Here is a 137,244-nt window from a genome sequence, read left to right on the forward strand (position 1 = left end):
GTCTCAAGTGTCCGCCGCCTCTAACATAAAGGCCCTCTCGCTTCTGGACGTCCAGGGATGCTTCGTCTTATTCGCGATCGGGGCCTGCGCAGCGACTATATCGCTCGCCTTCGAAATCTCAGCAAATCATCTCCGTCGATGTGGCGGAGGATGGGCAGCATCCGTATCCGCGCTTAATGCAATCGGCGGCCGCATCTGATTGAGATCTCGCGAATCGACACTTGTCGACGGAACCAGACACGGTCGAATCGATGCCTCATATCGTGCATTTTTTACGAGGCTTATACGGTGGAGAAAATAAAGGAAGGGTCGTCGAAAGATCAGCGGGCAACTTCTGATGAGCGTCATCAGATATGTACCGCTGAGTGTCTTGCAGGATAATCGGGGAGTCCTAGTAACTTATCTTGCTGCGGCGCAATCGATCGAAAGAGCTGGCGGACTCCACGTAGGCATCAGCAGCTCTCTACGGGGATCGTGTCCATAGATCAAGGCTGACTTTAGGGACTTGCACGAAGACTCGGGATTTCTTTGTGTAAGTTTGGACCGCGCGTGCGGGTCGATACGGGATTGTTTTGATGTCCAACTTGCTTGCGATCGTAATCGCGTTCCGAGATAGCGGTCACACGTTTCGGGGGACTCTGATTCTCTTCGAGTCTGGTTTTGGTCCGGTGGCCTCGGAAGTTCGGCGGAATAGCTGTGACCGATTCCCGGATCTAGTACGATGACGCTCGTCACGGCACCTGTTCGTTCGATGCAAGCCGAATAAGGAGCAAATGCCGTTGAGCAATATTTTGAACTGAAACATTCAGTCAGAATCTCGACTCTGCTTGCCTGATTGCTGCCCCGAGCCTAGCTTCCCCCGCTGAAGTCCGTGCTCTTGCAGTCCTGAGGTCCGACACAGGCATTTCGCGATTTCAGAATCAGGAAACCGCGGTGAATGCGAGAAACCCGAGACTGCTGCTCCGGGGTTCGGTCACATTGTGTACCTGCGAATCTGGAAAAATCTGGAAACTCCCCAAGACATGGGTGGCGATCGATTCGCCGCGGATCGATACCCCACCGATCTCCCCCCATTTTCGAGAGCGTGTCGAAGGAGTATTCTACCTTATCGCGCTGTTTTCTTTCTGAGGATGCTCGATTTGAGGACAGGAGTCCGAGTTCGCTCGAACGAATCTCGAGGCTGCGTTTGCTCGGCGGAATATGGATTTTGTGGCAACCTGAGTTTCGTTCCGACAGCCTCGGGGATGATCTTATCAAATCTTTTGGATAGCTTGTAATGCCGCTCGTCACGGCATGGGTCTAAGACATGCGCTACCGGGGTCAATAAAATATATATACATCGCATCGACGAGTTGCAGTCCCCAACCAAAACTTGGCTTTCGGACTCCAGTGTCAGATTTACCCTCTTAAGCGTGACTTTGCGAGAGGGTTACTTCGAAAGAGCGACTCCCAAGCCAGCTCCTCTTGAGAGCTCAAGCATACCAGCTGCGGGAAGCTGAGCCGTCCCAGATGAAGTCCGAGTTCTATCCTATTCGAGCCGGGTTCAATTCCTCTGTGCCGTATTTCCGCATCGCGATAGTCCAAGTGAGTTTACTGACGTCAATGGTCCATTTCTTCAGAGAAGCCCAAGAATTTCGATAACAATACTGCATTCCCTATCGCCGTGCGATGCCAACCTGCAGCTTCAACCCGTCATCTACAAGAGGGTAGTGGGGAATTTCGTGGAGTCATGGGGTGGCGTCACCCAAATCGCGGCGGCCATACAAGCCATATCAGGTTATAAGTAAGTCTTCGAAATATCTCAAATCGAATGGAGCGGCAGAGCGACTCCTGCTCGGTTCTATAATATTCTATTCGCAGACTATCAGCGGTCTCCGGGGAGGACATGGCCCACGGTTTCCGATTGGAGAATGGGACATACGTCGGGGTTCTGGGACTATTCGAACGAGGAGTAAGCTCCGTCCTCTCACTGTTGAGCTTCACGCTCCGATGATTCCCGACGCCAGCGATGGTAATTTCTCGCTCGTCGGAATTGCAGGAAGTCGACATTTTTTTAGGTCCCTCAATTATGAATGAAGAGCGCCTCCTGCTGACCGATGGAGTGACCTTCGACGTCAGTTCGTACCGACTCCTCGCGTGGTCTCCTTCGAAGGTAAGCTCCGCGAGCGCGTTTCGAATTCCTCGGGAACGGACGTCTCGACGAGGAACCGGACTCATTATGATTTCGAGAGATGCTCCATTCGAGGTCAGAATAAGTTGCCATAGGAACAATTCGAAATTCGGAATGTAGCTCAGCTCGCCTCCTGGTGAGTTGGAGGTGCGCGATATCGCCCGGATCCGATAGAGGAAACTCCACCGAGTGCAAGAGCTCACAATAAACTTGCGTGCTTTCTTTGTCTGCTCTGTCATGAAGATGATCGATCCCTTCAAGTTTGCATCGAGCTTCACCGTGGAGGTTTGGCTCGCGCTTTTAACGACCTTCGTCTTGTTCACGCTGTCTTGTTGGATTATTGACAGGTACGTCCGGCTCTCGCGCAACACTATAATCGTATCAATATGTTTCATGACAATGATGCCGATATTCTGATTCGAAGATTCTTGACTCCATGGAGTGAATCCAAACCTCTCACGTTGGATGAGTATCTTTGGGAATTATTCTCGCGTTTTTTCCCGCAAGGTGAGAGGTCGACGAATTCGGCAGAATCGAAGATCGAGAGTCAAGGCTTCTCAGGGTGTATTCACATCGTAGTTACAGAATTGATTCATTCTTGCAGACGATTCTTCGCAACAGTCGGACTGGTTTAGGATTTGTTTGATATGCTTCCTCCTGTCATTCTCAGTAGTCGTCATGAATCTCCTAAGTTGCGCTCTCACGTCATCAATGACCATCAAGAGCGACGCGGACTGTGTCGACAGCTATGCGGATGTTCTACGTTTCCCGGATGTCCGGATCTATAGCGAGAAAGGAACGACTCTGACCCAAGTTTTCACAGTAATAGAGTTTTCGCGGGACTATGATGGGAATAATGCTCTCAACATCGGTCGTGGATCTCAGCGAAGGGGATCTCAAATAAGCCTCTTCACCATATATAGGGGGCCACGGATGGACTCTTCCGAAAACTGAGTCAAAAACTGATTCCGGTTCGAGGTCTCTTCACGATGGGCCCCAAAGTGCTTGGATGGGTCTCTGAAGTTGAGGCGAAGAAACGCGTCATCGTCGGAAGTCCGGCCATGTGTCAGGCTATGGTCGTCCTGAGGAAGCGAGCTTCGGGGGAGTGCCCAAAGCTCAGATTATCGACTGATAGCGCTGGTTTGATGATGACTTCAATCCTAGTCTCTCGGAACCTGCCTGACGAAACCCGCGAGATCATCAAGAAAGCGTGAGTTCCCCGGGGACATTCGGCGTTTTAGGAGAGGGCATGACTTGAGCTCGCTCCGTGGAAGAGGCCGTACACATAATCATGGGTCTCCTCGGGATTGCATACCAGTGATCACCTGATTTCGCTCACTCAGTCATTTATGCTCTAGCAATGTTGAGGCCATCCCAGCATTTGCCATGAATCTCCTTGATTCCTGCAGGATTTACATAGCGACTCAGTCGGGCCTTGTCCAGAGGAATATTGAATGGGCTCTAGTAGAGCATCAGACATGCGAGGAGGATGACCAATCGATGCTGAGAAGCGGCACGGGACCCCTGGCGATTTCGGATATCCTGGGTTGCTTCGTGCTGCTCGGGATTGGAATGTGTGCATCGAGCGTCTGTGTTCTTGTTGAGCGCTTCTGCTGGAGCTGTCGTAGCGAACACGGCTTCGCGTCACAGGGGACTCACGAAATTTACTCTCTGCCAGAGTCCGGTCGCTTCGGTCTCCCGTTATTTCCCGCCGATGTTCTCAAACTCTACACGGAAAAGTGGATCGAGCAATGATTGGGATCGGAGCGATGACTCTCTGCGGCTCATTCAGTCGCCCACCTCATCAAAAATTAAGCGGAAAACGCCTTTCGTCGAAGAATCCTCGGCGAATTTTGTCGCTCCGAATGATTTGGAAAATAAATATATCGATGACGATATGCTCCATCCTCAGAATAGGCGCTGATCTTCGATTGAGTAAGCGTGAAATCGATCCATTGGAGTCTAGATGTAGCGTTGAGCAAGTTTCGTTTCCGATTCACATAGAACCACCTCTTTAGGAACTAATGGGTATAGCTCGTTCCTCTCTTCGAAGAGAGCTCGTCGGCTGCCCTGTATCGGGTAGAATCGGCAGGCATGAGAATTTAGATGACCAATAGCGAGCCTGTCGCCTAGTCGCTCAGTCAGGGATCTGGGCGATGACCTGAACTTCGAATCTGTAAAACTCTTCCTAATGATAGAGAGGTATCGATTCCTCGGATGAATCATGGATCAAATCAATTTTCTTGGAGGAGACAATTTCCGATTCCGCCTGATAGACTCAAGACATCCACGGGATCGGCGAGCATCGAGGGCGTTAAACAAAGGAAGCATACACATCGAGTCGATGACTCTTACGAGTTCCTCAGTGAAATCGTTCCAGAGTACGGTGAACACAGCCGATTAGGATGACGTCACATCTGGCTGCGATGTTCCGGATGAATTCTCCCCGCGAGCCCACACAACATGGTGATGCTTTGCCGCTTTGCCCCTCACCTTGCCCCGAGCCTCTACCACGTCGGCATCCTCGGGCGTCAGTACCGAAGGAGAGTTCGCGCACTGGAATTCGACCTCGGGAACATCTCATCGAGGTTCGCGCTCCCTTCACAACTTTCCAGGCTCGAGCGGGAGAAAAATCCCTTGATTCAAACAATTCGCTCTCTCCGGTTCAATTCAATGATTTGCTCTCTCCAAGCCCCTCTCGACCTTCTAAGGTACCCCTCTCGCCTCAGCTCTCTCGAACGGGGGATGTAGGAATAATGACTGCATCAGTTTGGCAGAATCAGAAAAAATAGGTATTCGGTCAATGGGGACTGATCAGAATGCACGGAACATTATGTGCAAGATGTATGGCACTGATTCGATGCTCCTACATCATTAGTGTCGCAGGATCTATACACCGAGGGACGATACTCTGACGGAGCATGAGAACCTGCTCATTTTCCGCTCGATCTGCCACGTGCGTTCCGACACGAGAGCGTCGCCAGGGAGACATTTCCCGTTGGAATCCATTGCGGAGGTTTTATAGTTTCTCAGTGGAAATCATATCCCGAGAGATGCGAGGGGATCGTGAATATGAGCCAGGTCAGATCTCCTGATGAATGGGAGATATTGCTCGAGAGCTCCGCTGATAAATGATCAACAGTCTACTCGGCTAACTGTCGAAGGACGTGCATCCAGTTAGCAAGAATAATGCTCTTACGCACAAGGAAGCCCCAAGGAGCATGAGTGATTTATTTTTCGGTTGGATTCGATTTACGAATCCCAATTCCGAAGATGAGGTCCCGCAGCCTTCGTTAACAACCTGCCGACGGAAAACAGAATCAAACTCTCGGTTCTCCTCCAGCCGACTCGGCTGGCGAGACAGTATTCTTCGAGTGAATTTCAAGGACCGAAACGTCCGCCATGGGCTTCCTCGCTACCTCCTATTTCCCCTACGATCCGAGGGTGAACGCTTCGGATGAAGTTCTTCGTCTTGCCTTTGTAACGGTGAGAATTTAGTCCTTGCTTCACATGTTCAAGAAATCGATCCGTGGAATGTGTTTTTGAGCATTGGCGATGCTATACGGTCAACCAACAGACATGAGCAATGAGAGTTTTCTGTCGGTGATCCAGTTTGCGCCCTTCATTTATAAATCGAAACAAGATAACCGTGTCCAGCTCAGCGGGCCGTTGAGTGTCTTCATGGACGCAATCAGAGCTCTCGTCGGTCGCAAGTAAGTCCTCAACTAGCTCCCGCAAATTCCTCAGAATATACTTCGAAAATAACGACGGGGACCTGTATTCGATTTGCTCCACCTGAATTCCCACTCGGAAAATTTGGACTTCCAGGCTGATAGCAACGTTCGCGGAGGATATCCAATACGGAATACGGCAAGAAAATGGAACCTTTACTGGAATCATGGGAATGATACAGCGGGAGGTGAGCCTCATACTGTGCCCAAGGGAGCGAGGAGTGGGCCTGGGCCCAAGCCGGGAGCCTGCCATCGTATAGAAAGGAAGAGTTTCGTCAGAGCGAATATGTGGGAACAAATTGAGTCGTTCGTCACAGGACATAGACCTCTTCTTGGGACCCAGCATCATGACCGATGAGAGACTTGAGCTAGCCGAGCCCGTTTTGCTGGACGTGACTTCTTACCAACTCCTGACTGGATCTCCCTCCAAGGTAATCTTTTATTACGGAGCACGATTCCCCGATCAGATAGAGCGAGGAGTTCGTCGTCGGCCGCGGAAAATTCCCTGATAAGACGGCTAAGAGGAATCCGTTCCGAACGTCTACGACCGAATTAGATTCCGGTGGTGGTAGACGTCCCTCAGAAACTCCATTCCAGGTGATCGATCCATTCAACTTCATCTCGGTGTTCACTGTTGATGTGTGGGCTCTGATTATCTCGAGCCTCGTGCTTCTGGGTGTCATCTTCTGGGCGCTCGAAAGGTGGACGTCTTACATTATTGTACCGCGGCAGGAGTCATTCGATCAACTTTTGATAAGTTAGGCGTATCGAAGGTTCCTAGAGAAGAATGGCCTCCTCCTTGGCACTTCCAGATACTTCACTCCTTGGAACGATGAGCCCAAAACCACCTTGCCGAATTGCTTGTGGCGCGTCTTCGGCTGTCTCTTCCCCCAAGGTGGGTACACGATTGCTCCAGAAGAAAAAGGGCGGACACATGAGGGAATGATCTCGCTCAGCAGAGAGCCACCCTCTTCCCATTCAAAAGCTGATCAACCGAACGTGGAATTTCCGTGGGAGCACGCGGCTGAGGCTTCCAATTACGCACCGATTTGACTTCAGATCTCACGGACTTCGTGGGTTTTCCGCAGGTCCGAGCAGGAATCGAGACGATTGGTATCGAGTGTGCATCATGACATTTTTGTTGACGTATTCCGTTGTCCTAATGAACTTCCTGAGCAGTCAGTTAACGTCTGCGATGACCATCAAAAACGATGAAGACTTCATAAATACCTACCAAGACATCTTGAGATTCCCAGATGTCAAGATTTACGGTGAACGCGGCTCGAGTCTCGCTCGGGTTTTCACCGTGAGTTAAGGCCCGTGTGGTGATATCATAGATATGAGGGTGCGCCCACTAAAGACTTCTCGGCTCCGGGATCTGATGTCTGCCCTATGATAGACAAGGAGTTTCCCTCCCTCCCCAGAACCCCAGTAACGAACTTTTCCGGAAGTTGCGCGCAAGATTAGTGCAGGTTCATGGCATCATCAAACACGGATCAGGCTTGTTGGACATGATTTCCGAAGTGGCGGCGAAGAGAAGAGTGATTGGTGGTAGCCCTCATATGTGTAAGGCGATTATCATGACCGGACTGAAAATGACGGGGAAGTGTCCCAGAGTTCGAACCAGCACCGAGAGCTCAGGAGCCCTGCTGGGTTTCCTGCTATCGCCGTATCGACTGCCTTTCGAGCTCCGAGGGAAGATTCGGTCCGCGTGAGTAGGAACGAAGGATGTGTCCACAAATGCCGATCCCTGCCTTCGACCCTCGAACCAGGTCCTCAGGGGTGCTCGATTTCAGATCTTTCACTATCCACGAAGCCTTCCTGTATCATAAATTGATGGGGATATCCTTAAGGGCTGCCGAAAAATGCGAAGCCCTATCGATGACGACTGCCGCCGAAAACATCAAACCGCTCACTGTACAAGATCTTCAGGGCTCTTTCCTACTCCTCGTCATCGGAATCGCGTCAGCCGTCATCGCTTTCTCAACGGAATTCACCCGAGGAAGCCTCCGTTCGAGGGTTACTCGAAGAGGGTCTCAGTAGAGCTCGTCTCCGCAACAGAGGCATTTTGTCTGGAAAGGTATCTTCTCCGAGTAGCTGAATGTTCTACTTCCGAGGAATCGACAAATCACCTCCAAGCACTCTGTTAGCTCTTGGAACGTTTTTTGAGAGAAGCCAGCAGATGCAGCGTTCAATAAATTGGATGTCTGTCACTCAATCGGATTCTCTTCTATGTAAACTAAGTCCGTCGCAGAACGAGAACGCTGTTTAATTTTCAAAGATGGCCCCCGTCCTACAAAGGAGCAGAATTTTCTCCCGGGTAATCCCTTCGATCTCGCCTCGAATTCTTAGGAAGACTTTTCTAAATGAGAAACAGAACTCGGTGATCGTTTTCCGAAACGCTGAGGCTTCGGGGTGGCATCCTACTCTCTAATGCTGGAGGACAGTGCTACCGTCGATCATCTCTCGAAAGAAGGGTACCTCTGCTCGTGAGCCCGAATCCACCAGAAAGCGAGGCTTCTGAGGATACTTAGGACTCTTGCTTCAACATGCTTCAACCCCAGAATTCGTATCGATTTGAGATTTACTCGAGATATCCTTCTTGTCATTCATCTAGAAATGGATAAATCTCTACGCCGCTCTGTCTAGAAAATCGATTAGATTCTGCACCAAATTCTGTCCTCATCAGCATCAACTCGCCAGCTAGGATCCGGTGCGAGCAGTGCATCTCCGGTATTACCGAGGCCCGCACCTCTCAACGAGCTTCACGCTGCGGGAAAATCCCACTATTCGAAGCGCCCCCCCCTCCTCACCCCTGCCATGATCTTCCAGGGTATCCGTGTTGTCCCGACAGACTGGGGAGGGAATACCTACGGGCCCCGTGGAATCATCAGAATCATTGGAATGAGGCTCATGGAATCGTATTCGGCCAATGAAGACCGATCAGAATGCAAGAAGTATCCCATATTTTATGGGCGGAAAGCTCCGATGCTTTCTACATCATTAGTGTCACAGAATGAATGTGGGACGGCCCTCTAATGGAGCGAGGGAATCTGCTCGTGCGCGCTTTGTCTTCGTCCGCATGCATTTCGGCCTGAGGCCGCGAGAGCGACATTTCCCGTCAAAATCCATGGAGGATACTTTGTAGTTCTCAGTTGGCTTTATGCTCGGATGAATGAGGGGGAATGCTTAATGCGGGTATCGATCGGAATCACGTCTCCTGATGAATGGGAGACACTACACGCGACCTTCCTTGATAAATGATCAAGAGTCTGATGAGCTGACAGTCGAATGAGGTGCATCTAGCTCGCGAAAGCATATTCCTCCCGCGAGAGGAGTTCTGCGCAACATGAGCCATGCATAATTTCAATCCATTCGGATCATGAATCCCGATGTCGAGAATGGAATCTCCAAATCTTCGTCGGCGACTGGGAACAGAAGCGGACTCTCGTTCCTTCTGCTCAGATCCTGCCCTCAAGAGATTGGGCAATCCCTCGAGGACGTCCAAAACGCTTGCGCGTCCGCAATGGGCTTCTCTACCCCAACCTACATAACCTACGAGCCCAAGGTGAATGCTTCGGATGAAGTTTTCCGCCTTGCCTTCGTGACGGTGAGAATACTGTACATGTTTTTCAATGTATAGCACATCGGTCATGTGCGAGTGCCTATGAGCATTGGATCCACTCCGGTCGGTTCACGAGCATTTAATGATTTTTCTACGCGGAAAATTAAGTTTGCGCCCTTCATCTACAAATCGAGACAAGATGACCGTGTCCGGCTCGACGGTCCGTTAAGGGTCTTCATGGAGGCGATAGGATCCCTCGTCGGTCGCAGGTAGGTTTTGCAAAAACTTCTCCGAGTTTCTGGTTTGGGGCTCTGCATGAAATCACGACATCCCGTTTCCGGATATCTTACCCCAAGTTTTCCCTCAAGGAGAACCCTGGAGAGAACATTATCGTGGGCTGCATCTCGGCCGATATCTCGAGCTGCTTACCGAAAATAGGCTAATGTTCGAGCATTGCAGGTTGATAGCAACGTTCGCGGAGGATATACAATACGGAACGAGACTCGAAAACGGAACTTTCACTGGCTTAATGGGGATGATACAGCGGGGGGTGAGCGATTTCGAATTTCGAGTAGGAGGGAGCTCAGAATTCAATCGGGAGTCAATTATCTCGGGGACAAGGGTTTCAAGTCGGAGATGATACGTGGCCAGAAAAGGACCCCATTCTCCGCAGGAAATCGACCTCCTCCTGGGACCCAGCATTATGACAGACGAGAGACTCGAGCTAGCAGAGCCCCTCATGCTGGACGTGGCTTCTTACCGACTTCTGACCGGATATCCCTCCAAGGTAATCTCATAGTCCGCAGCATTTTTTGTCCTGGTCAGCGGGACCGAGGAGTTCGCTCTCGATCGCAGAAGGTCTCAAGACTATCGGAATCTAGGAAGAGCTTTCCTCCCTGTAGAAATTCAGTGGAAATCATATTGGGAGTCCTTCCGATCGATTCCGAAATTCTCGGGCTGGACTACTTGCGGAAATCTCTACCGTATAGGGGCAGGGTCGGTCCACTGATGGGGAGCAATGCTTCTGAACAAATGAGCAGAGCCTACACATTGACCCGGACGATGATTCGGGTTTCCTCCACTGCAGGTGGTCGATCCCTTCAATTTCATCTCGGTATTCACCATTGAAGTGTGGGCTCTCATACTCTACAGCCTTGTGCTCATGGGAGTCATCTTCTGGGCTCTCGAAAGGTTAAGACGATAACCATCTACCTCCCGAGGTCATGAGTCATAAGACTTGAAAAGTTGAGCGATTTTCCCCGAAGGCTTAGCGGGCGAAACTTCGGCCATGGCAACTTTCAGATACTTCACACCTTGGAACGACGAGCCAAAACCCACCTTGCTGAATGCCTTATGGCGCGTTTTCGGCTCCCTCTTCCCCCAGGGTGGGTACGGTCATGAATCGGAGTAGGGCTTACGAAGACACCAGGGGATAATTCCGCCCCCAGTAGAGTCTTGACCTTCTTTCGTCCCAGACATAATCGATCGAGCTGCGTCACGTTTATTATGGGAGCGCGTGCTTGATTCTACCAATAGTAACGTACCGACTCGATCGCCGATTCCGCGGAATTCTTTTTCTTCGCAGATCCGAGCAGGAACAGGGATGATTGGTATCGCCTGTGCATCATGACATTCTTCTTGACGTATTCCGTGGTCCTAATGAATTTTTAAGCAGCCAATTGACATCTGCGATGACCATAAAGAACGATGAGGACTCCATCAATACCTACCAAGACATCTTGCGATTCCCGGATGTGCGCATTTATGGCGAGCGCGGGTCGAGTTTCGCTCGCGTGTTCACCGTGAGTTCAACAAAAACTCGTAGGGTGATATGAGTTATTAGACGAAGATTCTCTCGTCTTTCAAAGACTATCCGGTTCTGAGCTGAGGAGTGGACGGACGCTCCAACGTTGAATATGAATTATTCCCTCCCCAGAACCCGAGCAACGAGCTTTTCAGGAAATTACGGGCAAGACTGGTAGAAGTTCAAGGAATTCTCAAGCACGGGCCAGGCTTAGTGGACATCATTTCTGAAGTGGCGGCAAAGAGGAGAGTCGTAGCGGCAACCCCCCAAATGTGTCAGGCGATTGTCATCACCGGACTGAAGTTGACAGGGAAGTGTCCCAAGGTGCGAACGAGCACCGAGAGCTCTGGATCGCTACCAGGTTTCCTGCTATCGCCGTATCGACTGTCCATAGAGCTCCGAGGGAAGATTCGGTCTGCGTGAGTAGATGACCTCTCTACGATCTCGTCCCGCAGAATGTATGTAGATGTTCGGATTCATCCTCCAGTCCCGCAACGAGCTCACGATTTCAGGACTTTCACGGTCCACGAAAGCTCCCTGTTCTACAAACTGCTCGGTGTAACTTTGAGAACTGCCGAAAAATGCGAAGCTCTGATGAAAACGACGGCCGCTGAAGACATAAAGCCGCTCACTGTGCAAGACCTTCAAGGTTCCTTCATACTTCTCACCATCGGACTAGCAGCTTCCATCATCGCTTTCTCGGTGGAAGCAGCTCGGAAAGGCCTCCGATTCTGAGCTGCGTGGAGAGTGTCTCAGTTGATCTCATCCCCGGAGCATAGGCCGCTAGGCAGCACGGAGAAGTACTCCAAGTGAGCGAATACACGCACATTATCCTTCCTCTCAGAAATTGCCAGCTTTTTCCGGAGCACTGGAGTATCTTTTAAGGAGAAGCCGACAGAATAATAAATCGGAGCTTCCTCGGATATATTGTGGCGATTCTTGGTTATCTCAGCTCGCGTGAGCAGACAGGCGAAGGCTTTCCAAGGCTCTCTACAACAGGGAGACGAGCTCTCAGGGAAAGTTGTCACTAGGGCGTTCCCTTCGGGTCCCGGGGAAATGGAATCCTCCTGGAGTGATGGTTCCTGGGTAATGGATGATGAATCGTTGAAAGGTGAAACTCCACTGAGCATGCTTGACTGAGCGAAGATGCGGGGATGGGGCACACTTCCCATGGAGAGCCAGTACAACTCTCGTAAGGATATACAGTCTGTATTTCACAAACCCTCCCGCATTAGATTTTCCTGTGCAGATTCCTTCGATGACCGGATAGTTATGTATGGCTCAATTATGGAGCAAGGCTTCTTCCGATCGGAACAGTCAATTTATTAAACAATCGTACGAACGCGATTCGTCAGTCGTCCACAATCAATCGCGATTCCATGGGAACATCGATACAAGGCGTTAAGGTCTGTGGTGACTCAACAATCACGTGATCGGTGGTCGAGTCAAAACCGACGGCGCTGGGAGCACGTTTGGGTTCTCTGAATCTCTTCAAGTTGAGAACGGCACTCACGAGCAAAGCCCCCGCTAATACGGCGATTAGCAAATTCCAGCGATTTACCGGAATGAAAGTCCCTACAGCAAGACCAGGACCCAGGCCACAGGGCTGGTCGCCGCATCTACAGCGTTCCTGCGTCGTACCCGAGTTCAAGCAGATATCGTCGCAAAAATCACACATGAGTGTCGAGTTTATGCTCGTCGCAGCTTGGATGACTTCAAACAATGTATCGTTACCATATTCAGTGTGTATCTGGAAAACCTGTCGAGAGTTTTCAGAGACGACCTCGAGGAGCTTCTCCTCGTTGATTAGCAGTACGAAGTTCATGTGAACGCCGAGCACCATCTTGTTCGCCGCACTTATGTTCAATATCGAACAGCTGTCCAGCGGAGATCCCATCTTAGGACACGAAATGAGCGTGTCGTTGGCCAAAAAAAGCGGACTCCCTTCTGCGTCGAGGAAAACGCGGCTCACGTTCGAATTCTCATAGAGCGATTCTTCTCGGGTCCCGTCCAAGTCTACTTTGAAAATTCGTTTCTCTCCCACCAGAGCCATGTAGCTCTGTGCGGAATCCACCATCATCGATCGGAAAGTCTCGTTGAAGCTTCGCAAAAGTCTCTCGTGACCTTTCAGAACGCTTTTGACGTGGAGATCCGAGCCCTCCAACCAATAAATGTTCTCGAAATTGTAGTCGATGACCATGTGCGATATGTTCTTCCTTCCCGTGACCAGGGCCTGGCAGGGTTTCAGATGGAGATCGTGGAAAATTTTTGAACGATCAGACGACAGGTAGAATATCTTGCGATGACTTTGGTCGTAAACGAATGCCGCCGGCTGATCGGTTTCACAATTATGACTGTAATTGGCGAACTTGATCGAAGCGTTGTTGAAGAGCAAGGTTCCGAAGTGGATAACGTTCTTGTCTAGTTGGATGATTTCTCTCGGCATTTGGAAGGGATAGCAGTAGCGGTCTATGCTGAGCTTCCCGGATGGACATCGGCAATAGTACGAGCCGATGACGTTTTCGCACGTATGTTCGCAGACGGCGATATTCTCGGCGCATTCGTCGATGTCGACACACTTCGCTTCGTGTAAACTGAGACTCTCGTTCGTCTCTCGAGACTGGTTGACCAGCACAGTTCGTTCGGTAAAATTCAAACGGAAGCCAGGACGACAGGCACAACTGAAACCGGGCGATTCATTGACGCAGACCGTACCGTCCGGGCAATCATGGGTGACGGAGGCACATTCATCGAGATCCACACATCTATGATTCTCCCATCGATAACCGGACCGGCAGACGCACACACCGTGTTGACACGAACTCCGCGGGGGACACTTCCTCACCCCGCATCTCATTTCAGTGATGTCACACTTGTCGATCAGTATGTTGTAATCGACAACGATGGCCTTCGTGCTGACAGGACAACGGCATGCGTGAGAGCCATCCAGATTTTGACACCTGAGACGATTTTCCGATGTTCGGGCAACCCTTCAGAAATGAGAGCGCTTTTGAATTTATGAGCTGCGTTCGGTTCTCGATTTTCGCATTGACGTCATAGATTGGAGGGAAGCACATGTGGATCCCCTGGAGTTCCACTCACCTCTCGCAGACATTATCCGCTCGTTGGCATTCATCAATGTCCAAGCACGTGTCGTTCGCTTCACGGTAGCCCGGGGCACAAACACATTGATACTTTTCCGGCAGTTCCAGGTCGACTTTGCACCTCCGATGCTCCGGACAACTAACGTCGCGACAATAATTCTTCTCCGAGCATCCGAGCTGAAGCATTGGGAGGCAGAAATTCGAGGAAAAGTGTGGAAGTCAAAGGCTATAGGAAAACGACACAGAAGGGTGAAACTCACAATGATACCGAGTTTCGGGTCGAAGTTTCGCGATGGCTCGGAATGCTCCGGACAGGGACAGCGGAAGCTTCCGGGCGTGTTCACACAGAGGGAACTTATGCATTTGGCATCGGGTCCTGTACATTCGTCGATATCATCACAGCTTCCGGAGCTGTTTCTGTGGAATCCATGCGGACAGTCACACCGATAGCTCCCTGAAACGCAGACCCTCGAACTTCCCGAAATGATAGCGACATGTGGAACATCCGATACGGGAGCTATGTGAGAAGCACCGAAGAGCAGGCTCACCGATAGTGTTTATGCATCGTTCTTCTTGCATGCAAGTGTGATTTCCAGATGAGCATTCATCCAGATCAACGCATCGGCCTAGATAATCCCTGAAGCCGTTGCGGCACTTGCGCTGACAAGCTCCGCTTTTTCCTTTCGAGGCCACGCAGACTGCTTCTTCGGGACAGTCAGCATCTGAACTTGTGGGGATTGGATATCATTAAGACGAGGATCTCTTTCGGTCGGAAACTCGGGAAATCCCGATGCGCTGGCGGCGTCGTCCTGGTTCCTCAGGAGCCTGACTTTCATGGTCATGTTCAGCGATTCCCTTCAGGACGGTGCCAGATCAGGCTTCCCAGGCCGAGCACCCAGCGAGGAATGACGATCCGAAAATCTGATAGAGCAGCTTTTCCTGGCGGTTTGTCCCCGACCCTCACCGAGAAGACCCACAGAGGGGTTCTGGCTAGGCTACTCGACCGGGAAAACTTGGGGGCCAACACCCGCGGGAGAAGAAAATTGCCGTGAGCGTTTCGCCAAAACGGAGAAGGGAACTCCTCAATTCATGAATTCCATGGAGCAGATGAATGAATCGATGACGACGAGAGAAGCACTCAGACCTGCGACCAGCTCTCAATAGCTCCGATCGAACTGGGCATTCCTTCCAGATCGTTGGCCCCTATGGAAATCTTCGTGGATCCCTCGGGAATCTATGGCGTCCTCAGGATTCATTGACCGGAGCCCGCAGGGAAACCGAATTCACGAGGGAGGGTCCGACGGGGAATTCCAATTCGCACCGTCTTGGATGAACTATCAACTCACCTGAGGAGCATGAGCATTCCATCTCATCGTCGCCGAAAATGCAGTCACGAATTCCATCGCAGACTTTGCTGTATTCGACGCACATAATGCCACCGCGACAAACCAAACGACCGGCACATACGGCTCGATTGGAGAAAAACATAGACTCGCTCCTACGCACGCCAATCATCAGTATCAAAAACATCAAACGCAGAATCGGAAGATCCTCGCGAACATGGAGCGGGGATAATCCTTTCGCCATATCTGAGGAGAAGACCACTCTTTTGACGATTCTTTGTACGGATTCGCTTCTGTTATCGCGGTTTCAGATCATTCCCGAGATTTTTGCACGTTCCCTCGAAGAAATCGCGACTTCCGCGCCCCCAAGTAAGGGAGCTGAGGGAAGGGGGAAACGGAGCAGCACGCTTTGCGTAAGGCCGACACTGACTCAGAAGGATCACGGTTTCCCGACTAATTGAGTGGTCGACTGGGTGAGCGACCGACCGACAGACAGACGACACAATCTCGCGACGTTTGAGAGGCTCATATTGAGTGAGACGAACAGGAGAGGCCCTTTCAAATAAACTGATATGATTGGCTTCGATTCTCTTTCTCCTCTATGGAACTAACTACGCAAAACAGCTATGCACTCATTTCCGATACTCGGCTCCGGGGCAGTAGTGGACCTAATTTTTTGGAGAGTCTCCGTATCGAGTGTCCGGATGAAGAGCTGTGCTTGAGACCCACGCATTTCGGCCGCATTGGAAGCATGGACGATTGAGGGACAAAGCATTCTGGTCATAGAATCGAGAGGGAAGTGACCCATCCTTCACTACAGGAATCTGCGGTCCGCCGCTTCAAGAGGTTCGGATCTGATATCGTTACTTGAAATGTCCCCGGAATATTTGGTGTTCACCAAGCCAGCCCGATCGATCTTCGATTCCTCCCAGCTGCACGATGCAATAACTAATTGCAGCGCTCATTGCACGCAGATTCAGATCATCCGGAACTCAATCCGCGCTTTGCTTAGGCTGTGAACGATTTCGAAGCTCGAAGCCTGATTACTGATTATCACTAATGACTCATTAGGTACGCATCGTTCGATATCGGGAATTGAATGAAGCATCGGGAAGGATTCTTCCCTAATCGATGAGGGGAAAATCCCAGGAGTGGAGCGGAGCCCGAGAGTGTTGTGTTTCTTGCTTAGAGATATTAGCACGAGAAGAAAATCTCCCGTCCTCTGTATGTCTCCGCGCGAACCCCGGGGATCCCAGGTATTGGCCTGCACCGATTTGGAGATTCGCAGAGAAATACTGCGGAATGCAGCCAGAAAACTGGTCGATGCCGGGATCCTGAATCATCTCCGAGTATGGCGTATTCCCTCTGAGAATTCTCGATGTTTTCATCTCCGAGTATGGCGTATTCCCTCTGAGAATTCTCGATGTTTTCATTCTAAGGGATGGATATCTGGCCGCTACAACTCAAAAACAAGGAATGGGTTTTCTCATCAATAACAGTGAGTGAGAGACGTCGAGATTGCCGCAATCGCCGCAGGTTCACAACCGAGACCCCGCGGAAATCTGATTGGTTTACTCAACAGGCTCACTGGGCTCTTGCATAACTTGTCACTTTATTCCTTTTCGTACTTCGGGGATGCTTTTGTATGATATAGTACCAGATTCCGCTCCAACCGCAAATCGAATTAGCCGTAAAATAAGGTAGTTTTGTTATCGATAACAATCGAGAATCAACGGTCGATTGAAACTTCCGGGGTCCAACCTGGATCCGAAGAAAATTTCTCAAGCCGTTGAGCTCTCTCGTGGAGTCGGGATGCGCTCGGGAGCTTAGAGCTGCCACGCTAGTGTTTCAGCATCACAAGTGAGTGAATGCAAAAGATATTCGCCGGGCGGAATCGTAGGTCCGAAAAGTGTTCAAAATGGCGAATTCGGAACCGGTCTTTGATACGTCTGATTACAACCTATCCTTCACTAGATCACAGTTGGGAAAATTTTTCCGTGGTAATCGAAGCAGTGCTCGCGAAGACTCGGGACGTTCAAGCAGTGGAATGAGCACCATTTGCATTTGAATTCTTTGGCCTCGGCTGAAAATGGGAAAACTCTCATTCGAAAGGGATGTCGATCATCGAGCATCGGATTCAGTCCCGATCGCTTCGGCAGATCGAGCCCCGCATGAACTTGAACAACATCGAATACCACGTACCAGCGATTGCGTCACGCTCACACTCATCAAATTTGTACTCGTCGATGTTGTGCCCATACTGCTTCAAGTTGTCGGGAACAATAGTGCTGAGAACAATTACAGGGACTTTCGCAGAATGCTCCGTCTCTGGACAACTATATGAAGTCCATATCCCTTTTAATTCGTGTTGGCGGATGTTCTGGAATAAGTTCGTGAATTTATCTCATATGATTGGGATTATGCAGCATTGAGAGACAGTGGACAATTCGCGACCTCTAACTTTCGGACTCACTTGTTTAAGCTTCTTTGTGAGGAAACGTCTGACGAAGCGCTCTGAAAAAAGGAGAGGAATCAATCAACATGACCTATCGCCTTAGACGTCAATGAACCAGCGATCTTCGACTGCAGGAAGAATTCAGCGTACTTGGCTCGAAACCAGAGTAGTTCACGGTCTGCCTCCGTCCCGATTGTCTCGTTCCCGACACCTGAAATCAGCCATGACGGATTCAGAACACACTGATTTATCGTCGGCGTTCCACGTCCTCGTGAGCGATCTCGACGAGAATTCCCGAATATTGCCGTGAGTTTAGAGGATGACGCCTACTTGATTCTTATTGCGGTAGCTTTTGTTCGGAGCGGCCGATTTCTTTCTCCGACGAGGTACTTCCCTTTTCGCTCGGAACTGTTCACAACTCAGGATTCCCTTGTTGGTCACGTATTTGTATATACAATCAGCTTTCAATATACTGACCAGCGGATTCGCAATGTACCTGCGGCGGAAAGGAGGGCGAGGCTTAAGGTTCGCCTTGATTGAGTATCCCCTCACACCAAGCCGCATCCGGCGGGAAAATCGGCTGCCGATACGCGTCATACTATGGTGTCTGCCGCGGTTTTCGAAAGGTGAGAGAAGTCTTCATTTACTCAGCGTCACTCACGCTTTCATGATGTTGCGGGTCTTTAAAACGTTGGCGATGTCTTTCTTCAAAGGTTTTTTCGGTTTGAAAGCGTGGAATAATTGTAAATTGGCCAAGAAGTCCCGTTGAGCTTTGAAGTCCGTCTTGGATACCTGCAGATTGAGCGGTTACATTGAAGACGCGCACATACATATAAGTCCAGATCATGTCCATCAGCAGGATACTTCATGATTATCGTAGGAAGAGCGAGCAACGAGGACCCTATTGTGGATGACGATAAGCCCGAAGGTACTCATGCTCGTCGACTTTCACCAGGGAGGGCAAAGCCGAAGACCGACCTGGCTTGAATTATCCGGTGCGGAGTCTGTCGAAGCTTCCTGCGATGCATTGTCGGGGGCGATTTCATCATCGGATATCACCTGAGACGTGGGAAGGTTTGAACTCGAGAAGTGAGGTGGCCGTATCCGCAGATCGAGTTTGATCGTTCCCGCAATCGACGCTCAAGAGCCTCGCAAGCAATTCGACTTCAGAGACGGGACTCGATGTCGTCATTTGTCTCAATCACGGTACTCACAATAACTTCATCGTCTGCCGAAATCGGTAGTTTGAACTTCAATCTTGGCTTCAGCTGTGGCGTGACCTTGACGTTTTTCGGGAGATTCAACTCGCCTATGCCTTTACCCTGAATATCCTTTATGGTAATGTTCTGAACAATGTGCGAACCATACCTGTGAAGCAATCACGCTCTGAATTATTGGCAGGAATCGAACGGTTGAGTCGTATGCCTCGCAACGCTCTACCGATACTCCACCGAGCCAGCTCAGGGAAGGCTCGGAGATTGCCGGGCGGATCTTGGTAGGCGTAAACACTCAGAGCTCCACAGGGGCATGCGGTAGAATTCCGATTTTTTCTAGGGCGTCTCAGAATGCAACCTCTGAGCTATTTCCTTCGTTAGGTCTTCAGACCCATTTCATGCTTAAGCAGAGCCCATGCTGGATTCCCGAAACGCGAGCACTCACTTTGCGACAAGAAGATCAACATCTTCAAGAGGTAAGTTCATGAAATCCTTCTTCGAAAGAGCAGCCTTCGGACTCGGCGGTTTGAGGAACTGTTTTTGGGGTGAAATAGCATCATGCGAGGGCGCGGGCGGAGGATCCGGAGGATCTCCTGTCTTCTCTTCGCCAGCGATAGACTCTGACGTCCGCTCGCCATTTGCCAATCGCGCGATTCCAGAAGCTCCCGGCTTCACTTCCGGTTCCGAATTCCCGAATTCCGGCTTGAGATCTGCGGGAGCTGGTTCTTTGATCTGGATGTTTCTCTGCTCTGGAGGCCGAAGCGTGGGTTGCGAGCTTGTTCCGGAACAGGGCGGAGCTTTTGGGGTCTTTGTTTGCGCGCGTAAATCATTCGTGGGGCCCCAGGTCGGTGTCATTTCCCGGCTGAGGGAAGCAGAGAGCATACCGTTGCGGGTATCATTCTCGTCAGAATTCCCGACCCGAGCCGAAATAAGGTCTCCGGCGTGGGTACAGCTCTCTCGCGACTGGACTCCATTATTGAGCTTTTGGGCACTGGGCGCTGCATTCGAAATTCTCAAGCGTTTGGCGGACTCAGTGGGGAGAGTCCCTATCTCTACGAAATCCCTCTTTGGTACTGCCTGTCGTCGACATGCTCCCCTCGAGAAAGCCCTGCAGACGTTCTCAGGTTCGTCATCCTCGTCGTCGGAGATTTCTATGACCTCGATCTTCGGAACTCTGGGCGCTGACGAGGTCGCTGGTTTGACCGATGTGATGAGCATCACTTCTTCTTGAGACTGTCGAAGGACCACGATATTTTATTCCCGCCAATCATCATATTCCAGTCGGGAGACATCTCTAGACAATTGCAGCTCGTCCAATGATCATATTCTGAGAGGCCCTACCATATACGCTTATCTAGGAGTCGTGTCCTCTTGGAATGGTCCAGCTCAAGCTTCGAACTCCCACTATTAAAATGATTCTGAAATTTCGGATATTAGAGCGTTACGGCAGACCAGGTTGTCCGAAAGTAACTCGAAGACAAGGCGCTGCAGATAGCCGGCAAGAAATTCTCTTCTCTGCCCTCAAAATAATTCGGAGTACCATCACAATACCTCTACCTTCTCCGAGCTGCCGATCTCAGCTTGAGCGACGCGGGAGCCGAGCGTGGAGGAACCGCAAAAAAAACGGCAGTGACCCTGAGCGGCAAATCGGCGTTTTCGCAACGCTCGATGGAAATAGTCTCTCAAACTTTATGTACAAGGCTCGGATCGAAGTCCCGGACCGAGAGCGCTCCAGCTCAACACGAGTAGCTCTAACCTCACACCTGTCATCACCCATCAGCCGCCACCCGGACTACGGTACCCTGTAAATATTAATAACGTGGTCAAAGTTCCGTGGCACACCAGATCAGCTCGAAAGTCGTCAAATGTGGTTTAAGATCCGGATGATGTGGGGATATATCACATATCAGTCCGTCGAATGATATTCGAAGTGTAGCAGAGCAGAAAAGTATCAAGTAAGGCTCTCTCGATTCTGGGACTTCGGCGTCATTGGAGGCAAAAAAAATTGGAGCGCCCCATCAATCGACGATAATAATAAGGTCAGGCCAATGATCGCTTTCCCCGAATACTGAGTGAAAATATTCTCAATCACGCGTGGAAGCGCTCGCAACAGCTCCGAATCCATTCGAATACTTTCTATTTTGATCTGACGTCTCTCCAATTGATTAAACTGAAGGCTCACGGCCAATCGGTTCACCCCACCTACCGTAACATAGGTCAATCCTCTTGGATTTATCGCTTCATCAGGATATCACGCAACATTCTAAACGACCGGGAAGCGATTCGCTTAGCTAATGATAATGTTTTGAGAACAAGTCAACAAAGAAGAGTGGTGTGTATCGCCATCTTGTCGACTAGATGCAGAACGGGCACCAGAGTTCACGAAGCCGCGCTATGAGCGCGCGTTTTCGGCGGGAGCTGCTAATGTGGGAGCTGCGCTGAATTGCTGGAATCTCTCGCCCACGGAACATTCTGGAACTCCAGGCTTGTCAGATCGTCGCATGGAGGAAATTAACCGGAATGAGGGAAGCGATCTCTCTGGCAGACAGTTCGCCGCTCGGCGAAGTTTGATGGGACCTTTTTTCGTAGCATCGACGGTCGAGCATCAAAGATGTGTTAATGACTACTGTCGATAATCATACATCATGTTCTTGTACGATGCGTCGCTCTCATCAGCGTCGAAATCGCTACGCGTGATTGTCGCGAGAGCACTGGGGGATGCCTGTGTTGGGCCAGAGAATCGACAGGGAGGGAGGTTTCGTGAACGAGCGCGCCGACCCTCCTTCGCCGCACGCGGAGCGAGAACGATGTGTAATCCGTTCTGAGGCGCGGTTGGCCCATAGAGTAGGTAGTCACAGCCAGTCATCCGCGATCATCGTAGTTTTGGAATTCTTCTGAGCCGAGATGGACTCCGACACCATGTCTGCGAGCTCGCGTGAACCAGGCTCGTGAATGATTCGAGCAAGAAGGGGTTACCGTACAAATTCTAATCTTGTAGGGCAGTCTCTGATCTACTGTTTGTCCTCAATGAACGGACAGGCTCCACAGGAGAGATCGATGGGTGACATGGACGGGCGGTCTGCGATAAGCAAGAACTCCTGACTGTGGGAAAACAGGTGCCAGAGTCGTGAAGAGAGCGGGGCTTTTCTCGCAGCTCGCTTGCGTGAGTACCTAGTTTTCTGGCGGTACACATTTGACAGATCGAATATAGTATGCCAGTATGATCGCTGTATGCCGCTCGGTGTAATCTGAGGCGTGTCCTATAGATAGAAGAAAACTCAAGAGAGATTATACGCTTGTACCGACCATACACTACCAACGCATGATGCGGGGAGACTTCAGATTGCAGATTAATCGCGTTTTGCGATCCCCATTCGTTCGACCATACCAAGTGCGACTGCCAACATCTTCTCAGGAGCTTTTGCTCGTTAATTCTGAGCTTCCAACGTGCAATATCCGGGGCGAGCGGTGTTGTTCGAAATGATCATCGATGCTGATTCGATTTTGGAGTCCGAGCTTGAGGCTTGGAAGCAGAGCTCGCTTGCGGGAAACTTCTCATTTCCGACCGTTCAACCACAAATAAATTCCGGGGAGCGGCACAACTGAAATAGTTGGATGTTTCGTCTCTCGCGGTCAGCCCGGTCTCAGACTGCGGTGAACGGAGCGACCGATATCCTTCGATCTGAGAGACTCTCCCGGAGATGTGGCGTCTCGTATGGATGTTTTCCGCTGTTTTAAGCTAAACAACTCGGAGGAATCTCCTCCTAGATCGTGGCTCCGATCGCTCCGACATTGAAAAGTGTTCCGTGGGCTGGCCGTTTTGTTGTGCCCTTGTACACAACCTCAGATCGAGTCGGTCACTCCATCTCGAACTTATTGACCCACCCCCGGGAGCTCTCGGCATCGATGTTCATCCTACAAGGGGCCACCATCTTCAGGCCTACGGAATGGTGGAGCGCATGTATAAACAGCAGAAGTCGGCTCTGACGGCGCGTCTCACCTCTTCAACCAGGATCGAGGAGCTTCCATTAGTGTTGCCTCTAGAACCCCCACGGAGCAACCCCGACAAAAGAGGAGTCGGCCTGATACGCTCAAGGTGGCTGCACCGCGATTTCAAAAGGAAGGTGGTCCGCGCGACGCTTGTATGTTTTTGTGAGAGTGGACGCGGTCAAGGTACCGTTATCCCACCGATACGATGGTCAATCCTGTCAGCAAGCCCGGAGACGCCATAACGGTTAGGGGGGAGGACGCGGCCCCCCCCCCGATCACCCACGAGACTTTGCTACAGTCGCCGCATCAGGTTCGAGTCGTGTCGAGACCAATACAGGGGGGAGGGGAACTGCAGTGGGCCATCGTCCTCATTCGCTTCGAATATCGAGAAAGAGAAATGCAAAAAAAGAAAAGCCCTTAAGCTCATGGAACGATTCTCATGGTTTATTTACAAAATAAAATCGGCAACATCTCTCATCCTCGGCTCCGGCGAGCATCGTGGATTCCGAATGGGTCTTCGTCAGCTAGAGAAGAGCGGGAAATTCCTACCGAGAACATCGGGCGGTATCTCGTGATTGACTAGATTCACTCGGGATGTGTCCTGTCGGAACGCGACACTGGACATCTCAACAGCCGGTGAATCTACGGCGAGGCAGGGGCTCGATGTTGGCTGGTGTCCTCTCAATCTATCGAATATTCCGTAAAAACCCCAAGCGATTCCCAAGATACTGAGCGCGATGAAACCGAGGAACGCGGGGGGACTCATGCTAATTCGCGTCGGCTCATCTGTGACATGGAACTCCCCACGAACAGATCTCTGATGACAGTTTTCCGTTGCATCGTTCGAGCACAAACAAGCGAATCGGGGCGATTCCGGCGAGTTCACGCATAGATCCGAACACGACTGGGAACATCTGTTCTGACCTTTAGGCTGCTTGATGGAATGAACGATCCGGCCGCCAAGGTCCGGTAGCGAAGTGTTCAAATGAATGCGTTCCTTGGAGCGCTTACTCAAGACGAGAAGCTTCGCGTTGCCCCGAGAGTCTCGTTCTTCTACAATTATGAAGTCGCCGAACGCGTCAAGGAGCTGTGATTCCTGCGCTGTGAAGGGTAGGCTCTGACACAGATCCAGGCTGACCGCGCTCTCCGGACAAATTCTAATGGCCTCAGCTGTTTGGAGAATAATTTGGGCGTCCTCCGCGTCGAATGTCAGCGAGAGAGCTTCAGCTCCCTCGAAAATCTGGGCCTCTGAGCTTCCGTCCAGCCCGATTCGCCAAGTTTCACCGTTTCTCAGCATCGTCAGCCAGCCATTGAATGGATCGACCACAATTTTTTTTATCGGCGTTTGAGGATCGCTTAGACTTTTGGAATGAGTTCCGTTCATTGTGGCGACGCTCAGCCCGTCACTGTCCGTCCAATAGATGTTACTGTAGATCCAGTCGATTTCGAGAGCCGAAATGTTCGTTCGAGAGGATATGATCTCCTCGCATGACTCGCGGAGGTGCCACCGGAAGATCGCGGTCCGGTCACTGTTCACGAAGTAAAACTCTTGCCTCTCATGGAAGAAAGTGAAAATTGCAGAGGTGGTCTCATTGCAGTCTCCGACTATCGCGTAGAAATCGAGGGCATTCTTCTTGAGGTCCACGATTGCGACGGAGAATCTCCCCTCTCTCGATATGAGCATTTCAGATGTTTCGCCGATGGGGAGGCAAAGTCGTTTCGAGGAATCTTGCCGGTATCCGGTCTTGCAGAGGCACTCGTAAGATCCCGGAGTGTTGCTACAGTTGAACTGACAATTGTGGAGGTTCTCCTTGCATTCATCGATGTCATCACACGGGAAATCATTCTTTTCAGATTCGGTCGTCGATATCGGGACCCGCAACGTCGTAGTTTCTGGCCGATCTCGAAAACCAGCAGGACACGAGCACTGATAACCTCCGATGGTGTTCACACAGAGGAAGCGGAACTCACAGTTGTGGTTTCCGTCGACGCATTCGTCAACATCCTCGCACCTGGATTTTTCCGCATTGAATGCGTAACCTTGGGGACAACGGCAGGAAATCCCGTCAATGCACGCGACGGGGTCTGATTGTTTGACGGATGAGAGGCACGAATGATCCTCCTCGCAGGTGTCGTTGGTAGTGCATCTGAATTTCTAGAAAATGAAAGCTTATTCAGTCGAGGAACGGAAGTCGGAATCGACGGAATCTCGGGATCGATATATACACAATGAGGAACTAGAAGACTCCGATCTCGTCGGTGCAGCTAGATGAATCAGTCACCTCATACGTGGAACCGTCTGATCGCACGACGATATGCTTCGTGGTGAAGAGATCGGTCGGACAGAGGCATTGGAATGACCCTCGGGTGTTCGTGCAATGTCCGGGTGGCTCACAGTAATGCACACTCTGGCATTCGTCGATATCGAAACATCGTCTTGCGAGCGAATCGAAATAATATCCGAACTTACATTTGCACTCGAATGATCCTGTCGGGGGACAAGGGGAACGTGTTGGGGACCGCTCTCGGGGCATTCCGGATATACCGAGGAATATCGAAGTTGAGCATCGAAAATCGAGCGGATTGCTGAGACGACATACCTTCTCGATTGATACAGAACTCATTCTCCGAGCAGTTGTGTTTCTGAGTCGCGCACTCGTCGACGTCGAAACAGAGTTGTCCTACCGCTTCGTATCCAGGATCGCATACGGTCTTCTTCACGCAGCCCTTCCCAACCGTCCGGATCAAGCAGATCTCGTCTTTGGGGCAATCGCTATCTGACGATGAATTGTAATCAATCAGAAAGGGAGGAAGGAAGTATCCACGGAGGTCCAGTCGGTTCAATCATTGGCCTCCTCAAAATTTCATATCTCTGCTCGAAAAAATGTGTTTTCCTCGGACTGTACGGAGCAGGTCACGCTGGAACTAGATTCAGGATTGAATGCCTAGTGTTTACCGTGAGAGCAATCGCAGGAACGTTCGTCGAATCCCGTAGCGCAATCTTTGACTCCATCACATATGTCACTTCCTGTCACACACTTCTTGAAGAAACTTCTGCAATCGATCAATCCCTCCGAACATCTATTGAACGCCTCAGCGGCGCAAACGAAGACTACCAACACTATCAGCAATTGCATGACTTAACTGGCACGCGCTAGCGTAGTACTACTCTTCGTTAAGGCCAAGTCGAAACCAAGAGTGAGAAACTCCTTCGGCGCTTGACAAGGAGCGCTGCGGCGCCACTCTTGCCGTTTCCGTGAGGGTACACGATGAACGCTTGTCGACTTTTGTGGAACCGATTCACTGCTTCAGGCTAGAGGGTCCCTCTCGACTGAGCATGAGAGTATTTTCTGCTTCGCTCATACACCGAAGCTGACAAAATTTCCCCGGATGATCCCCAGCAGAGCTTCGCCCATCGCGGGACGGCTCCCCAGATGGGAATCTTAGCTTTCGCCAAGGGAACATTCTGTGTCGGCATCCAGAATTCGTAGCATTGGGGCTCTTCCGCGGGATCCTTCAGAGATCTTCGGGGAGGGCTAGGGACTCTCGATAGATGCGAGGTAGAAAAGTTTGGTAGAGCCAAAGTTTGGTAGTTCGCCACCAGGAATGGATCTCAGCTTAGGCGCGCGCTCCGGACTCCCGAATCCTCAAGGAAGCCTCGATCGATGAGCCGTGAGCCATGACTATTCAGAGGGTATCAGCGCCAGATTCTCAGAGCGAGTTCGCAAGGACAATGATGAACAATTCCTGAGAGGATCCAAAGCAGCTCGTTGAATCGCACTTCGCCACTCTCTCCAACAATGTGCCGATACCTTCACACTTCCTTCCCGAGGAGTTGACCTCCCCCATACATAGGTAATTTGTTCGCTCCGATGTCCGTGTGCTGCTGAGCTTTGTTTCTCCCCGAGATGAGTCGATTCTGAGTCCGTATTCTCCTTGGTCAAACTCTGGTCGCCGGTATCTTCTCTCATGAATCGTCACGATAGCCCTGAGTTTTGAGATCAGTCTCGATAGCTGAATTGTCATTCTTTGCACAACACTTACCGAGTCTCGCTGACTGAGACTACCGAATCATCGCGCTCTGCAGCTAGTGAGTTATTGAATAACAACACTCGGTAATTAGAATTCTCGAAGGTGGGAATTCTCTGATGGCTTCTGTTATGGAAACACGAGTAGCTCTGAATTCCGCATAAAGAATGCAGGTCTGTGGTTATTCAGTAATACTGTGAGTGAGTGAGTGACTGTCTGCCTGCTTGGCGAGTAATTTTATTGTTCGCTGTGCATGACCTGGTTGGGAGAAGCGGTCTCCACCCTCAACGTCGTCAGATGCAGACCAGCGACGCAGATTTTTTGTCGCGAAGATCCATCCAATGAAACCTGTGCCAGCGTCGACTGAAAATTCTTCAAAAATCGAAAGTTGAAATGTTTCTCTTCTGTGATCGAATAAAATTAGCGTGTGGAGAGGCTATCTAACCAAGAGATTAGAGCCTCTGATCGGCAGCAAGCGTCTAATAATGATTCCGGTACCGCCGACCCAAGAGTTGAAGACTCATTTATCGAGCTTTAGGGTCTTCCTGTCGTGACGAAAATTGTACAGATTCTGGTGACCGAGTTCGCCCGTGGCTTTTTCTCCTTCTTTGATTCAAAAGCGAAAGCGCTTCCTGCTGATGAGTCGACCGATCGTTCTCTGAATTCCTCCGTGCGGCTATTCCGAAGAAACATCGCCGTCGGCGGGCTGTAGAGTAGTGAGAACGGTTTCGAGTGACTCTCTTCCGCGATGAAATAGTCGTCATTGTACCTGTCATACGGATACCTAGTGCCCCGTTTCCTTTCGTTCGAAGACGCGATATGGAGGACAGTCGGTATCGAGCATCATATCGCGAGACCGGGGAGCAAAGCGTCACGAACCCAGAGAGCATCCGGTGAAGGTCCCGAGACAGCGCATCGAAAATCTGAGCCGATCCGATCGCAATCTGCTCGTTCACCCCATGCTTATCGGCTGCAAGATTGAACGTTTCCTGACTCTCATTGAGAGAAAGAGCTGCCCTCGACTCCTCAGGGTGCCTTGTTTGGAATCGGGCACATCCTCGAGCGAATCGTTAGCTTCATTGGTCGAGTCGAACTGCTCCTATTTGATCGTCGGAGGCCACCGATCAACTATTCGCCGCAACTCCTGATTCGGCGAGAGATTCGAATCCTCTGCCGAATTCAAAGCGATCTTCAAACGTATCTCCGCGACAGCAATGTCTGCCATTCTCGGAGCTATGAAGTATGGTCCGTCCGACTGAAGAGCACGTCTTGTTTTCTCGTTTTCTGTACATCTCCTGAGAAGAGAAAAAACCAGCTGACGTTCAGCCGCGTGTCAACTCATTGCGAACGCTCTTCCGGGGAGCATAAAGGTGTTTACGGCTGATTATGGGACAACTTTCTTCAAAAGAGCGGCTAAGGGTCAGCAGGAGATTTCCTCGGAACAGGAGCACCGCCATTAAGCCACTGATCCCATAGCAAGAAGTGTGTTCGGGTTCGATCTGAATCAGGGATTTTTCAATGACCCACTAGTTTCAATTGAAGAACAAATATCGATATTTCGCACACAGATCGATTAGTTCCGCGTCCGATACGGTCGCGATGCGATGGGACTATATTCCAGTTATCAGCAATTGCAGTCGCATGATGGACACGGTTTCAAGCAGCCTGATCGGAGCCTATGCGGAATCTGAGGACTCTCCGATACGTCAGGCACAACAAGCGGGAGGAGGTTCGTACTCCCATTTTACAACTAGTTTCGAGACCGCTATAATTCAGCTGATATCGACTGGAACTCGAAAAATGGGTTCCGGAGTGTTCTCGGCTCTCACCTGGAGCCTCCTCGTAGTATTCATGGATCGCAATGCTGCCGGGTTAGAACGTTTTCAAGGAGGCATTCTCCCTCTCCTGGTAGGATCCGGAAGCAGCGCCGGCGGTCGGCTCGGTAACCTTTTCGGAGGTCTCCTCGGTGGTGGCAGCGGTTCGGGGATACTTGGCGGTGTGTTCGGGATCGTGAGTGGCCTGCTGTCACTTTTCGGCGGGATCGTGGGTGGATTCTTAGGAAGATAGGAGTGAGCTCTGCTGGCGAAGGAGCCGCATGGATTCGACATCGAGGATGATGGCGGAGCCTCCGAAAGACTGACCCGACATTCCGACGCGACTGTGGTCGAAATGTCGGGGCCCGTCAGTCTGGCTGGTAGCGCCACGTATGTACACAATTGAATCGAGAGAAGCATGAATAAAGCACCTACACTGACGGTTTCTTACTTTCTCTCGGAAGATTTTCGACGGATTGCTGTCGAGCGTCCGATATGGGACATCATTCCTGGGTACGACGTCCTGATTCATGTGCCCGATCAGTAGATCGCGAGGGATCTTCTGTGATTGTAGCGATCAGGTACAGTCGCAGAAGAAAACTGCATCCTTGATTCTTCGCTTCTGTACACTTATCGTCATTGGTCTTGAGTTAAAGTATAACGGAAACTGATTCCCACGCGAAAATCATACCGGATGCGGTGGAGTCCTACCGGAGCTCGGAATGGAGACTCGGCTGCCGAGGGGCTGAACGAGAATGCCTCCCGCGCTCCGGCATGATACTCCATCAGCAGACGAGAATCGTGGCTCAAGAACCGGAACAAATCTGAACCTGAATCATGAACTCGCAGGGCCTTCCCTAGCTTGAATGAGAGAATGTAAGGCTCCACTCGGAAATATTTCCCCCGGTAGATTTGCACGCTTTGATCGAGATCTCGGGATGATCATCGTTCAGTCATAAGAGAGTCAAAATTCTTCATTTGACTCACTGCATCCTCAGTTCAGCGCGGCTCTCCGAAAAAAAAGTCTTCCACAAAGTTTCAATAAATGCATTCAAAGAACCTCGTGCGCCACACGCTCAATTCCAGTGGCTTGGAGGGCCGGCAGCTGTCCGAGCGTGCCGCCGAGAATCACAAGCGACATTCACAGGTGCGGGTCCGCGCTGCATAGAACATATCGAACGTTTCGATTGGAGTTTGAGCATCTTCATCGGATTCCCTCGATCTCGAAATGACCGTGAAGTCAGCTCTATCGAATGGCTTCTTCACGGCGTTGGCCGTCGGGAAGACCGCTTTCCATTACGGTTTCATTCCTATGGTCGTATACCTCGGTGAGTATCATCAGCGAGAATTTGATTCATGGCAGAAAAGGGTGAGATCTGTCTTTTCCTCGGGAGATCTCTGCGATTCCGGGGTACGGTCCCTTCCGCTCAAATTACCCCAAGGACAGGGATGCTCAGGAAAGTCGAAGTGGAGGCTCCGGAGAATATGCCTAAAACATGCCCTGGTCATGTACACGATTCCATCCGCGATCCGCCATTTACGCGTCCGAGATTTTGTCAATGTTTTGTCGGTGCAACTCCTAGTGAGTCAGTGGCCCAGATAGAATTCTGAAAACTCAGTCTTCCGATCGGATCTGGCCATTCCGATTCCACCAGTGCCATAATGTCTTTCGGCGAGTTCTGGTTCGGAACGGCCGATGTTCTCTTACCCATGGAACGCGTGATCGGTGTTGCCGAAGGAGTGGCACTATACGAGGAGAAACAGATAATTTTCGAGAAAGGCCAACTGAAGCTCACCAACCAAAGACTCATCTTCGTCGGTGCTCAAGTATATTTCATGAATCTCGACCGGATCTTGAAAGTCTCCTTCGATGCGGGGTCGTGGACGAAAAGTGAGAAAATCCTCGTTGCTGTCAGCTCCGATTTGACGTTCCGACTCTCATTCCGCGCGGGAGGCTGTAAAGAAGTGCTGACCAAACTAGAAGCCGCTCTCAGAGCTAAAGAATGGTGCTACGGAGTTGCTCGGAAAGGCTACGGTATCGGAGTCGGTGGCATACAGAAAAAACTTCAGATGCAAGCGCAACAAACCGAGCTCCATATATCATCGGCGTTCGAAGACCTCTCGAACCTAATGGCCTCGGCGAAAGAGATGGTCGAGCTTTCTCAGAGACTCATGTTGAAATCTAAAGACAAGGGCCTGACCGATGACGAGACAGCTCAGTTTCGAAGTCAGCTCCTATCGATCGGTCTGCAGAATTCTGAGGGGCCGGCGAACCCTTCGGACAATCAGCTCCAGCAGGAAATCGGTCGAGTACTCCTCCCAGCTGTCGAAGCCTCATCGGGCATCATCTCTCTGACTGAGGCATATTGTCGAGTGAACAGAGCTCGCGGTTTGAAGCTCTTGTCGCCGGAGGATTTGCTGGCGGCGCTAGAAGGCATGCGACACCCAGTGAAATTGTACACGTTCGCCTCCGGCTTACGGGTTGTACAATTATCGAGTCTCGACGAAGTCGCCTGGATGGACAAGATTGTGAGCTTGCTGGAAGAGACAGGGTGTCTCGGCGCCGAACAGCTCGCGACTCGCTTGAAGACGTCGGCAGTTCTCGCACTCGAGCGACTTCTGCAAGTCGAGGCGGATTCACGAGCTTGTCGGGACGAAAGCATCAATGGATTAGTATTCTATCCGAATAAGTTCCTCACGGGAGCGAGCTGAGTGAGCGTTGATGTAAGGAACGGTTTCCTCCCTATTCGTCTCTCTGGCAGTCACAAGAGCACTTGAAGTAAGTGAATGAACGTCTCCCCATCATTTCCAGGTCTGAAAAACGGTGCTGATCCGGGAATGCCAGAACTCACCTTCATGAGGTAAGAACTTTCAGTCGGGAGTCTTCGGAGCTCTCCGTGACATCGGATCCTCGCCATATCCCTTAGGAGATCTCGGTCTGCCAATTCCATGGAACCTAATGCCGGAATTCATTACAGTTTGCTGTGGCAGTAGGACTCGTGAAAGATCGGAGGCCGCTCTTGTATATTGAACTCGTTCCCGGAAAAATAAATAGCGAGGATTTGAGCGTACTCCGGGTCAATGTTTAAGAACATCACTGGGAAGACGTTTTGGAATCTGATTGACAGAATCTCCGAGCCACTCATTAACTCGAAGAAAATGGCAGCAATGAGGTTGGAAAGTCCCATTCAGACCCGGAAAACCTCGGTATATTCGGGTCGGAAGGGTACAAGGCTGCATCTCCTTCAATTAATGAGCGGAAGCTCTGTGAGCTCACCGACAGGGGACAGACGTGGGAGAAGTCAGATATCGATGATTGGCCCTCTGTTTGTGAACTCCAAAGCTCGAAAGTTCTCATCGGAGTCTTTTCCACGATTCGGATCGCTGAAGATTCAGCGAAACCAACAGCAAGGAAAGATCTTTTCGCTGGAGTCCCTAGAGAGAGCGTTTCAACTCCTGATTGATTCTAAAAATTTTTATTCGATTCCAATATTCTTCGGAGCCGGACTAGGATGAGTGGTCGAAAGGAGGGTCGTGTCGTTTTCTCTAAACAGCCGACTTCTCTCCACAAGTAAAAAGATTGCTAGCACATCTCCCGCGCGTTTGACACGCGGCCTCTTGAGATAGAACCGGCGCTTGTCCACCCAGGGGAACAATCACCGGGACCTGGACACACTTTTCGCCGGCATTCACGAAGAATATGTAATTTGTCCCGGCAACGACCTGGTGGAAGATAATGAGTTATGAGCATTAGCTGTTGAACAAAAACTCTCATGTCATAGATGCGGAACCTTGAGGCCAGGGCTACCGAGCGACTTCTATGTGTACCTGTTGTTTCACTCCGGCGATTTCCGCGTCCGGGATCTCGCGCCTCAGGGTTCCCAGAGCCGCTTGGTATCTGTCATCGCATTGTACGGCATCACTCGCTCCCCCGACGAGCATACCACTCCCCTGTGCAGAGAAGTCCCATCATTCGACACAGGTCAGCTGATCGATTCGGGGACAACGAATCACTCTAGGACACAAGGATCGAAAGAATAGTATCCATAATTTTGGGGGGTCTCTCCGGGAATTCGCTCACACATCGATGCCTGGGAATGCAAGCCTCGAAGTCGGTCTTCAGGTCCAAAGCGAGGGCTGGGGCGAGCAATCCCAAGAAAAGGATGACGATCATTTCCAGTGTTTCGCTGCTGTCACCTTCGAGTTCAAGTGTGTTCTGAGCGATCGGAGAGATGGTCGAGCAGAGCTGCTCTTCGGAGCAGCTGTGAATCGTAAAGGAGCGTTTAATAAGTCGGTCAGACAGACCATTTTCCCATCATGGACAAGTCAGGACAATTGCATGTGCTGATATAATTGAGTACCTCCCCAGGATGGCGTCTGTTGACGCGACGAATCGACGGCATCGAGATTTTTCGGACCATCTGGAGCCGATGTTGACTAGAGTTTCGATCTGAACTTACGCGGATCTGCGGTCGAGTTGTCGGCGATCACCTCCATCATCTCGCTCATCGTTCCTTCGTCGATCATCGGCCGGGGTATATCAATATAGTCAGTAGTTATCGATTAAAACTATATATTGTATGCTCAGGATTCGGACCCTCGGTGGCTCTGATAATTCCATGTCCCTTCGAGCATCGCACTGACGTCGAATCAATCGCGTCTTAATCGAGACAGACTTCACCCATGCAGTTTTCCTGCCGAGGGCAGTATCATGGAGTTCGAGGCGCGGTGCGTTTCGCACCGCCCCTCGAGTCAGTGCAAAGCGGTGCGCGCGGGAAGTTCGCACATGTGCGTAAGGCTCGTAATTAATTTCCATCTGGTCCGACCATAATAAACACTGACGGGCGACAAGTCCCGAACTTCAATGAGGGATAACCACAAAGTTTTCCGGTATGGCAATGCAAGAATTTCTCAAGGAAGCGGCATCCCGATTGGATCGGATCGTTGTACCTCTGGAAGAAGGCGACCCCTTCGAGCCAGAGACCCCTCCGGGGAAACGCCAAGAACCGCTCAAGTGCAACCGTTGCTTACTCTCCCCGGGGCGTCACAACAACAGAAATCTCGAGCTGGAAATACGCTGGACGAATTTGGTGGGTGCATTTCCCGCATCCACTCGGGGAGATGATATCGAATATTCCGATGCGCCTCGGTGACAGCACCCAGCTCAGATGCCGTGGATACGTACGTGAAGGTCTCCATCGTTGTCTTGCAGGCTTCTGCGCTTTACGATGATATCATCTCTGGTAATCTCCCCGAAGGTGTAACTCTGTGTCACCTGTCAAACCACATGAGTTCCCGTCTCGATTCTGGTTTACGGAAGTGCTCGAGATTCTCGGGCTTGTTCCCCATCGAAAACCCCTTCTGGAAATTCCTGGTTTCCATCTGGCTGATATCGCTTTGTGTGATGATGATCAGTTTTCTCATGCTGGGAGATGGATTCATTTTAATCATTCGATGCATCCGCTCCTTTTTCCTCAGATCATCCACTCCGGCTATACTATTCATAATGTTTCTGCGGGAAGCGGCCTACAGATTTTTGTCGGTCTATGTGAAGATGCTCCGCTGTTTCGCTCAGTTTTGCCTAATAGTCCCCAAATGGTGGCTCCGTACTTTCGGAATGTAGTGAGTACATAAATATATCGCCGACGGTGAGCTTCTTGAGGTCAGAGGCAGGTAGAGGAGGCTCATCAGTATTCATCTCGATCAGATTTGTGCGATTATCTGTCCTTATTCCCAGAATTATCCGGTATTGTCCCTTGAGAGCCGATTCGTGTCTCACTCAAGCAGATGTTCTAAAGTTAATGAGCCCGCGGAGTTTCCCTAGCCGTTGATCCAACCATCGATGACCATGAGATATTCCGACCCCCTTGTCATTTCTAGCGATTCGAATTGTACACGAATCGAAATAAATACGGGGGCTCTGTCTTTTGGAATTTTTCGTTGCCTCCAGTCTTTCAGGGGAACTTTCGACCTGTCAAGGTACTGCGAGAGCGCCATCCTGCGTTCATGTAGAATTAGAATGAAAACGAGTCTCTGCGGAAACATATAAATTCGTCGAGCGAGTACAAACCTCCCTTTATCTCGAGCAGTATTTAACAATTCAGCTAGGAAAGCCTCGCCCCACTCCCTTCGTCTCCGTCATCATCTCCATCGTCATCCACATCAAGATCGTCCAACTCGTCTTCCAAGCCATCCAGGTCCTCCTCATTGAAAAGTTCTTCGTTGATGGGGACCTCCGCTTTCTTGGCTTCCGGAGGCTCTAATTCCCAGTAACGTTTGTCAGCCACGGTCCCTTCACAGGGAAGATGGCCGCTAGACGCTGCTTTCGCGATCTCTTCGAGATCGATCTCCCTTGCGTTATCGCTCGTTCCGTCGAGATCGTCTTCGCGCTGTCGCATGTCGAAGGCCTCGCCTGGAGGAGGGGAAGATGAATTACCGGATATACCGAAGTCGAGAAAACGACGGGAATCTGAAACGCCATGTCAAATGGCTTCGATTCTACATCAGCATGGATCTGAAACTAAAGGGTGCTCACCATCTTCGCCCTCATTGTCTTCGTTGGCCATATCGGGGTTGAACGTGAACATGTCCCTCCCTGAGAGACCGATTTTGTTCCCGGCTTTGAATTCAGCCTTTTTCCGATCTGTTTCTTGACGCGCGTTCTCTTTCTTCTCCTCGATTTTCCGCCGCTTCCATGCAAGGAAGCTTTCCAGGGTTATTTTAGTTTGGTACGGTCCCAGAGCAGCCCGTTCTGATTCGACGAGCTCCTCGATTGTGATCTGGTCATCCTTCTCATCTTTCTTGCGGTCTTTCTTCAGAACAAAGCCCGGTGGAAGGGCGTGCCGGTAATGACACTTCAGACCTCCATTCGGACACTCCCAGAACCATCCGTATTTACTGAGCTCCAACGCTTCAAGGAAGTGCCTGCAAATCTGAATATAACCTCCGAAATTAGGATCATTCTCCTCATTTCTGGATCCATCAGCGAAATCTCCGGTCGCCGCGGACAAGCATATTGAGCGGACGAGAAGGAAAACTCACGATATCGGTCTTCTGCATGGCTTTCTCAGCTGCCCCGTGTTTCTTTTCGACCGCTTCTCTGAGCTTCGCTTCATCCCAGTTCTCCATGGTGTCCTCTTCCCGGTCGTCGTGATACATATTCTTTTTTTCGGCTTTTCGTTCTTGTGCCAAGTCGTGAGAGAACTTGCATTTCGCCCCTTTTGTGCAAAGCCCCTGCTTGAAGAAAGCGCACACGACGCTCTTCGGATCGGCATCTGCGACGCAGATCATGGAATAAATAAGTCATATTCTGTCCAACGCCGGGACATCAGCCGGGAGGAAGCTTGGCCGCGATCACGATTGTTAGAGGATCTACGAACTCAAAAATTGTCACCACTCACCCTTCGGAGCTTTTTGAATAACCGGTCGGAACAACTGGTTGAGCTCAGCAAGCTCTTGTTCCTTCTTCTTCTTGAGATCACTGGGCTTCTCTTCCGCAGCTTTCCGCGGCTGATTACCTTGCTGGACCTGTTTCTGAACCTGCTGGATGAATTTCTGATTCTTCGCGCCTTTCTTGTTTTTCAAGCCGAAAGTCTTGTCCTGCAACGGAAGCGAAACGTGAATTCGCGCAAGCCCCGGCAAGATCCCCCTTCGACGCCACGGAGGTCCCGGATGGCGTTGATCGAATGAGGAGGATCTCGAGTCGTCGGCGACCCCGGACGAACAATTGATAGCTGTGACGTCTGTGGGACGCGTGTCACGTGCAGACAGTCTCACTGATGGCGGAATCGAATTTCTACCCCCGAGGAGTATCTTGCGGCTCTGCCGAATTGAGCGTGATACACACACTGCAGAGCCGAGAAAACACCGGGAGAAACCTTGCACGCTCTGGTTGCGAGCCATGCCACCAGCGATTTCCCCGTAGTAAGCGCTCACCTCTATAACTTTCTCTTTCTTCTTCGCCTCGGCTTTCTTTGAAGGTCCAGGCGGTGGTTTTTTGGGTGGCATTTTGATGGTAACAAATGCTCCTCGCTCGAATTCTTAATGAATGACAAGATTTGAAGAGCAACAACACACACCGAAAGTGAAACACATAGCCCGTCTGAGACGACGACACATGGATGCCGCCATCTTGTGGACAGATTTCTCGATCCACATGTCTTGGCATCATGGTTCCACTCCGACTTCTCCATAACTTTGCCTGTCTACTATCAACTCCCCTCGGATCGAGGGAATCGTTCGACGACAGCAAGCGACGATTTATTAAAACGGATGATCGAGCTTCGATAGTTTTGGCGCCAAATTCAATCTGAATGCTCCAAAAAGAGGGAGTCAACAGTGAGCACCGATTCTGAGGGCGAAGCTGCCCATCGAGCTCCGATCTACGGGTTTGACCAAGTTGTGCGAGTTTATTCACGGATCAGAGGAGCGGTCAGTCGAGCGGTTGCTCACCGCCAACCATTCGTTCCCGATGTTTTGAAGGCGCGCAATGCTAGAACGAGAGATATTCATCTGACCGCTGCCTCCTACGGATTTCCGACTCTGGCAGATAGCCGGAAGAAAGCCCTCCCCGATCAGTGCTTCCTTCCTCGCGTGTTCGAGCTCTGAAGCAGAAATCCTCCAGGGAAAGCGGAATACGCGCCGAAAGTTGTGGTGGATTCCAACCATGGATCATTCCAAGATGGCGGCCCCGTCGAATTTCTGCGGCAGCACTTGTACCCGCAAGCAGAGTACTGGAGAGTTCCATCGTTTAGCTCTCCGTGTGCGTGATATTCTCTCGGAGTGACTCTCTTGTGAAAAGTGAATAACTGTCAGACTTTCTCGATAGCATTGTTATCCCTGTGTCATCGCTCGGAAGACTCAAAGGGTGAGTGTCCGCGAATTCGCGGGATCCAGAGCCTTTCCGAAGAAACAAAAACGGTCCACCCTTTATCCCAGTGAATCAGATTTTAGTACAGAATTCTCGTCGGGATCACTCTGCGACAATTCTTAGAGTGCTTTTATCTTCACATTAGCATTCCGTCTGAAGCGCGGAATCCGCCTTCACGACTCAAGAAATTTCCGCTGATTACAGTGTGTGTGCTTGGGGGGCAAACTCTCGCTGTGTGTAGATACTATCGGCATAATCTGCGAATGCGATTGAAGGTTGGCCGTTCCACAGGAAGCGAGCATCGATGTCCGACTCGCTCGAGAGTAGCGCGTTGTCACAATGGTGCGCTTCCATATCGACGGACACTGATATTCCTTCGACTCAAGTCGAATCTGAGCACATTCCTGATGGATATGACTGCATATAGCTCCTATGACTGCATATAGTTCCTTTCCATCTCTTCGCATAAGTCATGGAGACACTTTGGTGAGCGTCGACTCACCGCTGACTCTATCACCGAACAGGAACTCGTCATTACTCTGGAAGTCATGATTACTAAGTGATAGTACCCGTGCTTGACATCCTTTAAGGTTGAGCTCACGAGCGCAGTCGAAAATACCTCGGGAAGAAAATGACTCAAATGGAGAGCCAGAGATTGGCGATTGATATCGGAGTTCTGATCGTTCATATCATGAGCAGTAGGTACTCTCCCTCCGTCAGTGAGCCCAATGACGCGTGAAGCTGTGCTGAGTGTCTCATAATCTGATGATTGGCTAAGGCTCATATAGTGTACATGTCACCTGAGACATCCTACCCGGAGCCTCAGCCATGGTCACGACAGGATATAATCCTAACTATTCTGCTCCACCTAGTCGTATTCGCCGAGGATTCTAGCTTCTATTTTTGGAAAGGGTCATTTTAGGGGCTTGGCTTCTCTCTTGGAGCTCTCTGGATGCTTCAGGAATTTCGCAACCTCGAACCACAAGGGAAACATCAAAGTAGAGAATCATGCGAAGATTAATGATCGATATATGTGTATCCGGATCTGAATGCTAGTCCCTGACGGAAGGCAGGCAGCTACGGCACTACCGTCGCTAAAATGCTTCAGCGGCTATTTGAGAGATATTTATTTGTGCGTTTTCTTGGTCGGCTCTGGAGCACCGTTCTCGACAGGAGAGTCGATAGTTCCGATGATGGTACCATGGGTCTCTCGATCGATCGTGGACTTCTAGGCAAACATGTAGACTGATCATTCAGCGGGACGGGAACGGGAATACTCGACGTCACATCCTTTTCATCCGCTTCTCGGATAAGTTTGGAATCTAGCCACATCGTCGAATCGTCGAGATTTGTCTTGGCGATTAACAGAGCGGAATCGTCGGAGCAAAATCTGAATCGCAAACAAGGCTTTCGACGCCGGGCGAATGACGCAACCCACGGCAGTCGCGTTGAAACCTTCTGTTGCGGTGTCTGTGTGGTAGTTAACGTAATAAGCAGGCGTCCATTCCCAATGACTCCCCATGATTACAGTCGCGCCGTGGAAGCCTCGCCAGCAGATGCTACGGATTCACGAAACAATGTTTCTGGAAGTTTGAGATAGCTTATGTGTCAAGGTTCTGTCGAAAAAAGTTTAGTGGCACTACTCATCGGGACGGAATCGACCCCCTTCTAGAATTCTTGAATAAAAGCCTCTTTTCATTGATGTGCTCACCATCCAAAGAAAACTCTAGGCAGCACTCCAAGCTCCGGTTCGATCCTCCAAAATTCTGGCCACGGTCCAATTCGAGAGTGTGATCCCCATGGACGACGATCGCCCCTTCTTCCCTGTGTCTAGCGAAGCCGCTGAAGGTTAGTGATATCGAACGGGGCCGCTGCGTTCGATCAGGCTCTGCCTGAGCTCGTTCTAGCCAGACCAGACTCGTCTAATGCAACGGGTTCCAACAAAGCAAGCCTTTGTATTGAGGGGACATTTCCCGTGCTGAGAGCTCGAGCTGAGCAGCTGTTGAGGTGGGGATGCTGCGAGTGGGTCAAGGACCCTGCAGTATTCTAGTTCAAGGGCGGGCCGCTCCCATCTTCCCATCTCCTCTTCCAGTCTAGGTTTGGGAAAGAGCGGAACCTCGATCGGTGAACGACCTTGGAGTCCGGCGCAGGAAAGGACGCTGGGGAATGGCCTTGGTATCGCCCTTGGGAGCGGATGGTTGCGTTTTAGCGCGACCTTCGGATCGAGCCAGAGGATATTCCGCGGCCACGGATTTCCTTCAGCCACGTGGAGCTTCTCGCTCCCCTGGTCGCTCGTCGAACTCCCCGACTCCCCGCGCGAGGAGAACATATATGGATGAAGGATTAGATTCAATTCCTTGAGAGAGTTCTCGCTCCGACGCACGGTTATGCGATGCATCGTGATCTCCATCCAACATTCGAATACTTATCGCCGAACATCGATCGGACTTGTTGCCAACGCTCTCGGCCATGCGATCCCGGTAGACCCGTCCCTGCAGTTCATTACAGCGAGAGCTAGCGCGACTTCCGGAGGCAATCCGGGTCACACTGGATATCGCAGCGGCCGGGATCAGTGATTGCATCTGTTTCCTTTTGGTCCGTTTGTATTGCACGCGAGCCCATCTTGATTCGGATTTCAGAGGAGAGAATCTAAATTTCTGATACGCGGGCCCAGTCGTCGGCTGGATATTCGGCGACTTCCCGGTGTTGCTCCAACTTCTGAGAATTCCTCCTCGGAAGTTCCGCGAGTGTTTCGCGCTTGAGGCTCATTTTGTTGCGGAACGGTCGATCTATTGGGAGACAGACACCAGATTCGGCTACTGTAGCGATTCGAATCTCACCAAAGATCAACGCAAGGTTGGTCGATTCGCGACGGAAGAGCATTCAACTCCCCGCTGGAATCGACAGCAAGTCCGTGGAGTTTGCGGTGAATGACCTCGATTAGGTAAAAGCTCTTAGAGAGAGGGAGAGGTTCACTGGTTGGCGAGGTTTCAGCCGAATTTCCCGCTCGATCCGCGGCCTACTCAGCGTTTCCGGAGCTTGTAGTGAAACCACTGCTTTTTATGTGGTGATTCTCTAAATGCACTCACAAAAGAGTGTTTCACGAGTGTGAAACCTATCTCTCCGAGTTTCGGAGAATCTTTTCGTGCATCCTCAGAGCCTATCTGAAGTCCCGCATTCACTCCGGAAGCAGAACTCTGAGAATTAGGATCTGTACTCTGTTGCGAATTTGAGCTGCTATCGGGGTTTTGAACTTGCTCGTTATCGCATCGATGCGGTAGAAAACGAGAACGGCTCTCATGATCGAAGTCAGAGGATGAGGGGTGACTTTCTGTCGGCGTTCCTCTTTCTGATGTCCGAAGGGATTCCAGGGAGGAAGAAGCCGCATCAATCGTCAGCCAGACGTGTCCTCAACCTTGAAGTAGTTGGGTCTCGCTCGTGCACCACCCGATGTTATCTTCTAGAGAGACGAGCGTTGGCACGAGCATGCGAAGCTCTCGCAAACCACTGACAGGGTCTCGCCTCGACTGAGAGAAGACAATCAACGCGTTGGTGTTCCGCTAAACAGCTCATGCATTTTTTAGAAATCTAGACAATGCACCGATATCAAATAATATGTCAGTTTTTGGCCTACAAAACTTCCACGAGGCCGGGGTTTTGGCGAAAGAAGTGTCCGGAACCAAGCAATTCCGAAATTTTGACTGTTGTATTGTCCTTGACGGTGAGCTGCCGACCGTTGATCCCGTCTAATTGGAAGAGAACGAGAGACGAGAAATTCGATTTCATTTTTCCTATGGTAACCCATTCTGGTAACCTCCATCAGAAGGATAAAGATGTTCTTCACCGGTCCACACTGGTGCTGAGGCATCGACCGCGCGGAACTGTTAGAGCGCGATTCACCAATTAGTTCCATTCGTTCATTAGTTCAGTTGCGTTAGAGAAAATACAGTGCAGCGCGCCGATGGCTCTGCAGATGCATATTCAATTGTGACTTTCTACACGCCGTTATGGACGTGAACCTCGGGCATATACCGAACCCTTCCTTGGCATGTCGCTCGCCGACTCGCCTGCCTGCCAGACGCCGCTTTGATTTACCGATAGACAATGTCATTCATATCGCTGGCCGCTTCATCAAGCGCGGCGGGCGAAGTACTTGTCGCTCTCCACAGAGTTAAGGTCTCACCTTCGGTATGTGATTCTTATTTTTAGAGAGCCTTCTCACTCTCCATCCGACGCGGCGGTCCCTGAACGAAGTTCGTCAGAGCAAGCTGTTAGTCTGGTCGAGAGAAAAGCCGTCTACTCGCTTGTTTTGAGAGTTCGATTGTTCAGGAAACAGGTTCTGGTGCGTGGAGTCCATTTCCCTGTATTGAATCAGTGCTGTGTGTTCAGGAACTCGGCTAGGATCGTTCCCAACGATCGGACTTGGTGACATGATTTGAGTGCGGATCGGATTTACTCGCGGAGCGGAGTCATGAGTGGAGCTCAAAAAGTGCTGAGGAAGTACAATATCCCTTCCTCGCTGACCGACAGCGGTATCGATCTACAAGAGGTACTTAACCGCGACATTTATCTTCGTAGAGTATGATACATTGAGAGATTCACCCTTCAGATTTCTCCTTCGGAGAAGTGTCAGTCGGGTTCAATGACTACGGGTCAATTCAGGAATGGCATTTGAGTGACCCGGTCAGTCGACATGGAATAGTTTCGTCCTTCACGACATCGATTCGTTTTTGGGCTATTCGATGGTTGTGAGAGTAGCGCGGGGCGCCTGGTCTCCCGGTGCAGTAGAGCGTACCACGAATTTCACCACGCCCTTTCTGAACGATTCAGGATTCAGAGCTTATTCCCGAAAGGCTTTCTCGATACTTGAATAAGATTGTCTCGATCCGGAAAATCACGCGGTACTCTTGCGATGGCGAGACTTCACTCGCAATTAGATCGTCTTGCCGAGCGGTGAAGAGGTTTGAAGCTTCCAAGAGGCCCGACATCAGTCACTGTTTACCATCCCTCTTAACTCTATCCACGACTCCGTTGCAGGATGAAGGCGAACCCTCCGGCGATTCTTCGAAGTCTCCTAAGAGCTCCATAGGATGCAGCGCACCTAGAGATAAATCATCGTCATCCGGATTTGTCTCCCACGCGACTCACGCTCCCATACGGGAAAGGTTCGGGTCTGGGCCCGATCAATTCATTCAAGACGGCATCACGTACGAATTAAAGGAGGGGACTCCAGGGTCCCCGCCCGCTGTCGCGAGGAGCAAGCTGGAGTCGAGAGCCTTCAAGCGACCTCCCCCGGCGCGGTCGCAGACGAGGAAGGCGAAGGGGGAGCCGCTCTCAACCAATGAAGAGGCGCCGCCGCCGAAGCTTGCCGCACCCCTCAATCGCTCACCTACCTCATCAAAGATAGATGAATCAGATCTAGCTTTGTCACCTTCGCACTCTCACACCAATTACAAACACGCGGGCACCCTAACAGGTGAGTGAAATCTTCTCAGTACCGACAACTCGGTCTAATCAAAGAGTTTTGGGGACGTTTTGGGAGCGTGTTCCATTGACTTTTGGTTTTCATTCACAGAGCTTAACAACAACAGTTGTGCTGAAATTGAACTTGTCAGTCTCATCGAGGAGCAGATTCCCCGTTACAAACTCCGCGCAGACACCATCACTGATTTCACCGGTGAGTGCATTTCCTATCGAGAAGAAGTATGTGGTCACACTTGGCGGCGATCTGAAGAATCGTCGATCCGGATATACTATGTTTCCACGGGCATGGGCATCGAGTGCCGAGAGGCATAGAGTCTTGGTTGAGTGCTACAAGTATACTAAATGATGAGAACCGAATTTCTCAATCCCGCCGATTCGGAGGCTGTCCATTGTTATCGGAAAAGAGATCGAATCCTGGCGAGAGACGTTCTGGCTGAGTGAGGGATCGTGAGTTCTTCAAGCAGCTAAAAGGCCGTCGAAGACGCCGATGAACACTCGATTGCCGCTTGACGCTAGATAGCTGGGATCGAGAGTTCTGGAAGGTAACGGAGACCCGTGTCCCAAGTCCATCAATTCCTTGACGAGGAAGAGAAATCATGCATTCGATACGAGACTAAAGCCTTGGCAGAACATTATCCGAGAACGAACATTTCCAAACCAGATTTCACGTTCTGATTTCTGATGCGTGGTAGAAACCTCTTACGAATAATTGGGGGCTCATTATCAATGACTCATTCGCCTTTCGGCGTGAAGTTTTGCCCATGGACCTCGCTTGTATCACTTGAAATATAGCACAGGGAGTCTCAATAGCTAGTGAGTAGATGGGAAGTCGATTTATCGTGGCCACCGAGGGCGCTGCAGACATTCGTGTCTGTCCACCCTTACCACGGAAAGATGGCGACTTCCACAGTGTAGTCGGTGTCTATGTTGGTGAGCTAGAAGCTAGTGGACCGAAGATAACAGCCGATATCTATACTTCGGCTGCAGCCAGAACTGTCCTGTGCTTAGTTAGTACCATTCCGTGGATGGTTTTTCGGACGGAAAATCCAGTCAGCAGGAATCTGTGATGTGCTGGAGGTACTCGCGAGATGCGGATACGCTGATTGATGCATCGATGCGTGGAACTCGGAATGTCATTGAAATGAGATCGCGTCATTAGATCGACTTGATCATAGTCCCTCGAATCGGATCGCCGATCCTGTCGCAGCCGGAATTGAGGCTACAGGTGAGATTTGCATAGCTCTCTTGATGCGCGTTGAACTGCGGATTAGGTGTGAGAATCCCGGAGTTGCTACAGTAAAGCTGCAGGATCGAAATCCGTTATAGCCTGATTACAAGTATCGTTATGGTTGTCGGTCATCCCGATGCAGAGAGTCATTCGGCATTCTGGGATGGACCAGGATAGTCGAGGGGGCGCTGACCAACGCGAAAGACTGCTTCTGCGGAGCGCCGCATCCGAGGAACAGAAGTCTGTCGTCCGGCGCCGATCGATTGATACCCGAGTTCGACTTCATCTTGTAGACAACCTCTCATTTCCGTCTCTAAGAATCAAGGCGGGACCGAGGCGAGAAAATGTGCGGCTTCCACGGCGACGCGCGCAGCATCAAGACCTTGGATTTGACAACTCGACAACACAAACGAGACGCATGACATTGGCATTGTGAACTTTTGTTTGTTCAGCTTGGAGGAGCTTTCACCTTCGAGAATATTGAACGAAGGTTCACAGACTGAACCATGAGTCTAGCATGAGTTTTTTGACGAAAATTTGCGATCGGCGAACTGCCGATGGATCGTTTATTGGCGATATAGCTCTGATGGCGCATGCCTCTGTTTCTTTTTCGCTGAGAATGGGCGAATCGAGAACGCAAAAGCGAAAACTGTATCTCAGACTGGGAGGTTCAGGTGTTTCGACTGGGTTGCTTTTCCTGTGACGGGGAAACGCTTGCCCGGAGAACGGAGCACGCTGACTCCGAGTGTCTCGACTACCTCGACGAATTTCATCTCGAAAGTCATGTGATCTGCGTGGACTCACCGGTCATGAGCTCAATTCTGAGACGACAGAACTCGGGGTCGTTGAAGCCGCGACATCGTACTGTCGGGATTATTCGATGAGTCCTCAAAATACTCTTGTGCATGGGGTTCATACTCATTCATGTCGATGCGGCTCCGGCGGAAACGTGACTCCCGATCCAAGGAAGCCCTGTTGATTTTTCTGGAGCACCCCCAGATGCACGATCTTTGTCGCCGCCTTGGATGTTCCCTTTTCGACGATGAGGATTCCGATCTCTAGCAGGGAAGGTGATCACGAATTTCGAAATGCAGTACTGTTCTTCACGATTTCACGTCCTCCCGCGGCTCGTCAGATCTCGTTCCTGCGATTCGTAAGCGGTACATCTCGGGTTCCAACTTCGAACTTCCAGACATGACCGTCTGATAAGGAGTGGGAACGATCTGAAAGCTATCAAACTCAGCAGATAGGCAAACTCGAGTAATTAGCCACGCTGGTTTCTCGCATCTAGCGGAGGCTCGTAGGAGGTGTGAATTGGCTTGTCATCTGGCAGATCTGACTTAGCCGGACCTCCGGCATTCTCCGAGGTGATGGGAGCCCCCAAGTGCTTGCTGGCAGGCACTTGGAGACCTGGAGACATCGCTTGCTGTTCACTCGACTCGATCTAGTGTTTTCACTCATAAAAGGATCTCCATCGAGGATTCGAGGAAAAACAAATCAAGTCTAAAATGGTGATCAGGCGCGGTCTACTGCGCTGGTACGGGCCATGCTCTCGCTTGTGCTCGAGAAACGAAGTTGTTCGTCGAGCGAATTTCGCGTCAAGATTCCCAGACAAACAGTTATTGCGAGCACTTCCCGGCTCGGCTCTTGAAGGCCGAGGGAGAAGTCTAGATCGGTGAACTTAATTCAACTTCTGGGAATCGGCCAGAATCTGATGGCGAAATCCCATTCTGACTCATTCTGTGTAACATTACTGAAATACGCTTTCTTCCTTTCTCTCGATTCGACCGAGTTGAGCTCCAAAAGACCTGTGTTTATCGCTGTACTTCGACTAACAGGCGACACAACGAGACACAACGCCGCGCCGCTGAGGGCTGCGACAATCAAAGATCGCCCTGTTCTGAAGAACATCGCTGGAGATCTGAAGTCTCGATTGATCCCGAAAAGAAAGTGCTTCCGACATGCTGTCGACATTTGTCGATGCCGTGCGACCCTTCAATCTTTTGGGACGGAGTGGAAGTGCCGAATAACGAGACCTCGCCATTTGAGCCCGAGCGGCGACTTCTGATGCTCCAACGAGGTGCCCGGTCTGCCGTTTGGCCGGACATCGCGGATTCTGGTTCATCGACGAATGGTCGACCACATCCGCCCCTGAGCCCCTCGATAGTCGACCGGAATCCGGGGAAGTCCGATTCATTCACAGAACCTTCTTCCCCAGCTCCAAGTCGATAGAAAGGCTGTTTTCATTCTGCTTGAATAAGCGCGTCGTCTTGTTTGATTCCCCGTCTCTGGAAAAGTGTTGTCGTGATTTGCGTGACCCTCACTGTTTTTCTCACCCTCCTCTGGAGACGGTTCCTTCATGGGAAAAATGAAGAAAATGAAAGGCAGTGAATGGCGAGATTTTTATGAATGGGAGGAAGAGCCATTGATCGAGCTACCGTAGCGTGGACAAGTTTAATCCCGCCGCATACCGCCGCTCGATACTGAGTATTGAAGGGGGAACAAAAATTAATATCCGTAACTGGAGGAGCTGCAGAAGGACGACGTCTCCCGCATGGCATCGGGATCTCAGGGATCTCCGGGCAGGCGTCCAGTTTTCGAAAATACGTTCGGTCGCTCGTTTCGATTCCCTGCTAAGCATCAAGGGCGAAGCGAAGATCACCCTCCTCAACCCCCCTCATGTTCCGTCAACATCCGAGCTAGCGGGAAAACCAAGCTGGGAGGACTCTTGGAGAAGGCAGATGAATCAATCGATCGGGGGCTTGTTGTGTGGCTCTTCCCGTACGCAAGCAGTGACTTCCAGTAGAATACGTTTGAAGCGGAATTCCGGACGTCCGAGGAAGCGTTGAAAACTGGACGCATCGGTTTAACAACTCCCAAGCATCAATGACGAGGCGTCGCGTTCAGTTTTCCCCGAGGGCTTTGTGTGCGACTTTTGCTCAGCCCCATCGTCGTATTCGGAGGGTCTATTCACGCGTTCGTGCGTTCTTCAATTTTCGAGTTCCGAAGTTCAAGTGCCTGAACGGCTGCCCAAGCCCATTAGCGAAAATACAAAGACGTCGAGGGGAAAACGTCGTCGAATTCGAGTTTGTCGTCATCCGTCCGACTGTTTACTTGCATGGAATTTAGATAACTCGCTTTCATTCTGCATTGTCCGGATCACCATAATTTGAGCCGATGCGATCTGGTGGTAAACGCTTTCCAATTGAACGCGATCGGACTGCTCGCGTCGGGACTGCGACGACGTCGTTCTTCGGAGCTGCGTCATCGAATGTCGCATACCATGGAATACTAGATCGACCAGCGAGTCGACCAGATACCTACCGCTGCTGACTTGGATTATCACGGCCAACGTGGTTTACCATGGCCGCCGTTCATGTAGCCGGAGTCGCTACACCGATGTGATGTAAGAGACCCATTCTCGTTCCGATTCCGATACCGTTGATCAGCTGGAACTCGTCTTTCTCTGTCGGCCGACCGGCAAGGTGTCAAACTGACTGACTGACATATGGATAGTATCAACTGAAGTTCCGAGTGAAGTTTCCCCGTCATGACGAGCCACTTTCGTTCGAATCCTCGCTACGTGCCCAACGATTCCGCTTGAGATAGAGATCCGAATTCCTGAATGGACACCATTTGGCGCCAAATCGTCTCAATTCTCTTCGATTCACGTCGAAAGTGTTCGGTCCCTCCGAGAAATCGTGACCCCTATGCTCAACGAGATGAGACAGAAGGGATGCCTTTGCTTCGTGGAAGAGGTTTTGCGATTTTCGGGAACTGTTTCCCGAAGCTAAGCCATGCCGTGGAGAACTGGAACTGGAAGACCGGAGGCATGGGTCGGGGAGCTTTCCAAGCACTCGGCGCTTCTTCGAGCACTCACTGCTGGCGGCAGTCACGGCAAACAAGGGTCTGGAAGTTGAAACAATGCGTACTATGCAAAATGTGTAAACGTCTACCTTCCATTCATGAGCTTTCCAGCCAACAAACTGCCGCATTGTCGGGCCACAATCGACGTTTATTTGACTGTTGTTGAAATTGTTGATCGATCGACTTACGTAAGCAAACTTAAGAATTCACCGCAATGAAGACGAAACGGCCTAATAAGTGCAGGGGAAAGTTCGTCTGAAGAGCTTCTCGAAATCCGAGGGACAAATAGGGGAAAGACGAGTTCCAGGGACGAATTATTGTTGTGTTTCTTCACGGTCGTCACAACGCGTCTCGCAAGATGAATGCGGCGCGACGCCAACTTAAATGTGACTGTCCCAGAACACGCCCTGCTTATTCGGGTCGTGGCGAAAATGGATTCATATACCGGGAATCTTCGCCAGAGAAGAGAGCTCGCACAAAAAAGTGGCGCCGTTTCCTTTTCACCCCTATCCTTTCTGGGCTTCGACTCAATAGAGGGACAAAAGCTTTGTCCAGCTTCAACATTCCCCGGAAGACTAAAAAGGACTCCGGAAATCGAATTTTGAGGTTGCAGCCTTTCTGAGACGAAGCCCGTCTCCATGCGAGACGAATGCAAGAGACTTCTGGTTTTATCGATCGGCCTCTGTGCAAGGCGATTGGAGAACTCACCTGGCCGAGAACCTCCAGCCGAAGAAGGTTGAGACTCAACCTATGTGCGCTGAGCGTCCGGAAGCAGCAGATTCTCACCGAGAGATGATATCATAGTTGCAATCGGAAATTCGACGCCGCCTTCAAGTTTCCAACAGCATTCATCCCTTGCTGTGACAGATGGAGGAATAGCCGCTGACTCTTGTAGACTAAACTTCCGCTCAATCCACATGTGGAGTCGCATTGGGTACAAACGAATACCTGCTGTTCAGGCTTCGGCGGTGGGGACCCGAAAATACGAAGCGCAGTCGCCGTGACAGTGATCACAAACTGTAACAGCAGTACCGGCAAGTCCGATTGATATCTGAAGTGACTGGTCGTCAGACTGCTCGGACGGTTCACGAACAGGAAGACTAGCTCGCAACGGAATCGGTCACGACGTAGTATTGCAAGACCTCTACGATTTATCTCGATGAGAACCGTACGACGAATATAAATCGGAGCAGTTCTAGGCTGCCCCTTCTTTTTCCTCGCTTGCGGTAAAATTGAAGTATGCTCAAGATCTCGTAGGTCTACCCGATGGAAGCAAAGTTTTCCGTGTGGCGGATTCGAAATCGTGGAATATCTATCCGATTCGAGAATCGACATTTCCATGAAGATGGCTAGGAGAAGACATGCATCTCTCGCGAGGAATACGGGAACATTTCCCCCTCAGGGGAGAAGTCGAAACGGAGCGGCCAGAATGATAGTAATCGCTCCTCGGTAGACTGTTGCTTCAAAGAAACTCAGTGTATTTTCTCATCAGTTTCGCCACAGTTGTTCAATGGAAAAATCGAAAGCTCCAGTGGCTCAGCACCCTTACTGGTCATACATTGTGCTTGGCAGATGCGGTGGGGAGAATCAGTGTTACTGTGATGACAACATTCGTGTCTTGTGATATTTGCCGCTCGACCCTTGAGAAAACTCTCAAAACTACTCTTTAAGCTCAAGCGCGGTCACTGTGCATTTTTTGTCCCTTGTAAGCCGTGAAGGGAAGATATGGCAACCTTCCCACGCGGTTCACCAGCGCGGGCTGAATGATCCGCATATTTCGTTCGATGAAGAGCGACCCGGGACTTTTTTCCCTGATTCCTTCAGTAGTTCAATAATACGGTGGGAACCGGTCCCGGCTCGATCGACCTATCTCCTAGAGCGAGTTCTGCTCGATACCTCGAGTCGAGCACCGCAGAAATTCGTGCTGCGATATAACGTTAATCTCTGGTACCGTTTCCCTCAGGTCGGAAGCTCGGGAAGCATGAGCTCGAAAAATGCTGACCGGACTTGAGTCATGTGATGTTAGTAGGCTTATGTACGTCTCGATCCAGAGTTTCCCCCGGCCGAAAGAATGACACTCGGTTCCCACGTCATTCTCATGCGCAATCGGCGGAAGAGGTTATTGTGCTTCACGTATGACAGCGCAGGATCGAATGACGTTGTCTGGTATTCTCCGTGCTTTCATCTTCATCTTCTGCTGCTGATGGTTTGCCCATCCGCTCGCCTAGATGGTTGTTTTCTGTAGTCCAACAATCGTCCTTGGCTCACGACGAGCTCGATCGATTCTCGCCTACCGCGGGAAATCATCGAATACTCATGGGTTTCGGAACCGACGAAGAATAGAAGAAGTTGTCAACAACTCGCGTCTTGTCGAGCTGTGATCTAATGATGTCAGTATGTCGCGATCTCTGGCTCGCTTCCATTCGCTCATTCGTTTTCGTAAGATTCTTTCGCCGTCGATCCGGGATTCTTTCTGGTCGAATCGATCGTCCCGGAATCCCTCGGGAATCTCGATGAGTCGTAGTCTGACCAGGACTTCATACCATCGTGGAACTCTCTTCTCCATTCTCCATAGCACAAGTTTGCAGAATCAGCTTGGCTCATGGAGCCGGAGCATTGCTGTAAGTCAATTTGATATTCTCGCATTCTTGACTCGTCGAGAACAATGTGTAATAATTTGTCTTCTACACTGCTCTGCATGTCGAAACAGAGAAAGCATCTAAAGAGCGTAAACGGATTTTTTCGGCTCTAAACGAAGCGAAACACAGCCTTCCGGCGGCTCGGTCCATTGAGCCCAGCGGGAGCTTTTTCTGGCTCCGTAGGAAAGTTTTCCTTGTTCGATACAAGCAGCGCCCTCTACTCTGGAACTCTTGAACTTCTCACCAAAACAACAACGGGATGACATTGACCAAAGAGGAGAGATTTGGTCGGTCGGTGAAAGAGTTTGGCGAGGGTCCTACCGGTGGCAAGGGTCCGTCAGCGAGTTCTCAGAAGGCGACGTAGATGGCAGCACTAGTTCGTGTCAGGGTTTTTGGGGGTCAAAACAACATGGCGATGCTCTCCGCGAGGTTCCGCTCACCATTTATCATGGAGTATATGCAGTACGCAATGTAACCTCGACCCGAAAAGAGTACGAGTTCTAGTATGCTTTTTGATCGACCACGCAAGTTCATCGCACAGAGTTTTCTCCGAGCGGACTTTTTGATAAGATCCACCAGAAGTTGGGCGTCGCGGACCTCCGAGGTCATGAGCTCAGAGACATAGCAGTGAATCTGTTTCTTCCGTCCATCAAGTGGTTTCGAGTCTCAGATGAAAAGTCGCATTCAAAAACCATGACCGGTTTTAATCACCCAACCTCTGCTTCCATGCTATGAACACAATATTGAATTCTGTCCTCAAGTGCCGTCCGTCCTTCTACTCGTCGACGGGATGATCGTTTTGATGTTAATCATGTTTCTCCGCGCATTTTGGGATCATTGGTGAGTGTTGCCAGACTTCGTGACACATCACATAGTTATTCGTAGTGGCCGTACCTTCGCGAAAAAGTCGTCGGAGTTTGAGTTCTCTCAATTCGAGAACTCCTACTCGACGAGACGGACCGATCCGCCTAGTTTCTACAGGATACTCTGCTCGTGTTTACATTTGCCGCGCGCCCCGGGACCTTGAAATCGGAATCGCATTCAGAACTTGACGCTCTGGCGTGTCACTCATTACACTCATCAGGCATTTAGTGTTCTCAGTCAGCTCGTCATCCGCGGGCGCAAGCTTGCGGGTAGTCAAGCGTAAACGGCTGCTATAGTTCAAGACCGTATCGATTCGAAGTTTCGGAATGCTGAATGAGTTCTCCATGACGACGTAATCGACACCCTTACTATTCATGTGGATCCATAGAGCTCCAATACTGCCGAGCATTCTATCACATACATAATGTATCAATTTAATTGTCGAGGTACGACTCGAGCACCGAATCGGGACGTCGACCGACCGAAGAAACTCAGGCATCTCTGCGTGCTGACGACGGATGGTAAGAGATGCTCTTCCATGGTTCTTTCTATCCGACATGATGACCCGAGCGCGAGCAATATCGAGCTGGCCGAGGAACGGAACCATTATCCTGTAGAACTAACGACCCGAGCATCCGATTTCATCTCATGTGGAGCTTGCTGAGTCGTTCCGGAGACATGTCCGTGCTTCCGAAAGGTTCTTCGTAGCCATCACGGCTTTTAATATCACATTATACCTAAAAACCCTGACTGAGTGTTTACGTGAGCAGAAAAATACCAAGGGAGGATATTGTTCCGGCTGCGCATGGGAATGCCATGAACTTCTCTCACAGGCACACTATACCCATGGGCTTCGGAAAAATTAGCGTTGGTCGTCCAGTGCACTGATCCACGAGAAGACCTCGCATTCGCTAACGGATCGCAGAACTCTCGTCTACTACGAACGCCTCCGTTCGCCATCCTACATGTCGCTATATTTGTTTCGGATCGATTCGTCGTAAAATCGAAAGCCTGTCCGTCCGTCCGTCCGTCCGTCCGTCCCCCAGCCGTCTGCGCTTGGATGCTCGACGCCAGCGTTCGCAGTGAATAATTACTCGTTGAACATAATTAACAATTACTGACTTTACGCGGTCTTCCTCGGCTTAGAGAAACTGACTCTTTCCTCCGATAAGCGGAGGCAGTTCGCCGATTGTGAATGTGCGCCTCACCCGAATCAATGAAAATCAGCAAGACCGCCGTAGGTATATGATCGGATTCGGCCTAGAGCTAGCTGGGAGTCGCTGGCGACATTTGGTTCCGCAGCAGCCTCCTCGACCGGAGCTTTTCTGTTGTGTTATGAGGAGCTATGAAGAGTCGTTGCGGCGCAAGAGATCTGACCAATAAGCGATGGTAACAATTGTCGAGCGATGTCGACCGCAATTGGCCGGTTCGCCGCGATGACTCCACATCCACCCATGGCTCAGCGTGGGTAGAGTAAGGTCGGAGCATCCTGGTCGTACCGGAGAGAAAGTGAAACGTCGCTGACCCGTCGATTATCGCAGATCCCAAACGTCCGAAATCCTGCTCGGGGTTCGCACGCGATTTTGTACCATACGCTCAAGTTGTTGAAGCAGTAGCTGCTCAGTGGAACCCAAGCAGCACCCTGGCGTCGATTCCAGGTCGGTGAACCGTCTGAAGTTCCGAAGTCGAGTCTCGTTAGTACTCACGACTCGCTTTGTAGCCTAGTTGTAGGTCTCCTGAGGGAGAACTGCTAAATTTGACTTCCATGCGATGGAGTGGCGGGTTGTTGGCAGACCGAATCGAGGTTGAAGTGGCGTGCGACCTTCATGGAGTTCCATTTTGTAATCGGAGGACATGCCGTGCAACGTAACACCGGGACTTCCCTTACTAACCTAGCTACCAACCAACCTACGGGCGTGCGTTTTCTAGGAACTCTTCCCCGATGAAAATTTTCCACGCAGTATGCTTCGGGAAATAGACGATTCTCAAAGTCTCGATACAGCCATTTCTAATGAGCTGATTCTAGTCAAGGTCTCGGCGTGGCGACGGCAGCGTGCGTGATCGCCTTTCGCTCCTTCACGGGCGAGGCCGTCGAGTGTCCACGTTGAGCCAGTTCTCAATGCGGCCTGTTCCGCTCCTCATGGTCACCTCTTGCTGGGTATCCGTATCCCGAGGTAGCGCCGTAAAACGATGACTGACAAGTGCTGTGAATAATTCCTCCGTGCCCACCCCAAGTGCCTCGGACTCCGGACGAGTCCGAGCTTGTCGACGTTTCCGAGGGAAAAGTGCATTCAGAATACCCTCGGCTCGGCGGACAGTCTGTCTCTACGTCCGGCTCCATTCGGACGAGCCGGCCCGCCGATACGAATCCTGCTGAGCGAGCATCCATCGATGACAATCCGTTATCTATTCAAAAGAAATGTGAAGCGAAGCATGATGATAGCGAAGATCGCAGCCGACCGAGAACTTGGCAGCTCTGTTTCCCCAATCACGGAATCCAGTGCTCTACGCCGGGATTGTTTACCTCGTTCCTGGGAGGTTCTTCCAGACCAGAGATGAGTCGTTGCCGTCGCCCGGAGAGGGAGATGCTCTCTGGAAACTGCAGACTCCATATCCCTCTCTTTTCCGCTTCCTGCGTGTCGTCGGTTACCACTGTCCGGTGCTCACCGCAGCCAAATAATGTTATTCGCGATTCTCTTGAACCCACGGCTGAGATACACGAACTATTCTCGTATTCTTGTGAGTCGTGAGTTTGCGCTAACCAATGTTGTCAAAACGGACGCTCTTCCGCGGATTCTCTGAATGGCCGACCACGTCGAAATCGAGGAGCCTCCGTATACGGAGGTAGGATGGGAAGTAGTCTACATCCACGAGCCCGCAGCCGTTCGAAGAAGCCGTAAGTTTGTACCATAGACGTACCGAGCGGGTAATTTGACAACGAAACGGGTGGGTACGAATGACATATACCCGGCGCTGTGCTGTTCTGTGATATGAAAATAGACGTCAAGGTAGATGTGATCGCAAAAATGGTCACGAGGGAGGAGTTGTGATTCGATCGGACAGCCAAGCTGAGCCAACGCTATCATGATCACGGTAGCCTTCTACGCAGATTCGGGTTCGGCAAGCGTAGAGCTCAAGTCTCGGGGAGAACGATTCGATGCGAATACCTAAAGGATCAGATCTTTCGATGTCGAGATTTGAGAAAGAAACCAGAGAGATAGGAACGCTTTCGCTCGTCAGCAGTTGAGTTGACCGCGTGGCCTAGTCGTCTTGAGGAGCGCCGGGGCTTGCCATCTTCACCCCGTTTAACTGAGAATTAGAGACATACGTATTAACGATTGTCGAGTCGCTGCAAACGAACTTGACCTCGGAAGCCACATCGGACCCTCCCTTGTTGAGCGTTGTCCGTTTCGGGGGTAGAGGTCCAGTGAAAGTGGCCAATTAGAATTTCCTTTCATTTGTCCGTGTACATCAGAAGCTACGCCACAGAAGACCCACCTTGCACTGGCCGCCATGGCCTGGTCGTCCCTAGTGTAGTGTGTGAAATCCGTGTCCTGTTTTCGCTGACGACAATTGTTCCCCCGCAGCGAGAATGGCTGAATGCACCGTCGACGTCAGATTGATTCTTGACGCGGGATAACGATACACGGGGTACGAGCGTTCACGCTTATCAGGCACATTGGGTGGCGAGAGCCGATGCGAATTTTCTGCCAACATCGTGAGAACCTAGCCGCGAACCATTGGTGATCGCTCTTCGTTTGTTTGGATTTCCTCATCTGTTAAGACGGAGGTATTTTCATGACTAATTATCCGGAATCTTTCTGCTAAATGTGAAGGGCTGTACTGGACTCATGGATGCCTGAGTTCGGAGAATGAAATTTCTTAGAGATAATTCAAGAACCGTGCACCGTGACCACGCCGGAATAAGAATGATTTGTTTTCCTCGCAAATATTCCCCCTTCACGGCTCGTTTTCTGGCTTTTCATCGGGTGACCTTTACGAATCCATTATATGCACTGTGCATTTCTCGGATCGTGCATCGATTTTTTCGTGAGAACATTTCATGACGTTCCTCCGAGCCATATATAGATGCTTGATCGATACAAGAGCCGCGGTGGCCATTCCTGTCATTTTTCAGAAATTCCCCACGTTGAACTTCCGACGAAGGGCTCATGTTCTATCCGCCGACGTCTCCATTTGTTGACTATATATCCCGACTCGAGTTTGTCATTGACCGAGCAGTCGTGTCAGTCCAGATTTCAAAGCCGGAGAAGAGTCTTCCTACGCTTCCTGCCATTACCTTCCACCCATTTTCCCTCGGGTCGCTCAATTCGATTCGGGATCGATCTGTGGGGTGCTCGAAATAATCACAGGGTTATTAAAATCATTCTTCCATCGGCCATTGTCATCAGGAGAAGCCTCACCCGAATTGGTTCGGAGTTCACGTCCGGTCCACAGCCGATTCCGTGGTACAGTCGTGCGCGCGAACGATCGAATTGAAACGTTCGATGATCAATTCGTAACTACTGCTTATTGCTCATGACGACAGCGCTCGGCCTCGAGGAAATCGAAGAAGACAATGACGCATTAAATCGAGCAGCTCACGAGCCCGGCCCGCTACCCTTCCCGAACATTTTAGTTTGATACACTTGGAGGAGATGAACTCGTTGAATGAATCCGGAAACAGAGGCTCAATGCTCGTTCTTGACCCCTACATGAGATGTCGCTGGCCGAAGGAGCAACGCGACGACGTAAACGACGACACGTTTCACGCTATTTCATTGACTCGGTCGTTGTCGATTCACAGTCGGCACTTGCTCGTCGTTCTGCCGCTCTTCAAGCTGAATTCGTGTGTTCGTAACCCGGCGACCGCTGTTTTTAATTCTGTTGGCAGCAGTCGTCCAAAGGAATGGTTCGAGTTTCTGCCCGATCGATCGAATCTCCATCGGGTCAACTTAATGAATTTTCTATCGGTCGGCTCAAGCCGCGCAAGACTATTCGTACTTCGGTTTCCCTGAAATGGGGCATAAGAACCAGCAATTAGCGGATTGCTGTCCGACGAATACAAGATAACGAGCGCTTTCATACCGCACAAGAATCGCTCCAGTTCACGATGGCGAGCCACACCGGTGAACAGCGTTATGACGCGGAACTTGGTCGAATATTCGAAGCACTGGAACAAAGAGAAAATGAAGAATCCGTTGAGGCGTCATGCGCTCGGACATGGCGGGGCTCGCGTCCGACCGGTAGACAAACAATGAGCTCGCAACTCTGAATCAGACCCTTGTGAAGCGTCTCAGTTCAATCTTCATCACCTGCCCGCTCAACGAGACAGTTTTGAGGGCTTTCCCCGGCCGCGTGCCTCCACCGGCTGGGATCGCATGGTGTTTACAATTATTAGAAGATTCTTTGTTTGAACGGACGGGAAAATGGAAGAAAAAAATCGATTGATGAGATATATTCATAAGTCTCAGACCCAAAAGTATTCCGCGGAAAACAATGGCCAGACTTGTTTATCCCGGCGACCGTCGCTCTGATAATCGGAGGCTTTTTTGAGCATCGGAGCGATGGTTTATCGGGATTCCGATCGAAATCTCTTTCTATTTCAATTTCTCACCGTTCTTCTCTTCCAGGATACGACAACGCCGATTGGGTGATCAACGCCCCATTGCTCCCCCCAGACGAGCCCATCGACCTCGCTCCTGAACTCATTGAGGAAACGCTCAACTATTTTAGTGAGTATAAGATTCAAGTCGATGAGCGATTCCGCTTGTAGGTTACCGATTCAGTGGCTGGTTCCTCAGTCATGAGAGTTGTGGCCCCGCACATGTCTTGATCCGAGTCGGGATGGCCGACCTTTGAATTGAAGCGTCAGAGCACAAATCAGACGCGCTATTGACATGTGATTGGTGGTTGCACCTCGATCTTCGACGGAATAGAATTCGTAGGGTGCCCGACTGATTGATGGATTTGTAGACCTTATTCGAATAATCGCTATGATTTTTCGCGCGTTTCAAAGAGTTGATCGCGATTGCTGGGGTCGACGAATTGAATTCAACCGAAGTATGAATCGCTTGAACAAATCGTTCTCGGGTTCTTGCGTTCTGTCGCCTGGTCAAAGTGCTGCGGATTCGAATTGTATCTAATGACACCACATCATCTCCGACGATCGATAAACGCGGAGTGCTATTTCAGCCACCGTAATTCGACGTTTCGGTACTGCAATTATAATTATTGCACTCAAGTATGAGCCGATGACTCGGGAGGGACGGCCAGAACAGTCGACAGCGAGGAATTCGCAAAAGGCGTTGAGAAAGTCCGGAAATAGAAATCACGAGTCTTTGTCTCGGGGAACATACGACTACGCTCTCTTTCCATGGAGCTGTACTGGATAGTGAGGGACCGCTATCAGTCAGAAGGGTTGCGGACCCTAAGGGTCTCATCCATTCTCCGTCTCGCGATCTCCGAATTTAAGCTTGCCGCTCCCATTTGTTATGTGAATTTTGTTCACTGATATTGCGTGCATTGTCTCTGGAGCCTCCAGCTTTCGGCTCCAGTGCAGTATACGTCAGTTGCTAACGGACCACTGCAGCCTGGTCGCGGTAATTTGATACGTATGCAAGACGGAAAAGAATAGAATAAATAAACGACACGGCTCACGCTGGTGTGTATTTCCAACTTGCATCACGCGGCGGAGTTCTTTTGTGTTACGGAGCTTTTGTTTGGATTTTCGTGACCAGACTAAACTTTCGATGACAGTTGTCGACTTGAACCGATTCTCAGTGACGATCCGGCCCTCATCGGACGATCCGGCTTTACTCTCACCGTCCTACGATTGAGGGATTAGGTTTTCTCGAATCTTCGGGGCGGAGCTCCAGATTGATTTACACGTTAGGGCAAAGGACCCAGTAGTTCAGCGACGCCGAAGGTCCGAGAGGTAGAGCCGTCGGCGGGCTTAAAAGCCGGATTCAGCTGAATTCGACCGGTCTCATGTTTGAATGGACGCTCACCCGTGGTAGAGACTAATTCATATTGAATACCTCGACGGATGCAGCCGAGGAAGGCGAGTGACTGGCTGAATGGATGAACCAACGACTGACTGAGTGGCAGCTTTGCAATCTGACCACCCAGACAAAATGATCTTCAAAGTGAACACACCCAATAAATTGATCTTGATGGAGAGGCGTCGCTTGTTCGCATTTGGAAGCGTTTGATCCATTTCATCATCGAATAAGAATGGATCCAGACGTGTTTGGTCGGAATCTCCTATTCCCAGATGGAACAATTCGGTATTCTTCTCCCATTCAAGGGCCAATCATAAACGACGCAATCTTCGGGAAGTATTCCCCTAGGACGTGTGAATTCTTCTTTGAACAAATTTGTAACCTGAGCTTAACTTAGAATGCCAAGAAAAATGGAACGCGATCCTACGAGCAGCATCCCCGTGTGGACACGTGAAAGTGTGACAAAACCGATTCGGTACGACCGTAGCTTCATTTCACTTTTCGGAAATGGCAGAGGTCAACAAGAAATGTTTGCTAATGAAACAATAGTTTGCCAAGCTGACGCTAGAATAAAATGTAACATTTCTCCTAATGAATTACAAATAACACTATCTCACTGTGGAGAGCCGGGCATTGTTGCGAACACTGACGGTGCAAGTTCTCACACTGCTTCGAGTGAAACCCGTTGTGGCGCTTGGTTTCGAAGCTTCCAATTATGAACCTCCGAAGATGCTTCCAGCGGAAAATATCTCGGCGGTCGAGGATCTTTACCCGACACACAAGGATCTCTACGCCGGGATTCGACAGACTCCACGAGCACCTTTTCCGCGGGCTCGCGAACAACCTTGCGGTGTCAGATTCGTTTTGAACACAGCTTCTGTATTGTGGTCCTGTTCGTGTACGCTCACCGTGCTTGTGTCATCGCGAGCCAGCGCTAGACGCGTCGCCAACGAACGCGCCGAGGGTCAGCGTACAACAGCTCAAGTCAATTCACTAGTGGGGTTGCTTCGGTTCAGGCTAATGGTGATGCGATCAGGAGCAAACTCATTGTTGTTGAAGAAATGATGTTCGCGTTCTATACGGAAGTAGCTGGTTTGCTATGCGATGTTTCTCGGGTGATGCTTTGTCTTCTCAAATCATGCATTTCAAATGCACCCCTCGTGCCCCTTTGACGCTTACTTTGTACGTTCAGAGCAAGCATCGCATGAGACTTCGACGAACGAAGTGCCTTCCCACGATAACGGCAGGCTCCCGCCTCTGTCTCCAATTATTGCTCCAGCTTTCACTGGAGAATGGAAGCCCGAACCTTCCCTCGATTAAGCCGCTGCCGGTCACTGACGACTCGAGTCGCGACCGTACGAAATTCACTGTAGCACAATACTCCCGCAGCGATGAGATTCTCGATGCGACATACCACCGACGAGAAACGCAAAACAAAGAAGTGGTTCGCTCTTCGATGCGATATTGAAGGATCAGCAATAAATCTATCGCTTTGCGGCTAGGGCGCGGTTCCTTTAAATGGTGCCGTAAGTGGTGCTCGCTCGCTCCGCCAGCATTTCAGTCAACAATCATCATCAGATCGAATCGTGTTTGCACGCCGCGAGGCTTGAGCAACGAGCCTAGGCAAAATCGCGGCTCAATCAAGAATATTTCGGTCGTCCATCGCACCTCACGTGGAAATACAATGACGAATCAGAATCGATATCGTGGTCAATGAGGACCAGAGCTCGCCAGACAAAGCAATGGTCCGAGCGATTCGCCCCGATGACAGCGAGTTCACAAGTTTGCTCGTTCCATGTCCATTTCGTCGTCAGCGTCGAAAATAATACCTCCATCATCCGCACAGAATCTCTCGGTCCCATCTTCATCCGCTCATGATGAGTGAGGTTGAAGTGCGCAGTCGCTTACTAGGGGGAAGAGAGGAACGAAGTTGTGTGGTCCCGGTTTTCATTGTCCTGAGGCCGCCGACATCAAGTCCAGTCGGCTTTCACAATATTCGCTGCGTGTTTTGTTCTAATGTTACATGTGTCTCAGGTGTTGTCTTTTGACGGTATAGTACGTTTTCCTTCTCATATCAGTCGATCCCAGTGCGGAAGAAATCGCTTCGATGTGGAAGCTAGTCAGTCAGTCTGTCGACACGATCATCCGCCATAAACCCAGGTCGACTAAAGATCACAGATCGAACGACAATCGAATGATCATCACAGCGTTCATCGGAGTCAGACGGTTCTGCTCTTGGCCCACCGAGCGGGCAGCTGGACTGATGCTCAGCTGTAGGAAATCAATAAATGTCCCATGTGATCGACAGCGAGGTAGGCGTCGGAGGAAGAATTATGCTGTGCTAAGCGCAGCTTCCGAGACAGCCACAATTCACCGTAGCCCGGGGACGAAAATAAAAGCAAAACAACGGCAAGCTATGGTGGCGGGAAATTGGAGGAAGAAGAAGATAAGATACGGAACCGAGCGATGGTCGGTGTGGCGGTATATCAAAGCGTTCTATGGAGTTGTGGAGGGAGGGATCGGCAGCGCGAGGAGTTTTCGTTCGAGGATCTCTCGTTTTCCCGGAGCCGCCCTCATTGATAGGAAAGGAGCCGCGTTCTCTGGTGACTTGCGGGGAATTGGGGAGCTTACTCCCCATGGAGATGCGTTTGCTCCGTCGGAAACTCCGCGCTATGCTTCGCTCAAGTAGAAGTACTCGCGACAGATCGTCACCCCCCGTCGAGAGTAATGATAGAAGGTCAGTCGAGATCTCTAGGCGGAGACTGGCAGGACGATCGTCAGACTCAGCGAGTGAAGCATTCCAAATGCAGGCCCGTCCGTTAGTTTTCTGACACGTACAGGCTGTTTGCTCCCGCAGATCACCCACTCTTTGTTGGATGTCGCCGGCGAGGTTGACCAGTTACTTGCGATGTAGTGTCAATTTTTCTGGTTGAACCTTCGCTCGAGGTATCCAATTGCGCGAATCGGAAGTGCTTCACACGGAGGACACTTTTCGAAGGAGAAGAATTGTCTGCAAGGGTTGAGCGGCAACTAATTCCTCGCTGAAGGAATTTGGAGGATATTTGGCCACGCCCCCAACGCAATGAAAGTACTGCTTCTAGGTTATGAGGAGGGCTTTGTTGCCAGCAATTTCGTAAGATGAGCTGCGCGGCTCGTTTCGGAATCCCTTCCAACCTCGACCAATTGAGCGTAACAATCAGCACTGGTCGCTCGGGCAAAACAGCCTGGTTGCCAGATTGACACTTCGCACCGCTTGATCAATCGACGTACCGTATTTTGTTTTGATAATTAAAGTATTTCGGTGCAGTGTCACAAGCGATTGCCTCAAAGCCGTGGTACGAATTCGAAACTTGAGTATCTCCTCCCCATTGTTCTTTCCCCCCCCCTTCCCGCCGATCCGTGGGTATAGGGGGCCGTGGGGATTAGTATCTTACTAGATTAATTGGTGCGAGAGCCACCGAGATTTTAGTGTCATTGGGCTGGTCATCGGGGTAAGACTTGCCCGTCAGCAACTTTTTTCCTCAACGAAGCCGCCCCCTGCGATTTTGGAAACAATCGAGTCAAGCTGCCTCGACGACAGTTGCCTACAGACATCAAATATGTATAAGCGTCACGGCAACGACACGTATGATTATCACATTACATAATGCCTTATGTTCCCCGGATGCTTGTTTTCTAGCAAGCTAGTCTGTTTTCTCAACCGCCCCGATTGTTGGCTGGGCATATCTTCACTGACGATGGGTAGATTCAACATTCATCACTTTGCGCGTGTATGTGTGCTCGGCGAGGAACGCCTTCTCGTCGATGAAGCCATCGCTACATCTATTTATTACAGATGATCTATTTGCTGCGTTCCGGCATGAAGTTTGCTTTTTGAGCTCCAAAATGACAATAATAACAATGATGATGATGTCGCCCACGGTGGCGCTGATGACTTGATGTGACCGCTTGGCGTGTGTCCTCCTTCGTCTTGACGAATTTTGCCCCCGGCCGGCCGGTCGACCGACCGACCGTCATTGATGTCGTCAGTGTGTCGATAGTGTTTCGTAGCAAGCAGATGTTTTGCGTTGTTTCTCGCTCCTCGGACGAAGAGAAGATGCCGCTTCTGCCGTCGAGTCGGGTCACTCGAGTCATAGGCTTTCGCCTGAGAGTTCCGAGGAAAAATTCCGCCGAATTTATATGAGTTTCGTCAGCAGCTGAGCTGACTCCCCACAGCACCGCGGTTAGCGTCTCTTCTTTGCTTCTATTTTTCCTATTAGTATTTGTCGTGTGAATTCGGAGAGAAAGACTAGCGACCGCTTGACTAGTTGGCTAGGAAGAAGCCTCAATCAAGCCATTTCCGTGGAAAAGGGCGATGGGACAATCGTGACGGGAGCGCGATGAAGTGGGAAGCTGATTGAGTGATGAGGCTGCAGATTCTGTGAGAATCCGTTTATTGGTGATGTCGACGCTTTTCGATTAGCGCATATCCCACGCGTGGCATTGGGAAAAAAACGTACCGATACATTCGTTTCGCTGGGAGGTCTTTGTAACGAACTCGAGACGGAAAAAATGAAATTATCTCCCAAGAATAGAATCTATTGAATAGGGAGTGGGAGGCTCATCCATTGGAAACCACTAGACTGTCGAGTGGCTGCAGAGTCATTCTTGAGGCTCCCGGAAGAACTCGGAAGCGTAGACATTTCGTCTTCTCTTCCTCTCTCTCGGATGGAGATACGAATACAACTACCCATGCGTGGTCGCGCACCGGCTTCTATTGCGGAACGTTATTAAGTTTCACGGCGAAGCCAGCAGGTGGTGTATTACGAATAGGGAAAGCATCTGCTGTTTTGTAGCTCCACCGGTGAATCGAGACTCTCTTCTCTGAAAACCGATCGCCAGTCGATACTCATCGTCATCTCTTCTCGGTGTACACTTTATGGCGCGTGCTTGTGGACGTGCGCAGCGACCGCTCGTGTGGTCTTCTTGAACCCGTTGCATGCCTTTAATGATGTAAGCTCGGAGGAATAGGCGTAGAATTTTGTTACAAAGAAGAAAACGCGGCTAGGAGAGGAAATGGAGACGAAAAAGAAAACAATAATAACGGTCACCGAAGGATAGCGAGATTCCCAAGCGTGTACGGTGAAGCATTGATCGTGATAACTGCAATTTCTGTCGCATCGAATCCGTGGGTCGTGGCGGGCTTTCGCTTTTCTGACGCCATTTCGTTCACGTAATTAATTCCATGTGTTTTGGTTTCCCGGTCCGTATGCTGGATCAGGAATCTTCTGAACGAGAATAACTCGAGTCGTAAATGCGACTCACGGCGACGTCTGCTCATGCTCTGCTGAATTGATGCTCCCCCTTCGGTTGTTCAGTGCATTGTACGCAAATCACAAATCGCCGGAGACCCATGTGATATGCGATGAACTTCCAATCGTATTCGCATTCATGAGAGCACGAATCAGGCCGAATCTATGTAGATCAGCGGCCCTTAAAGAATTTCGCAGAGTCGAGTCCAGGTTCAAGCGACAGGTTGTCACGTTTCAGCTGACCAGACGAAACGAAAGCGCTAGCTTGAAAAAGGGGGCGATTTTATTTGTGAGGAAGTCCTCTTTGAAGTGACATGTGGGAAGAATACCCAAATGAGGTTGTCTTTAACAAGGTTCATCAAGGTGGGTGGTCGAAACTTCCGACATTTGCTCGGCTTGCGTACCACCCTGCCTACATGTCGCTCCGGACACGCACAAAAGCTGAGCAGATGAAACGCTTGGGACTCGACTCGAAACCAGATTGACTTACGCGGTCTGGAACCCTGGGAAGGATTCTCAGGTTCCCGTTCGGAATCATGCGGGACGGAAGAGCTTACCTAATTCCTTCACTAGAGAAGGGTTCGTCGCGATTTCCGCACATTCAGGGAGGAGAATCCAAGAACGCTCGGGGGTTCAAGTCGGTCCGTGGTCTTCCTGATCGCGCAAAAGAATGTCATGCGAACTTCGAAGCCCCTGTTGAGCGAGCGAGTTCCTCTGCACCGATGCGTTTAGCGGTCTTCGCTAAGGTGTATCTCTGTCTCAAATGTCAAGGGTAGAAGGGCTAGGGACCGTGATCGTGAATTTGGAGCCATGTTTGCAATCGTGCCCATTTGCTCTGGTCACTCTCGCAGACTTTGGGAGTGTTTTCGGCCGTTGCCATGCCGCAGCCCGTAACGGTGGTCCGCGCGACCGGGTGAGGGATCCCTTGCCAATGGCAGGATTCGCGCGGAAAGTATGAGCGACGAATGGAAGTTCGTCAGAGCGCAGTCTCATGTGGACCCTTGTGGTGGTGATGCTGTGTGCGTCGGGGGGCGACCCCCACTGCGACTGTGCGGTGTTTGACGCGTGATTTCGATGCAGAGCAAGACCACAGGGAGCATCTGTGAAGGAACAGCATTTTAGTGCTTCATTCGACTTCTCCAATGTTGGTAATTGTATTCCGCGGAGTCGAAGTCCGAAATTCCGACAACACTGAGTTAGTTCGCGTGATAGGACCACCGCTCTCCAAGATGTAGTTCGGTAGCACCGAAAGGTAACGGAGGAGCGGACGTGGAACAGAGAATCTCTGGTCAGTGCGAGCACTCAGAACAGAACTACCGAAGCATGAGCATGGAGGAAAAAGTATGTGAAGACATCAATGAGTTGACCGAGGTCGCCTTCGCAAGAATTCGCAAAAAGGATATTTTAGCTGTGCAGTGCCCGGACTTGGTGGACTTCTTCCGAGATGGTGTCTGTGACAAGTGTAAGTAAGCACTCGGAAGATCTGATAGCGTAGCTTTTGGCTGCGATGAACGTTTAAGTGGTCTGTCTCTTTTTTCTGCGAATCAGCCGCTGTGAAACCACGGCTCGTTGCTTCTGGCAAGGCAACTACGAGAGCTTGTTTGCTTTCTCTTCGCATTCTTCGCTGTGTTATCAAATACTCCATACCAAAGGCCGAGCGATTTCCCCAAAAACAGAAGTCTCCATTGTGGGTGTTGAACAAGCGCTCAGCGGAATCGGAGTCGAAGGACTGTGATGAGAAGGAGGTAAAAACTCCTGCGGCTTCTCTCTATCCGTCACAGAAACCTTCTTGAAGAGTTGCTGTCATCGCTCGCTGGTCGAGACCGCGTCTCTGCCCGGAACGCTTATCGAAGACCCATGATCTTCGACGAGATGGAGAAGCCCTTCATTTTCCGGAATTATACTCGAGTGGCTTTCTCGAGTGGATTTCTATTCGGGTCCTCTGTTTCCCTCGGACAATCCGCTTTTCGTTCGGCCGAAGCGGATACCGATGGCGAGGCAAGTGGAATTCTTGAAGTTTGCTCGATCTCGTCGATCTATGTTGAGGAAACCATGGAAATCCGCGAGGCGCATCGCTGGAGAGGAAGAATTCGAATAGACTCTTTCTAGCTATCTCGATCATGCTGGCTGCTCGATTCATTCAGGACAAAGTTTGTTTTGTCGTTGGTTGTCAAGCCCACGCGCCCGTTCGCTCAGCAGTAGTTCATTCCCTTCGATAGGGGATGGATTCTTCTGTAACTCCGTTTACAGAGCTGCAGCCGATGGTGCGTGAAACCGGTGTTCAAGAGGCGGGAGCGGTGACGGGACGCTGTGTTACGCAGTAACATTTTCTCGCTCAACTCGAAAGCTAGGATTCGGAAGAATACTGAGTTTCTCTGCTCCGCACCATGAGTCCCAGTCTACCACATCCTACCTCTCCTAATTGGGACATTGATTGTCGCTGCGGCTGATGAGACTTTAGATGGACTTAGGTAATTCATATGGGGAAACTATCCGCGGACAAGTTTCCGACACAGCTCAGGTATGACGAATTACGCTGGAATCGGCGCACGTCTTCTGTCCGTCCGAGAATTTGGCAGGGACAGACGGAAAAACGAAATCGAGTCTCTTGCTCGCGGTAGAGCCGCCGGCGTAACCTGGAAGATAAACATCATCAACTTTTTGTTTCGGAGGAAATGCTCAAGTTTTTCAAAAAAAAATCACGCTGATAAAAGGCGCAGCAGGGGCGTGCTCACATCTAGCGGTTTGCGTATCGCTAACTTGTGTCCCAAATACGTGAGGTAGATTTCTGCCGATCGGCGGTTTTTTTTCGTCAGGGAGTCAAGGTGAATAGTGAACTACAGTAGATTCGTACCTCGAAGTCGCTTCAGTAACTTTTCTCAAATATTGTTCCTCGTAGACACATCCATGGTCACTTAGCGTGGGAAAGCGTATCGGAGTCCGGATCCAGAACTTCTTGAAGGTTTCGGATATATTCCATACGTACAATTTTGCGAAGACAGACTCATAGATAGCTGAGTTCAAAGCTTTATCCGCAATCAGGACTCAGAAGATTTATAATCTGCGTCCCTTGAACGTTGACTACTCGTGGGAGTAATGTACGGGCACGACATAATCGTGCGAACGGGACGATAAGTAAAGCTGTTGCTTCGGCGGTCGAATCTCATCGCTTAGGTATAAGAAATCTCGGTGTATATGACAGCGCACGGCAAGAAACCGGCGTTTGCGAAACCTGTTTTCCCGAAGCGTTGGGCGACACGTCAACTCTGGCTCGTGCTTTGATTTCGACCAACAATCAAATTCTCCTCTTGTCGAGACGCTGATCGCTGCCAATGGGGAACGAAATCACTGGAACCTCGTCCGAAAGAAGACCCACTCAGACTCACTGATAGATGCAGCCGACGGCATCGTTATACTCCTTCACAATCATCGCTCATTCAGTGGCGATTGCGAGGATTAACCTTTCGACGACGGCTCACATTGTCTGTAGAATTGCAAACAACGTTTTCTGCGGGTCGGGAGATGTGATTCTCCGTCAGATGCGCCGTTGACCCGTGGTGTTGATGCCAGCAGATGTTGGGTACGGTTCGAACGCGAGGCTTCTGGCCCCATCAACGTATTCTGACGACCGGTGTTGACGGTGTCGACGTCTCGCCCGGGATCCTTGTTACGGATTTCATGGGACAAAGTATCTTCTCCGCAGCTGAACTCAGTGCGGAGCCGACGGCTCTGATTCAGAAAGCGAATATCAGGTGTTGTTCGCGGATACCGCGCACCGTGGACAGATGCGTCGACTCCTAAGGGAGAGTACAACGCGAGAACTTCAGCCTCCGCTGTCTGCTCAGGCTGCGCGGCTGCGAGTCGTCGCTCGTAGCCCTCAATTGGTTCCTAGGAGCGGTCCATTCTCGGTGCCCTCAGGAAGGAGGCGATCCCCGACTTCATAGAATCTATGCGCGAACGGTCCCTCTCGGAACTGAATCCCGCGCCATCGCCTCCAGATCGGTCTGTTACGAGTTAAGAGTATTTCTCACTCTCCCCTCGCTCAAGCGCATGCTCTCCCTCCCAGGTCTGTGACAGGGACGACGTTTCAGTCGAGACGATGAAGATGACTAAGCATTGAACACAACGGCCTGAACATGACGACGAAGAAAGGGGAGGAGAGAGGCTTCTACCTACTGCCGACGAAAGATCTCCCCGCCTAACCTGGTGTTTACAAACACGGCTACGAGGCAGCGGCAGAAACGAAAAACCACTCAGCGAATCGGTGGTCTGGCTGTCTGCCTGCTAGGCAGCAAGCGCACGAACGGCCATCATTAACAGCAGTGGCAGCAGCTGGGAAGACGCGCGCAAACTGAGGATCTCCGATTTCGATTCCGTCCAGTCAATACCACAGACACACTCCGAAACCGTGACACGAAACTCTAGGTGTCTCTAACAGTAGCCAGCGACGTTTCCTCGGTGTCTAGTGCGAACAACGGCGGCGAAGTGTCCCCATGACTTGTGATTTCTCAGCTTATCCGTTGAGGTGGTCGCATGGCGTAGCAACTGCTGCTGCTGATTCCTGTGGCTGTCATCGACTCACATCGTTTCTCGAAGATTTCGGGAGGCGCTCATCGGAAGCTTCTTCTTCAAGGGAAATGTGATGAGCCGACTGAGTACTCACGCGCTCCGTAGGAAATGTGAAGCCGAGTCTCGGGCAGGGCTCTGGATTGGCAAGCGGAACGACACCAACGTTCGATTCGACGTTCGCAATTTAAACCATTGATCCGTTTCACGATAGACAGCGGCGTTGCAGAAGATGTCATAGCGATTTTAAGTTATATATCTGCTCGGAAAAACTGAGGCGGTACGCTAGACGTTACTGCGGAGTGAACTGTTTCATAGAACCGTCGCAGACGACGGTTAAGAAACAAGCCCGGTCACAACGGAAAAAAAATCATTAGCCTCCTCTTGGGAGTGAACCTCGTAGTCATTTTATGAGTGTGCCGTTGAAGAGTCGTCCTTAAGCACTGAGAGCCATGGAAGATTTTTACGTTAATGACGAAGTATACGACGGAAGCCCGATACCCTTCAAGCGAGTGATGAGTCCTGCTCGATTGATGCTTGTCGAAACCCCAGTCACCGACATCGAAAAGCGATATTTCTTCGAAAACCGTAGGTCCCGCTAGGCTTATCCCTAGTCCACGGTGTCTGATATCATGGCAGCCGAACTTTGTAAACTTGTCCGACAAGGTGGAAACGCTTCTGCTGGGGGCTCGAATCCATGATAATCAGTTGTGTACTTTGATTCCAGTTCTATGTGCCGACCGGTTGACGCAGATGACCCGGACGTATGATGATACAGACGCGCTCACCCGGCTGCTCGAGGAGAAGGAAAGGGACCTCGAACTCGCCGCGCACATCGGGAAAAGTCTCCTCGAAGAGAAGAGGGCGCTGCAGGTTAGCCGAATTGACTCCCTCTCATGTTCAAAAAACAGAACCATTTTTCATGGGGAATTCCGGCGAGGAAGTGTTGTTGGAGTTTGATGCTCATCTACCGATCCGTTCCCGCAGGAGAGGATAGAGGCACTCGAACAAGATTTTCAAGCATCTCAGGAGACTGTCACCCAACTTCGACATGATCTTACCAAGAAGAACAGTTTGCTCTCCATTTACATGGAGGGCGAAGAAGAGGGTTTGCTCGGAGAAGAAGCTCCGGCCAGCTTGGATCTTCTTCATAAGAAGATCAACGAGCTGGAAAATGAAAACGAAAGGCTAAAAATCGAGGTAAATTCATTTGAACGAGTCTTCAGTACATTATGTTCGGCATTCCTCTCGGCTCATGAGGAACGACCAGAACGGCAACGGGAACCCACCTGTGATCGATGGAATCCTTCTTCCTCGGTAATCACCATTATTTATTTCCAGTCGCAATCGTGGACCGAAGACTTGGCCGTAGAAGAAGAACGCGAAACGGAGCTCATCAATGAGTGTGTTCGAGAGCTCAACGAGAAGAATAGAACAGCCGCAAAGCTCCAAGAGGAGTTGGCCAAAAAGACTGAGAGTCTTCTGAAGCACCAAGACGAGATCACTCAGCTGCTGAGTCAACAAGTGGATTTACAGAAGAAGGTATTATTTTTGATTCGATATGGCCCTTCCTCACGGTGTCTATCTGAGTTCGTGTGGAATGCTGATGAGAATAACTCTTGTTTTCAGCTGCGAGAGTATTCGATCGAGAATGAAACGCTACGAGTCAACTTAGATGTGATGGGCGAGACGCAACAAGAGCTCACGATCGAGATCAGTGAAGCCAGGGACAAGTACAACACGTTGTTATGTGCCTTCCAGGTAAACGACAGCGACCTCTGCGTCCTCATTCTGCTCCGTGCGAACGCGTGCTGAATCGAAAAATAACGAAACTATTGTCTACAAAGTCTCTATTTCTTTCCTGGCGCAGGAACTTCAAGAAGCGCTGCGACAGCGGAGGCAACGCTCGAGCACAGGCAGCGTATGCAGCATCGGGGTCGGGGAGGGCCTGCGCAGACAGGGACCGCAGCCTCGACTCAAAATCAGAATTCGCAGTCTAGCCATTCGTCGATTCAGACGAAGAATTCCTCACAGGGTGCCTATGGCGCTTATACCAAATACATCAATCCGGATTCCTTGGCAGCTGAACTTTCCATGTCGCTGAGGACCGATAACTCTGAGGGATACCACTCGGACGACAGGTTGGTGTTACCTCACTTGATGGCATCGCTTTTCAGTCATAGGCTCCCTGGTTCGAGAATCTCACTCATGCGCTTCTTTTTTCGTTGATTTCGCGCAAATCATTCATTTTGTTCACCCTTGTTTCCGACCGGTACGATTTAGAGCTCAAACCGCGTCAGCCTCGAATCCGTCCCCTCGTCCGCCGTCTCGACGACCTCTCGGCTCTTCGGGGGCCAATGGTCGGAGACCTGCGTCGGGCGAGTTTGACGGAACTTCGGATGAGGGCGAAAGCTCATTCCCTGAGAGTTACCACACCGACGATGATTCCCAGTATTCGTAAGTTTGGTTTATGTTTGCTTCTAGTTAAAGCTAAGTTACTTTCCTTTGGTTGCTCCGTGTAGTTCCCCGCACGAACCGCGGCCCCACGATGATTATGGAAACAATCTGAGAAGGGTAGCTGTTTTTCTGCTTTGAAAATAGTAGAAATTGGAGAGGATCCTCGTTTTCGTAGAAAACTATCCTCAAATCACCAATTCGAACTTTCGTTTTCCGATAGAGACTCCAGACAGGGCAAGATCCGTTATTCCGTGTAAGTGGGAGTCCGACTTTCACTTCGGTTCTGCGTGAACGAAGCTCACTCTGAGTGAGACCGGGAGAATTCGATCTAACTCTGTCACCCCACCCGCGATCCCACGTATCAATTCTTCGAATATTAGAGAGCAAATCACTTCCATCCCTGGAATGAAGTCCGCTGTCGAATCCCCGACTCTCCTTATGCCGCTGCAAATGAACTTTCCCTCTGCAATCCGCTCTTTGCACCGCGCTTCTTTCGCACACGCATCCCGACGCCTCCCGTCCACAGAAACTCCCCTCTCTATCTATCTGTACATGCATCTTCCTGACTCGGCCCTGCTCTAGCCGTACGAGTACCATCTGCGAGACTGGGCTTTGTGGACTGGCCCGCGATTCCGCTCTGCACCCGGACGAAATTTTATTTATATTATCATTTCGGGACATCTCCTTTGAGCGGAGACAGCCGAATCTTCCACTCGAAAACTGCGTATTTTCAGGGTATCTTGGATGTTTTGCATCTTGTGGGGCTATCATCTACCCTCTATTGACTCCGGTTCGTTCCCGAGTTTTTTTTCATCGAGAAAATTTCCAATTCATTGTTCGTATCTCTCCTTCCTTGGCTGTGGTCTGTCTTGTCCATTTCGACTATTGATCAGGATCTTCGGTCTGTGTTCAGTCTGCTTTTGTGTTTTGTGGTCGAGTTTCCGATTGCCGTGTTCGTGTTCACGGAGAATTGAGATCTGTCAGTTCGTGGGCCCTAATTAGTAATCGCTAGGCTCGTTGTATGTTGTTGAGTTGTGCTTTTTCTGTTATTACAGGTTATTTGGGATATTAATTTTGATATGCCTTCCACTGGCGCTGCAGTTGTTCGTTAATATCATCACGTCTCTGCCCCTGCGACGGCTTGTCGAAATTCTATTTAACTAGCGAGAGCGAGAAACAAAGGGGCGAGAGGCGAGACAGTCCGACCAGTTGGAATTTTGGAAACACGATGAGCGGTCGACTCCCATGCAAAGCTTCGCGACCGATCACCAAAGTCCGCTCAACAGCAACGACCCATACACCTTCCCAACCCGTCAACCACCTACCAACCAAGTAGACCACTGCCTTCCTGCCTGAGTGCTTAGATTCGGTTTTTGTGAAAAACACTGCGTTTGTTCATAGCACGATGTTTGCTCATCCGGATAGAGTCGTGGCTCCACACAATTAGTCCACAGTGAGCCTTCCCTGTCATCATGTCACAAGCAGGAGCATTCTTTCGAGCTTGATGATCCATGGCTTTGGCACCGGAGTCGCGATGAAGAGATCCGGATGCGCGAATACCGAGGCGATGAGCTCTGACGCCACGAAGTCGCTTCCCTGAGCAACGGAGGCTCTCCTCTTTGGTTTTCTCGGGGCGAAAGGTCTGATTCCGATTGCTGAAGCCACTATAAACATTCCCATCGCAATCTCGCCTCTGCTCAACGCACATCGATGCGAGATGATCCGATTATGTAGATCAGATAGCGCCATCGGTGAATGGGAGAGCTTTCTACCTGTCTCGCTCAGTCAGACAATGTCTTTACGGAATACCTCCCTGAAGTCCTGATTATCTGCGCCGGAGGTCAGAGCAGAGATGATACTTTGATCTATGAGTCTCTCGGCCAAACTTTCAAATAGCTGTCGGAGGCGATTCGTCTCTTCCTAGACGCGTCTGTTCACAGACCCCGGAGCTTGGCGCTAGTCGTTTCACCATCGAGTTCTCGATGGAATCGGTTCATCTTTTAAAGAGAGAGGAGCTCGAGTTTGAACCGTGAAGTGAGTCTCCTTGTAAATTTTATCGAGTCGAATGTGTTTCTTTGGTCTATGACCGAAATACACGTATTCCATGCCTGTGGCGAACCTTGCAGGTGCGCTCAGCCAAAAGTGAGATGATCTCTTGAACCAACATGTGAACATTTCCGCCATATCATTGTTTCTGATCGAAACTCATTTAATAAAATGTGTTGATCTATTATTTTACGTCCATGTTTTCAACCCTGCATGCCGCATAACGGGGTTCCCCTGAATGCTGTACTTCCGACAGGCTGCATGATATTTCACCATTGCTCAGCTCACGCCTAACCCGATCGACTCCGGCTCCTGACAATCTGTTTAATTCCACTTGCTCGATCACTGCTTCTCGTTTCGCCTCTGCTTCTGTAAACTAGAAAACTAGACGGCAGACGAGGGAATCGAGTCGACCCATGCTCGCATCTGGTGGGGAGCCTTGCTCGGCAATAATAATGGGGCTTCGCGATCTCGAGGATCGGGCGTTCTGGAAACACCCTCGCAGGGGCGGAGCCGGTCGATATCGAGCCCGCGGTCTGCCTTTCACACTGAATCGGGCTCGATACCAATCCACTCGCGCGCGAGGTTCTCGTTTCCACTTGGAAACTGACGGGGCTTTCACTGTGGACATTCTTGATTTCTGATCTGATCTTTCGAGGGATCTGTCTGACCCGAGCTTCCTGTGTTTGTGGTAACACTTTGCTCCTTATGACTTTCTAGGTCGTTGAGTAGCATAGGTCTGAATCCCGTTTGTGGCAAGCACCCTCTGGGACTGGATCTGAACTCTCCAATGAGAGGAACGATGTCGCACTCGAGGAGTTTCTACGAACTGGACGAAGATTCCACGTCCAGATGCCGAACGCCAGACTCCATCTTGAGTGGGTTCAACGGCTTCAGCAGCGGGTCTACCACTTCGAGTATGCGTAGATACCGAATGCCAGGTGAGTGAGTCGGTCGAGGACAATGTCGAGGTAATCAACTCGGATGAACCAATAGTTTGTCGGGGCTTCTGAATAGGTTACGAGAATAGACGAATATATTATATCTCGTTTTCAGATAAACTCGACCTCATCAAGCGCCTCGAAGGCTCCAGGACGCTCCACAGATGGAGACGGCTGGCAACTCCGACTCCTCTAGGTCTGATAGGACTCGCAGAGGAGACTGAAGGCATCAAGACCCGGGCGGTGCCCAAATCTCTACCGAGTCTTCCGAAGGATAATTCGCCTAAACCACCGTCCTCGCTGGACATAACATCTTTCCTTGAAGAGATCGACAGAGCTGAAGAATCGCCTCAAAATTTCCCGGGCAAGAGTTTCGTTGATAGCTCGTGCATTTACACTTATTCGAACTCAAACGTCTTGCACCCAGACTCGACGCATACAACTCCGAGTCTGGGCTTGACGAAAATGGCGATCAGCGCCGGTAGGAATCGATCACCCGTGCAAACGACTCCTAGTGTGATAAATCGATCGAGTTTACTCGCCACAACAACGTGCAGCGTGAACAGAGGACTCGCTCGAATCCTAAACGAGCGAGGAATACATGCGATGCTGCCTTCGGTTCTTCGTGAGAGAAGCGAAGATGACGAGGAAAAAACCGGTACGAGTCACCGTGGCTTCCCGTGTCATAGACTGACGCTTTATTTTAGATCCCTTCCTGAAATTTCCCACCCCACGGAATCCCGGAACGGTGATCTTAAACATTCCCCTTTCTCCACAGCAACGTCCACTCCTGCCCCTTCTCCTGATCAAACTCCTCCGGGAACTCCTCCCGAAGAAGACGTCCCTGACAACGACGAACTCGACGCGCTGATGCCTAACCTCGTTCGTGAGAACCGGGCCAAAGGCGTCGTGCTGAGGGCGTACCGCGTCGACGGAAAGTCTTCGCCGTTGGAGTCGGCTGCCGTTCGTAGAGAATCGCTCAGGAGAAGCAAGCGAGGGAGTCAGGAACTCGACGCGCAAGGACTGGTATCGAAACTGTCTCGCTTAGTGCAATGGCCCTTCCAGGGTTTCGTCTCCGACGGAAACGGAAACAGCGACCGCACAACTGATTCCGGCGTGAGGCTGACGACGACAGTAACCACAACTTCCACATTGACTGGTGAGCAGTTCGATGGCTTCATAATGCGCAATTATTTCTCATTCACGAAATTATTCGGATTCATTCCATCAATCATAGATCCTCTGAGCCGAGCGTCGGAAGCCCCAGTTTCGAATAACGCATCGATGCAATTCCAGACACCATCACTTCGGTCATTCCGATCGTCGACAGCAGTTCTATGTCAGGTACTATGACAAGCACGCGTGTCACAAATTCGTGTTTGTCGTCGCCGTCGTTACCGTCGGTAACCGCGATCTGCTCGACGACTCCGATCGGCTCCGCGGCTGGTCAGCCCACCACGTGGTCACCGTTACCAATGCCTGGTTTCGGGACCGGCAACGCTCCTACGTTAACGCCGGCGATGCGAATGCCCCTTGCTCGAACTCCGAACCCTCTACTGCAGATAAACGCAGGAAGACGACGCCCGATAGGCACCGTAAGCTCGATGCGTAACATGAGGAAGGGGGCTCTCATGTGAAGAAAACGGGAATACTACAGCATTGTGTCTCGCGCAAGGGGCGGAGTCGGACGATGTTAGATATAGCCCAAACGTAGCGCGTAGGGAGAAGGCTTCCGTCATTCGTTCGAGTCGCGGAAGCCTCCTCCGTTTTCAACACTCGACACGCCGTGTCGTTCGTCGTGGAACTTCCATCGAGGATCTGTCCTCGAAAACAGGGAGGGGACCGGAGAACTCCTTCCAGAAGTATTAAGCATAATTTAAGCAATGACAAGATGAGGGGGGCACGGTCTGTTCTGTTGAAATGGGGGAATTCTCCGCTTGATTTGTGCAATCCGATGTCGGTCTGTTCTTGTTGACCTTGAGCAATGTTGGACGGGTAGTAAGTTTCGAGATGGTAATTTAATTTCCTAGATAGTCGAGCAAGTTTTCTTGCTTCGACGACGAATACCAAACACCTAAGCAGTATATTCTGACTGCGTGAGGGGAAGGAAGTATTTTTTCGGCAAGAGACCACTGAAGATACGGAAAAGTAGATCAGCGGCGAAACTTATCTTTTATGTTCCTTCCTGACGGAGACCGGCGATCTCGTCTTGTTTAGATGGGTTCTGTCCGGATGCAATTAAGATCAAAATATTCTCTACGTATTCCTTCAATGTTGAACGCAGCTGAGAGATCAGCTGGGTTATGAGACTGTGTTCCAGAGATGGTCAACAGAAATCGTCGATTTTCTTCGGGTCCATCTCTGCTTGGTTTCGCTAGATGACTTCAACTATTACCAGAGATAATACGTTGGAATTGATGTTAGAAATATTTTCGGTGGTTCATCATGTATATAGCGGAATAATCTCAAGGAAACCACTGGTGATTATGAGAGAATAATTACCTGCTTGTGTTTGGCGGAGGACTTGGCTACCAAGTTGCATTTTGTATATAAGCCAAATACAACAGAAAATCGTTGTCAAATAAAGCCCGAGGCGAGGAACAAACTGTTGAAAGAGCCCGTCAGGACGTTGAGAGACTCCGAGCTGTCCAGCAAGTCGTCGCACGCAGAACCTTCAGAATGAATCGCTTAACGCTCCCCATGAATCGCACACAGATCCAACTCATCCCGAGCAATTCGTTCGAAATTCGAAAGAGAATCCAGATCAGTCTAGGGAACCCGCCTCAGATTGTCTCTTCCCCGCCACTGAGATGAAATCACGACGATAGAACTACCTATAACGTTTGACAGCTCGTCGTTCAAGAATCATGAGGCTGATGACGGTGCCAAATTCATTCTGAAAGAACGTTCGCGACAGGCGAGTCCGACTTCGCTACATGGGAAGGAGGAAAGCTGTTTCTCTTCTCTCTGGAAAGCTCTAATAAATGCCATAAAAAATATCCTGCTTTCTTCTTCGGATGCGTCCGAGAATCCCTGAGACCGAGAATGAACACTGCTTATACCGATCAGATTCAGGGGCGTACACTTGTTGAAATTAAGAATTCGCAAGACTCAGGGTCAGCCTGGCAGGCTCCCGGAATCACCCGTGGATTTCCGGGTGGCTCTCCCGGGGATATTGATGACACACCTGGTCTTGCTCCTTTCCTTTTTCCTTGGTTTATTGATGAGGCTGCGAGTGGGCTGTTGACGCCCTCACGACTGATGCGCAGTTATCGAAACCACCGGAGACAAAACTCGTGACCTCGATATCCGATTCAGGAGACACAGAGACCTTCTCAGAAAACACTCGATACTTCAATTGAGTCTCTTAACTAGCACTTCGTACACGTCATGGTCTCGGATCGATTTGAAAGCGGTAATCAGCGATTCGCCTTGTTTCACGCCAGATGCGATGACTAAGCCGTTTTCCGAGTCGTGAACTGCACGTGCTACGAGGAATTCTCTGTCTATCACCACGGCGTTTTGAGGAGCGCAGGATCCTTTGCTCGATTGGACCCAAGCCAGACCATTTTCCATGGTGGAGCCGACACACAATATCTGGAAAGAGACTCCATGAAATTCCAATTTCCGGAAATTATCTCCGCGGATGGGCGAAAATGGGTTCTCTGTTGCTCTCTATATCTCACTTGAACGAACTCGTAGTTCCTCTCAGCGATTTGTCCATTGTGAGCGAAGTAGATGCCACTATTTGCAAATCTACTCGGGCCGATCGTCGTGCCGAAGTACGAGGTGCCATTGTAGAAAACGCGAACGATCGCTGCAAACTGTCCAGTGATCCGACCCGAGCTCGTCTCGAACGAGCGTTCGCCCACCTTGAGAATATCTCTAGGCATGGTTTCACCGTATTCCCAGCGTCGCCACCTCAGAGAGTCGTGGAGATCCTCGTCTCCATCTAGCGGCGGACATCCGGGGGAAGCATGAATTCCGAGCGGTGTGCCGTCAGCAAGCGATAGCTGAGTGGTTGTATCGGACTCTGGAATTGTCTCTTCTGGAGAGACGGAGCTCTCGACGATCTCGGCCCCCGAGGCGGGTTGCGGGGTAATAGTGTCTGGTGAAGCCTGCAATTCGGGCTCCGGGTCAAGCATGATATCTCTCTCAGTCAGTTCAGCGAAGTTGTCGAGGTGCAGAAATATACCGACGGCTGTTTGAATCGATTTCCTAACCTCGGAAGTGGAGTAGCATTTCGCCAGATGAGGCCATTCACATCGGAGTTTCGCAGCCGAAAAATGAAGACCCAGCGGGCAGTTGTACGCGAAGGGCGTCCATTCGGAGCAAATGATAAAGCGACTGCAATTGCTTGGGTGTGGATACCAGCCGATGCTGTCGGGGCACTTGAACTCTGAGACCTGTGGAACAAGGGTCGCTATCGAAGATGCGGTAGTCGCGTCCCCAGCAATGTCTGGCGTCGCGTTCCCGAACCCCGTCCCTTTCTGGGCTGCAGCACACGCTCCGAGAAGGAAGACGCCCGCGAGAGGAGCACGCATTCTGGCAAGAAAATCCGAAGATCCTGGATTGGATTCGATACTGCTCCTTATATCCAAACGAGTCTCTTGTGTATGGAGGAAGTCGTTCGTCAGGGATCGTAAATCCGTTTTGGAAATCTCTCTCCGGCTTACATTGTCTATGCATACTTTGCCAAACTGAGGAGACAGCCCCAACCGGATTCCGGTGATGTCTACTCCTGGAAAAAATCAGCTTAATCTCGCCAGGCTACCAATATGGAATGCAAGCCCAGTATCAAAAGAGGGACATGTTTATTCTTCAAGATAGGAATGCGCTGCCCGCGGCACGTCGTAGTCCACCGAAAATTGGGACTTTCGGAGAAATAGGCTCTGAAGTAGATGATTCGATAATCTCTCCGGCAAGTATTTCGGGTTTCAGTCTGTACGAAGAATCATAGTTTCTTGGAACATGATGAAAAGTAGGCTGGCCACGGTCACGTATAGTGGAATCACGACATTCGTAGGACAGCCGCTGAAGAAGGGACAATACGGACACTGATAGGAACCGCAAACATCACAGATGTTCTGAACCCATATATCCATGGTCTCAAAAATCTTTTCTTTATAGTTTTCTGAAATGCGGGAGTTTAGACATTTTAGAAGAAACGTTCGACATCCTGGAATATTCTCGATATACCTAATCAAATAAGATTCATCGAGCCGATATTTGGATCAGGCACTACTTTCTCATGTGCCCAGTACATATCAGATTTCTCACCGGGTGCGTTGTATTCATAAACTTTGGCTTTCAGATATCTCGTCGCGTTAGCAACAGGGAACCATCGCTCCATACGGAATTTGAAACACGTCCAGTCATATGCTGGGATTGTGTCGAACATGAACACAGCGGATCTAGAATAGAGGTCGTTTGCTCTCTTAGGGAAATCGTAATATTCGATCACATTCGATCACCGCAACCTAAGCCTGTTGTTGCTAAGTCATATGTCATATCATTGAAGCTCTTCGAACCTAGGCGCTATGAAAGCTCTTTTGAGTCGTGGTTGATCCCCGTATTTGACGTATCGATCAATTATGGGTCGATGATGGAAGTATCCAGTGGGAACTATAACTTCAACTACAGCAGCCCCGCTGAAATTCGACACTCGGGTCAAGATCCACCTGTACGAAGAAAATCCGGAGTTATTCCGATAGTCCGGGATCCAGCCCCGCCGACTACAAGAGCTCGTCCATCTCCAATGATACTTGAGTTATCGTTCCAATCATTCCAGTTCATTGTGTACAGTAGCGTGCCCACTAAGGGCCAAGAGGGCCGTGGCGCCTCCGAAAATTGTCGGCACCGATTGGGCTCGCCCCTGGTCGGTTTTCGTCACTCACTTGGCACACGTCCTGACTTCAATGTGCGATTTGTTGCGCCCCCAGAACAATGTTTCAACTCTCAGATCGAAAGCATCCTGTGCGGGGGGAACCAATAGATAATCACGATCTACGTTGTAGGTGACGTCCATCTGCACGATCGCTAAGCCGGCCCCTTCGGCATGAATCTCAGCTTGACCGTAAACCGGGGGCTTGACCTGCCAGTGAAAGGATACGTTGTGAGCTGTTGAATAATTTGCTTACATCAATGTACGCCACTTCCGGGGGAAAGTGTTCCGAAACTGAATTTCTGACCTGGACAAACTTGCGCTGGGCAAGATTCTCTTTGTTGACGATGAGCTCGAGAACTTTGCCGGGATTCGCGCTCGCTTGAACCTTAACTTTGAGATCGGTGATGTCCCTCACATGTGTCCGGAACGAATATTTGGTCAACGCCTCCATAGCGAGTAGAGTATCCTGCCAATCGGATGGAACCTTAAGTTAGGAGCCGACCGGTGGGACGAGATTCATATCAGAGCTGTGGAGCTGAAATCGCATGTACATTCTCTCCACGAACCTGAGTGCCGACAAAGCCGAAATCCGTGTATCTCATCCAGTTGAGCCATCTGACAACCTGACTCTCGTCCTCGTTCGAACCGAATTCCATCATTAACATGAGCGCGTACGACGTTGTTTCTACACCGAGAGCATCGTCTTCGGCTGGCATGTTCGCATAGTAGAAGGGTCTTTGGGCTTCGTAAACGACTGTTGCGGGACCAATGTCCACTGACGACCAATAGACCATGCCCTCTGGAAGCAATGATGCAACATTCTGTCTCCCAGTACGGTATCGGGCTTTGAGCGAATCTCTTCGCGAAGTCTCCAACCCCTAGAGGACTAAGAACATGCCAACCTGTTTCACGACGTAGTGTTTGCAGCAGCATCCATCCCGTCTCAGCCTGGATGGAGCCCGCTAGCTTCAAGGCGTAGGTGGAGATAGCCAAATGATACGAAGATGTCCTCAACCGTGGCAACTGCTCTTCGAGGTAGCCGACGGCAGCTTTTTGAGCGATCACTAGCTCTCCCAGCAGCGACTGGGAAGATCGAATAATTGCTCAAATGGAGTTCTTGATCTTTGAATCGAATATGGACAGTGGATTGAGACTCACCCCGGTCAAAACGTCAGCGACTTTCGAGAGCGTAATCAAAACGTGAGCTGTCAGGGTCACATTGTGAAAATTGCGTAGCTGCCGTTGATCATCCAACATCTACAGAACCGCGGCAGGAGTGAGTGAATGAAATTGTAAGTGTTTACGCCAACCCCCCCCCTCCTTCAAATCCTCATAAGGATCCGTCCGGCCGAAACTCACGAAGGCTCGATGTCGGCGATTATGCAGGGCACCATTGTCCTCGTAGAAGAATCCTGCATGAGGATCCTGGTGTCGCAGTAGGAATCGAACCGAGTTTTCAACCAGAGCGGTATCGATGTACAACAATCTGAACTCCCAGTCAGGGAATATGGCTTGACGATAAATTTTGGCAGCGAGAGCGGTTAGCCTGTCGTGTTGGAAGGGTTCAATGTCGATTAGGTAAGGCGAGTGACTTTATGCTGGAAGTTCCAGGATTTCGAGAACGAGGGGGTTCCACGGGATCATTCGTTTCCTGAAGACTCCAGACCGAAGGAACTAAGAATGAATTACCAGACGCTTGGTCGGTCCTTGAACATGGTGAAGGCGCCATCTCGGATGTACCCTGTCTGATCGACTAGAACCTGGTTCAAGTGCTCGAAGAGCTTCCTCGACGTGTCAGTTTCCATCTGGTTGGTGAGCCTCAAATAGTGGAGTACAGCCAGATGATAGCCGAAATCGAATAAAGCGTGTTCTCCCGACTGAACTCCCGTTGCGAAACCGAATTCCCCCAAGGCGACAGGTATGTCAGCTGAACTGGCTCCCACGACGTCACCTGTGAATGAAGACGGTCATCTCTCTGATAGCGAGGGTCTGTTCGGGGGCTGCCGTTCAAGGATCTCCCATTGAGTGGGTGACTTACCGATGACCGAGATTCGAGCGCTCGGAGAATCGAAAGTGTACCTCCTGTGCGATTCGTCAAACGGAATGATCGGCGTGTCCGTAATGTTAAAGTCGAAGTATTTGAGATTTTTGCTGATCGCTCGCATGTCGAACATCATGGCGAGATGCATTTGCAGGGGAACCCCCTCAGGTAGGAAATTTATTGTGATCTCCGCTTCTTCGTTTGCCACTTGAGTTCTCCCGGTGAGTTTGAATGTAACTTCGCCGACCCGACTTGCCACGACGGGCACATGAATGATAATATGCTGCCACGCTTTGATCTATCGGAATCGATTTAGGAATCATAAATCATGTCTGATCATCATCATCATATGCTGAACAAAGGGACCGAACACGACTCACAAAAACGACATGCTGATGATTTCCGCGGCTCGTTCTGGGCTTGTATGCGTTGACAACGCCGAAAGACTCCACGTGTACGAATCGATAGTCGTCGGAATCGTGGAGAATGAGTTCGGCTTGAATTTCGAAATGCTGATAGTTGAAGAGGAATACGCGAAGCCCGATTTGCTCACCGAGAACCGCCTCACCGGGCGCCTCGGTGGTCATGAAGAATGGCCGAGTGCTGTCGTGCTGAATCGTGGAAGCTGAGTCACATACTGGGCTAGGTTTTCACGAAACATCAGATGAGATCGTCGGAACTCACCAGCACGGGAGCTTCAAGCACTTGGAAGCCGAATTGCTTACTGACGGCGATAGCGTTCACGTGGTAGAGAGTCGCCGCTTTCGGGACTTGAGTCTTTGTGAAAATTTGTCGTAGATTCCTGGAACGCGAATGTGGGAATTCGAACCCGATGTGGCCCGAGGATCAGCTTTTTGCATTGTGAATACGACCGGAAGAGAGAGCGGAGCTCGACTCAAAGTACTTACCCCATGAATATATCATGATAACCAAACATGCTGCCTGTGGCATCGAAGAAGTTATTGAACCGATTCCTGCGGTAGACGTGGAAGATGAAGGAATCTTCATCATCGGCGAGTATGTCTTCGCAACCGGACTCGTCAGAGCCATCCTCGCACTGCCGATATCCGTCGCATCTGCACACGGAGAGCAATGCAACTTCAGCCTCATATGGTTCGGAAAATGGGAAATTCGCTAATGCGATGACATTGTGAAGTTGGTCCCGATGGCGTCTTTCGGGACGCTGCTCACCTCTCGATCGGCAAGTAGCAATGCAGTCCGGTCTTGCAAGCCAGTTTCCCCGTCGTATTGCACGACGTATCGAGCACTTGGGCCACGTAGAGATTAGTGAAAATGACCAAGCCTGCGGACTGAACGGATGCTCTCAATGTTCATTCGTCTCCGGAAGCGATCATGTGTATCCGCCTCAAATACCCGGAATATCACAGGGAAAAAGTAAAGAACAGGATATCTACGAGAACTCACTGTGAAAGTAGAGTTGGAATCTACAGCGGAGTTCGGCGTTGCATAGAAGAATAGCTCGTCTGATCCGCCGTCAGGGTCCCTGGCTACACCGCCGACGAGAGAAGTGCCATTGGTCTCCATTCGATGAAGGGCTCGGACCACGCCCGTGGGAGTTATATCGTTCCGACCTTGATTCGCGATCAAGTCCGTGTCCAAGCTGGTAGAGCACACGATCGCTTCGGTGGTATAGTTTGCCACAACTTCAACCAAGTCTCCCCGCCTATCCTGTTGTTTGTTTATCCATATACGGAACTGCAAAAAAGAGCGATTAGATCGAACTCCATGAAGAATACATCCGAAATTTACTTCGACGGCAAAGCAGCGAAAAATCGATTGTTAAGGAATCGCTCACACTGCCTCTGTTGATGCCTCGTACGGGAATGCTTATCGAGTCCGAAATGAGTTCGTCCTTCGATTCATCCACGAAATAAACTACGACTCGTAATGAGGGCGACATCTCGGGGCTCAAGGGCAGAGCGAACGTAGTCGCGGTATGGTCCAGACCCAGAACGGTTTTCTTGCCGTGTTGGAGCACTGTTCCCTTCGATATTGTCTGGAAAAAATTCGGTTCGAGGGATGATTGTATCATACAAGTTCTCCTCTCTATGTGAAAGTGGAAATGCATTCCTCGACGGGCTCCTTGAATCACCTACCAAGTAATAGAAGTATTCCAGATTGAAGTTTGACCGGACATGAAGTATGGCGTATTCGCCGGCCTAGAAGAGAATCTGCTTAGGAGATCGCCCAAATCATCACGAGACCTATGTCGCAGTCCGACTTCTCGTACCACGCCATCCGTCGTGCTGGTTGATATTTGAAGCTGACGATTGTCAGGCCGGTGAAAGGCGACCATGATCTCTTCCGCAGATGCCGTCCTCGAATCATCGAGTGTGAAGACTGCCTGTTGAGGAGAGCATCGTCAACGTTCGACATAGAATCAGCCAAGTTGTCCGGAACTCCTCTGAGACTCCGAGAGTCGAGGATGCTTTTACTCAAAGGGGGGGGGGGGCTACTCACTCGTATGATCACTCGATCGGTCTTCTCCGGGACCATGTCACGTATCTTCGCCACTCCATTCGAATCCAGAATGTGATCGCGGTATCTCATCTCGCGGCGACCGTAATCCCCGGTAGCCGAGAGCGTGACAGACACGTTGGCGTCCCTCAAGCGATCCTCGGGCAGCTTCACGTGATTGTTGTAGCTAACTTGAACCTGGCGAGAATTCTCACGGTGAGCATCTCGCCGAAAAAACGGAACATTCGACTTCGACCAAATGGTTATCGGGACGGCTGATTTTCGGAATTTCAGACGTACGTAGAAGACGAACTCCATGCCGGGCTTGAATGTCAGGGGTTTATCACCCAGTATGTACACCGATATGGAATCGTTGACGATTCTAGCTTTGGAGAAGCCGTCGACGATCACGTCGATGTAACGTTCACCGACGCTCGCATGAACTTCGACTTCGCAGTCCGATAGACGGTAGGGCAGAGCAAGGGATTCTAAGGTTCTCATCGAGTACCTGAAATGATGGGCTCCCCGGAACTGCAGGGCGAAGACATTCGCTGAATGAGCCGCGTTTTCGAGGTGAAACCGTTACGATATCGTTCGTTCTGGGCGGAACTCGAGCTTCTGTAGCAACTCACATCGTGTACGTAGTCCTCGATGAACTTATCGAGCAAGGCTATAGGTTTCCTGGATTTGGTAGAAGCGCTGAAGGGTTTGAGTATCACTCGTACGGTGAGATTGCCGTACGTAGGCGCTACGGCGGTGAAATTCGCTGATATATCCCCCTCGAAATATTCATCGGACGTCAATGCGTAGGGCGGCATCGATACATAGACATCGAATCGCTCGGTGTACCATCTCTCTAACAGAATTCGTTTCTCTTCGACCTGATTCAGGACCTGTGCTCGTATCGTCCACCAGCCGGCTTCGTATTCCTCGGGCAACGTGAACGATATGCTCACGACACCCAGGTACGGATATCGCGATGTCCAGCGTTTCATAATGATGCCTCGCGAATCCTGCGGAACGGGAGATTTATGGAATACCAACACTCTCCGGACGAATATCGGAGCCATTCTCATTCTATGCGGCTTTATCATCATATATATAACACCGACCAGAAGATAGACGTCGATTGGATCCTCGTAGGGTTTCAGTTCTGTGGTCAGGAGGACTATGCGGGCGCCAACTGTGAGGAAGCCAACAAGTTACATAAAGCGCCTCGTCCTCAATGGTTTCGAACACGAAGCCGATCATAGCGGGCGGCAAACACTCAGAAAGACAGACGGACACTCGCACACACGAGGATCATCTACACAAATTGCACAGTCGGGTGAAGTTTGATCGAAGCATTCCGTGAGAGGATTTCAGGGTCTCTAGGGCGGGGGGCCCTCCCCGTGATATTAATACAAGTAGATCATTTGTGGGCACATCACGCGGTCGGAATAGACGCTCTCTCGCGGAAATTCTCGTAGAAACCTCTCAAAGAATGACTCTAGATTCCTCGAAGACATTCATTTGGCGCAGTTGCATTGATGTTCGACCGGAATACATACTTTTCTGTTCGATGTTGTAGACCAGTTGCGAAGTCTGGATCAGGATTGTAAGAAATTGAGGTCTGAAATATATTTCTCTTTCCTCCCAGAAAGCGGTGCCTCCTAGAGCACCGCCGGTGTTTCCTTGAGCACGGAAGATGTACCGCCCGGATTTCGAACTTTCTGGTACCTGAGGGGACAGGGGGAGTCGCATCAAACCACTGTCCATCTCTGAACGCAAAATTATAAGTGAGGAAATCAGAGTGAACGCTTTCTGAATCAACAGCTCGTAGGATCAAGTCTCGTGATGACTATCTGCGACCGGATAGACTTCCCGCTTCTAAGGTGAAGACGAGTAGCTGCTGTTCCAACAAGTGACACGGGCCGAGTCTTGGCGGCGCGCTGCTCGAGCATTCGCGTCGCGACCGGTCACCCACGGAACGCTAGCCCTGGCACGCACGAGCTCGACAGGCGAAGGGCTTCTATTCACACAGAAGCGATGAAGGATAGTGTTCGCGACTCGATCTGAACCTAATGAGTCGCACGCACGCTTCCGCTAGGAACTCTGCCCAATATCCGTTCCGAACACCTTACCGTCTGAGTTATCGGCGTCTACTGTATGTGTAGGTAGGCTCCGCCCACTCCATCAGACCAGAGATGAGAATAATCAATTCGACGAGTGATGTGACATTTGGTGAGAATGGTCCCGATAATGTGAATCGATAAACTTCTTCAGCAAATATGCTCACCTGAAGAAGCATAACAGTACTCATGCCGGCGTCGAGCTCCTCGAGGGCAGCCGCCACCTCGGCCCCATCGCATGACAGCGACGAGCGGATAACGAGAGCATACGGCGACTTTATCAGATGCACATGCACACGGAAGATTTGTCCTGGTCTCACGGTGTTTGAAGCGAGCACCAAAAATTTCCTGAGGGAAATCGCGAGCGTATTGTATGATAATGATCATCATTGTCTATCTCTGGAAATCGGCACGTATTGTAGAGTACAATCTCAAGTTGCAGTGCGTGACTCGTCATGCTTTGATCTTCCTTCGGTGCGAGTTCGAGCTACTTGTGAACAAAAAAGACCACCCTCGATTATATGCATTACGATCCGATGAATGTTGTGATCCGACCGGCCGCCTTTCAGTCGTGTCAGAAATCTCACCGGAGCAAGCGTGCCCGAATGTTTAAATGATGGAGTAACGTAGCTCGTTGAGTGAAGAGCTCACGTCAATTTCATTCAGGAAGCTCGGGGAAACGAGCCCCGATCTAAATTGTAGCCAGCGGTCGTTGGCGGCGTGTGTGTGTGTGAGGGCGAAGTTTTGCCTCGTTGAATCCGCACTCGACTGGTGGTGGACCGAAGCCTTTTTTCCGTAACCACAGAAGAACCGCCGGAACCGGGGCAGCCGCAACAACTTGAATGCCCATTCGATGATAAGCAGCTGTCACCGAAAAATCTTTGGTCTTTGTCAAACACGGGAGGACCAGAAAATCGAGCGCGGCGCGAGTCACAGCGGCTCGATGTTCACGAACAATATATTTAATTATTACTCGTCACCGCGGGAATCAGATCGTCCGGCTGCAAATTTTCCGACGCGACGGGAGAGATTAGGCGACTGGAGAATGTAGCCGTTCGGTCCATCGCCATCATCGCCTAATTGAGCCGTGATTTACATGCATCGATTCGGGTGGGAAGCAGACAAGCATTCGATGTTGAGCGGAATTTCGGACTTATTCTATCATTCGCACGTTTGCCAGATTTATCGTGTTGGCTTATTCGCCGCTCGACGAGGGTATTCGAACAATTAAATTGTTCCTCCTTCTGCTGATGTCTTCCGTATCTGAGTGATTGTGTCGTGTTTCCGGCGTTCTCGAGTGGATTTCTCCGATGATCAGAGTACGTACACGCTTATTCTCATACGGGCGGCTGTTTTCTCTTCTCGTCGAACAATATCGAAAAACATTCCTCCGCTCCCGGGATCCCCGACTCGACCAAGACGGTCTCCTTTCTCCTTGAGAAAAATCTCCGCGGAATCGAGACAAAAGAATTAGATGAACGCCTGTCTCCCTGCGTTCAGTGACTACCGTGCGAGATGTCGTGCGTGACTTCGCTTAAGCAGCCCGCGGCATGATGAGATTAGCAGTGATCGGTTTCAGAATTAATTTTACCCGTCAGCAACTTGTGTCTCCCCTCCCCCTCGATCGGTCTTGTAACATTCAATTCGTGGGTGACTCCGACGATTCACCTCGTGAGAAGGGCGATAACAATTCGATATTAGTTCGTCTAAACATTGTTCTCATGGCTGGGTTGAAAAGGAGAGAAAAAGTCGAAAACTCTTTTCTCACGGTGCGAGTCGACGTGCAAACCATCTGATCCTCTCTTCGAATGGATCGAGCGAAAATCAACCATATCAACGACAGCGTTTTCCATGAAAGGCTTCAAGAAATTCGCGAAACTCAAATCGCGCCGTTCGTGAACTCTGGTGGAATCGACGGATGCAAATGCTTCGGAAACTCTATGAGACCGCGTTGACGGCGCTGGCGATCGGTCGATTCGACGGCCGCACTTAATGAAACGGACCACGCTACGAGGCTGGGATCGAAACAATCGTGCTCGAGTCAGGCTTAGTTTACCTAAAGGCAACTGAACAGACAGATCGGACAAGAGCGCGAGTCGCCCTCATTCGAGCTTCTCCTAATTTTGGGAGAGATTTTCGCGTTATCGGCTCGCTATGGTAATCCGGATTTGGTTTCTGAGAGCTTCCCCGTTGAGGACTGACGACTTGACTCCCCGACGACGACGATGGGTGCTTATGACTCTGGTAATCTGAATGTCATCCATAGACGAATTCCGGGCGACAGCGAAACAAGTCGTTGGCCCGGATTGATTTCCATCTGAGGCGTTGAGCGGGACACGCGTCGTATTGCGGGCCGCAAACTAGGGTTTTCTATCCGAAGCAACAAAATTTTCTCATAAGCGTTTCAATGACGTCTCAAGCTCCCTCACTGTGAATCCGGGCGTAGCAAAGCGCGATGGAAATCTCCCAGGCGGATCAATCTTTTTCTCTACAGCATCTTGCGGGAGGCTTCGGTGTCGATTTTCTGAGCGTCGCTGACATGTTCCTGTTCACGAAACACTCGTCCACCGACAGACGCTCAATGCACTTTTGAAATCATTGCCATTCAACCAATAATCAGGGAAGAGGCGCATGCAGTCCGTCGGGTTTCAATGAGTACCTAGTATATTCCGACAATTAGGATCTTCCCGATTGGATCACAAGTTCCGTCCTGAACACCTCCCTCGGCATCGCCGACACGCTTACACTTGGTCGTTGCTAGGTCCTGTGACGTTCCCGGATTCATCGAGGGAGTTGAACGAGTATCTGTTGTCCCGCTCTCGCTGCCACAACGTCATGGGATCTTCTTGGCTCGAACATGGTACGGAAAACAAGCTCAGGCTGATCAAGAAGGCCTGAACTCGAAACATTATGAAGACATTATCTGTAAAATTTGCTACGGTTACGGCGAGAACAAGCGTCAGTTCCTCGATAAGGCATGATAGCGTTTCCGAAAAGCGGCACGAAGCCGAATCCGCTCGACACAAGCTACACGTAGGGGAGCAGGGTTCCATGAGCTCCTCTGGAGTATCCGCTTCTCCGGAGGAGAATGACGCCTTCGACGCATCGGAGGCGTTGAGTGGTGATCACCTAGTATAGCCTTCCTCTCCATTTGCATATGAAATGGATTGAGGCCCGGAGCGCCGCACTATCGGGAACGCTCGCCAGGATGTGGAAGGTTTCATTTGAATGAAATGTCCATCAAGGGACAGTTCAGTGTACCGGAGATTTTTTCTCTGACCACAGCTTGCATCCGCCCTCGTGGAGCATGCTCTCGAACACAACGGGCTTCTTGCTGTAAAAACAATCGGAAGCCCCAATTTGATTGTATCAGGCTTCTCTTGGCGTCTTGGATGACCGACACGATTATATGCCGTATCTGAGGTGTCGCAAGATATTCGGGGGAGTAAGTATCCGCAAGAATGAGTCGAGCAGGGTGGGAAAATCCAGAAGAAAAGACAAGTCCCCAGGCCTGGAGGGGATACTGCTGGCCTGCACGGATTCCGGCGGGAGGGGGGGATTCGGTGTTGAGAATTCGGACCTTCCGCTATGTGATCGGATCGGAATACGACACCATACGGACATGAGGTCGTATCGGCTTGTTGGGTCAGATGTAGCTGGGGAAGCGAGTGCGTTTTTCCGACCACGCACGACCCCCGCGAAACGACAACAGAATCATGTACGAGGGCGTACGATACTCTCTCGCAGAGCTTCAAGGATGCTCGATCCAAGCAAATAGATGGCGGTTTCGCATCAGGTTGCCAGGGATGTGTCCGGTGTTCGAATCCCGTTGGCCGGGTATACATTTCAATTTGATGGAGAGGCGGTTCGAGCTCTGAGAACGATCGCCCGGGAACTGCTATTTTTTCCGCTTACAGCCTGTCCGGGTGGATCATGTAATAAGAAACACAACTTGGGGTTGAGCGAGAGACACCTCAGCAGAGAATGAGAGAAACCCCAGTCTCTGATCGATCTCTTCCCCGCCCGCTGCGCCTTGAAGATTCCATCATTCTCCGGTCGCCCTTCCCCCATCTAGCCCGGAGGGGAACATACCTGTACTCGGGTGCAGAACTCTCACTCGTCACAACTGGCACAAAACTTCATGCAGAATATCTTTGCAGCTTTTGATCCAGCGCAACGATGGAGCTCTAGCGGACAAAGGATCAGGACTGATGGAAACACTTTTCCGGAGTCCTGCCAACAGCGCAGAAACCTATCGGAACATAGTGGATGGAATAGGAGTTTGGTGCCCTCGGCCCCTTTCAGACTCTCGGTTTGGTGCGGGGAGCGTCTAGCCGGAGCGAGGGAGCTCCGTTGGCGAGGGCCCAGAGAGAGAGAGGGATCCCTATGATGAGACAATCGACGGCACGTACCTTCTTGTTGTCAGGCTTGATCACTTGATTTGAATTCGAATTAGCTTTCTGGTCGCTGATCGGAAGCATTCTTTCTCATATTCTGTGAAGAAGCACGAGATATTTCGACGAATCTTCTCGTCGCCGCAGTGTCCCAAATCGCCCTCAACATTGAAATATTAGACCACTCCTGACGCATATTCCTTCTAGTTTCCGTTTTCATTGTGATTCATAACAATATCAGCGGTCGTTGTGGAACAATGTCCACGACGATGGGCAGCTTTTCCTACGCATACTCTCTGAGTCGAGCCGGCGCTCCGAAATTTAAACAGCTGCCCTGATCTGGGCTGATTCCTAGCTTTCCAGCAGATTCTCGGGGAAGCTGAAACTATTTCCTAAACGGACAAGACTGACTTCGGTGCGCTCGCTCACTTCGATTCCGCTCAAACTTTCCTCTCCATCATGCTCCATCGAAGGATTTCAGTTGTTTTCCCCGAAGCCATCGAGGAGCCCATAAAAATGTCACGATCCGCGCGTTTATTCTTGGTCTCCAGTGAGAAACAATCTACATCTAGAAGACGATTCTGCTCAAAATTGAGGTATGAAAAAAATGGTCGGTGGTCTCCAACTTCTGCAGGTTTGATGCACGTTACGCTTCGCAGTCAGCCAGATAACGAAGACATTTTCGGCTCATGCCAATAAATAGGTCGCACTAAGCTAGAGGAGGCTCAATGACGCTTCTCCATAGTAACTGAATCATAATCTGAACAAGAATCCTGGAACGTATGCGAACATTTCAACGAAAGTCACGACCGACAAGACTAGATCCCCTATCTACTCGGAGATGAGTTGGGGTTTGGTCGGGACGCATCATATAGAATTTGTTACTCTTCAATCAGAATTCGGCTCCCGTCGATGATGATGATGATGTCGGCGTGGTAAATACGTATCTCTGATGAGGAACTTCGCATAGTTTAGGCATTGCTCTTTCGGAGGCACGAATCCAGAAAGGGGGACCCCCAGGGGGCGAACCCCAACGCGAATATGGCGACGAACCCTGTCCATGCCAACGACGCTCTCGCCGTCGGCTCCGAGACAGAGTGCAGAGATGGCCTTGAGTCCTGAGGATTCGATCCTGCCAAGGTTTGTGTTGTATTGTGATCCTGCGTACCATTCGCATGATTATCAGGTGCTTTGTGCCCGGCTCCGTATTCATCCGGCAGTGCCTAGCTAAAACCGCAAAGTTCCAATTGATCGGTGTTGACTTTGTCAACGATGTGCACCACTCCATTCATTGCGAAAAGATCCGAAGCAATGACCCGGCTAGAGCCGAATGTCAGGATCTTGTCTGGAACGAGATTGAAGGATTCGAACTCAGCTCATTCGATTATTCCCTGATTCCATGAACGCTGCCTTAGATCCAGTATCTTATGCCGCTTACCTGCGCTTTGAGATGGGTTGAACTTGTTTTTACTCGAATCATCGTATTCGAACTTGACCGTCATACAAGTTACACTCACCCCGTCCATGGGTGTGAGGACTGTCCCACTCGTCGGCATCGACGACGAGAACCATAGCCCCGAGACAACATGCTTGAAAACAGTGCCTGGAATGATACCGTCTCAGATGTCTGACTATCAGATCCCCGACTCTCAGACTGACGAAGGCTGAGGTTGGGTGAAAATTGACAAATTATGACATTGTGAGGTGACCTGAACCCTACTAGGAGAATATTCGGTCCCTGCGAGGGTTAGGCTGCCGTCAGCAAGTCGGCCTCAATCGAACCCTAGTATGAGTGAGAGTCGCGAACCCGATACCCAACCCCCTGGAATACCCAGGTCGTCCTGCCAGTTCATGTACATATAACTTTGATTCTTCAGAAGACAAAGCTGAAGAAATTGAGGAGAAGCGGGAAACGCTAAGGCGGGGGGGGGGGGAAGAAATGAGCAAGACTTCACCTCTACAGATGAGGGAAGGGCAGATTCTCGACCAGACAAGGTCGTCCGTGGGAACTCACGTGCTTTGAGAACCTCGTTCTTGGCCAAGTTTTTCCGAATCGATGGTGCGATCCGTTCGAAAGCTGCGTTCGTTGGCGCGAAAACCGTGACCATATCTTTCTTGGGTAGTCTGGCATATTTCCTATACCATGAAGCGAATTCCGAGAGGAAGGGATTCGAGTCCAAAAAAACTTGAACGCTATCCGCAGCGACAGGGTAGAGCACCTTGCCCAGGGTGTGGATGGAGCCGTATTTGTAGCTTATGTCGCGCCCAACGATGCGCGCACCATTCAATTCCTGCAATGGTGAAACTTGAATCATCGATGTAGGAGCCCCGAGAACGCTTTATTCAATCAGTCACTCGGAAAAGAGGGAGCTCCTTTATCCCGGCGGGATTTAGGGCATGAGGTAATCGAAGCGGGAAAATTGTGAATTCTCTCAGCTCAAACGAACCCTGTCAGCGTTCACATAGATGCTCTTCTCGAACAGACATGTTGCGATCCACGATTCTAGCTTAAAATCCCGTGATGTCACGAAACCAGGAAGTAAATGGTACAGAATGAAGCGGCGCAAGTCCTTCGGATTGCGAACGAGTCGCTGTTTCAGATCGTCGATCGAAATCGGCAGGTAGGCGAAAGCCGCGTCCGTCGGAGCCAGGACCGTGATTTGCCCTGGAACCCGTGTTCGAAAAATGCTCGAATATTTCATTTCGATGCGGGGGTCCGAGGAGGAGGCACCTGTATACTTTGTCCTACAATTCCGTTGAATATCCCACCTTGGAATTCGGAGAGGAGTTCGTTGAAATCGATAATTTCTCCGAAGGAAGCGAGCTTGAGAATATCGGAGAAAATCGTAATATCATCGGGTATCCGATTTAGGATCACCTGCAGAGTACCACAACGAGAACAAGCATTCGGAATGAATAGGGGAGGAGGATACGGGAACCAGGGCTCCGATGGAGAGAGCTTCGACAAGCACGACGGGCAGAATGGAGGCTCTACGACGCACGATTCGCGTTTCGTGGGTGATCGGGTTGGAACCTGAGGAAGGGACAGTGGAATTAAGTTGTCGAGCTGACGCGTTCTCCTACCCAAGCCACTGAATCGCTTCTTGTCGCCCTCACAGCCTAGTCGATCATCGTCGATTGCTGATGGGAGCTCCGGGGAAACCGGGGAAGGTCGTTAGGGCAGCGATTTCACGATCGAGAGACGTGTTGTTCTTCTCGACGAGGTCGAAGCAGAGACGATACACCGAAATTGACTCAGATAGTCTGGGAGACTTAGAGAATTTGGCGCTGCTCACCGGTGGTTTATAAGTCACCATAGGCCTCGCCTGCGTCGTCGATGTAGTGGGTACTGCCGCGAATGGCGGATAGGCGGCGATATGCGGCGGTGGACGCTTGGTCGTCGTGGTACTCGGTGGAGGTGTGATTTCCAGCTGATGAAAAGGAAAGTGGACGTCTGGTCCGGTGATATCGATATTGCCTTCTAATTCCGGGATGAGGATCGAGTCTGGTCTGCGAGTAGGCCTCGATGCAGATGGAGGAGCCTCTGTTGTGGTAGTCGCACCCTGAGAAGGTCGAATGTTGTGTAGAACCCACGCGAAGCGACGCAGGAACGGAACGTAGACGAACCTGAAAACGGCCACGAATATCGCATTAGAGGCATGGGGGCGTGCTCGAAACAGCACCCGCGCCTATTGCCATGCAAGGGGATCTGTACCTCTTGGCAGTGTTCAGAACGGTTTCGCCAAAAGTGCAAAGACTTGAAGTGCAGTCTCGAGCCTTTCTGAAACAAACGTTCCCCTGGCATTCGCTGTCATGCATTTCCCTCCGGGTAGGGGACATAAGAGCTCTTGCTTTAGTCATTCTCTAAGCTTGTCGGTGCGTTTCAATCGGATGCAAAGCGTGCAGATATTCGTCTTGCGCGGGAAATCTTACTTTGGAGGAGAGTTCCCGTTCGGAGACATGACCACCGGTACGACTGGGAGAGCGGCAGCAGAGGCTGCCAACATCTGTTTCGCGCCCTTGTCTAGAGTCGATTCGTTCCCGAGATCGTTAGGCGGTGGAGCATGATTGTTTGAGATCGTCGCTTGATGAGAGGCGTTGACTTCGAGATCGAGAAACGCAAGCGCAGTGAAAGCCGAGAAATAGCATAGGAATATTACAAGCGCCTGCATTTCGCGCAATGCCTGCAAGAAAACGTATTCTGGAAAATCTGAATTCGGTTCCACACCGTTCTTTCCCGGCAGAAAATCATGCGCTGTCAGATACGTATAAGGATGGTCCAATGGCTCTGAGATTCCGGACTGAGAAAGTACTTTTGATAGAATGTTGTTGGCTCGGCTTCACAATGCCCGGAGTTTTAGGGAAAAGTGTCCTACGCCGAGCTCCACATCGTGGGCGAAGACCCTCACGAGAGCGAGCGTTTACTCCGAGGGAAGCGATTCTCTAGGTAAGTATTTCCCGAGCTAGGGGCTGACTTGTCGGACTGTCAAGCTTCTGAAGTCGACAGATCAACACTTCTGGCGCCTCGGTCACTTGACTCACCGGCATGAGCGATGAACTCCACCAGCAGCGAGATCCAGTCCTATCGCCCACTGACAGGCCATTCGCACTGCGCATTCAGTTTCTCGAGCACATAGGTTTAGCCTACAAGATTTAACGGGAAACGAAGCTGAAGCATGAGTCCGCACGGTCAACGACGGAAGGAGCACGACAGCGAGGTTCGACCAAGGTGGGAAAAGAAGACAACGAGACCTTTCCTCCTGCTGGTCCTCTTATTTTCCAATCCCTTCCGTTCCGATGCTGGTGCTAGAGCAGCTGCTTTTGCGTTGTTCCTCTTTCTGCGCTGGATGGATCACACAATATGACGATCGAATCAATCCGAAATCAATCACAGCCTGTGCTCGTCACCGATCACACCGTCATCGGTGGACAGCCTCCTCATAGAAGCCGCGTACACTTGATAACCGATATTGTCATTTTGGCTGAAGGGACGCTGGGCGAGAATTTCACAACTTGATGGGGCTCAACAGAATCTCCGCATCGTGCGGCCTCGTCGGTGGCCCGAATGCCGTGTTTCGGGGAAAAGTGACATTTTTCTCCCTTTCGGACGACGGAACGATTGCGGCTCCTGGACAACGATGTCAGTTCGTCCACGACACGAGAGCTCCAGAAACTGGGAGGTCCAGAAAACCGAATGAGTTACGGAAACATCACCAAGCGATACTAAACGGGGGAAATAAGGGAAAGGATCCACACGCACGGCACACAGGAGGAGTTAGCGGTATCCAACAAGACAACAAGTGTCACTTTCCAAGCGTCGGTTACCCTTCGCCGAACTCTATGAATCCAGGGAGTGTTCCAGCGTTTACAATAGTTCGCTTGTTGTCGTTTCACTGGCCTAGGGCGGACGAACTGACAGCTTGTCGGACCGACGGACGGTCGGATGGACGGACAGGTTGACCGGCAAGCACTTTATTCGGTGAACGAGCGGAGCGTTTAAGACTCTCCTCTGCTCCCCAGCGGTTCTGCTGCCTCGGGCATGTGGTCGACGCGAGAGCACCGCCGTTTTATTAATTCGACTATAGAATGCCGGGGCGAAACGGGTTCGCCACCGCGGCACGCGCTCCGCTCAACAAATGTGAACTTGCGTGCACGGTGAGATATCGATTGCAAGAGTTTTCAAAAGATACGCAGGAAAATATATCGAATCCACGGTCGCTGCTCCAGACCGGATACGGAAGCCGGATGCTATTAGGACGTCTGCGTTCGACTCTTTGAACTGGGGTTACTCCGTTTGAATACATCCCAGAGTTCGGAATCGTTGACCCGACTCAAACGTCTGAATGGAGTCTCACAAAACGGAGTTTGCCTGCGGCAACAGAAAGACGAGGATGGACGCTACTTCCTTACCACAGGCGCGATTGACCAGTCGGAGAAATTCGTGATGTTCCCAGCTCCGGAATTCTCAGGGTCACACCAATCGAATGCCTCTCCGGGGAGAGGAATCATTCCCCTTTATCTACAGCACGCCATGAGAAACCCGGGCCCTACTTCGCTCGGGGGTCGGAATTGATGAGCCTGTACCTGGCTGCAGACCGATGCGACTCGATCTACCGAATGAGAAAAAAACGTGGATGACCTGCGACGTTCGAGTCCGGAGTGCCATCGATGGTCGGACTCGTGATCGACCGGATATTAAGCAACAAGAGACGAACGCTCGATAAGGAGTTGTGATTCGAGAGCGAATCCGCTCTCGGACCTCCGTATGATCGAGAGGGAGCTGCGTTCAGGTCAGCGCGAGTTTCCCCACAGCCAACGCTGTAGCGAGAAAGGGGGCGCCTGGGCGATTTGCCCGTAAGGTCAGTGCTGATGCTAGAGCGGTTCTGAGATCGGCTAAATCGCGTACCCAGCAAATTATTTCCCTATGGAGGGCTTACATGACCGACGATTGTACGAGGATCTGTCATGGGTAATTCCATTGCTAAATAGGGCTGATTGGAAGCATGGTCGGGAAGAAACACAAGGACTTGGAGCTTCGTGAGAATTCGGCGAGGATCAGCGCTCAGCTTCCCGGAAGAACTCCATGGAGTTCCCGTTTGAAGGAAGCTCTCCTCGCCACCGACGCGACGGATGAAGCAGGTCGGGCCGGACTCTCCCCACGACGCACCGGAGCACCTCCGCGGTGATACCGGGGTTTTCGAAGTATAGGTCTTGCTATCAACGCAGACGGGAGATACTAAGTATCCCTAGCGACTTTCTTCGGCCGGATGATCTCTGATGAATGCGCTACAAGTGCTATAAAGACACGACACACAAAGCTGAGGTGAGTCATCGAGGTTGAGAAATGTATGAGCGGTAGTCTGGTGTCAATGTACATGCTCGTTGGTTCATATAACCTTGGAGGGTCCGACCGCCTACTGCCGCTGCCTAGGGGAAATCACGACTCGATCTATTTTAGAGAGAATCCCTGCTAGCTCCCACTCACGATTGTGACTTGGTCAGCCCAGATCTCGTCCGACAACGATTTAGGACCTCTCGATTGGTTCGGCGACGCATGGCTGATCGGACCGGGAGGGGAGTTGGGCAAATTACAATAAAAAAGAACATAGAGAGAGCTCTTTTATTGTCTTTGATTCAGAGAAGAGAACGGGTCTATTAGTATTTAGTGTACAGTTCTTCTTGTTGTTTCTGCTATTGTGGTAGCGATGATTATTCTTCTCGTGGGTCGATAATTACAGCCGACAAATAATGTACTCATGCTCTAGCTTTTTTCTTAGCAATAGCATCCTCCACAGCTTTTAATTGTTTCATCAGCTCTTCACGTTTCGCAGCATCGGATTTCTTCTCGGTCTTCTTTTTCACCTCGACAGGTGCCACCGACCTCGGTGGGGGAGGCGAAGGTGAGACTCTGACTTTTTTAGGACTCTGGGATGGAGATCGGCTAGGGCTCGCACTGAAAGGTCTCTTCGTAGGCAGTTTTTTAGATTTGTCCAAAAGGTTCATCTTGATCGGGGGAGCTACGGCTCTACCGACTGAGGGTTGTCTGGGTCTACGCGGGATCCCTTCAGGTGTTCTGGATCGGCTGAACCTTCGACGCCGGGGGGATCTGGAACGAGATCTCGACGAGGAACTCGACGACGAAGATCTTCTACGAGCTCTACCGACCGGTGCCGGAGGCGGTTGTGACGCGATCCCGGCCGCCGCTGGTGGGACTCTGGATCTGTACCGTGTGGGGGACGGACTTGCCATCAAACGTCCCCTTTCGGATGGATATCTTTGGCGACCCGCGCCACGGTAGCCTCTCGTCGCCGGTGCCCCCCGATCCCGTCGCCGGTCCCTGGAACGAGACCTTGAGGGCGAAGAGCTCCTCGATGAACTATATGAGCTCGCAGACGAAATTGAAGAAGAATAACTTCTGGAGGAAGAGCTCCTGCTCCGGCGCTTCGGTCTGCGGGCGGGCGACTTGGATCTCATCCATGGATCCCTCCAGCTGTCTCCCGGTCCTTGGCGCGATCTGGTTGCGGCTGCGTGGCGTTCTTCTTTCCAGCGGTCCAAGCGGTCCACATTGAGCGGCGAGACCGACCGTCCGTCGCGACTTTTATCGAATGTTCCGTAGAGTTTGCTGCGGAGTGGCGGTGACGGAGAGGGCGAAGGACGCAACGATACTTCACGCGGAGGAGACTCCTGCAGCCCTTGATGGAGTCTCCTGTCTTCGAATGCCGGATCCTCTTCCCGACGTCGATTGGCTTCTTTCAATAATTGTTTCGCGTTCCGGAGACCTCTCTCCCAAGCGTTTTCCACTGGTGCCATCGGTACAGAGGAGTAAGGAGCTCCTGGCGGAGGATATGGGGCAGGTGCTCCGCCATAAGGTCTCCCCTGGTGGGAGAACGGAGAGGGACCTCGTCCCATACCACCGGGATGAACGAAGCGGCATTGATTGCCCCAAGTGCATTGGCCCCTGCTGAAGAAGCGACAGATGGGAGCTTTTTCGTCGCGGCTTTTCGTACTGGGCTCCTCCTCCTGAACCGCCACTTTGACTGTTTCCTCATCGTCCGAATCGGTGACTTCGCCATCCTCAAGATCACTGTTGTCTCTTCTTTTGCTCTTTTTGCTTTCTACCTGAGTTTTTCGGCTTCCTTGGGAGATCATCCTCGCCGTCCTCTAACTCCCCGTCATCGTCGTTCTTCTCTTCATCACAAGCACTTGGTTCAGCCACGTCGTCCTTTTTGTCGCTTGACATCCCGGACTTCGCGTTCGTATCGTCGTTCTTCTGGATCTCGGACGCATCGACTTCAAAATCAAGGACTCCCTCGTGGAGTTCCATAGGGTTGTCAGATATTTTCGAAGAAAGGGAGTCCTCATGAGAGATGACAGAGTCTTTAGTTTTCTCATCTAGACTCACTTCATCCTCCAAGGATATATTTGTCTCACCGGCATCGGACTCCCCGTTGTTGTTGTTATTGGGCGAAGACATGGCGCCACCTCGAGCTTCTTGAAAGGCTCTCCGCAAGTTGGTTCTGAGCGAATTCGGTCACACTTTCCAAGATGCCCGACAGTCCCAGAATTTCCGCGGCTCCGTCAGCAATCTACCAGCGTCTCGGAGGGCATTATAAACGATCAGGAGGCTCACTGCGCAAAGATTTCCCTCAAATAATCGGTCTGATTTGATGGCCAGGTTCCCACAACAACACACTGCCGTTCCGAGCAGACGACGTGTCTCTTGTTGTCGCTGCGCGCCGCTCCCCTCGCCGCACCAGCACCACACCGTTGCTCATAGAAAAGATTCAAAGACGATGATCTCTGCCTTCCTCGCGGGGAGGCTCCGTAGATCCCCCGTACACCGATCTGGAATCTGCAGGATATATTGTGGGGGCGTATGCCGAAAGCTCCGAGAGATTCCTCCTCTCCGAGGCATTCCGGTACCACAGGGTATTTTTCGTCCCTTTCCCCCGATGAAGAATCCATCTGAGAAGGCTCTGCCTTTGAAATGGAATTAGTGGTCGACCTAACTCGCGTCTTGAGTAAGGCTTCTCAGTTCGGACATCAGACTCATTCAGCAGGAAAGTCACCGATGTGAGAGTGAGGTCGGTTTCATCAGAGCCCGCGATCAGAGTCTCTCAATCCTCGGCGAGGAGGATCTCTATTCTGCTCTCCGGCGGAATTTCGTGAGCTATACGTCGGCTAGATGTTTTTTCTGCTCCGGTCAGCCCGGATATTATACAGAGGCGATGGCTCGCGAATAATGAAATTCTCGGAACGAGCTCTCGCGTACGAGTCCCTCGCAAGCAGTTAGCGTCGCAGAAATCCTCCAGTTCTGTTCGGTCGAGAGCTGTGCGCGTGAAGAGTTTTTCGTTGAGCTCTCCCCTCTCAGTCTTCCTCGGAATGCTGTGCGCCGATCGATGGGGCGATTATTTCTAGCTTGGTTCCAATCTATGGGGCTCATTCTTTTTGAACGGTCCGAGAATCTAGAGGTCTCGGGGGGGGGGACCCCGGTCATCAGGGCTCTCACCTAATTTCGAATGTTCCCCATGATTCTCCGCCCTCCGCTGAGATTCCGAGCCGGGACTTCGCGCAATGGAGCGACATCCGGGACACGTTCCTCCGCCTTACTCTCAATGCAGATTGTTAGTCGAAGCCGATTTCCTGATCTAGCGATGATTCCCGCAAAGTAATGTGGACTTCCGATTCCACGTCACTTTCAGATCTTAAGAGGAGGGCAGCCGAGTTCCTGGTGGGCGACCCCCAAATATCCGAAGGATCGGCGTTCGCACGGCTTTTGATGGACCTAATGAGAACGCGTTCTTCATGATATGAGGGCGACCTACCCCTGATGAATTTCGCCGCCTACACAATCTTCAAGCATCGAAGCCGGCAGTCGTAAATGAGTTTTGATGACGACCCAGATCATTTGGCTTCTCAACCACCAAACGCGTCGACCTGTCGCTAATACCGAGTCGGAATTGTGAACAAACCCATAGATGGGAGCAGACTTCGATAAAAAAAAGTAGAGACGCTCTTCTCGAGTCCCCTCTTCGGAAAATAAGCCGTTCAGGGGAATGCCTTCTGTCCGCGGATGGCTCGAGTTCATTACGAGCTTTCTTTCGAATTACCCGGGCTCCCCATCTGCTAGTCCCGTCGCTCTCCGGGGCGGCTGCGGCTACCATTGATCCATCAGAATCGTCTGCGCGATGGCTGGCGCCTACCCGTTACTCATCATCACAGTTGTGTAGGGGAGGGCGAGTTGCAGCAACCACCAGAGAAGGTGGTGGTGAGAAAGCGTCAATAGACGTTGCTGCAATAGTAGTTAAAGCAGAGATCTTGAAGCACGCGACGGTGTCTCACAGAGTGATGCTTCCTCGAGCTGTTTAGAGTTGTTCTCCGCTGTTATTCCCACCCTTAGACGGACAATAGGATGGATCGGATCGACACACAAGCTGCAGGAGATCAGCAGGATCTCCTGCACGAACATGACAACAGTTTGAGCAGCACCGCGACCAATCCAGAAGCAACCAGTCTCCTACCAGACGTCACATTCTCCACCAAAGTGAGTACGCCACTGTATGAGGTGTCTGTACAGTCGGAGTGAATGTGCGTTCTCGAAACCTTCTCGCCGCCTTCCCTTGCTCTGATTGCGAACGATATCATGTTGAGCATTCGTATCGCCACCAGACTGTGCAGCCATCTGATTGCTGTTTGTTATTACTGCTGCTGCTGACGTGATGTGTTGCGTGTACTGTACTTCGGTCGTTGTTTGGTGCATCTTCGCTCCTTGAAATTATCGCCCGAACGTTATGCAGGTCGATGTCCTGGGAAACTTGTCGACGACTAGTTGTCCCGAAATGAACATGAGAGTCATCGGAGACGATATCTCGGAAAGCGAGCGGAAACGAGTTCGATTTTCGGCGAGTTGTGATGTTGCGACAGCAAAGACGGTATATTCGAATTTTCTACGCATTCTTACAAATCGAGAGATATGTCATGTATCCACCCTGTGATTCGTGAGCTGTCTCGTCGTTTCTCTTTTCATTGTGAAGTATTAACGAAGTACCCTGTGTCGCGAGTTTCACCGAGTAAAACGCTCGAGCAATGATTTCCCGGAATTCAGGCTGAGTTGCGTTCGATACCGCGTATCTTAATTCCCCTTGACTTTGACGGAGTGCGTCGAGCTAGGCCATAGATCAAAGACCTCTTATACCTGAAAAAGTTCCGAAGTCGTTTTCCGCTCATATGGCTCATACGAGCGGGGGCGTAGGTGTTGTATCGCACATCATGTTCATCTCCAAGAGTTTCCCGGCTGTCCACCTGGACAATGAGCCGTATCGCTGTGGAAGCTCTACAAAATATGCTGTTTATCCACAGAGCGGCGTTTTTCCTCCCTTAGATATGAAAGGAGTCCTTATCCTATGATGATAAGCTCCCGTTCGGATGACTCGGGTCGAAAGATCGACGTCATTCTGTCCGCGCTCTTTGGGTGAGCTCAAGAGCGATCACGATTGAGTTGTCCGGAGGAATTCTCCCCATCGGATGTCTAGTCGAACAGCTGAACCACTGACAACGTCGACACGGATGGGAATCGACTAGCGTTCCGGTGTTTGATTCTTCTGAGTGAGTCGGAGAAATGAAAACGCGGACTTGGATCCTGAAGTAGAAGGTCTTCATCCATTTCTCACGCAGAGAACGATCGCGGCTTCCGGAGCTCTTTCCCGGATTCTCGGGGCGATTCCGAGGTAGAATTCAGGGCACCCGCGATTCTGTCGTAACATGAAAACAATCTCGTGGGACCAAATCATGGAGATCTCCGTGTACGTAAGCCGCATTCGCGCGCTGGCTGCATTAGTCTATCTCAGAGGGGGACTATCTCGCGGAGGATGACATTGACACCGATTGAAGATGCTGGTAGTCGTTCTCTCGGTTGAGAAATATACTCTCCCTCTCGGGAAACGGAGCGCACCAAATTCAAGGGCGCCTGCTCCACGTCGATCGAGCATGCAAACACGTCACTCAGAGACCATTGCGAGCTGTGGGTCGTTGAACAGAGCAACAGTCTGGCTGACGCACAAGGTCCGATCGGAGGACTGTTGAGTTTCCCTCTTGCCCTCTCGTGTGCCGCCGGTCGCGTTCCAGGCCGAGCTGGAATTGACAAATGTCTACGTCAGACCAGACGGCTCACCTCTCCGATCTGTCTGCCGGCAATCCGCTTTCGCGTCCGCTCGGGTGAATTTTCGTTCCTTGGCGAGAGAGCATTTTCGACCCTGTCAAAACAGAAAAATATCGAGGCTTTGTTCGGAGAGATGAGTGTGATTCAGGATCGAGCCCGGATCCCAGCGCGCTGAAATTATTTCCCGGGAGCGGTTTTCCGCTTGCTGGCGGCATTGTCCATGGTGTGACGCAGTGAGTCATCTCGCCGGAGAATTCCGGGAAAGCCTGATCGGATCGCTGGTGTTCATTTGCAAACTGTCTGGGACGGAAAGTAGAGAATGTCTTTATTCGTCAATGCATTCAAAAATGTGGCTCCGGAAGTCAGCGATACGATCGATTGAATTTGTCGACTTGCTCATTCCAAAATGGTGCGCAGTAGAACAGCTGATTTGTTCCTACGGAGACCAGTGGTGGTGTGAGACCGCACGTCCGCTATCTCGACGTTTGTATTATTGTGCTCAGATCCGTGCCTCCTCCAACGAACTCTGGATACGCGGAATAAGACACTCCCGTAGCATCTGACGAATACTCATTCCATGTCCATCTCTTGATCAGGAAAATCAACCGCTGCTGAAGCGAATGGGGGACGATTCGTTGGACTTCGCAGAGACGTATCAGGACGACCCAGAGTTCGCAGCCCTCATCCACGATGCGGAATCGGCTATCGAGAATGGGATCATGCCCGAGAGAATATACCAAGGAAGTTCAGGCAGTTACTACGTGAAGAGCGTGCAGCAGGAGGTAAGACTCTATCGTTATCGTGGGCACCTCACAGGCCCTGATAGGAGGTAATGATGAATATCCAATCAGACATTCTAGACTTCCGAGGAGAGACTTCGCTTCTCGATTTCTTCTGCCCGAGTATTTCTCCGAGACTCTTGGCGTGCGATCGTGCTCAAAACAGATTCTTCCTTGGAATCGTTCCGATGACTCAGCTGCGTCGCATCCCGAAGGAGTAGACAGCAGCTGTGTCTGGAACAAGCTGGGCCGCGTGGCGAGATCTGAGCCGGGAAAAACGAAATTCAATCCCGATATCAACTTGAATGAATGACAGTGAGCTTAATTTTACTTCATCACAGCGAATCGGTGTGTTCAAGCCAAAAGATGAAGAACCCTATGGCCGTCTCAATCCTAAATGGACAAAATGGATGCATAAGGTATGAGGGGTTTTCTCGAAACTTGTGAGGGATCACTCGGGGCAGAGCGGGGGAGAATCCCATTCAAGCGATGCTTTCGGGAAACTCGAAAGAGAACGAGGAAACGCTGAAAAAAAAGAGAGCGCTGACCGTCTCTTTCCTCGCGCAGGTCTGCTGCCCATGTTGCTTCGGGCGTAGCTGTTTGGTGCCTAATCAGGGATATCTCTCCGAGGCGGGCGCCTCGTTGGTGGATCAACGACTTCAATTGAACATTGTTCCGAAAACGCGAGTAGTCGCTCTCGTCAGTGATACTTTCAATTATACAGCGATCGATAGAGCGAAAAGCAAGACCAAGCAAAGCGTTAGTGACAGGTAAGGACGCGGTTCTGCCTATTGTTTTGCTCGTCCGAGAAGTATCTCCCCCTCAATGTAGGAGCGGGACAAGTTTATGAATGATTCTGAAATTGATTCAGGTTCCCGAAAGTTGGTCGGCGATTCAATCGGATCGGCCTGCCGCCGAAAAACGGATCATTCCAAGTTTATGTGAAAGGTTACCAAGATGCGGAGGAATGGCTCAGGAAGTGGGAACAAGACCCCCTACCGGAGGCGATGCAGAAAGCATTCCAGCTACAGTTCGAGAGACTAGTCATCCTCGATTATATTATTAGGAACACAGGTTAGTATCGAGGATATTCGTTCGGGAACTAGTCGTTCCAGACTGTCCAAATCGTGATGCGGAGTCCCGCGGATTAAGATAAAACCTTGAATCTCCTCTCTAGATCGAGGCAACGACAACTGGCTCATAAAATGCGTCAGACCGGACAAAGAGCCTGAGGTAAGTGAGCATTTCGTCGAATTCCCCTCGCTTGCCTCTTGTACCAGAGCTAATTGAGGGAGTGCCATGAAGGAACGTCGGAGCGAGATTCCTCGCATTATACAAAAATGCTGTCCACCGGCTGACCCTACCCGGCTGATCTCGCGGATATTATTCTGTTCGAGACTTGAATCCTATCGGAACATTCCTCTTTATGCGGAAGCAGGAGGATAGTCCTCCCACCTGCAATATCCGTCGGAGCGCGCCAGCTCCGCGCAGGAGGGACAGAGGACTTAAGAGACGATTAAGAAACGATGTATATGATTCCTGCCAGTCGTAGAGCAGTCTGAGCGATTTTTCTGATTCGAAGTAGGTCGATACACGGAGCTAGAACATCGAGTCCGATCCTAAAACGAAGTTAAGGCGTCCGCAACTCTTAGAAGCAGCTACTCGTATTCCTCAATCATATGGCGGGCTTCGATAAAGGATTAAGGAGCTCGCGGGAGCCGTCGCTTATTAGTATTTCCGCTCTGAGAACATTCCATTCGTCTTCTTATCGGGTCTTATCCTCTTTTTTTCGGTCTGGCAGAGCGTGCTCCCGATTGAGGATACTGTGGTAAGCAACACGAAGCCCCTCTAGGTCGTCAGATTCCAAACATCCGAGTGGTGGATGGAGAGCTTTCCGTGAAAGGAGTTGAACATTATGAATGCGTTCTACGATTGAGAAGCACCGCCATGTGTGCTGGTTGGCGTGGTGGCCTTCGACTTGTGTATGGGGATAGCGATCACGCGATCGATGGAATCATTGTGCCTTGTACCGAATGCCCATCATTTTTCTCGGTTGCATTATTCATTGTTCAGTTAGGATAGCGATTATTCTAGCTATGGACGTCCTCATGGAGATCTGTCGACCATCATTCCCCCTCGAGGGAGATCTCCCTCTGCCATCGCAGTGCTTTCCGCGCACCTATTGCACGCTGTAGTTTTGCGTCTCTTTTTAGTTTCTGTCGAAGCGTCGGTTGATTTCGTGCTTCGCACCGGCTGTCTGGAAGTCGTTAGATCCCAGTGCTTCCCCCATCCTTCCATCCATTCCTCGGTTCAAATCATTTGAGTCTTATTTTAATTCTTTCTCCAGACTTGGGCCCCCAAAGTAGCCGAGGTCAAAATCGCTGCTATCGACAACGGGCTGGCTTTCCCGTTCAAACATCCGGACTCCTGGCGCGCATATCCCTACCACTGGGCTTGGCTGCCTCAGGCCAAGCTACCATTCTCCCAGGAAACCAAAGACCTCGTACTCCCTCAGCTTTCGGACCAAACATTCGTTCAAGAAATTTGCGACGAACTCTATCAATTGTTTAGACACGATCCGGGTTTCGATCGTCAGATTTTCGAAAAGCAGATGAGTGTGCTCCGAGGACAGGTCAGTGGGACATTCGAATCGATCAATTATTTAGGCGAATCGGAACGTTCTCTCTACGAATACTACGAGATATCCCTCGCGGAGCGTTGAGGTCCGATTCAGTCTGGCGCCCAGTCCGCAAGCATTCAGTCGTCTGATTTTCGTTCCAGGTTCTGAATCTCGTCCAGGCTTTGAAGGACGACCGATCGCCGCTGCAGTTGGTGCAAACACCGGCGGTCATCGTGGAGCGCAAAGGTCAATACGGAAGAGTCAAAGGTGTAAACGACGGAACTCATTTCACTCAAAGTTTCCAACAGAGCGCGCCATTCTTCTCTTGGTGTTGAGTCGGTCGCCGTTCCAGTGAGACAGAAATCCGAACGACACCGGTTGTCGAAATTCAGAAATCCAACAGGAAGTCATCTGCTTGCCCCTCCTAGATCTTTCAACGAGTTGATATCTTGTTTTCGAATCGTGCTCCCCGGCTATGATCACTCACCAGTCGAGGAAAAGCAGTTTCTACCTGAATGATGTCATTGATTCAGGCCGTTCGGTTTTCGACAGCGAATCCATGACAAGCTTTACGGTCATTTTAGTGGTGTTAAGGAAATAAACCGCCGGCGGTTGTTACGCGATTTCCCGGTTGTCGAGGACATACACGGATAGTCAAGGAGAGAGAGAGGCATTTGATAGCGAGGCGAGCTATTCTCTCGATGAGAAAGAGGATTACGCGCAGGTGAACGAAGTTATTGAACTCCTAGGAGATCACACTGTACCTAGCAGCCGTGTATTCGAGATTTATAGGGACTCCAAAAAGAACCGTCTCGGAGGGCCCGATCCTGCTCCAGAGCTGATGTTCAGGAAGACAGGATGCATTCGCGAGATTTCAAAACTGGTAGAGGGGACGAAAGATGTCCGCACATCGCTAATAGAAAAGATGGACACAGGTTTCGGAGTGATTTCATCTCTCTCAAAACAAAGGCCGTAAACATTCCGATGGGCTCTGTATCCACGGGAGAGATGCCGTGAAGCAAAATGGAACTCGGCGCGATCGGATCCTTCGGAAGGATTCCCCGAGGGATTCGAAGCCTCTCATCTCTCTCTTGTCGCTCGAGGTTTTTGTCAAGGATTCCGTTGTTATATGCGTCACGGTTGGCGTGACTCGAAAATCGATGCGTGATAGTCCGGACGCGTGTGAGTGCGCGTGTGTTTGAGTGTGGGAGCGTGACGAAATCGAGTTCGTGGGGAGAGTTATCCCGAAAGAATTTGAGGGGACAACTCTTGAATTGTAAGACGGGGAAAGAGAGAGTATTTACACATACCATGTCTATTTTGTTATTTATTAACAAAATAAATGGAGAGAAGTAACTTTCAGAATAAGTTCTATCATTCCTTCGAATCCCTGGCTCGCCCCATGTGGAGTCACCTCATCCCCAATCTACTCCGGACTCCATAGTGCGGACAGTTTCCCATCTCCGGTGACAGAGCGTCCCAGTTCACAAGATTATTTATTCGATATCTATTGGCTGTATGAGTTCAGCTATCGTTATTCCCCCAGGGTAGTGGCTCTCACTCAAGTTCCTAACTGGAACTTCCCAATGATTCGCTAGAAACAAGTTTACGGCTGTGGGAGAACTCATTCACGCAGACGATACCCATTCGAAAGTCAAGCACGGAATCAGTCGTCGAAAATTATTTTCTTTCCTTGGAATGGTTGACTCAATGAGGCGTTCAGTTTCTTCTTCGCCACCCAAGAAGGGTGCATCTTCTCCTCGGTTCCAGGTCTACTCGATGCCTGAAGCGAAATAAATATTAGCGCAATTGCCGACGGAAGCCGAATCGAGACATAGCTACAGGAACACTTTGCACGGAGTCAACTCACCTCTTTCAAACGTTTCCGCGGAGGATCCGAGCTGGAATCGGATGGTCTAGACTGCTGCTTCCAATCGCGATCTGGGAGTCCTGTTGAAGGCTCGGAAAATCTATTCGCTTTCTCTTTGAAGCGCCCCTCGGCGTAGGAACTCTGCCGTCTTTGTCTTTCGGGAGCGTTATCTCGAGGCCGGGTTCCCCGATTCGCGTCTTGAGTGAAGTTGCTGGATTTCCTCCGATCGCTGTTCAACGAAGAGCGACAGGAGCTCACCGGCAGCGAAGCTCTCGGTTCCTTGCCTGTCTGAGGATCTCGAGAGAAACCCCCGTACGGAGGCCGACGCGGTCCGGACAGCCCGCGTTCGAAGTGTTTCTCCCCTGCAATCAAGGTCTTTCATCAGGCAAGTATTGAAAAAAAATCAAAATAAAGGGTCCTTACAAGACCTCCAAGCGGAATAGCATAGGAGGGAAAACTCACTCCCTGGATTATTATGTCGATCTCGGGGTTGAGAACTTCTCCTCGGTCGGAAATCTCTCCCGAAGGTTAGGTTCGACTTGGGTTCGGATCCTGGGGGGAACGAGAGACGATTCGAGATTCTTCCTGGCCAGAAGGAATTCATCGAGACCAAATTTACGGGTTGAGATGAGAGAGATCGGGATGAGGACCCCTAAGAATATCTGAACGGTGTCAACAAACCTGCGTCACCGTCTTGAGGAGCAGTATTGAAACTTCGATCCCTTTCGTGACCTCTCCTCTGACGTCTGTTCAAATTAGGCGCCTGTTCCTTCGGCACGGTTCGCGGTTCGACGTCGACAGGTTTTTCCCCCTTCCTCAAGAAAAATGAAGCCGCGCGAGCGTCATCCTCTTCGTTGTCTCCGTCGACGTCCTTGTCGTTTCTACCATGATTGGCCGCTTTGCTCGTCGAAGGGAACTCCTCCTCAGAGGACTCGGGCTCATAGGTGGTTACTTCAATTGAGAAGAAACGAGGTCAACCACCTTCTACTGCGCTCGACGAACCGAAGGTTGCTCATAGATACCCACCTGGAGCTTTCAACGATGTCCTGGACCCATTCGATTTAAACTTTTTCTCTATCCTCGCTTCGAAAGCCCTCTCGTGATCGCTGTCGTTCATGTCTTCCCCGCTTCCTTCCGAATCCTCGTCCTCATCGTCACTGCCCCCGGTGTTTCCCTCCTCGTCTTGACTAGAAGCTCCGCCATCGGCGCTATCTTCCGCATCCTCCTCGAGTTCTTCGATGGACAGATCTCGATCAGGACCCTTCTTCTTAGGCGCCGGGACCTCATCGTCTGCGGATTCGTCTTCGCCATCTTCGCTCTCAGAGCCTTCGCTCTCCTCTTCTCCCTCCTCGTTTTCACTATCCGACAAACCCATCTTCTCATCGTCATCCGCGTCGCCATCCCTGATTGTATTCGTACCTTCACATCCACCATCGGCTTCACTCGAATCCTCGCCTCCGCTGCTGCCAACGAAGTACTTCGGAGCATAGGGTCGGAACGGGACTTGACAAACTTCGGGGCTAGATGACCCTTCTTTTTCATCGTGGGAAAAAATCCGATGGGGATCGGATCGCCCCGCGCTCGCGCTCTTGCTCTTCGAAAATCGAGGGCCCGATTCGTTCTTATTTCTATCTTCGCTCCGATAGTCTTCTCCGCTATCCGCACTCGAACCTGATCCACTTTTGGTTTTGTGAGCATCAGTCGAATCTGCGGAGTCGGATGCGGAATCTCGACCATGAAGGTCGCCCGGCTTCGTGATGAATTCTTTCACGAATTTATCGCCCGCTCTCCTGCTTTTTCTCTTCGCCTGAAATAAGCGATGAACCGAATGCTCAAGCTTTTCAGCTCGAAACCTAAAGAATTCTCCAGCATACGCGGCATTTTCCACACGGACCTTGTCAACGAGCGTGAGGTCCCCCTTGGTTCCTTTGTCTCGCTTGCCAGAAGCCCCGATGCCTGCCAACAGAAAGCATATGTTGATGCACCGGACGGGGAATTGATATGACATCATCATACTTGGGGACCAAGAGCCTGGGAGGGAATGGATTCAAACCTTTGATGTCGTCGGTCTCGGCATCTCTCGCTTCGTTCCCAGCGAGCGGCATGGCCTGGCGCTTCCACTGCAAGGGGAGGTGGATACATTGGACGTGCATCACGGAGATCCATCACTGTTTTGAATATACTCAGGAATATCATCTCGATATGCGAAGGATGTATGGCTCTCGGATTTCCTGACGCCTACCTTACTCACATTTTCTCCGTTCAATCGAGTCCTCTTCATACCAACCTTCTTCTCCCACATCGCTAACAACGGTGGTACCCAATATTTCCAATCGACATTCGCTTCTCTGAACTCTGAGATGAACCGCTCGATGAATTGCGTCCTGAAGCGGGAAGTCGCCCCCCATTATTGCCTGAATCGGGACTTGAACAGACGATACAGTCTTGATCGAATTTTTTTTCCCGGGGGAGAGCTCTCCCGCTGCGTGAGCTTACTTGCAGAGTCTGAAGAAAGCGCGGTCGTCAGGAGAGGTTGATTCGCATTCGATCTTGCTCATGGGGTCCTCTGTATTCAATAACATTCTCCGCGCGGTTGCTTTCCTCGTTCCTGATTTCGATAGGGTTTTGAGATAACTGCCAATAAGAATACTCGTGTCAGATCACGCGTCCAGTTCGTTTCAACTTCCTCTGAGCTCCTGAGCGTTGCAGGGGTTTTCTGGAACTCACGAAGTACCTACTCGGTAAGTATCAATAAATCGAAAGGAAAGGAGCGATAAGCAGAAACAGAAGAGCCCCAGGTGTGGCTCTTGACTCACGGTAGTTCTGCGAGCAAGCGATCGATCCGTCCCTTGAACTTTTCATTATTTCTCGCTCTGAATGCCCGGATCCGCGAAGACAGCCTATGTGCAACGAAAACGCGCGCTTTGATTATGAGATTCCCTAACTTGACGACAGCATCGTTGACTCTTTGCTTCTCCATCGCTCGTCAAGGGTGTTTGCGATGAATCCTTCAACGCAGAAACAGGGATTAAAAAACTCCAATCCAATTGGAGGAAACGCGAATCTCGCAAATATCCCGGTGGTCGGGCAACCGGCTGGCAGCTTCTGAGTTTCACCGCACCGTCACAACGACAACAACCAGCGAGCCGCGCGGGACTTGTTATTTGAACGTTCTGTCGAGACGGTCATCGATGTTGTGGCAGCTTATGGTTTTTTTCGGATGGATTCGCTCGCTTCAGTCTCTCCATCCAGCCGCGTTTTCATTCTATGGAATTTCCTCGTAGAGTTGACTGGAAATGACTTTCTACATGTGTTTCTGAGCGTTCTTTCTATTGAATGTCGGCTCCATCTGTTTATTTTCCCGAAACTGGCCCTCTCCACCGTCGAGGAGGGTTAAAGAGTTCTCTCTGGTGGAGAGTCGTCTGCGTTCCTCGAGTACCGTTTCTCAGCCTCCAATGATAGACTCCGATTTTGCTGCATTTCACCGCTTCCATATCCCCGAAAAGTCCTCAAAGGAGACTCCCAACACAGACTGGCTGTACTCTTGATCATTGGGATAGCCAGAAAGGAAAACCCCGCGGAGGCCGATTTTCACGCCGACTGAACACTCTGGCCGCGCCCCGGATCGGCCTGTGGTTGTGTGAATCTATCTTTCTCGTCGCAATGGTGCTCGGATCCATGGATCAGCGAGGGCCGCGGAATGAAAATCGATGAAATTTCCGGTTTTTCCGAGAGCCGATCCCGAGCGATGTGCTCCAGAGGGATCCCAGCTCCAGACACTCTTTGACGGGAAGGTTGCCTGATTCGTTGTGAGGCGGCGGCGGCGACGACAGCGCGGCGGTCTGTTTACGAGGGGAACTCCTCCGAGACGACGACGACGACAACAGCAACAACAACAGCCACGAAGGGTGTGCAGTTGTGCAGGAGAGACAAGCGACGGCGGCAGCAGCGAGCATCACTCAGCCGCATCGTCGAGCAGCACCAGCTAGCCAGGCAGGCAGCCAGACCGACCACTAACTCACTCACTCATTCGCTCACCGCACAGCTCACTAGCTAGCTAGCCAGCCAGCCAGCCAGCCAGCAACAAGAAGCATCATCGGCCGCAGCAGCCAGAAACGAGTGAGCAGCCGCTGCGAACGAAGTCCTTCAGAGTGAAGCTCCCGCTGCCGAGAGCCGTCCGAAGGCAACAAGTGTTGAGGAGTTCTGTAATCGAATGATTGTGGACTGCGATTCTGTACTCCGAGGCTTTCGTAGTGTGTGTTAGCGTGTGTGTTCGTTTTGTATAGTTGTGCGCGTATACTCGTCTGGGCTGCTGCTCTATCCGGGGGGAAAGCAGCAGCGTAAGCAACAATAGAACGCGATGGGGACCCCCTGCCTCAGGTAAGGAAGCGACACATTCATCAAACAGCCGAGACGCTTATTAGATGAACAGATGAACACCCTGCTCGCTATCCTGAGGAGTGAAAGATTTCCATGCTCGAAGAATCCGACCAGCGTATACCCGGGACTCGAGCTCGGCCGGAACTCGAGAGATGTCGGCTGCCCCTCTGTCCGAATGCAGGAACTTGTTGGAACTCGATTTCGGGGCTAGGGTTCAGTCGTTGAGAAGTTGTCTATAATCTTGGCCTTCCGAGTTCGGCGTTGGAATGTCGATCATGAAACGTTTGCTCGCTTTGATGGCATTGTCGAAGATGTGTGCTCGAAGATACCGCGTTGCGACAACTGGCTTCCACTGCCAGTAAACCACACGCTGTTGCTGCTGTCCTCGGCAGCACGCGAACATTCAAGGCGACCGAGACGGTAGACAAACAACCTTACAGCAGAGAGAAAGACGGGCAATTTTTTCCTTGGCTGGAAATTCAAAACACGTCGAGAAGTTGACTGTTCTGACGTCTCGAGACAACGCGGTGGACATCGTGACGCCAGACGACTATCCACGAATGAAACCCAAGATCACCACGAGTTCCACGAGACAATTGATTCCTTATCATCGTGTGTATCATTTCGAGAGATTCCGATTGGCTTCCCGATTGACTTCCGAGTTTTTCCACAAATGATGCCGTACCTTGTCTCGCCAGCGTCTCTCGGTAGAACTTTCCGTTACAGCCGTATCTGGATACTGATTTCTTCGAGGAGATCAGCGTACTCTGGTCGATCTGCATGCTCCCCTCCGAGAGGGATTCTAAACATTCGAAAAACTTTCATCCCAATCGTTGTGTTGACGAGGGAGAGACAGTCAGTCGGTCGGTCCGCCTGTCAGTCAGTCAAACACCGATCACAGATCGATCAGCTCGCAGAGTTGGTCGGAACTCCGGGGACCCCATCGAGAAACCTCAAACCCCCGCGGAATAGCCGGCTCGTCGACTAGGGAAATTCCTTCTCGGTCTTACTCGACTCGTCCAAGCCTAGCAACTTCCCGGACCTTGCGCACCGAATACAGAACGGATTCTACACAATATTCCACGACCCAATCCTGCCCAGTGCAAACATTCTGTCTAGTCGAATGTTGTTTCAGTTTGATGGTTCCCAATGAGAACCCGCGGCACATGTAGCCAGCGAGGGAGCCTTCGGTTCCATTCGATTCCCGCTCGTCCAGAAACATGTCCCGAGCGTTTCGGACGAAAAAATTCGGATATTCCGCACAGTTTCGTTGACCGATTGTGAATTCACATCTCACTCATAGACTGAGTGACAGGGATTTCTGACTCAAGGCGGCACAAGGTGATAACACGAATTGAATGAGTGAACTCACGCTCTTTCGGAATAAATTTTTCACAGAGCTTTGCTTTCCCCTGGAGACGGATCGTGACTTGTCTGTCAGTCATTTATTCCCTCAAGCGAACATTTGGTTCCCGAGTGCGCCTTACGTGCGTGGCGAGTTGGCGGCGTTCACCTCGCTCCGCAAGATCGTAATGGTTTCAATGTCGTGGCCTTTGGAAAATCTGGAGTCGCATTTTCTCGCAATTAGTCGAGGGGGATTGTCGCATCGGGATCCCGAAGATGAATATCCGGAGCATCGATGAAGTGCGGTAACGAGTAAACGTTTCCCGAGTCACCGTCTTCCATCATCGCGATCCCGAAGAATCGAGTGGTATCGTCCCCGTATGCCTGATTCCCCCGATCTGACTTTTTATCCGTTTATCGCCTGGATAACCAACATTCCGAGGCTGGGCTTCGTCTTCATAGGCTCTGACTGGGCTTAAATGAAGATTCTCACCACGAAGCCTCGACCCTAGATACCCCGGGGGATCATCGCTCGGAATCCAGCACCGGAGTTCGCTCGGAAATAGCCTGGAGGATCCGAGCCGCGTTTGTTCGGGAACAATTGGAACTTCGACAAAGGTCTCGCCGCATTCGCGGAAGAATTTCGCGAGGTCCCCATCGGGTCCTCCCGGATTTCGAGAGGAGTCCTCGGGGTCCCGAAAAAAATTCCGCAGTATGTCCGTAGGATTTCCGCGGAGTTCCCGTAGGTTTCCCGCGGGCTTCCCTCAACGTTTTCGCGGGGAGCAGCTGTTCGGAGCAGCGATTTCCCGTACGATAGCACCTCCGTGTGGTCCGTGTAAATCTTCATGCTTTGGCGCGGCGTGCTCTGAATCTTCTAATATCAGTCGGTAGATTTCTCCGGAGATCACCATTGCGACCCTTAGAGCGATACCGGAGAGACAGTAAATCGAGAAATGAGCATTCTAGAGCGTCGCCTCAATTCAGGTGAAACGCAAACGGACGATGAGGGCTGACGAAATCGCTAATCGCTCCCTCTAGGAAACGAATTGACAAGACTGCGCCTCGGTCATCGCTCCGACATCTCCCTAATCACACTCGCTATTGTGAAAGCATTTGATGGAATTATACCGGCATCGTTCATCCGACCGCAAAAGCGACCGGGGAACTACTGAGCTGCCTGAGTAGTAGGTCTGACAGCGTTCCACGGAGGATCAGGCCAGGAGGGTGATGCCGTCCGCGCAGCTGATCGTAGGCCGCTCGACCGGCCGAATTCAGCTGGGCAAAGTTTCAGAAACAAAGCGAAAGACACCGAGCGGTTAGTCATCCGAAATTCCGGCGCTTCTGTTGTCGACGTCAAAGCGTATTCCTCAGCATCTGCTCATTCCGAGGTCCGTTCCGACGTCTGGTGGCTAGTCCGCCGGCCGGTGGGTCGGTGCGCTCGCTCGCTCGCTCGCTCGTAGAAGCGGTGCCGTTGTTAGCGACGTTTGTTGCGGCGGCGCCGTTGCTGAGAGTATTTTCGAAAAAAATCACGTCGTAGTCGTCTCCAATCAGTGGCGACTGTCGTCCTCACTACTCGTTCACCAAAAACATCATTTGGATAGCAGGGTGACTAGCCGCCAGACTATGAGTCCGTGTCGATTGCCTCTCTGACGCTGGCGACCATAAGTCGGCTAATTGTTGAGTATTTGGATCAGCTCTGAGGAGCGGTGAGGGAACGGAAGGGGGATTCTCGGGCTGGAGGAGTCGGCGATCACTGTCCGCTTCCGCTGTCTTCATTATCATCATCCTCGACTTCATCGCCGTCGTCGCTGCCGCCGCCGTCGCTGCCGCCACCACCACCAACATCGTCGTGGAGGCATCCGGTGCAGTCGTCGCGGTGTTGGCTGGCGTCCTTTGGGTGTTGTTTCAGCAACGTAGTCGAGGCGGCAAAGACGACGTCGTCGTCCGCCGTAACAACATCGGACGATGAATGAGGCCTCCTTCTGTTTTCTGCACGGCTGCTGCTTCTGCCGATACAGTCACTTGTTGCGGAATCATCAAAGTTGTCCATCGCAACGAGCACCGCTCAACAACCTTTTGTTGATGCCTCATGCCCGAGATGCCCGACCATTCACTTAAGAGAAAAGTGCGCGAACGCGCGGTCAAAATCCGACGATACTTCCCGCGTGAAGTATCGCCGGGACAACGGACCCCTTAAGGCTTCCCCAGATTTCAACTCTCGAGGGTTATTGACCTCGGCCGGCGGACTCAGTCACTTAGAACGGAAGTGAGCTGATATTCAAGAAGGTACAGATGACCGGCCGATACTCCCGATGGGATCGGAAGACCGTGGAGCGAGGCGGTCCGATCAGTGCGTCGTATTCAGACTCGAATTCGGGAACACTCCCGAGGAAGTTCCGACGAGGTCCGCTCACCGAGCCAAGGTCGAACCGGGCTGCGCCCGCGGTCACGATCGGGAATGACGGACGACGATCGACAATAATCCAAGATCGGAGAAGTCACCATTGACATATCGCGCGATAATGATTGAAATTTCGAGGATCTTCAGGACATCGAGTCACTCGAAATTCAAACCTGTCGGAGATCTCGCCTTCCGGGAGAACTCGAATTTTATTCGTCACTGGAATGTTATCCTCGACTGGGCGTTATTTTCAGTGCTTTTGAGCTCTCGCTGCTATAAGATAGCTCGGACAGTCGGAAACGACGTGCGGATGCGAGTCTCATCGGCCTGGAACGGTGAATGGGATATGATTCGTCCTTATTAGCCAAAAACTACTCGCGTCCCTCGCAACTGTTTGGGTGAAATGTTTTAGAGCGTGCCGTTGAGATCCCGGAGTGGATCCGCCCCGGTAGGCCCAGATGTTTCGGGCGTCGTCGCTCCGTGTGAGACCATGTGTTGCCGTTATCGATGTTGGTGGAGTATGCGCGGGCGACCGATGTTTGGGTGAGAGATGCTGTCCTCTTGTTTTTAACTGTTTCTAGTACATGTAGGTCTCTACGCTTGTGCCTGCGTAGAATTATTTTCTGCGACGGAAACTGAACGGAAAGTCAGTTAGGCGGGTGGCGGTGGTGGCAGAGTAGACGCTGCTGGTGATGGTGGCGGTTGTCGGGCGGGCGGCGGGCAGCAGAGCAGCGGCACTGGAGGCAGAAGGCAAATGGCGATGCACAGAGTTATTCTTTGATTCAGTGTAGCATCTGGACAAGCATCTGCCTCGTTGGGAAGTGAAACGAGCTGAGCTCACGTCCTTCGAACGCAAAAACTTTTAGTTTCGTGTAGAACACATTTTCTCGAGAGCCAACCGTCGGCGTCGCCCGCCCTGAGAACAGGCGGTGAGCGAAATTAGAAATGGACGAAAAGATTTCGGGAATTTCGCCTCGCATCGGATTCATCATCGTGCCGATGGGAGCTCGGTAGCAGTGCCTCTGTTTAAAAAATTCCTGAGCATCGCCCGAGGGATGAATATGAGATACATTCTATATGATAATGATTCATCAAGTGTTCTCTTTAGGGTTCGAGCTCGATGTCGGCTCTGAAGGGCTCCAACGGTGTCTTCGAAAGTCCAACGGTTCTGTTTGTTCCAGTCTTTGTGATCGAGGGAGCATCATCTCTGGTCACGTCGCGTCGTCGGCCCTGTATCGAATGAAACTCGAATAGTCTGTCATTTGTCCTTGCGAACGAAAGATCGTCTTGTCCAGCTCTGGCGGCGAAGAGTTACGGCCTAACACTGCGAGAATCTAAGCGAGAAAACGAGCAGGCGCCAGCATCGCGCGGTCAGCGATCCACCGTGTCAAAGAATGGAATATCAAGACGCCAATGAAGATATTGTGAAAAACCCAAAACAGCTCCTAACGACGGCGCTATCTGTCTGCGGTGTAACATGCGCCCTGCGCTGCGCGGTACTCAGCCTATTCAGCTGACCTCAACTTTGAGTTATCGGCGGACCGACCGGCTACATAAGCTGATTCAGGAAACAAGTTGTGTGAGGTCAGTTTTTTCGGTGTGAGAAAAATTCGGCATCATACCGACTCCGCCTTCTTCGCTGCTGCAGTGTTCATTCTCTTTCCGGGGATTCGAGATCCGAATCGTCCAGCTGAGTTTCCCCTTCTCCGGCGAACCCACCTCGAGGCTGCAGTGACGCCGAGGTCGGGGTAAGGAATTGAGAGTAGGTGTCTTCAACGCTCGCATGCGAGTCTGCTCCGACAGTATGCTGTAGCCTGAGCTCCGAATGGTGGAGCGCGTCGATCTACGAGACGCTAGCGTGCCTGGTGGAGACAGACCGAGTTCTCGTGCGCTCACGTTCCTGCTGGGTCGATGTCCAAACGGAGCAACCCCACCCAAGCCGAGACACCACTCCAACGATGACGTGTTCACCGATGAATGAATGCATGCATGCATGAGAATTCGGCTGACCACGGATCTCCGAATGGACTCCGTCCCGGGAGGAGCGAACACGGATTATTATAAGAGAAGGTCCACTATGTAAGTGCGATCCGAGAGAATCCGCGTCGATGTCGACGCGGAGTCAACGCCGCCCGTCAGCTGCTTTCAAAAGCGCCGAGCATCCGAAGTCCGACCGTGAACTTCTCCGACCGCCGCTGTGTCTACTCTGTGATTCGCGTGTTCCGTGAGCTTCGCTTCAGTGCGTTTGATTGTGAGTGAGCGAAATAGAGGGTTCGACTGAAATTTCAGTTAACTTGAGCATCCAGACCGAAAGCAAAAACTCGTTCGAATTGAGCCGTTCCGTATTTTCTCATCGGACAATACAAGAGCAAAGAAGCTCAAATCCGGTCGTCGATCCAGAGTCACTCCCTTCCGCTTGTCGGACTGTTTAGGGAAACAGCGCTTGGATTTCTCTGCTCCTGAATCTTGAGTGAGCGGAAGCTCGAACGAGTCGCTCGAGAGCGAAAGCCGGACGAGGTTCTCATCGATTGCGAAGTATCTCATTCGATAGCTCTTCGTCTAGCGCACTCCTGCAGAATATCTGTGGCGACCCGAGGCATGGGCGTATGGCGGCGCACTGACAGAACATTCGTTCTGAGATCCCCAGCGGAAATGCCGACGTCGATCGCAGGTTCCTGTGGGAGTTCGATGCGTGAAAGAATTGAAAGGCTGCTCCTCCCACGGTAAGAGGTCCATTCTAATCATCTATCCGGCATTACCATACTGGCTCAGAATACTCCATCGAATCGGTGGATTCGGCGACGAAAGAGTGAGGCGTCAGACGGAAGTTCCTTGGCAAGTTCTTCGAATTCGGAATCAGTCTGCATAGGGATATCGGGGCCAGTGCTTGATACCGAAAATTGCGTCTTCGAGGGCCATGGCTCTGTCGGCCCTCGCGACCTCTTCACGGGGGTCGGGGTATCATGGATGATTCAAATTTGCAATCCGAGCGAGAATTTTCGGGGAATTGAACTGGTCATTCGGGCTCAACGCCGAGGGAGGTGGTAGGGTGCCAAGTTCGGTTTCGAGTAGAGGAGTAGTAGAAGTCTGTCTCTCGCTCTTTCTCACGGTGCTCGTGGTCCGAATCGACCCTAGATAGCTGAGCATCCACGCAAAGAATGTAAGAATGTGTGCCTTAGTCTGTCTGACACTCGGCGTGTCTGCCTTCCCTGGCGCCCTGTCGGGTTACAGTTGGATGTGCGTGGACAACGTCTGTCAGCAATTGGATCGGTGGCCAAGTGAACAGTGCTCAAGCGGTCAGCCGGAGGCTAGCAGCAAGCTCCCAGCGCGCGAACGCGCCATTGGGAATAGCAAGCTCGATCCGCTGCAGACTGAAAAGAGTTTGGCTCACACTCTCGCACAAGAAGCTCATCGTCAACATCGCCGCCGCTATCAGCGTCCGACAGCACGATACAAAACGGAAGAAAATCATTTTGACGTAGCAGAGAGCGATTCGACGTCGTGCAGCTAGCGAACGAAAGCTCTGTCGGCCTCTCCGATGCTTCGGACGTGTTCTCTTCCTGCGGGTCCAATCGCTCGTTCGCTTGAGAAATTCGTCATCGAGGAAGACACGATGACATTGTTGACAATTTCCTTCTCCCTCTGCGAAAGACCACCACCGAGTGTCGCCATCGCCACTCGCGTTGCTGGTTTTACGACATTTACAATTGACGACGATCTTTTACGTTAAGCAGTCAGTCTGTCTGTATATCCCGTCTATCCGTCCGTCTGTCTGTCTCTGGCTTCCTCGTGTGGGTCTAAGAGCGTGTTTCTGTTTGTGTATTTTGGCGTCCTCCTTCTTTTACGTAAGCGGCTGGGCGAGAGTACCGTTTGTGCCGTTACCCGGCCTTCAACACTGCGCAGCCTTTGCATCCACGCTAATCATGTGCATTACCATCGATCGGAAGCAGCCGATTACAATCGTTCCGTCGGTCTGTGTTATGCAGGCGTTGATGTAACTTCAAAATTTAGTGAAATCTGTGTTTTCGTTTATTCGATTCACCAGTCGGAGTTCGATTTTATTAAGCAACACTGGCATTCGTCCTCGTATTCCCAGAACTCCGAAGGCCGAGAACTCCGAAAAACGCTTAGGAGTTGAATCTTCCGTGCGAAGGTCAGCCACGGTACTCCGGCTTCCAATTAATTAAAAATAATCGGGATGCGGCGATTAGTCGATAAAACACGCGCTCTGGCCGACATTGGGTCGTCAATGAGCCGACTGCGAGTTTCAGTTGACTAGGCGTCGGACTTTATGTCGAAAGTCGGTCCGCCGGCACGACGGAGCCCTCATGTGGAGTCGTGACCTCAGTCTGCCTTTCCGCCTTCGTCGGACGTCGTTGTCTCGTGCAATCTTCACGTGGTGATACTCATGAACCGCTTAGATCCGCGAAGAAAAGGACTGGGATTTTCTATCACGATAGCTGATAATATTCTCGAAGCGCTCTTGTCGTAGCTTCTAAGACAGAAATTGAAGAAAAAACGCTTTTCGTTTCAGGTGACAGCGAACCCTGAGCCGATGCTCGCGCATTCCCCAGCCACACTCGGACGGCTGAAACGAGACGCTTAGCGGAAACTCGCTCAAGAGACGTGTCGGTGAAACGTATCGCACAAAAGTGTCATCATTTGACCGCAAGTTGAGGCGGCCGCTGAATGCCTCCTGAAAACGAAGTCAGCCGATAGATGGTAGTGTTTCTTTCACGGCATCAATTCTGGACAAAGGCTCTCGAAAACAATGGTCATGATGAGCAGCAGGATTCGATGGGTCTCGCCAGCTGCTGCAAGGAGGATGCAATGAGTACGCCTGCAGGAAGCCTCGGGCTGGGGGGCGCATGAATCATCCTGCTTCCCCCCCTCCCGCCAATGAAGATGCCACCCGCTGTCAGCCAGCTACCCAGCAGCAGCCGCCGCAACTACAAACGCCGCCGCCCCCGCAGCAACAGTCGCAACAACAACAGCAACAGCAGCACTCTCAACAGACGGCCACAAAAATCAGACTCAGCGGTGAGTTTCCTCCGAGAACTCCAAAAGACTGGAAGGAGATCAGAAGAGTTCTCGTAGGCATCGGAAGTCAATAGACGGAGCTCGGCTCACGAAGCGGTATTGTTCCAATGTTTATGTTCTGAGACTCAAAGTCAGCTGGCAGTCGATCGAGCAGAGAAATGCAGTACATACATACCTATGTAGTTTCCGAGAGTTTCGCGGCCTCGACCTCACTTTAAGTGTTCCTCGATATCCGAGTCGATGGCGTTAGTGACCGGCCGGCCGACCGACCGAGAGACTCTCTGTCGGTGAGAACGTGAGTGTTATGAAAAGTCAAACAAGACCAGGCAGATGAATATTTATGTCTGACTCGGTCAGGCTATCACATAAACAACATTGACCTCCTCCATTCCAATTCGAAATCAGTCAACTGGCATCGGAGAGATCTTTCATCATAGATCAGTAACGGCGAATTCCAATGCAGCACCGAGTGCTTTGAATCACGTGTGTATGCTCTGTGTGGAATACCCTTGAATGATAATAATTGCATCTATCAGGAGAGCCTGGAATCTGTGGTAGTCGAAGGTGTGCGGAGACCGGCTTCTCGTATTTGAAAACAAGCTCACTTCGTTTCGTCAGCAGGAGAGTCACTCATAAGAGCGACCAATCCTGAATCAATCTCTGTGGCTGCCTGCGGGCAGCGCCAGAATGTCGGATGACACGTTACGCTCCAGAGAGCCAGCTGAAGGCTCATCGGATTGGAGGGATTCCCAGACTCAACCCGAGACGCATTCGAACTGCAATAATTATTATGAGAGACGGACCCGATCTTCGGTGATTGGGTTTTGAGATATGTTGGGCTCATCTTTTATGTCCGCTCCCGATCAGGCGTCTATCGGATATTAGATCCACCGATCGATGGGTGGTATGTCTAATCTCTGAGCCAGCAGCGATCGTCGTCAAGTCGGCGATGTGTTTCCCACATTTGAGCACAGCGGCCCCGGTCATAATTAACTACAGTTACGCAAATAAAGTCCGAAATTCTGGTTTTCGGCAATCAGCATCGATCGTCTGCTCCTCGCACCCTTCGGTCCGTCGGTTCGGGAGATCTCTCCTTATGTGTCCGCGTGGCCTTGGGAGCCCATCATGTCTGAGAACGGTCCATGCGACAGACCTTTCGTATACGAAAATACTTTCTGAACGAAATCTGGTATCAGTTCTTTTTTTCTCTGCTTCACACCTCTAGTAGGGTTTTCCATTCTGCTCGGAACCTCTCCTCCGCATGCAATATGCTCTTTTTGCTTTCTCTCGTTGGAGCGATGAACCATTTTCTTCACATCAGTGATTGACCGATGGGTCATGGCGGAAATCTGTGATAGCTCTGGCAGGGGAAATATCGTAGATTGAACCGATCGCTCGTGTTCGTGGATACTTGCTCCCCTCGGATGCATCACGAGCGGGAACCCTGCTGAAATACTGCTCCTCCGTTCTATTCATTCCAAGATCGCAGCTGTCATCAACGATGCCAGAACAAGGAGCTTTCAGCGAAAGACAGAAACTCATGTCAGGCGAACGGGCAGCGGCCGCCTGGCGACCACACCGTGTTGATCTATTCATCCATGGATCTTTGTCCGGATCCATCGTCCCCTACGCTAGGTGCAATGCTGCTGTCGTGGAGACTGCTGAGTCAGACGTCGCTGCTCGCAGCGTAACTGGTTTGTGTTGTTGGGCGACCGAGCCATGTGTTCCGTCTGTCGTCCCCATGCTCGTCCCGCCGGCGCGGCGTCCGTCATTCGTTGGCTGACTGTTCACAGGATTCGCTCTGGCCGTTGCCCTGGGGCTCCCTCTTTCAAGAGCACAGCTGACAAACTAAAAAAGAAAGACAGACAAATCACCGACGCAAGTGGTGGCGTATCCATGGCAGAAAATGGCTTACTGTGGAGCGCCCTGAAGCTTGAAAATTTCATTCGAACCACGAAGATCTTTTGAATTCCGGAGCTCGGTCGACGCTCGAAGTTGAGGACCCCGATTGATTCACATCGATGCGTCGAGCCGGGATGAATCTCGATCTCATTATCGCAGGCGAGTTTCTGATCTGTGTTTTTTTTCTTTGCAGTGTTGTGTGCCAAGGGTCTTCTGAAAAAGGATTTCTTTCGGCTCCCAGACCCCTTCTGTAAGGTGTCCGTGGAAACCTGCGGAGAAGCGGTCCAGGACTACTCAACCGAACCGCGCCGGGCGACGCTGGACCCCAAATGGCAACAGAATTTCGATTTGTATCTGAAGAAGAACGATTCTGTGAGTACCGATCAGCGGATGGAAGTTCCCTGGAGAGAGATTCTACTGGGATCCCGGGTGATCAACAGAGAGACAGAGTTTTGAACCTCATCGGGACATTAGGAACTCCGCTGCGATGACACATGATGTCGAACTTAGTGAGCAAAGTCGTTCTCGAGTCTGATTCCCGGCCAAGTGCGGAACCAGTACGGAAGCGAATCCAAGTTGACTCATGTAGTCAGACGTTTGACCGAGTCTTTCACGTTAGGAGGGGAGGAGTTAGTGCGCAAGTTTGAAGGTCGAGAGATCTTTTGGACCTGACACAACATCACTATGACATCTTCTGGACGCTTTTGGATGGGGCAACCGTTCGCTGCGAAAGGCTTCGAGCCGCCGAGTGGCTCCCGTGAAACAAGTGGTGGCCGTCGTGAACTGTCTATTGAATTTAAATTTCGCTTTTGATAACTAGAAGTCATCTTAGTGAAAGCTCGGCGTGACGCACACACATTTGGAGATGGAACTGACTGGTCTCACTGGCCTGTGAGACTTGCATTTTTGTCGCGCCGCGACCATCGGATCGGCCGGAACGCATCATGGTCTAACATTTCGTCAAAAGAGAACAACACGGAAAACCGGCGGATTTGACTCGGGAACATGGAGGAAGCGGAACAACTCGTTTAGCGGAAACACTTTCCTAACGTTCGACATCATCTTTTCCCTTCAACAGATCACTATTTCGATCTGGAACCACAGAAAAATCGGCTTCAAGAAAGAATCTGCGGCGTTCCTCGGCTGCATCCGACTCAAGCCGAACATGATCCAACAGCTGCGTGACGCTGGATGTAAGGGTTTTCGAATATCTGGGAAATCATTCGTATTGGAATAAATCTTGCATTTTTTCGAACTCTAGAATAATGACCGCGACTTTCAGATCAACGATTAGACCTATCCCGGAGCTATCCATCGGAAGAATCACCCTCTGTGGATGCAGTCAAAGGTCAGCTCGTGATTTCGTTGGCGTCCCGTGGAGCTCACACTCTGGCAACGCCTCACAGTCAGCTACATCGAGACGTGCTCAGCCTACCAGCGCCGAATCAACAGCTGTGTTCCAACAGCTGTAATCAAACTCAGCTGATGAACAGCCCACTCAGCAGCAATCAACACATCAACAACAACAACATCGTCCACAGTAGTCCGAACAACCTTAACAGTAATAATAACAACAACAACAATAGCAACATCAACAACAACTCAGTACCCCCGCCGGGTAGCGGGGATAACCAGGAAAACACTCAGCCGAACGCTGTAAGGACAATATCGATCATAAAAATGCTTCAGGGGGGAACTGAAGAGAAAATCTGATAACTCTAGATCAGCTATCACACTTTGGAATCTCTCCAAGAAAGCCCCTAACGGAGATGTTTCTGTTTCAAACCACAGGTCGCCTCTCCGGGAGACAGCGGAGACCTACCCGAAGGTTGGGAGCGACGGCTTACCTTGACAGGGCGAGAATACTTTGTGAATCACGCCACCAGATCGACGCAATGGGCACGACCCGTTAATCCCGCCTACGAACAGACTCCTCCGCGGAGAGAACGTGAGAGTCGGAGGAGGTCTACCCGTCACCGTAATTATTTGAGCAGGAATCAACTGCATCGGAATATTCCCGCGACAACTGAGCTGCCTGAAGGCTATGGTGGGTGCCGAAGCGCTTTCAAAACGGCTTAAGACTCCGACGATTCCGGAAGTGACCTCTAATCAGACTTCTCGTATCGTTACAGAGCTTCGTACCACAGAGCACGGTCAAGTGTACTTTTACAACACTCAAAACGGCCAAGTGTCTTGGCATGATCCTCGAGTTCCTCGCGAGGTTCCCCGCAACGTCGATTTGGGACCTTTGCCAAGTGGATGGGAAGTGCGTCTTACAGCTTCCGGGAAACAGTACTTCGTAGATCATAACAACAGAACAACTCAATTCACCGATCCCCGTCTCATGGTTGGAAACAATCGACTGGCGGCTCCCACCCCACGAAGGTCAGTGGATATTCAAAGAATTCGCCAAAAATCCTTCGATGTTCAATCAGGGGTTTGGGAGCTGATCTTCCCCAATTCGAACGATCGATTTCGGCAATGCATTCCTGGAATTCGTGATCGGTGCTGATGGTCGTCGATTCTATTTTCCAGCAGCAGAGGGGAGCGAAACTCAGATTCCATCATCAGAAGTCCCGAGAATCTCCCGACTTCTATGAATATTTCCGGGCTACCTCAATCCAACATGAACTCCCATCCCTCCCCTCAACCTTTGATTAGGTTGGTGGCCTTATCGTCGAGCTCATCAAAGGAATTATTGAGATCCAATGCGTCATAGGACGAGTCGCTAGGAATGAAGCTCGAATTCCCTCGATAGTAACGCGATTCCTCTTTTCAGTCAAAATCAAATCAATGGGAACAATCGTAGTAGCAGCTCTTTATCTCCTGTCGGAGTTTCACCGCGAAACAAGAAAGATGAGACGAAAGAAGTGGGTCTGTCTCGGAACTTCGGGAGGCACAATAGAGACCTTGTCACAAAACTCACCATGCTACGAAGAGATTTGCAGGCTTTTCAACCGCCAACTGGTGAGTTTCAGGAAATTCTCGTGCTAGGCTAATTCTAGGCTAATCGTCGGAGTACCGTCTGATAAATTCGGAGGTTTTCCCTTGTGTTGGAAGGTCACTCACCGTCTATTGGTTGGATTGTAGGTCACTGCCGCCTGGAGGTGTCTCGAGAGGACATCTTCGAGGAGTCTTACCGCCAGATTATGAAAATGCGAGCCAAAGATCTCCGTAAACGACTTCAAGTGAAGTTTCGCGGAGAAGAGGGGCTCGACTACGGAGGCCTAGCCCGAGAATGGCTTTACCTGCTCTCGCATGAGATGCTTAACCCCTATTATGGTCTTTTCCAATACACCCGAGAAGATATATTCACGCTACAAATCAACCCCGACTCTGCGGTCAACCCGGTGAGCATTCCTCATTGTCTAACCGTCATCCTCAGACCGGAGGTGCTATTCGTAGGTTTTTGTTCCCTCCCACCAAGCTCTGTTCAGAACTCTCTAATTTGGTGATCCCCGATTCTGCAGGAACACCTCTCGTACTTCCAATTCATCGGTCGGATCATCGGGTTAGCCGTGTTCCACGGATACTACATAGATGGAGGTTTCACACTGCCCTTCTACAAGCAGTTGCTGAACCAACCGATAACACTAGCCGATATTGAGGCTGTTGACATGCAACTCTACAACAGTCTCAAGTGGATTCTTGAGAATGATCTGAGCGACGGAGCATTCGATGAAACGTTTGCCGTCGAACACAATCAATACGGTCGAGTTGTTTTACACGAGTTAAAGCCTGGCGGAGCTCAAATCATGGTGACGGACGACAACAAGAAAGAGTGAGTTTATTCCCCCCGAGAACAGTAAACATATATTGCGGGGAGGAATGCGTGGTGATTCCTCCGTCTCCAGAAAGAAGAAATTAGTTTCGGAATGTTTCGAATCGGAGCTCACGCCCCAGGTCCGCTGCTGATCTAACCCGGGAATTTTGGTCGCAGGTACGTCCGTCTGTACGTCAACTGGCGCTTCATGCTCGGGATCGAACAGCAGTTTCTGGCTCTCCAAAAAGGTTTTAACGAATTGATACCGCAGGCTTTAGTGAAGGAGTTCGACGAGAGAGAACTCGAATTAGTCATTGGGGGTCTGGGGCATATCGACGTAGATGACTGGAAGAATAATACGCGCTTGAAGCACTGCGTTAGTAAAACTCCTCAAGTCGTTTGGTTCTGGGGCATTGTCGGAGGATACGACGAGGAGCAGCGCGCTCGACTGCTTCAGTTCGTGACAGGGTCGTCTCGTCTCCCTCTGCAAGGATTTTCGGCTTTACAAGGTTCGACTGGTGCGGTCGGACCAAGGCCGTTCACCCTTCATCTGGTGGCCGACGCCTGCACGGACAACCTTCCTAAGGCGCACACATGCTTCAATCGCATCGACATACCGCCTTACGAAAGCAAAGAAAAAATGAAAGACAAGATAACTCAAGCTATCGAGGAAACCTGTGGTTTCGCCATCGAATAATTCTAGAGTCCTTTTTCGCTTCTTACCTGTTGCTGCGACCTCAGTTCTCAATCACGTCATGCAAAGAGCACCTCAAAGGCTCGGTTTTCCGTCAGCGCAAGACCGTTCTTAATTTGCCTAGTCTGTACATACAACGAAAAAGACCAAGACCTTATAGGACACCAGCCGGATGGATATGATACGTTCGTGAACCTTAGGGTAGATGCTATGAACGAATATTTCGCGGAGAGAGAATGGATTGGGTCGCCGTAACGAAAGCAGAACATATCAAGTGCCTGCCGGCGAAAATTCGCGGAAGTCGCGGGGTATTCTCAAATCCCGAGCCCACGAATCCTAGATTCGAATCACATCACTAGACCGGGGAAGAAGCTCCTGCAGGAAACATATCTTCGCGAAGGTCTTGATTGTGGATCTTGATATCTGAGCGAGGATTCCCCATAGACGCTCTTCATCAAGTTATAGATTGGATGACTCAACCCGGAAGGGGAAGTCGGCGAAGAATGCGACGCCGGACGAAGAAGTAATGAGAACAATAAAAAAATAGCGCACTCGATAGTTAACATGGCTTCACACACGTGGCTCGGAGGCGCTGCATGCCTGCGAACCGCTTTCTCTCGAGACTGATAAATCAAACTCCAACCAATCAAAAGCATTTCCGTATGATTTCGACCGTGACATCGGATCGTTTATAGGTTTGTAATAAATGAAGACTGCGGTGATTGACATCATGACGAGTGAAAGGACGAAATTGTGTCTAGAAATGGTGTGTATATAGTACATTGCAAGCAAAGTGAGCAACTTTTTTTTCAATAAAGAAGATCTTGTTCATATCTCCGGCTCCTCTTTGCATCGCGTACGGCGTAGAACATCCGGGGTGAAATTATCATGAAGGCAGTGAAGGCAGATCCGGAGCGCCGAGGGCGGGCGTGAATATTCCGGGGATCACGCGGGCCGTCTCTCGCTCCTCGATGCTCACTCCATGCATTTCCCATGCACGAAGAAGTATTCGATACCCTTCCCCTTCATTTCCATCCAGTTCACCCCAGCCCTGCTGTCTCTATATGAGCCATATGTTGAATGAGTGAGAGAGATTGATTCCGGCTACGGTCAGAGAGCTACCCCGGGTACACAGCTCCGACAGTCTCGAGAGCCATTATCTCGATTCATCACAACTGGCGCGCGGAATCGGAACACTTTTCGGCCCATCTCGCGATGTTTCTTCGATCACTCTGGACTTCTCCATCATAACTCGTCTCCACGATCTGCGGAGCTCCGCGGAATGCTGAAGGCTCCCAGACTCGGTCTCAACGCCAGCCTTACATCAAAAAACAGACTCTGAATCAATGTCGAAGTTTGGGCTCCCACGCTCGGTTGGCTGGACTTGGGAGTACTTCGTGGCTTACCTTCATGAGTAGTTCGTCCGACAGTCAGCATTTTCATGGGATTCCGAGCATTTCCGGGGGCGCTATATATATATTCCCCGCAGGTATTTTCCCCAATAACACCTCTGCCTCTTAGGCAGCAGAATACATGAGGGTCTCCATTTGAATTCGAGTGCTAGTCAAGGTCATGGGATGTTCAGTCATCATTCATGAATTGGGGTAGATAGCCGATCGAGGAAAGAGGTGCACCCGGCGGATTGGATGGCTCTTGATGGTTGGCTGCCTGACATTTTCCTATTGGAGTCTCCCGCCAAGAACATACATTCCGGAATCGGCTGTCGACTCCCGGAAGGGAATGCTCATATCACATTGAATATCGGGGCCGGGCGCCACATCTCAGGTGCTCACAGTGCAGATCTTTCCCCCCGGTATACCTGCAAGTTCTACGTAGGAAGCCGAATCAAATTTTCCCGAGCTCGATTTCAATGCCCCGCAGTCCTCCCACCGAATCCTGGAGAGAGACTCTTCCAAGGCCGTCATCGTCGACCGATAGACGGCACAAGGAGCACCGGAGCAATAATACGCCTGAGAACATACAACGGTCATTGAAAAGTCACAGTCGACTCTTCCTTCGAATTTATCCAATCTCGAATTCAAGAGGAACTCCCAAGTTCTTCGCGGTGCCCCACCGGAGGGAGCCACGCGAGATCACGATTCGGAACTATTCAATCAGGGTTCCGTCAAGAATCCTCCCGTATAGAGACGTAAGAAACCCCTTCGTAGAAGACGACGATGACGACGATAAGTCCCTGTGAAAGAACGGCCGGTCGATGGCTGACCGAATCTGCTTCTTTCTTTCTTCGTTCCGTTTCTGAGATCCTGTGTTCACGCTTTCCTGCATCCGCTTCGGCTGCCGTTCGGCTAAGGATTTCTCGCTTCTTCCTTGCCTTCCAAATCCTTTAATAATATTGGCCTCATTTCCGCTCCTCTTGGACAAACGCGCTGCCGAGGAGCAAGGCGCAGCCGACGAGGAAGCCAACGGTCGCCTCACCAATTCAAGACGGCCTCGGCAAACGCTGTCTCCCGGCCTGCCTGCCAGGATGCTTCCGTGCCTGCCTCCATGCCTGCCCAGAAAACTCTACCGAGCGGAAAATATATCCTTTCGATGTTGCCTTCCATGATCGCCGCTCCGGGCTCGTTCGCTCGGGCCTTTCAAGAGAGCTACTCTATGGATATATCTTCTATGTAGGAAACAGCTTTCCCCGGGCTCTCGAATTGGCAAAGTACGGTCCTTCGCTGGTTCAGCGGCGAGGCTCGAAGCTGCTGCTGTCAGATTATCCCGACCGGCTGAGAAAATTCCCGTCGCAGTCGAGATGGAGCTCAATCGAATGCGAAATGAAGTTCCGAGTTCTTCCTACGGCGAGCGATGTCAAGATGTCCGCGCTTTAGAATTGTTCCCCTCCGGAGTTCATATGGATGGCTCCTTGAGATGGCTCCGCTCTCCGCAGGGATTTTTTTTCTCGTGGAATGAGATCAGGTGTTAGGAATCATCTTGGATTATGATGACTCCAATTATATTATTGATCCGGTCGACCAACTGAACATTCCCAAGGATTTAATCCGGCCCGGTCCCCCAGACACGCCCGAACGTGCATCCCCGGAGCTTCTTCGATTTACACGGCGACCGATGTCTTCTGGCTTACTTTTCCATCTTGGATAGGGAGGCGAAAGCGCTGCTGACCGCTCGTCTGTGTTCGTCTAAGCTGGGTCATTCATCCCTGTGGACACTGACGTAGCGAGTGCTTCGTATAATATTAGAATTCATGGCTGCGCGACATGACTCTCAGAGTAGAGACTTGTGAGGACTCGTCCCAAAGGTGTGATTCTCGCCGAGACCCGTACTTTTTTCTCGTTCCTCTTCCACTGGTGCTGCTGGACTTGTCTACGGCGCACATCCGAAATCCGCGTGCGCACATCTACCGAAGGATACGAGGAATAACTCGCGACAGGCGATTAACAGACAAGCTTTACATAAAGGAATGATAACAATAATAACCGGCTGTCCAAGAAATCGTTCGATGCCTTAATGACTGTCTAGTGGAGGTACGGAAAATAGAACATTACATGGAATCCTTTGCGCATATGTCTCCTTTCTCCGCCCCGTACAGATTTTCGTTTGGTTCAGGCGAACAGCTGACGTCTTCGTTAGATACATACAAAAACTCAGCTCGCACTATCGTATAATAATCTCATCTCTTTATTCCCAACATGGAGTAGGCGGGACTCCCCGACTTAGCGCTCCCATTCAGCATTTCCGCTCCGTGTCCCGGTGCTTCCTTTTCTCTTTGCTGTGTTGGAAGAACGTTTACCAACGCAAACTCACCAGATCCGTGGGTATCCATGTTGTCCCCTCTTATTTAGTAAGGCGGTTCACTCGTTTGTTCGAAGAAAGAGGCTCTGTCTACTGGTTTGTCATGGCTTGAAAATGATTTCTTGGAGACGAGCCTATGATGTAAACACAAAAAATTCCCCGTGTTGGTCACCGTCCGCGAAAAGTGGTCGCTTTCTCTTTGTGACCTGTCAATCAGCCGGAGAAGAAACTGGTACACTACTATCAGATTCCGTTGCTTGGCCCGGTTCCCTAGCGGTGGACGACCCCTGGAATCTACCGTGCTCTACAAAAAGTGACGATCACATCTTCTGGCGTCACCATTCCCCCGAAGTTGTGCTCTTCGAGGTGCCTGCTGGCCCCACCAAGAAACTTTCTCCAAGATTTAGCATCGCGGAGACGCTCGGGATAGCAATACACAACACTTTTTCCTCTCCAGATCCGAATTTCTGCTGAAGATATACTCATGACGTCGACGGCGACGCTCGTGCTCAAGTCGGAAAGCGGGCTCCCTTTCTCCGTTCGACACTCGGATAGTTCTGTACTCGACTCGTTCGATCTCGACTCGTTAGTCTCGTCGCGTACGTAGACGAATGTCCAGCTCGCTTCGAAAGACCGAGTGTGTGCGTGAGTGAGTGTGAGCCAAACGCTTTGTACTCTGTATCGAGCGTCATATTAGCGCGTAGGACGACGTCAACATTTGTCTTCGGCCGGCGCAATTACGTGAAGTGTTGTCGTGGAAGACGATGGCGGCGCAAGAGAAAAAACGATCACGACGGCAGCCGTTCTGGGTATCGAGCGATAACCGGAGGGGTCTCACTTTCCAGGAGAGAGGAGAACGGGTTGCATCAAAATTTCTGGATCTTCAAGTATGCCCATAAGTTTGGAGCAGTGCCCTTTCACCGTCTTCGTCATACGAATGAGTGGCTCTTCGAAGAGCGACTGTGTCTTCTTCGCGACGTTCAGAATAACCGTTTGATACTGCGAGCGACTGAAACGTCATACGAATCGTCAATAGGACGCACAATGAAGTTGGGATTGATGTAAGTCAGCTTCTGGTAGAGGAAGGATTCCGTCGTCTATTTTCCGCTCTTGTCGATGAAGTCGAGCGGCTCGTCGCTCGATTCCGGCCGAGATTCTCGAGTTTTATTCTGCGTGTTCCGGACGAGATTCCATGCTCACCGTCTGAGTCTAGCGCTTATATAGCAGCAGCATGAGTGACCGTGTGAAACGAAGTGTGGCGCAGGCTAATTCACTCTTCCGAAGACATTCGTTCTCTCCGTTCCTTTCGTGTCAGTTGTGAGATGAGGCTTCTACTGATCGGAATACTAAAGTATGCTCTGCCTTCGAAACATCGTGATTCTCTTGCGAGTGACGGCGTCAACGCTTTGTTCGCTCAGTTAGCGCGACGTGAAAATAAGAATCCCTATAGCACGTCGGATGGTTGTGCTTCTCTACTTGTCTCACAGATCTTCCGCACACACCTTTCAGACTGCTTGCTCTGGCTTCTCCGATCGTCGCGATAACCTACGACTATCGATCAGAGGATACGAGCGAGCGTTATGTGGAGGATCAGCTGAAAAGTGGTGAGTTCCGTGAATTTTCTCCCACTCAATCCCTAAGTGTATCTTCTGCCGGATGCGGTCCCGTATCTTGAGATTTTCGACCGATGCGGAAATGGGTTTCGTTCCCTGATTCCGAAGTGAAGTTCCCGTTCTGTCGAGCTCGAAAAAATGAAGCGGAGTCGTTTCGTTGTCGCTACACTTTTTCGGCATACGTGCATCGGATCGAGGCGCCGCGATTCTCGTTCGTGATTTTCTGTTTGACTCCTGATCTTAAGCATGGGTTTTTCCGCAGCTTTCCTTGTCCTAATGAAAATGTTTCCTTGTTCCGACGGAATGCAGCCTATGCGATACCCTACCACCGCCACCGGGACGAAAATGAAGAGTTTCTTCGTTTTGTGAACCGACGTGAACACCTCTTTTTCGTTGCAATTAGTGTACCTGTATTCTGAATCAAGGACATGGTTTCTTGTGTGTCGACGTAAACACTCCACAATCAGATCTTCTGCCGCACGGGAGCCATCGCTCCCGAGTAGCCTTGTCTTCGTAGAGCACAGAACTGTCATTTCCTTAGGAGCAGTCATTTTTTTTCCAGTCTCGAAGAAACTTCGGAAACCCATAGATTTGAGCGAGTTCCAAAAAGGTGAGAATCGAAGCCCCACTCCTATAGAAATAATCCTTATTCAAATCGAATCTTCGTAAGCGGCGCTCAGCTTCCTCGATGAGCTCGTCCTTAATCGAACGACCGCTGTACGGGATGTCTCACAGAGCAATTAATTTGTTTTCCCGATAGTATGCGGAATTCGAGAGCTCGCCACGGCAAATCTTGCGAGGAGACGGCAAATCGGCGTCGTGCGGAAGTACGGCGCAAAAGATACGCCTCTGGAGAATTGGCCGTGGATGGTAAGCTACGGCGAATATCGGTAAAGTCGCATCGAAGCTCAGAATGAGTCGCGAATCGAGGAGCTATCAACTCAATGTTCTTCCCTTCTCTCCCATCCGACGTAGGTGAAAATCACGCAGCGGAACGAAGAAACAAACGAATGGGAGCTGCTATGCGGTGGATCCTTGATCACCAGGCGTTATGTGATCACGGCCGCCCATTGCTTCAGTCCAGTTCCGAAGTAAGCTACCGCTAGCAGAGCGCTCGAACTCATCCGCTCTCCAGTATGCATTGGCAGAATAGGCATTGATTGCGTGAAAGTAATTGCGAGGGATGGGATGAATTTTGCAGACCCGTCGACGATTATGCGGTGCACGTATTCTCGTACGGGGCAAAAATCAGCTCTAACCAGGACTCGGAAGCGAAGCGAGTCGATGGAATCTCTCTACACCCTGATTACAACCCGTATCTGCGCTACAACGACATCGCCGTCGTCAGGTGATGAAGTTTTTCCCAATACGTACCCCACCCAGAAGAATGAATAGAGAGCATGAGCATTACGAGAAATTCCGTTGTGATTGCGGGGCTTGGGCTGAAAATTCCTGACAACAAGAAAAATATTTTCCTCTGCTCAGGCTGAGGGTCGGTTTGGAGCCCCCGTTCATGGCCGTGTGTCTCCCCAAGCCAGATCTCGTCAACGATGATTTAATGGACCGCAACCTGGTGGTCATCGGTTACGGCTCGACGTACGATGGTGGGTCCTTTGATCGAGATGATTTTGGATCAAGCAGCAAGTGGCTTGCCTAAAATGTCTCAGCGGCTTAACCTTAGATAGGGATCTCTAAAGTTAATTACCTATGTCTAACAGAAAGTGAGAGCTATGAAGAAGAGACGACCACGACCTCATACGGTCACCGTGAGAACTCGGGCGCCTCTGGTCGAGTCCGATATCACACGTCAACGAGACCCATCCACGATCCGGTGTCGAACGACGACGACGACGAAGACCGTCGTCACAGCGTTTACCAGCAGAAAAACTCGACTTCTCAGAGAAACGACCAGCGACCGTATCATCCGGTAGAAACGTCGACTCCGGTTTACGTTCCTTCGACCACGAAAAAGTCCACCTACGAAAGAGAAAGGTCGACGACGAAAAGGTCGACGTATACGTCAACTCGGAGACCGACGAGTACGACGACTCAGCGTAGCTATGAGTCTTCCACGAGTTCTTACGTAGCGAACAAAGCTCAATCTTATCCGGCGGCGAATCAGCCGTCGCCACAGAAAGCGACAGATCAGAAATTTATTCAGCAAGAGTCACAATATGGACAAGTTTATCCCCAACAAGGTCCGTACGGATTCCAACCTGCCGTTGCGTTCGGTCAGAATCAGGGCCGATTCCGCCGATTTGCGGAACGCAGACAAAGGGGTGAGCATGCAAAAAATTCTACAACTCCTATGGCGACTAACGCTTCTAGGCTCGAGCCGCTTCCTTTCGCTCTCTGCTTCTCGTGAATGACTACGCCAAAATGATTTTCGTCGACTCCGGCGACGATGATGATTATCACGGAGTTTCTCTCTCTAACAACATGCACGTGAGGCACTTTGATGAGCGCTTGCTGAGGCCGGCCAGAACGCGGGAGTCCGGTGAATAAAATATTCGGCTTATCTTCCTCCAGGCGGTCCTCCCAGCTATTCCCTTCGCGAGGCAACGATCACCGTCATATCTTCGGACCAGTGCAGTCAAATGTACAATAAAACCGACCGGCAACATCTGAATCGAGGAATCGTCAGCTCGCAGATTTGCGCTGGCAACCCCGAAGGCGGGGTTGATTCATGCCAGGTAATAACGATTTCTGGAACATTCTCGATGAGTATCCGGGGGCTTCGAACGGAGGCGACCAATGTATTCTGTTCTTGCCGACTGTGTGTCGCTTCGATTCTGGGGACAACGGCTAGACGTAGAATGAGGCAAAAAAACCGAGATATGTATATTTCTCGGGAAGATGCTAGGAATTGTTCTTGGAAACGCCACCATTATCAATTTTTTCTTCTCTTTCTAGGGAGACAGCGGTGGCCCTCTTATGACTCAGGATTCTGCGGGACGGTGGACGTTGGTCGGAATCGTGTCGTTTGGAAATTCCTGCGCACGGAAAGGTTACCCGGGCGTCTATACCCGCGTCGCCGC

At 50.8% G+C, this 137,244-nt stretch overlaps 14 protein-coding genes across 14 annotated transcripts in view; 6 read left to right on the forward strand and 8 right to left on the reverse strand.

The window, feature by feature from the left end:
* Window positions 1-17,687: 17,687 nt before the first annotated feature.
* Window positions 17,688-20,604, reverse strand: LOC100906593 (uncharacterized). The gene is made up of 9 exons (XM_018639368.1): window positions 19,832-20,604; window positions 19,387-19,540; window positions 19,151-19,231; window positions 18,834-18,964; window positions 18,503-18,668; window positions 18,323-18,383; window positions 18,191-18,231; window positions 17,920-18,097; window positions 17,688-17,800 (listed from the first exon to the last, which is right to left on the reverse strand). The coding sequence occupies exons 1-9, from the start codon at window positions 20,602-20,604 to the stop codon at window positions 17,688-17,690; spliced, it is 1,698 nt and encodes a 565-aa protein (XP_018494884.1).
* A 3,201-nt stretch (window positions 20,605-23,805) lies between these two features.
* Window positions 23,806-26,513, reverse strand: LOC108864205 (low-density lipoprotein receptor-related protein 1B-like). The gene is made up of 4 exons (XM_018639369.2): window positions 26,333-26,513; window positions 25,977-26,153; window positions 25,659-25,864; window positions 23,806-25,531 (listed from the first exon to the last, which is right to left on the reverse strand). The coding sequence occupies exons 1-4, from the start codon at window positions 26,511-26,513 to the stop codon at window positions 23,897-23,899; spliced, it is 2,199 nt and encodes a 732-aa protein (XP_018494885.2). The 3' UTR covers window positions 23,806-23,896.
* Window positions 26,514-30,877: 4,364 nt separating this feature from the next.
* Window positions 30,878-32,286, forward strand: Vps36 (vacuolar protein sorting 36). Its single transcript, XM_018639384.1, has 3 exons — window positions 30,878-31,943; window positions 32,032-32,080; window positions 32,198-32,286. Exon 1 carries the CDS (start codon window positions 30,882-30,884, stop codon window positions 31,929-31,931), a length of 1,050 nt encoding a protein of 349 aa, XP_018494900.1. The 5' UTR covers window positions 30,878-30,881; the 3' UTR covers window positions 31,932-31,943; window positions 32,032-32,080; window positions 32,198-32,286.
* Window positions 32,287-34,061: 1,775 nt separating this feature from the next.
* LOC100906741 (uncharacterized) lies at window positions 34,062-35,147 on the forward strand. The gene is made up of 2 exons (XM_003742913.2): window positions 34,062-34,309; window positions 34,432-35,147. The coding sequence occupies exons 1-2, from the start codon at window positions 34,112-34,114 to the stop codon at window positions 34,840-34,842; spliced, it is 609 nt and encodes a 202-aa protein (XP_003742961.1). The 5' UTR covers window positions 34,062-34,111; the 3' UTR covers window positions 34,843-35,147.
* On the reverse strand, window positions 35,107-37,322 carry LOC100903606 (zinc finger CCCH domain-containing protein 15 homolog). Its single transcript, XM_003742897.2, has 5 exons — window positions 37,155-37,322; window positions 36,620-36,818; window positions 36,261-36,493; window positions 35,755-36,151; window positions 35,107-35,631 (listed from the first exon to the last, which is right to left on the reverse strand). Exons 1-5 carry the CDS (start codon window positions 37,224-37,226, stop codon window positions 35,324-35,326), a joined length of 1,209 nt encoding a protein of 402 aa, XP_003742945.1. The 5' UTR covers window positions 37,227-37,322; the 3' UTR covers window positions 35,107-35,323.
* Window positions 37,323-43,548: 6,226 nt separating this feature from the next.
* On the forward strand, window positions 43,549-76,087 carry milt (trafficking kinesin-binding protein milt). The gene is made up of 13 exons (XM_029111349.1): window positions 43,549-43,564; window positions 43,664-43,765; window positions 57,804-57,905; window positions 69,759-69,904; window positions 70,019-70,231; window positions 70,373-70,573; window positions 70,661-70,792; window positions 71,066-71,172; window positions 71,315-71,488; window positions 74,255-74,475; window positions 74,591-75,133; window positions 75,254-75,641; window positions 75,772-76,087. The coding sequence occupies exons 4-13, from the start codon at window positions 69,785-69,787 to the stop codon at window positions 76,085-76,087; spliced, it is 2,415 nt and encodes an 804-aa protein (XP_028967182.1). The 5' UTR covers window positions 43,549-43,564; window positions 43,664-43,765; window positions 57,804-57,905; window positions 69,759-69,784.
* A 1,502-nt stretch (window positions 76,088-77,589) lies between these two features.
* On the reverse strand, window positions 77,590-79,038 carry LOC100903888 (uncharacterized). Its single transcript, XM_003742898.2, has 3 exons — window positions 78,699-79,038; window positions 78,162-78,593; window positions 77,590-78,072 (listed from the first exon to the last, which is right to left on the reverse strand). The coding sequence occupies exons 1-3, from the start codon at window positions 79,017-79,019 to the stop codon at window positions 77,830-77,832; spliced, it is 996 nt and encodes a 331-aa protein (XP_003742946.1). The 5' UTR covers window positions 79,020-79,038; the 3' UTR covers window positions 77,590-77,829.
* Window positions 79,039-79,412: 374 nt separating this feature from the next.
* Window positions 79,413-89,901, reverse strand: LOC100907028 (CD109 antigen). The gene is made up of 26 exons (XM_029111350.1): window positions 89,738-89,901; window positions 87,160-87,340; window positions 86,432-86,600; window positions 85,994-86,064; window positions 85,514-85,894; window positions 85,182-85,412; window positions 84,885-85,079; window positions 84,655-84,768; window positions 84,521-84,583; window positions 84,220-84,420; window positions 83,829-84,119; window positions 83,595-83,713; window positions 83,312-83,479; window positions 83,088-83,205; window positions 82,784-83,014; window positions 82,401-82,701; window positions 82,052-82,313; window positions 81,722-81,908; window positions 81,521-81,619; window positions 81,265-81,445; window positions 80,929-81,161; window positions 80,667-80,828; window positions 80,373-80,569; window positions 80,007-80,156; window positions 79,756-79,889; window positions 79,413-79,609 (listed from the first exon to the last, which is right to left on the reverse strand). Exons 1-26 carry the CDS (start codon window positions 89,899-89,901, stop codon window positions 79,413-79,415), a joined length of 4,800 nt encoding a protein of 1,599 aa, XP_028967183.1.
* A 2,708-nt stretch (window positions 89,902-92,609) lies between these two features.
* Window positions 92,610-95,934, reverse strand: LOC114828209 (uncharacterized). Its single transcript, XM_029111351.1, has 9 exons — window positions 95,929-95,934; window positions 95,320-95,570; window positions 95,102-95,167; window positions 94,683-95,013; window positions 94,156-94,420; window positions 93,834-94,051; window positions 93,401-93,677; window positions 92,825-92,989; window positions 92,610-92,731 (listed from the first exon to the last, which is right to left on the reverse strand). Exons 1-9 carry the CDS (start codon window positions 95,932-95,934, stop codon window positions 92,610-92,612), a joined length of 1,701 nt encoding a protein of 566 aa, XP_028967184.1.
* A 2,706-nt stretch (window positions 95,935-98,640) lies between these two features.
* On the reverse strand, window positions 98,641-100,360 carry LOC100904037 (zinc finger CCCH domain-containing protein 18). The gene is made up of 4 exons (XM_018639372.1): window positions 100,289-100,360; window positions 100,041-100,195; window positions 99,470-99,964; window positions 98,641-98,935 (listed from the first exon to the last, which is right to left on the reverse strand). The coding sequence occupies exons 1-4, from the start codon at window positions 100,358-100,360 to the stop codon at window positions 98,641-98,643; spliced, it is 1,017 nt and encodes a 338-aa protein (XP_018494888.1).
* A 1,746-nt stretch (window positions 100,361-102,106) lies between these two features.
* Pi4KIIalpha (phosphatidylinositol 4-kinase II alpha) lies at window positions 102,107-108,791 on the forward strand. The gene is made up of 9 exons (XM_003742900.2): window positions 102,107-102,430; window positions 104,641-104,826; window positions 105,165-105,242; window positions 105,391-105,593; window positions 105,695-105,897; window positions 106,001-106,056; window positions 106,625-106,651; window positions 107,171-107,455; window positions 107,605-108,791. Exons 1-9 carry the CDS (start codon window positions 102,299-102,301, stop codon window positions 107,776-107,778), a joined length of 1,344 nt encoding a protein of 447 aa, XP_003742948.1. The 5' UTR covers window positions 102,107-102,298; the 3' UTR covers window positions 107,779-108,791.
* Window positions 108,792-109,716: 925 nt separating this feature from the next.
* LOC100907174 (spore wall protein 2) lies at window positions 109,717-112,293 on the reverse strand. Its single transcript, XM_018639373.2, has 8 exons — window positions 112,130-112,293; window positions 111,810-111,947; window positions 111,565-111,697; window positions 111,367-111,433; window positions 111,208-111,269; window positions 110,340-111,120; window positions 109,995-110,264; window positions 109,717-109,865 (listed from the first exon to the last, which is right to left on the reverse strand). The coding sequence occupies exons 1-8, from the start codon at window positions 112,291-112,293 to the stop codon at window positions 109,717-109,719; spliced, it is 1,764 nt and encodes a 587-aa protein (XP_018494889.2).
* Window positions 112,294-122,306: 10,013 nt separating this feature from the next.
* Window positions 122,307-129,666, forward strand: Smurf (SMAD specific E3 ubiquitin protein ligase). The gene is made up of 11 exons (XM_029111352.1): window positions 122,307-122,478; window positions 124,574-124,752; window positions 125,459-125,573; window positions 125,663-126,036; window positions 126,172-126,427; window positions 126,513-126,765; window positions 126,919-127,041; window positions 127,160-127,347; window positions 127,471-127,730; window positions 127,851-128,161; window positions 128,321-129,666. The coding sequence occupies exons 1-11, from the start codon at window positions 122,307-122,309 to the stop codon at window positions 128,838-128,840; spliced, it is 2,751 nt and encodes a 916-aa protein (XP_028967185.1). The 3' UTR covers window positions 128,841-129,666.
* A 3,523-nt stretch (window positions 129,667-133,189) lies between these two features.
* The window catches only part of LOC100907459 (uncharacterized), a 4,194-nt gene continuing 139 nt past the window's right edge, over window positions 133,190-137,244 (forward strand). Inside the window, exons 1-11 of the mRNA XM_018639383.1 lie at window positions 133,190-133,242; window positions 133,439-133,654; window positions 134,103-134,197; window positions 134,769-134,816; window positions 134,967-135,076; window positions 135,182-135,297; window positions 135,408-135,554; window positions 135,692-135,810; window positions 135,925-136,485; window positions 136,736-136,899; window positions 137,120-137,244. The exon at window positions 137,120-137,244 is cut by the window's right edge and continues 139 nt beyond it. Coding sequence (XP_018494899.1) covers window positions 133,205-133,242; window positions 133,439-133,654; window positions 134,103-134,197; window positions 134,769-134,816; window positions 134,967-135,076; window positions 135,182-135,297; window positions 135,408-135,554; window positions 135,692-135,810; window positions 135,925-136,485; window positions 136,736-136,899; window positions 137,120-137,244 — 1,739 coding nt within the window. The 5' untranslated portion in view covers window positions 133,190-133,204. The remainder of the gene's footprint in view (window positions 133,243-133,438; window positions 133,655-134,102; window positions 134,198-134,768; window positions 134,817-134,966; window positions 135,077-135,181; window positions 135,298-135,407; window positions 135,555-135,691; window positions 135,811-135,924; window positions 136,486-136,735; window positions 136,900-137,119) is intronic.

The sequence above is a fragment of the Galendromus occidentalis genome, unplaced genomic scaffold, assembly GCF_000255335.2.
Source record: "Galendromus occidentalis unplaced genomic scaffold, Mocc_1.1 scf7180000077435, whole genome shotgun sequence".
NCBI classification, from domain to species: domain Eukaryota; kingdom Metazoa; phylum Arthropoda; class Arachnida; order Mesostigmata; family Phytoseiidae; genus Galendromus; species Galendromus occidentalis.

Coding starts and splice junctions, on each gene's coding strand:
- LOC100906593 (XM_018639368.1), bottom strand. CDS start 20,604: ATGCTCATCACATCGGTCAAACCAGCGACCTCGTCAGCGCCCAGAGTT. Junction 19,232..19,386: donor CGGCAGACGATGAAGTTATT/GTGAGTACCGTG, acceptor CCCACGTCTCAG/GTGATATCCGATGATGAAAT. Junction 17,801..17,919: donor TGAGCGTGACGCAATCGCTG/GTACGTGGTATT, acceptor TCCCATTTTCAG/CCGAGGCCAAAGAATTCAAA.
- LOC108864205 (XM_018639369.2), bottom strand. CDS start 26,513: ATGCAATTGCTGATAGTGTTGGTAGTCTTCGTTTGCGCCGCTGAGGCG. Junction 26,154..26,332: donor TTCCTGCGATTGCTCTCACG/GTAAACACTAGG, acceptor ATTCATCGTCAG/ATAGCGATTGCCCCAAAGAC. Junction 25,865..25,976: donor GTTCTGTATCAATCGAGAAG/GTATGTCGTCTC, acceptor GTCCCCCGACAG/GATCATTCGAGTGCAAATGT.
- Vps36 (XM_018639384.1), top strand. CDS start 30,882: ATGTCTTTCGGCGAGTTCTGGTTCGGAACGGCCGATGTTCTCTTACCC.
- LOC100906741 (XM_003742913.2), top strand. CDS start 34,112: ATGGCAATGCAAGAATTTCTCAAGGAAGCGGCATCCCGATTGGATCGG. Junction 34,310..34,431: donor AAATACGCTGGACGAATTTG/GTGGGTGCATTT, acceptor GTTGTCTTGCAG/GCTTCTGCGCTTTACGATGA.
- LOC100903606 (XM_003742897.2), bottom strand. CDS start 37,226: ATGCCACCCAAAAAACCACCGCCTGGACCTTCAAAGAAAGCCGAGGCG. Junction 36,819..37,154: donor AGAAAGAGAAAGTTATAGAG/GTGAGCGCTTAC, acceptor CTTCCGTTGCAG/GACAAGACTTTCGGCTTGAA. Junction 35,632..35,754: donor AGACAATGAGGGCGAAGATG/GTGAGCACCCTT, acceptor CCCCTCCTCCAG/GCGAGGCCTTCGACATGCGA.
- milt (XM_029111349.1), top strand. CDS start 69,785: ATGACCCGGACGTATGATGATACAGACGCGCTCACCCGGCTGCTCGAG. Junction 71,173..71,314: donor GGATACCACTCGGACGACAG/GTTGGTGTTACC, acceptor GGTACGATTTAG/AGCTCAAACCGCGTCAGCCT. Junction 74,476..74,590: donor GCGTAGATACCGAATGCCAG/GTGAGTGAGTCG, acceptor TCTCGTTTTCAG/ATAAACTCGACCTCATCAAG.
- LOC100903888 (XM_003742898.2), bottom strand. CDS start 79,019: ATGCGTGCTCCTCTCGCGGGCGTCTTCCTTCTCGGAGCGTGTGCTGCA. Junction 78,594..78,698: donor AATGCTACTCCACTTCCGAG/GTTAGGAAATCG, acceptor CCCGAATTGCAG/GCTTCACCAGACACTATTAC. Junction 78,073..78,161: donor GGAACTACGAGTTCGTTCAA/GTGAGATATAGA, acceptor GTCTCTTTCCAG/ATATTGTGTGTCGGCTCCAC.
- LOC100907028 (XM_029111350.1), bottom strand. CDS start 89,901: ATGTTTCGAGTTCAGGCCTTCTTGATCAGCCTGAGCTTGTTTTCCGTA. Junction 84,769..84,884: donor CCGATCGAGTGATCATACGA/GTGAGTAGCCCC, acceptor TCTCCTCAACAG/GCAGTCTTCACACTCGATGA. Junction 81,162..81,264: donor AACACTACGTCGTGAAACAG/GTTGGCATGTTC, acceptor CATTGCTTCCAG/AGGGCATGGTCTATTGGTCG.
- LOC114828209 (XM_029111351.1), bottom strand. Junction 93,678..93,833: donor TCTATGTGAACGCTGACAGG/GTTCGTTTGAGC, acceptor TCACCATTGCAG/GAATTGAATGGTGCGCGCAT. Junction 92,732..92,824: donor CAACCCATCTCAAAGCGCAG/GTAAGCGGCATA, acceptor ATCTCGTTCCAG/ACAAGATCCTGACATTCGGC.
- LOC100904037 (XM_018639372.1), bottom strand. CDS start 100,360: ATGTCTTCGCCCAATAACAACAACAACGGGGAGTCCGATGCCGGTGAG. Junction 100,196..100,288: donor ATATATCCTTGGAGGATGAA/GTGAGTCTAGAT, acceptor GAACTCCACGAG/GGAGTCCTTGATTTTGAAGT. Junction 99,965..100,040: donor GACGGGGAGTTAGAGGACGG/CGAGGATGATCT, acceptor CAACAGTGATCT/TGAGGATGGCGAAGTCACCG.
- Pi4KIIalpha (XM_003742900.2), top strand. CDS start 102,299: ATGGATCGGATCGACACACAAGCTGCAGGAGATCAGCAGGATCTCCTG. Junction 105,898..106,000: donor TTATATTATTAGGAACACAG/GTTAGTATCGAG, acceptor TCTCCTCTCTAG/ATCGAGGCAACGACAACTGG. Junction 106,057..106,624: donor GACCGGACAAAGAGCCTGAG/GTAAGTGAGCAT, acceptor TCGGTCTGGCAG/AGCGTGCTCCCGATTGAGGA.
- LOC100907174 (XM_018639373.2), bottom strand. CDS start 112,293: ATGGAGAAGCAAAGAGTCAACGATGCTGTCGTCAAGTTAGGGAATCTC. Junction 111,948..112,129: donor CGCTTGCTCGCAGAACTACC/GTGAGTCAAGAG, acceptor TCTTATTGGCAG/TTATCTCAAAACCCTATCGA. Junction 111,270..111,366: donor CGAGACCGACGACATCAAAG/GTTTGAATCCAT, acceptor TTCTGTTGGCAG/GCATCGGGGCTTCTGGCAAG.
- Smurf (XM_029111352.1), top strand. CDS start 122,307: ATGAATCATCCTGCTTCCCCCCCTCCCGCCAATGAAGATGCCACCCGC. Junction 127,042..127,159: donor TCCCCTCAACCTTTGATTAG/GTTGGTGGCCTT, acceptor TCCTCTTTTCAG/TCAAAATCAAATCAATGGGA. Junction 128,162..128,320: donor ACGGACGACAACAAGAAAGA/GTGAGTTTATTC, acceptor TTTTGGTCGCAG/GTACGTCCGTCTGTACGTCA.